Genomic DNA, 121,896 nt, shown 5'->3' with positions numbered 1-121,896 from the left:
TACAAATAAGATCACTGAAAAAGTCCATGAAAAGACTTGAACTATAAATTTAGAGATATATAAGAAAAGTTAAAAGAAAACTAACAAGAATATTTTAAAAAGTTATTCAATAAGACATTTTGGTCAATAATTTATTTAAATATTTGATTGCTGATAAATATAATAATGTTTTAATATCTGTGCAATCCATGCAATTGACTTTATTTATTAAGACAGGGTTTGTTGTTGTTGTTGAAAAATATAATATATATGGCAGGAGATCCAAATCTGTATAACATATAGCAACCAAAAAAAAAAAAAGAAAATACTTTCTTATTTGATAAATTTTGTGTTTTGAATTTATATTCTATAAAATAAAAACTTCTTTCTGTACTTGTGAAGTTAAAATGTGATGGAAAATAACGTGTGCATTAAAGTTAAGCAAATGAACCTGACACCTTTTGTTCGTTACAATAACTATTTTTAATTAGTGGGCTGGGCAATTCTAATTGCCCCTCTCTTTTCACTTTAGCTCATCCGCTATTATCAAATTGAGATCAGAGGATAAAATGATTTTCTTTATAATATTAATATTATTACAAGATGCCTCATTTTCTATGGAGAGGTGTCATCACTTGACAATTTAAAGCCAAAAATAAAAAATAAAAATCCACTTCAACACATTTTCATTCATTTCCTGTTGTATAAACAGAAGTAGACGTTACATAGACGACAAAGTCTTAGAACTTAAGATTAGTCAACAGCGGCCTTTTCATTTGATCCGACGGCAGAGAGTGATTCCATCACCGACAGGAAGCATGCAGATTTCAATCCTAGGGTCCACAGCGAGAGCCTTGTTGAGCTGCAGCACAAATTCTCTATAATACATGACGTATTTCCTTAGGGGCGCATCAGGTGGTGCCACGACAGAGCCGTTCCATAGGGTGTTGTCGTAGCCGATCAGACCCCCAACCTTCACAAGCTTGAGGAGCCTCTCGTGATAGTTGAGGTAATTGTCCTTGTCGGCATCCACGAATATGAAATCAAAGCTCCCATGATTCTTCTCCTGCATCCATTTTTTTTTTTCCAGTTTTAGTCTCTTTTTGTTTCATTTTTTTTTTGATTAAAAATTTCGAGATGAGGATGCGTAAAGCTTACGTCTTCAACGAGTTCGTCGAGAACAGGAAGTGCTGGGCCTTCTCTGAAGTCAATTTTGTGGGCCACACCAGCTTTCTCAATTGTTGGACGGCCCAATTCGTAGTTTTCTCTGTTAATGTCCATTGCTAGTATCTGCATCAAAAACAAATAACAGTTCTTTTTTAAAAAATATTAAATAAAAATCCAGAAACTGAAGACCCCTGCATTTTACATTTAAAGCGAACATCATGGCTCATTGAAACAGATTAATGATAGAAATAAAGTGGGGGTGGGGCATTTCATTAAAATCTCTGGTAAAGGCACTCATCTCAATGCAATTCTCAGGAACTGATGATAAAATCACACAAATCATTCATTTATACAAAATTTGAGTATAATCACTGAAAATTTATATAAACTGTTAATCAATTTTTAATAAAATAATTTTATAAAAAAATTATAATAAAATAAAAAATAAATGCATTTCATTTATTGTATTCATAAATGTTATTTTATATTTAGATATAATATAAAGCCCCGACCAACCATATTATAGTACTAAGACATTATTAATCTTTTTTTTTTTTGCCAACCATAAGATGTTACAACTAACTAATAATACAAATCAAGGTTGTTAAATTCATAAATTTAAGTAAATTCGTGACAAGTATGTAAATTCACATTGTAAACTCAAATCATAAACTCGTAAGAGTTTATCTCTATTAATAAATATCCATTGAAATATAATTGTAATTTAATTTAAATATACTAAAAATATAAATAATTAAAATTAAATTCATTTATATTGATAAATTATCCTATAGAAGACATAAAAATTTTAAAATAGAGGAACTTATTTTTGACATTTTTGTTTTTTTTTTATTAATATTAGTTTTTGCATTTCAAGTTTTTTTTTCTTTGAACCAGATCTTATAACTTTTATAAACTGAATTTTTTATAATATATACTTAACTCATTCAACTCAAAAAAAATTAATGAGTTTAACAAGTTTAATGAAGCTTGCACCCAGTTCAAGTTTATAAATTAATTGATATGATTTTATAAGTTAGAAATACAAAATGATAAACTCATAAATTTAATTAAATTTATATTTAATTTAAATTTATGTGTGAGTTAACATGATTTTATAAATTTAAAATATTAAAATGTTAAACTTGTAAAATCAACTTGAGAATTTGACAACTATGATACAAATACAATTAGCCAACGTCCTAAAATATTGTTATCCTTTTAAATATATATGCTTTTCTCAGGATATAATTGACCGTCCTAATAAAAAAAATGAATCAAATTAATAAAGATTAATGGCCCGTTTTTTCTTTTGATTTCCGGAAGTTGCTTTTTCATTATTAATTAATAATTGGAATAAAATGAGACTTAGTACATCACCTTGCCGTCGTCGGGCAGAGCGAGGGCGGTGGCGAGCAAGGAGTAACCGGTGTACACCCCAATCTCCATCGTATTCTTGGCGTTGATCAGCTTCAGCAACATGTTCAAGAATTGTCCTTCGTCCGCCGATGTTGTCATTATGTTCCTGTTTTTTTTATTTTTATTTTTTCATTTTAGTATTATGTTTTACCAACCCAGAACCAGACAAAGCAGAACAAACAAACAAACCAACCAACCAACCCAAATATTCATAAAGATCAATTATGAGATCTTTCATACAAGTCTCCCTTACCAGGGGTGCTTTGCTGTTATCTCTCTCAGCTCCTTCATGGATTCTGGTTCTCTTGGGTATACACTCGTTTCCAGAATATACTGCAACATCGTTTACGTAGTCACATATATATTTGATTCTCGTATCACAATATGAATATATGTTAATTATGAGAAGGAAAAAAAGGTTTCGATTTGGTGCAGTGTGAGTACCTGGTACAGGGCATCGCTCTGCAAGAGGCTCTTGTGCCCAACCTCTTGGTGCCTTCCTGCTTCACTTTGCTGCTTCTGTTCTCCGTTGGAAGCCATTTTGACACCTCTAAATGCTCAACCTTTTATCAACTTTTTCCCTTCTGAGTACTTAATTATGCTCTGCGTCGTCTAATGTTTAAAGCAGAGCTTGGAGATGAAGGTGAATGAACATGGCCGTATAAATAAGGCCGGGGAAGTCCGGCTTGAACCGGGGAGATTTTTGCTGTGTTTGTTTGAACCGGTCACTACCCGGTCGGGGGTTGGTGAAGTCGTTGGATGCGTGAACCTGGGCCCACGCTCCACACTCTATTATTGAGTCTATCATTGGGTCGCACTAGTCTAATTTTTATTAAAAATAATTTTATAATTTCATAAAATATTCTTAACTGGATTTTTAATAAAATAATTTATAAAAGCCAGATTTAGTTTTAAAAATACACTTTGGTAATAATCAGAGCGTGGGTTTAATTTGAATTATTTTTTAAAATGTAAGATACTCCATTTAATATGGAAAAAGAATTTATATGTAGAAGCTACTACTGTAAAGTTTTCAATTATTGTTCCCTCTGTTTGCAGTCCAAAAAAGTGTGCTATATTCTATCTTTTTGTTGAATGCAGCATGCATCTATAATTTTTTGGCCAGAAATAAAACACACTGTACAGGTAGGGGTAGGTCCAAGAGGGTGTGGTCGGAAGGAGTCGAAAGTTTATTGGGGTTGGTTTGGGGTTGGTGAGATTCAAAACAAAGTAAAGTTATTCAATGAATTATCTACAATTAATATTATTTATTGCCAACAATAATTAATATATATCCACGAGTTAGTACTATATAAGTTAAATGTTTGGACTTTTTGTGTCGGAAAAAAATATTTGAATTCATAAAAAACATATAATACCTTTCCTTAAAAAATAAAAAATATTTTTTAAAAGTCAGATATTTAAAAATATAAAATATTTTTAATTTTTTTAATATGTAATTAATAAATTTTTTAAAAAATATTCTTAATAAATAAATCACTCAATCATTTATCTTTAAATAATACATTCTATTAAATAAAGGTGAATATAAAAAAGTGATATCAACTTAAATACAATTAACTAATTTATTAAAATATAATTTAATTAAAAATATTTTATATTTTTAAATAAATGGTATGTACAAAATGTGTGGATCAATGTTTAGTTTTAAAAAATTAAAAATAAAATATTAGAAAAGAATGAAGGAAAGAAGGTTGGTGGGCACCATCGGAATACGTGGAGGAATATCTTGACAATGGAAGAGTTAGGTACTCGCTGAAAAAGTCAAGATCCTTCGTTGTTCATGCATTAATGTGATTGTGATGTTGCCTCCAATGGTTCAAGTGCAAGTGAAATGCGCGCATGACTTCAATGACGTTTTGCTATCATTTATTTTTTCACTCCAAGAGGAAGTTCCGGTGAGATTGAAAATAAATTTTAGAGAAAATAATAAAAAAATTCTTCAAAATATATAAATGGCAACGAAATTCTGCAAAATATGTTAATTCTTATCAAGTCTTTTGAAATTATTGCATCAATAAATTTTAAAGTAAAAATCACGTTTTTTCTTTTCACCATTCTCCATCTCATACTCTATCTCTTGTATGCAGCATTCTCACATCCATATTAAATCCCACCTTCGGATCTTCCCAAGACCTCACCCACCGCCACGGCCTTTGATTTCTGAGACAAAGATGAATTCAAATGTTCTTTTTTTTTTTTGTTAACTTTACCTCAACGTGAATTTATTTGCTACAATCTGCAACAATGGCACAAAAACAAGCGTCCGCAATTCCAATATGCCCACATCACATTTCCCTCAATAAAAAGACTGTGATGACAGTTTACTGGGTAATGTGGTGCGGTCATATCATATGTACCCCAAAAATCAGTGAATTCATCTTTAAATCTCACATAAGCTTTCTCGTTGATCTTACATAAGCTTTCACAACGAATTCGTATCCCAGTCTGCAACAATGCTACTCATGTTGACGTAAAGTAAAAAACAAGAAATCCTTCGAATTCATCTTCGTCCCAGAAATCAAATGCTGTGGCCGTGGCCGGTGGGTGAGATCTTGGGAAGATCTGAGGGTGTAAACTGAATAGCAGTGTGACAATGCTGTATACAAGAGACAAAGTAAGAGAGGGAGAATGGTGAAGGAAAAAAAATGCCATTTTATTTTAAAATTTATTCACACACAAGTCTTTAAGAACTCAAAAAAAAACATATTTTACCAAATTTTATTATTATTTGTATATTTTAGAGAGATTTTTTTGTCATTCTTCCCAAATTTTATTTCTATTTACTTATTGAAAAGGAAAATTAAAATATCTATTACATCTTTATTATTATTTATTAAAATTTTGTTGCTAACGTTTTGAATAGCAGGGTTGATTAAAAATTTTATACAAATAGATAGGTAGATTCTAGATTAAAAAAAAAAAAAAAAAGCAATAACTTTAAAAGCATGGACCGGAAATCATGTCCTCGTATCCTTTGCAGTTTGCACCAGTTGTCCTTCTAAGTTAGTCCTATGATTTATGTCACTACAAAAAGACATGTTTAAGCGGCGGTCTTTATTGGCCGTTCTCATGTTTTTAGAATTGAACCATATATCAATCCAATTAAAGGCTTCTTTGGATAAACAACTTCTTATTTATGGGAAGTGGTTTTCTACTTTTAACATGTAAGAAGTTACTTCTTCTATTTAAAAATATAAAGTATTTTTAATTTTTTAATATATAATTATTATTTTTTTTAAAAGTGCTCTTATTAATGAATAATTTTATAATTATTGTAGGGTTTGTAATAAAGGTAAATATAAATAGATAAGGTTAATTTAAAAGTAGATAACTATTTTATTGAAGAATAAGATTCAGTTAAAAATATTTTATATTTTTAAATGGAGAGAGTATATAGTTATTTTTTGAGGATGAAAATTTACTTTTGAGATGTCCTCTTAGAAAGGCAATGCATGTGGGACTCTTCAACTTAAATAAGAATAGCTTTTATACTTGGAAAAGTAAGTAAGAGCTTTAAAATATTTCAAATACATTTTCCTTTAACTTGTTACCCTCCACTCTCTAAAAACCATAAAAGCCTCTCCATTGTGAATATTTTGCTTCAGATGGATGAATAAAATGCCAGCTTATTAATCTAATATAGGAAGTATTTAGCGTGAGAAAATTAAAGTGAAAAGGGAAAATGATATTCTAGCCCAAAAAAGAAAGAAAAGGGAAACGGATATATTAACAACACATGCATACAAGTAGTATTGTAAGCGTGTAATATGTTAAACATATGTTTTTAAATCTAGAATATAAATATTTTTAATATAGATCTTGTCTTACATAAATCACATTCTTACAAATGTAGAATTTTTGTGTATTTTTTTAAGTAGAGTCAAATATTATTAAAATACAAAATATGCATGCTCATAAAGCCATCAATTAAGGCCGAGCTTGTCGGACCGACCCTTTTAAATTCAAGAAATGTAGGGTCGGGCCACTTCTTTGAGGTGTAAAATAGTAAATTGAGTTTAAAAGTTGTCTTCTTGAGCCCAAAAATAAAAGGGCCGATCCTTTTAAGTCTTATTATATTTTTTAAAAAAATTAATATAAAAAATAAATACTACAAAATTGAATGTTATGTGTAATAACTTATGAGGCTTCACAAGGAGAATGATTAAATTATATTGATGTCGATGACAATACAAATTATCCAAATTAGTCAACAGTGCTAGTAGAGTTTAATTATTATCGGTGTTGATTTTGTGATATTGCAACTTTTGATTAGACTTAAATTTGTTATTATGTGTATTGTCTTAAATTCATTATGCTAGACTTAAAATTATATGTAATAACTTGTTTAGGATTTTAAATATGTTTTTAGAATTTTAAATTGAAAAATAAAAAAGGGGCCAAGGTCCTAAAGGCTGACCCTTTAGCCTCAAGGCTTAGGGTCAGGTCGACCCAAATGAAATCTTAAAGTGAAATCAGGCTTAACAAATCCAGCTCGTTTAGGTCCTAACCCTTCAATAGCCGATCCTAATTGATAGCTCTACATGTTCATAAAAACCCCTAAGCAAAACACTTAAAGGCCTACACGTAACAGGCTAAAAGAAAATAACAAAGAGGATAAACAAACTCAAAGGAAAACATACATACCCTATACACTAAACCATCATATAAACCTAAAAGACAAACAAAATCCAAAGAAGCAAAAGCTCTAATTATGCTTATCTTGATCATGCAAATGTTGTGGAGTTGAACTCACAATGATGACATGAAGAACAAGCTTAAGAGCTAATTCACAATGAGCTTATTTAAGTGCAGTGAGTAAATTAATGAATCATGCAATTTTTTATTTAGTAAATCTTCTCCCGTAGCATTTTGAAAGCCAAAGCTTGATGTGAGGATGATTAGGATTTTTGGTTAAAACCTTGTGAGAGCCATCAAGATCATTAGCAACCTCAGTTCCTACATCAAGAAATACAGAAAAGAATCTCATCAAACCATGAGGCACACTCAGATTTGAAAACTTTAGTTGTGATTGAAGAAGAATAGATGTTGGTGTAGAAACTCAATGTTGGCCAAAAGTCTAAGGAATAGCACTAATCTTCATTGGGGAAAAGTTAAAATGACCTCCATCACAATTAGAGACATCCATGAAGTCATAGTAGGCACAACCAATAATTACAGCAACTAGAACATGGACATATGTTTGTGATGCACGAGGATTGACCTTCCTTACCTCTTGACCAAACAAAACCATCTCTTGAAGCACATGTATATTGACATCTGTCTATGATGTATAAAGATCGAGCTTCCTTGTCTTGATCTTTTTATCCTCTAGTTAGTCATTAGTATGAGGCACAAAGAGTAAAGAAAATTTTCTCTTACAACTCATATAGGATGTAGCATCCTAAGTTTTAATCTAAAATTTAATTACTAATTAAAAAGGTAATTAGTAAATTAGTATCTAGTTAAATTGTGATTTCATGTTGTTAATTGACCTTTTGGATTGTTGGATAGCTTCTATATTAAGATCTAGAAGACATTGGAGTAGATCAGGGTCAGAGTAGGAGAGTTGAAATGAGTTTTTACTTACTACATCACGCATCACGGCATAGCGCAATGTGTCATAACACATGGTACAAAAAGTTGGTTAAATAGGTCATGAGTCAGGTCAAATTTAAAGAGGAAAAAGGGAGAGAAATGAAGAGAACAAGGGAAAAGGAAGTTTTCTTCATTAGGGAAATAATTCAGTGGTGCTTAAGAGTTAATTCTAACCTATCATTTTTCATGTAAGCTTTATACCTCTTTCTTCTTCTTATCTATTTCATTTTCTTTTAGTTTGAGAAGTTGAGAAATTATGTTTTGAGTTTATGAAGGGTTATTCTCTTCTCTAGCCTAATAACCGTTATAGGGTTGTTGGAAGTTAAGATTAAAGTTTTGTAACAAGTTTGATGGTCATTAATTGAGTTTTGAGGCCTTAATTCAATTTTAGCCTTAAGTAGAAGGTTTTAAATTGTGAAAAACTCTATATTAAAGTTAACGGGGTTAGTAGAAGTTGTGGGAAGCTTGTGGAGGTTGGTTAGGATTTCAAATTGTCCAATAATAGAGGTTAGAAATTTAGATTAGTTTAATTGTTCTATTAGATACTTATGTTCAGTTGAGTATTGACATGTAATACTTAATCTTGTAAATTGACATGTCTCAAGTGCATATTAAGAAATTTAAAGTATGAAGAGTGGTAACTACCATGGGTAACCCTTTTAATAAAAAAATTATTAAGATAATAGGATAATTCATACAATTTATTAGCTTGTTTAACCATCTACAAGTTATCTATGAATTTAAGTATGTTATATTTTGTTATTGTATGATTTTAGAACTTGTAGAATGGGAAAAGAAAAAAATTTTAAAAAAAATAACATGCATTTATTAATCATATTATAATTAAAAGACAAGTGAAAAAGATATATGAATATAATAAGTACATTGATTGCTTTGTGTGAAAATCATGAGCATGATAGTGAGAGTAGGAGTTTACTCTAGGTGAAGTAAAATTTAAAATTCATATGATCAAGCTAGCATCATAGGACATTCGGTGTAGCAAACAAGTTATGGACTATTACTATGATACATCTAAGCAATCATATCATGACTATGAGTTCCTTAGTACCTTAGCATCCGAAAGGGTGCGATGTTGAAGTAAACGATAGCCTAATTATATGTGTAATAGAGAAAACTCGTTGTTTGAAAGTGGGACATGATACTTTTGGCTAGATATTTCTCCCACGAAAGGTGAGCTTGACTTAATTCAATCAGAGTTGGTATAGTATTGTAGCTTACAGATTCAGTTAGAGGTTAATGTAGAGGTTCAGATGGATAGTATATTCATGCATGTGATATTGATTATATGTATTATAATATATGGTTTAGAATCCTACTTTACATACTTGTTTATAGTTTTATATGTTAATAAATAATTGTAAATTATCTTGATTACTGAGACTTTATCTCAACACTACCTAAAATATAAAGATATTAAGTTTTAGAAAAATCTGGGCAAGTGAGAAAAAAGATTCTAGCAACCATAGGAATGATATTGATGAAGGAATGATCAAATTAAAGCACAAAATAGGGGGAAGTGAAACTAAAAACAAAGCAAATATAAATATTTTTAATTTAACTAGTTAACACAATTGGCTTTCTAGCAACGGCGTCCAAATTTTGACATTACAATGAAATATTACCAAAATTAATAAAAATTAAATTTTACAGTAAAGCACAATTTAAATCATCTTTTTAAGAGTTAGTTCATTAACTACTTAAATTAGGATTATAAAAAGCTAAATAGCTGGGAGATTTTTTTTTATGAGTAAATTAATTTTAAAAAAACTAAATAAATAAAGCAAATTTAACTAAAAAATTACCAAGAATATGCAACGTAATCAATCACAATTCAACTACCTAAACTTAATCTTTCTCATCTATAAAATAAATTGAATTTATTTAATTTTTCTATTCTTCTTTTATTATATATTTTTTAAATTATCATTTAAAAATTGAATAAGAAATTAAGTTATGAATTAATTAAAATTTTCTTTAACCCACAACTTAATAACTATTTTAAGTTAGCCATATTAAAAACAAAGCATGAATAATCACTTAAGACAAGTCAAATTGCCCTTTTAATGCTGTATCAATTGATCATAGTAAGTAAAATTTTAGATAAAATGTATAATCCAAAAACCATGCAATAAAATTACTATAATTAGTAATAACAATTAAAATATAAAATTTAGAGGTAGAGAAAAAAAATAAATTAAAATAAATATAACATAAATTTCTTTTTAAATATTAAAGACTCTAATTACAGTTTAGAGTTATAGTTTGTGATGAACCACGCTAAAAAAAATTAATTTTTCATAGTTATAAAAATCAACCAGCACAGAATTGAGAAGCGATCGCCTAAGGAAATTGAAGGGAAGGATAAAAAACGAAGGACGATCACCGCGTCCACCTCTCCTTCTCCTTATCTCAACTAGAAGTGATGCGCGTTGCCTCTTGTTCCTTGATTTATTATTCAATTCAATGTGATTTTGTGCGTCACGTGCTGTGTCTCTTCTTAAATAAAACTTAATAATGTAATAAAATAACAAAACTATCTTTAATAACCTTAATTAAAAAATACATTAAAAAAACCTAAAATAAATATAAATAAGTTTCTAAGATTTAATTTTTAATTTAATTTTCAAACATGTCCACATTCTTTTATTCAAAAATTTTAAATTAGATTCAAAGAATCTGTACAAATAAAATAAAACTAAATAACAAATGTGCAAAAATATGACATCATTTATATTTTAAAATCTAAAATTTAGGTATTTAAAATTTAAAAGTTAAAAATTCACTAATAAAATTAAATAATATTCAATTAAAATTAATTAGTCTTAAATAAATATTTAAAAGTCTAAATTAAAAGGATAAAAATATATAAAATTATTACTTATCACCACCCTTACTTGTTTTAGTCACTTTTCCTCATATCTTCAAATAACTAGTAACATTCAACTAACACGTGTAAAGAATCAAATTTTTATAAATATAATTAATCAATTGAGCTTCAACAAATAAACAGATAAATATAAGAACATGAGTCACCTAAATACAAGAGCCCTTGTGCATGTGCAAGCATTTTGGTTGGAGAGTATTATAAACTTAGATTATAATAAGCAACAATGGTGAGGCATAAACTTAAAAAATAAACTCATTAGATTGCTTGAATGAGAGCAATGTGGGTTTGCATTTTAAATTTCTCAAATCAATATAAATAATTATGAAAAAAAAATTGCAACTTGTTTGGCCGGACAAAGTATCACAGAGCAATGCAAAATTAAATAAAGTAAAAGTAGATAGAAAATATAAACAAATAAACCATAAAAATAACATAGTAAAAGGAATATATAAATATATATATATAATATTGGGATGGGACAAGACGTCTCAAAAGATATCTCGAGTCCCTGACCTCTTTTCTGTCTCTTTTGAAAATGATTCGTTTTGATTTTTTTTTTATGTTTTGGGATAAAGAAAAATCCATTTCAAAATGATCAAGATAGATACGGCCAACTGGGACAGGTAGAACTTAAACACCCTGGTTAAGAGTTGCCATTCTTTCAAAATAACAAGCCCTCCGTTTAAAATCCATGGACCATGTTGAAGCATAAGGTTCAAATCATCCGTATTGGCAAAATAAAGGGTGAGCTTATTATTAATAAACTGGACCACTGAAACTTCTCCTTGAAGCTGCCAGAACTTGTTTATGTAAGTTTGAATCTTGGAAGGTTGAAATTGACGTTTATCCCAGATGATTCCATGAACATAATGTCACTTACACCTAGAAGAACAAGAAAACTAAAATGGTCCAGAAGACATCTAGAAGCTGCCACGGGAGCACCAGAACCCAAAGAAATAGAAGGCAGAAGACCAAAAATCTGTAAAAGAAGGGAAAACGACCAGCAAAAACAGGAGATCGGCGAAGGAAAAGATAGATCCTGGAAAGAGTTGATGCATAACACAAAGAAAAGGAAGACAAACGAGATCCGACGGTGATAGAAGCAAGAAGCTGCGGCGGCATAAGGGTTTTCGATTTTATTTTATTTTATTTTATTTTTGTAGAATTTCAGTGTATGAAAATGGGATAGCCTGTGAGGTTAAGATTTTGAAAACTGAAAATGTGAAAAGAGTAAATGTCATATAACATTAGAACTAATCATTTCGATTGCAATTCTCTGAATTCTCTGATTTCCAGTCTACAAGGAGTAAGAGATGCACTACCCTGATTTTAATTAAAAGAGAAATTATCATATCTTTGTTTGTTTTTTATTTTAAGTAAAATTATAAATTTTAAAAAATATTGATTACAATTTTTTTAAATTGTTTCTCATAAATACTCCCTCCATTCATATATATATATATATAGGGTATTTTTTGAAAACTTATTTTATCTCTAAATATAAGTGATGTTATCATATTTTTAAGTAATTAAATAATTTTATACTTGTCTTAAAAAACAAAGGAGATATTATTTATAAGCTTTACCCAACACTACCATGACATTAATTGACGTTATTGGCAAGCGTGGAGACATGGGGACTAACAGGGGCCATGGCCTTCTAACCTTTTAATTTTTTCTTGATAAATTGTAGGGATTATATATTTTCAACTCCTAAATTGACACATTATAGAAGCCTCAAGACATTAAATGAAATTCTCATTTTAAATTTATAGTAATATTTTACGCATGTATAGTTCAACTGCTACAATAACTTAAAAATACAGTTGTTATATGATCTATTTATTTTCAACAAGATAACATTATATTTGCTCTTAAATAATTAATATCATTTAATTTTGCTTTTTATATTTGATAAAAGAAATTATATGAATTATGACTACCAAACTATAGAAAGTATTGCAACAAAAATTTTAAAATATATTGAATGAAAAATATATCAATTAAAATAATTAATAGTAAATTTAATGAGCAAGTAATAGAATTTTTATATTGAATGAAACTTTAGATCCCAATTATGAATTAAATTGTTCAATACTTATGAAAAAAATAAAATCTTTACCAATTTAATCATAAACATAATAATTAATTATTCTTATGTCATAAAAGTTAATGAAAAAAATTATATATATATATATATATATATGGTTAATATGCAATTTAAACTCTGAACTATAAGTTCAAGGATAATTTAAATCCTAAACTTTTAAAATATATATTTTAAATTGTAAATACTTAAAGTTAAAGCAATTTCACCCTATCATTAAATTTAACAAATATTCATTATTTTTTTAAAAATTAGGGCCTGATGTGCGATTTTCACCAAATTTCACTCTCAATGTTCTCCTAAAATAAGGAAAATTGCACATTAAGCTCAACTTTGATGAATATTTATTAAAATTTAATGATGGGGCTAAATTATTTTAATTTTAATTGTTTAAAGTTTAAAATATATCTTTTAAAAATTTAGAGTTCAAATTATTCCTGAAATCATAGTTTAGAGTTTAAATTGCATATCAACCTTATATATGTGTTTTGTGTAAATTGAATATAAATATATAGGTTAAAATATTTATGTTAAGTTAGTGACATATATAAATTTAATTTTCTTTCAATTATCATATATGCTTTGTTATTTTAGTCTCCCTAACAAAATTTTCTAGCTTTGCCCCTCATATTAGGGAAAAATTAGAAAATTACTATGATTTAATGGGACTTTAACTAAATAACAAACTTTTATTAATATACATAATTATATTAAAAATATCTCATGTATAAAGACGGGTGGATTAGATAGTATCATTAAATTAGAGGGGAAACGTAAACATTAATTATAAAAGCATTTTACTGCAAACATTGTAATTTTAAATATAATTATTATGAATGACTAAATTTCTTAAAGTGTATAAGTTAGTTAAAATTTTTCAACATTCAAAAATAGATGAAGTATGCCAATGGCTTTGTAACCTGGTAGCATGAAAACTCCCTTATAAGTGGGAGGTCGCAGGTTTAATCTCGCTTGTAACTTTAAACTGTTAGTGCCTACCTCTTTAATTAATTAAAAAAATGGATGAAGTATTGTTAAAATTGGTTAAACACTCTAAACAAAATGGTTTCCTCTCCTTACTATAGTATTATTAAACTTTGTTGAATTAGTAAATTATCATGCTTGTCTTTCTGTCAAAATAGTTCAAATTAGTTAATGAGACTTACCTTGAGATTATATATCTTCAATTCATTCATTAATTATATTAATCAATGTTAGAGTTTTCAGTACATTCAAATTACCTTATGAAACATCGAGATTGAGATACCCTTGCTCATGTTAGCTGATCTGTATTAAAAATTAGATGTAAAAAGTTCTACTTTGATAAAGACACTCATGTCACATTTGAGTATATCTTATTAGCCCCTGTAGAAGTTTTTCAGGCCGAAAAAAAAAAAAGGAGCCATTACAAGAGTTTTCCTTCATGTGCCATGATTTAATTTAAAATATGAACAAAAATTTCTAATTAAAATCAGTCAAAAGTTATCCTCGATTAAAACATATAATATTCAAATAGGATAACAAACTTAATTAAAATGTGGCCGTGTCATCATTAAAAAAAAAAAAAGAAACGATTTAGAAAGTCAAACTGGGGAGTGGGTGAAGAATAATGAAAGGAGGTGGTTGGAGTCAAAGACAAATGGATGCGGCATGCTTTGTACTTTCATCGAAAAGGCTAATTAAAAAGAAAAAAAAGTAATAAAAATTAGGAAATTAAAGCAAATAAAAAACCCCATAGGCATCCAATTATTGAAATGATTTTCCCCCCTTCACTCGTCCGTTTCTTAATGGGAGAATGATAGACAGATTTTGAGAGATTAATTACTTCAAATTAAATTTCAACTGATTTTTAAGTTTTAAATTTTATGAATTTACAAGTTTGTGCTCTCAATTTTATAATTTCATCATGATAAATTTATAATTTATTTTTAAAATTTTATTAAAATTTTAAAAATAAATTATAAATTTATAGCAATGAAGTTATAAAATTGAAAGGCGAACTTATAAATTCTTAAAATTTAATATTTTAAAATTGGTTGGAATTTAATTTAAATTAATTGGTCCCCTTAAAACTTATTTATAATTCTCCCTTTCTTAATCAGATCTTTTACTTTTTAATCTCCTCCTCATTTAAAATAAATAAACCCACTTCATCATTCTCTCTCTGTCTTAAAATAATTTCCATTAAATCATTAATTAAGTTATAATAAATGTTTAAGATCATTTTATTTATATTTATAACATAGCTAAAATATCTTCATAATCCTTCCGTTTAAGTTTGGTTTGCCTACTGGCTGGTTAAAAATGAAAAGGAAAAGAGTGGGTGATCAATCAATGCCATGGGGTCGAAATCTTTTCTCTGTGTTGTTTTATTGTACAGGCATCTTTTTAATAGAGGTAATTTTATTTAAGGCACATTTAAATATTAAACATAGATATTGCATAACTGTAAATTTAAATTTTAATTCATCCTATTATAAAAGACGAATCTCTCCCTATAGACTTGACTCTTGGTTGTAAAAATCTTTTCCCTTAACCGCTACATTTTCGACCAAGAAACAAAAAATTTAAGGACTCTAACATGATGAAAATCTTGTAGAATCAAAATAATGACGTTATCCTGATCTCTTTGGGACCTAAATCTTATGAAATGACAAGGATAATCATTCCAAAAACGAGTTTTTTTGGTAATAAGCGAGGAGATTAACTTACTAGGTCAACCAGACCATGCACAGTTAATTGTATATGTGTGTGTATATATATATTTTGGGGGAGGAGGATTCTCTCTAAGAGAACAAATTTTGACTGTTCAATAATCCTAATCTACTGATTAAAAATTAGGAAGAGGAGAGATTCCTCACCCTTCATTTTGTGGTAAGACTGGTGGTAAGCTATACGTCTTCTTACACGCAATTACGCATATAATTAATAATCTCAAGCATGCGAGACTATAATAATTAATTACATCACATGTCGCGCAATACCAGAGATATAGTCTGTAGCCTTGAAAATTAGATGTGTATTAATTAGACTAAAGTCCATAAAGATGCCTTCTTGGAAACATTTTTTAGGTATTTATTTAAACCCATTTACTAATGACTCACTATGAATTATGAATCGGTAGTTGAAGATTTGAAGTCACACTAAATAAAAAATTGAAAATTTCAATTCCTTCTATTTTTATTTAAAATGAAAAAAAATAAACCCACTCGGCAGATTTTATTTTTATTTTTATTTTCGGCTAACCCCACTCGGCAGCATTGATAGCTCAACGACTTGGAATTTTAAACTCTCTGCGCTCTTGGATTTATTTGGATACAAAATAAAATGTCATGTAATTTGTTCATGAATATACATTTGTTGCTTACCCACCCGTTAAGTTTTCTATTTCTGAAAAATGAACAACAGTTTAACTACACACATACTAGACTTAGAGTTTGTAATATGAATTGCCCGTTAACAAGCAGCAAGTTGGATAACATGCAACTCGATCAAATACAGCTCTGTTTTGGCTCAAACTATTTAACTTGAGTCAGATATAAGCTAACTTGCCAACCCACCAAGTGCAAGTTAGGATGGAAAAATTCAAGCCTACCAAGGAGCGGGCTTTTTTAGCCTGCACCCAGCAACCTAAAGCTCGCTATAGGCCGACCTGCAATTCATAAGTTGACTTATTTTTTTAATCATATTCTCAATCTTTTGTTTTTGTTTTGAATCTAAACTCGTCTTTTTTTTTTTTTTACTTTTAAATTTTTTTGCACTATTCAAATAAAATGTTTTAAATATATAAATTTTAAATGTGGAATTTTAAATTTAAAATTTAAAATCTAAACATTCAAATATTTTAAATTTGTGCTTTGAGAAAATAACTTGAAGATGACTATATGTAACATCACGTCTTTTAAAGCGAAGGAAGGTTTCTTTTGTTTTGTTTACTATAACCCCTTGAACTGGAGGGCCATGACTACTCCATGTACGAAGAGACATTCAAGCTAGCATTCACTGGCTCACTTTTGCTCTTCTGGAACCAAACATGCCAAACACCATCATATATTTGGGGTCGGTAGGTGTGAAATTTGGAAATTTAAACCGTCTAGATTTTTTTATTTTACATTTTCTAAACTAAAAAATTATATAAATTCTAAAAAATTAATAAACATGTTTACCAGCCTAAATAGTCTATATTCAATATTAATGGTCCACATTTAATTTATGAAAATTATACAAAAACTAATGTTAAACCTGTGCTGTATAGAATATATTTGGAAAATCAATGTATGAAAAATGTGATATTAAATATAGACCATTCATACTAAATTTGGATTGTCTAAATGGGTGAACCGATTTATTAAAATTTGTTACAATTTATAAAATTTTTATTTTAAAAATATAAGATAAAAAAAATTAAATCATGAGGTTCCATACCTCCTCACCGGTGGCGCCGAGGCAAGGGAAGCCAACTCCCATATAGTCCTTCACGAGTACCAGTAAAAGCCTTCTGTGGATGAAGAAATCGTTGAGGTATTTCCCTTTGGCTAATCACCTTGCTTGTCCCTTGAGCGTACCATATGAAACTTTGGTAGGTGCATCCTGAAATGCTCAGGGACATACACCATTCCAAAAGATTCTTCATAATTAATTGTAAGAATCTGACCAAACAACATTATTGCCTATGTAAAATCAATTACGGCTCTACATCACCTTCCATTCCCCAGTAACATCACCAACAACGAAGTTTCCCTACTCCTTACACAAGTTAGAAGAATATTCAAGAATCTGTACGATCCCATTCAGGATCATACAATGCTCCTGTATTGTAGTTAACAACACATAATTTAACAGACGCAATTTTGATCACAAATCATTTGCAAGAAACAGAACACAGCCATGATGCAGAACAACTGATACAACAATACAGCCAAGATAGGGAAGAGTGAACTGAACATATCGATAAGCAAACAGCAAGCTGTGGCAATTCTAACAAGTCTTTCAAGTGAACATGAGCATCATGATTTCATGCCAATTAAATTTTTGTGCTTGAATGTAAAAAATAAACTACAGCTCATTAGCTCAAGTCAATAGCCAGAAGCAAGGGTAACATACTGACTTCCCAGCAATAGATGGGATTCTGAAGTTTGGCAATGGAATGCTAAAAGTCTGTCCCTGTTAGAAATGCAGATAAATTAATGAATTCTTCAAATATCTTGTCCGCATCATTTTGCTCTGTCCGTGGTAATGACAGCTGATCATATGTTGTATCATTAACGTATCATGTAAAGGTAACATATAACAAAACTATAGGTTCAAAAACTGTAATCATATTGTCATAAGCACTGAAGAACAGCATTTGTCCTGTTACTTTCCCCAAGTACTATAAAAAAGGGAAGACACTGTTTATCAAAGGAATGCCATCATAAAACAATCCATGGGTTCACCGCTAGCTCTATGATTTTCTAATCCTGCTTCCCAAGAGCCATAAAAAGAACTAATTGGTTTCAGCAGGACTGATGAAAAGCAAAAAAATATCGAGAATAGATGTTCATCAAAGTTTCAATAGCACATTCTCACCCAGAAGCAGAGATTCTGTAGATGGAAAACTCTAAACAGGAGAACGATTTGTGATTAACAGGAAAACAAAAACCTTCATCGTCCTCAAAAGATAGGATTTACATTTCCAAGGGAACTCTGACGACAATGTGATCAGCAAAACTGAAATCAACCCACGAATGAAAACCTACTGCCAATCATTTCTTCCAATCAAAAGTACATAAAAACTAGGAGAAAAATAGCAGAAAGAATTTCTTGATTCTACTTTCTGTGATATCTTTGAAAATTTATTTTAAAAAAAAGGAAGTAAAATGAAAAATGAATTCAATTACTTGTCTACTGATGAAATCACCAAAGATCCATTATGTGCTTGAACTATCGCTTTTCTTGGCTCTTGCAGACAATGCGCTTCGTACAATCCAAGCATTCCTAGTATTTGAATTTTCCTCCAATCTAGAGTCTTTATTACTCGGATGCTGAAACTGGAAATCTTCAAGCCTACCAGAAAGTGCAGAAAAATCCTCTCTCATTAACAAACTATTGTGCAGTATAGAACAAGCACCAATATAAGCCACTGCCATCTTCAGTTCTTCCTTTATAGGACGGCTCAAAACGCCCCAATTCTTCAAACTATCAATAGTTCTAAGAGCTGAAATGCGCATAAGCTTATGAGCAGAATTGAAATTCTCTTCATATGAACCAGGTAGAGATTCAGCAAAAGGAATCATCAACCATGGAAGAAAAGGAAAACTTGAATCTCCTATCAAATACTGATTTATAGCCACTCCATCTACGTCAGTTGCTGGAGAGTTCAATAGCTTCCCTTCTTCAATGTCTTTGTACAGAGTGGACGACATGAGAATTCTCGAATTGCTCTTATGGCCACGATACCCAGCGATAATACCCAGAATCCGACACGAGGAATCGACCACTATCTGGGCCGCTATATTGTCTTCGCACGATGTTTCAGAATTAACTACGTTAAACCTCGCACAGTCGATCACGCCACAGCAATTCGGCAACCCAGAGACGTCTTCAAAACCTCGCGATACAGATTCAATCTCGTGCGAGTTCGGAAAAGCAATCCAGAATCGGAAATTGGTACACAAAACCCTGCACAACTGCTTCACGCAAAACCTCGCCACCGACACGGAAACCCCGAATCGGCTGGAGATTTCGGCGTAATCGGAACCGCTGGCAAGCCGAAACAAGCCGATGCCGAGGCGGACACCGGCAGAGAGATTCAGAGGAAACAACTCGACCGGGTCGCGACACTCGAGCAATGGCTCCAGCAAACCAGAGAGCCACTCAAAAGTAGACGCCGTCATTCTGAAACAGCTCTTGAAAGAGTCAGGGCTCCGAACCACAACCCCAATTCCAATACCACTCGGCGGGTGCTCATCAATCGGGTCAGGCTCCGGGTCAACTCGCTTGCGTTTCTTGTTCTTGGAGAAGGAGAGGGAAGCGGCGATCTCTTGGGAAAAAAGAAAGTGCTGGACGAGAGGGAATGCATTGAAGTGGGGATTGGAATCTGAGGAGGAAGAAGAAGAAAATGAAGGGAAGAGAAGGAGGATGAGAAGGAGGAGCTGAGAGATGAGGGAGGAAAGTAAAGCTGCCAATTTGCGAGATTCCATGGCGGCTTTTTGTCGGGGAGTGGATTTTTTTGCTGTGATTTTCGGAAATCGAGGTATGGGATAATGGTGGGTGAATCAGTAAAGAGCGAGATACAGGGACACATCTGGCGTTTTGATTAGTCCTATGTATTCATTCGCTTTGATGAAACTTCCATTTTTGGATGCACGTCAGTGAATTGCAGGTTTTGGAAGATTCTATTTGCACGTGCGCTTGACATCTTTCGCGATGAGACGAACAGTCGTACTATACTGCTATTCGCATTTCACCTCTTTCTCTTCTTTATGCATCATGAAAATTGACCCAGATATTTTCATATTTTCAAAACATATTATCAGCTAGTAAAGTACTCGTGTCATAAATAGATATGAAGAATAACTTGCATCAGATATCTTCTGCATACCATCCTGTATGTAATGAGGTTGTCTAATTATAATGGTCAAATTAACAATCAACTTTATTAAATTGTTTGAATCATCGAGTAAAACATCAGCTGTGTTTTTAATATCTACAAATTATTTGTTAGTTCCAACAACAATCTCATCATCAATTGAGATAATCTTGTTTGAAAATTCTTGAAGGACATTGATAGGTGTTTCATTATTTGTTGTTAAAGTCTCATGCATTGTTAGTGTAACAATTTAAAAATTATTTGAGAATAAAATGTTAATAGCAACAAAAACAATATCTTCTCTTAACCCACCTAAAATAATAGAGAGGCTAGATTTTTTTAAAGTCTCTGCCAATCATAACAACTTTTCTTTTAAAAAGTAGATAACTAGCTAATAGGTTGTTTAATTTTTAAAATATCCTTTAAACATATGTCAAAAGTTTCAAGACAAAATTTATGCTCTATTGAAGCCTCATCCCATACAATCAATGACGTAAACCAATAATTCAACCAAATGACTCTTCTATTTTATGTTACATATAGTGTCTTCGGTGATAGAAAGAGGAATACAAAACTGTGAGTGAGTTGTCAATCCTCTTGGGAGCAGGGGTGGAGAAAGGGGAGACCGACAGGGGCCACAACCATGCCTAACTTTTTAATTTTTTTAGTAAAATGTAGAAGTTATATATTTTCGGCTCCCATAAGTTAGTACATTATAAAAGTTATGAAATACTAAACGAAATTCTCATTTCAATTCTATATATAGTCTTTTATGTATATACAGAGCAATTAATTCAATAGTTTAAAGATATGGTTGTCATAAAATCTACTTATTTTTAACGAGATAATGCTATACACGTTTTTAGAGTATTGATGTCATTTTATTTTACTTTCATTTTATATTTAATGAAATAAATTATGAGAATTATTATTAACAAACTTTGTTAAGTATTATAATAAAAATTTTAAGATATATTAATGTTATGTGCTTAATATATATCATAAAATCATTTGTCCAAAAGTTAAGAGGTTTGATGAAGATGTTCTTATAAAAAAAATTATTTTTTTAAATAATTAAGCTATTAAAATTTATGATATGAATGGTTTTTACTCTGATATAATTTGATCTCATTGACATAAAAATTTTATGACAATTGAACATATATATAAATGATAAATATCCCAAACCTAATCCCGAACTTGAATACTCTAGTTCATGTACATATAAAAATAACAAATCATCATGAACCTAACTTTAAACCTAAATTCGAAGCATAGAATAATAAAAAAGGCATTTCAAAGTATAGAATTGAAGCATACCTATAAATAAATACTTCCTTTTTAAAAAATATAAAGGATTTTTAACTAAATCTTACTCTCAATAAAGTAGTTATCTACTCTCAAACTAACCCTATCTTTTTATATTTACCTCTATTAAATACTTTACAATAAATATAAAATCATTCATCAATAGGGGCACTTTTAAAAAACAGACAACGATTATATTTTGAAAGACTAAAAATATCTTTTATTTTTTAACATTTAACTCCTCAAAAAATACCTAATATTTTTTGAATGAAGGGAGTAGGTGGTATTCATACATAGTCTTTTATCTTACTTTTATGCATATAATAATTTATGGGTTGGTAATTTACCATAAATTTAAAAAATTTATTTATATTCAATATTTTCGTTAAAGAATTATTAGGGATGCTAAAAAATACGGTACTATATAATGATTGGATTTAAAGCTTATAAAGTTGGGATTGGTACATTTTTGTAAATTTTTTTTAAGAAAAAGGGAGAGGATTTTGTTTTTTTTATAAAAATAATAAAATAAGTGAAAGTATTAAAAGAAATAACCTAAATTCACTAATCTCAACTTCAAACGATTTGGTCCAAAAGGGAGAGGAAATGGATTTTATCTTGTATGGAAAGATAATTATACAAAAATAAAATATTGTTTGGAAAGAAAAATAAAAGGAAACAAATGATAATTTGATTAGAATAACAAATAATACACACCACGAGTCAGTTCTGGTCAGTGCGTGCTATGGTATAGACTTGTAAAGAAATAAAAAAAATATAATTATAAGTCCCATTTAAGTTTTGTTATAAATTTTTATATTTTTTTTTAGTATTTTAAGTTTTTGTATTTTTATTTTTAGTAGAATGTCAAAAAAATTATAAAGATTTAAAATACTGAAAAAAAGTGTAGGGATTAATATTTTTCCTGAAAAAATTTTAGAAGTTTTTTTTTTGACCAAAAGGGAAAAGAAAAGAAATTACAAATGTTCTGCTCATAGGATAGGCCCAAAAGCGTTCGAGAATTGGGCTTTATTGGACCGATATTTTGGTTGGATCATCGATCGTCCAACAGAAACTTTTAATCATAGAGTTATTCATGGCCCAAAATTCTTCTTCCCCCCTCCCTCTCTGTTTCTCTGCCATTTTGGGTAAACCTCCCCTCCGGGGTCCCTCCCTCCCTCCCTCCCTCTCTCTCTTAAATGCCGACTGAGTGTTTTTTGGATGCTATGTGCCGACTGAGTTTTTCTTATTCCTTAAAAACAAGTTGAGAATGAAGAAGTCTAGAGATAAAAAAAGGCACAAGACTTATGAATGTAACATTATATATTTAATATATTTTTACCCAATCAAATCAAATATAAGATATATGAATTTTAATGTGTTAATAATATTAATAATAAAAATTTATTATATAATAAATAATTTATAAAAGATACATATGCTGTAATTTAATTAAAAATAATCATTTTAAATGTATAATGTTAAGTATATAAATTTTTTTTAAAGGAAATCATGGACCAAAGGATGTGATTAACCTGATAGTAATTGACAATTCAAAGTGAAAAAAAAAAACAATTAAACTGTTAACTCTACTTTTCCAATTTGACTACATACCAACACATTTAGTATGCAAATTTCCAATTGCACAATATTTATAAAGTAGAAGAGATCTAAATCACACACACACACACACATCAAAGATTTTTTAAAATGCGTATGTCTATTTAAAAACGGAGATTAATTGAAAACCATAGAATTATGAATCCAGCAACGCATATCTCTAAACTATTCATTAAACCGTAACAAAATATTTAATTATACAGTTTTAGATGCATGATAATCGTCCGTGGCAGAGGTGTAAAAAACACTACCTGGGGCCAATTTTTTTTTTTTTAAATGATCACATATAATTTGTTTGATGACGTAAATTTTAATTTTTAATTTTTAATATTCATTGTTGTACGTTGTGCAACAAACCTAACTGATATGGGAATGGGCTATTTACAATTAGGAATTCAAGAATTAAATAAAATTATATTCAAGTGGATGGTTTTTTATTATTTATTTATTTATTTTTTTGGGTATAAGCGGTTGTCCATTTAGCATAGGTGGGTTGAAATTCAAAGTGATTACTTGGGGGAAGACTGCCCGAAACTTTGGTGGCCCAAATTACAGCCCATGCATTTTTTCAAAACTTAATTTGAGTTTGGTCCTGATAACTCAAGCATGTCTCTAAATCATTTATAAATAGAGGTGTTTACAGAATAAGACAGGATCAATACACTCTTGTCCAGTGCTCTATCTTAAAAAAAGATTGAAATTAAATTTTTATTTAGTGTTTTGTCTAGTTTTGAAAGTCGTCTTGTCTTATTAGGAAATGATACAAAATTGATACAAGATCTAGACATCCCATTATCCTGATAAATCGAATAATATCAAAGAAAAATATAAATGATAACGTTCATTAAAATTATAAACCATATAATTTATTAAGTTTAAAATCAAAACAACATAAATACATAAATCACAATAATTTAAAATCAATTATTAAATTATATTATTCACAATTATACATTATGATAGCAATTAAGAATAATTTCTAAGCCATAAGAGTAGCAACAATAGGCAAGTTAGCACAATAACAAATCATTGTTTTTTCACTTTAGTTAAAATGTGCTAAACTAATTACTCTTTCAAAAATAAAACAAAAATTATAATATAAATAAAAGTTATTAAATAGATAGATATAAGAATAAATTATATGAATATAATTAATAGATTATAAAGAAAGATATCACCCTATTTACTTTATATCATTAAAATTGTCAATATAAAAAAATTTTAGTTTTATATAAGAATTACATGTATTGAAATTATAATTGATATAATTAATATAAGTATAAATTATATTAATATAATTAATGTATTTAATGTATATTTTTAAATAAAAAATAATATATATAATATTCAGGATAGGATGGGAAGTCTCAATGATAATCCTGTGTCCTGTCCTGCCTTATGTAACACCCTCAAATTTACAAACTAATTTTTCGCAAATTATTAATTCAACAAATCATTTTTTTTTCATTGAACCCTTATCATACCCTTATCATAGTAGAAAAATTTCTACCATGATACATCCAAGACAATATATCATAGGTCTTAAAATATCTCAAAAAGCAATTAGAACTATGAGGGACAGACATGATCATCATAGCATGTTATTCAAATTAGGTCATGAATCAAAAGGGATAGACATAATCCTCTTGGACATATAAATGCATTTAATAAAAAGGATTAGAGTTTACATGCTCCATAGACAAGATATGTCCTAAGTTGGCACAAGATACATTGTATAATCCAAAATAAGAGGCAACGTAAAAGATGGTGTCTCATACACCATAATTACACCTCTGGTGCTTTCTCGGCCGGATTCGCTCCTGTAAAAATATTAACCACAGGGAATGAGACTTAAAAGTCTCAATAACCAAAAATTAATATGTAATGATGCATGCGGATGTAACTAATCATGCGATTGCTAAGTGGGCACACAAAACATTTAATCGAACAATATTTTCAAACAAACCGAACAAGTATTTAATTGCATGACTGCACCTTATATCCTCCTTTCACCATGCTCGGACGCCAAATCACCCGGCCAAAGGTGAGTTGGACCAAGCGACACGCCACTCATTGGGTCCAATGAGGGCTTACCACGTGGTAATAATTAACCGAACAGAAATTCCCATTAACACCATACATTAAAATACCCTGATAAGTCATGCATCATTCAAATATCCAAACAGGAATATATCCGAACAATAATATCTCATCATGATAAACAAAAATAAATTTTTAACCCACTTGGCAATAATTTCAAACAAATATATAACAGTATTTATTTTAATAATTCATAATTTTTCCAAACAACAAAACAACACATAACCATTCACAAACACACTCATCACAACACATTAATAATGGTTACCTTGTGTCTTGAATAACAAGTTCTCCTTCACAACTCCTTTTTCACCACTATCTTTGTCAATATAATCTACATAATTATTTCACAATACTATATATTAATTTTACATTAAAATAAATAACTCTAATTTAAATAGTTAGAAAGTCTTAGATCTATAATCCATATTAACACTAATTTAAGATTTATGCCTCATTTAACTTCCCAAATTCTTTTCTAAAATTCTCGTACCCTAATAAACTATTTTTTTTATCCTCAAATCACTTCTAGTATCACAATTTCATCCTTCTATATTCTAAAAATTCGTCCAAAAATAAATTAAAAATTTTAAAATTATCCTGAAGCCTCAAATCACCTTTCTATAACCTCAAAAATACCTATTCATACTTAAATAAGTATTTAATAATTATAGGTTTATCCCTATATCTCAGATTCCACATAAATTCAACCATATAGATCTAGATTTTAAGTCAAAAATTCTTAAACATGAGTTTCAACCTCAAGAAAATATTCTATAATATTTATTATATCCCTAAAAGTTTCAACCTATATTTTTACTCCATCATATCATCAGATTAACTATCCTATAGAAAAATTCTAATCAGAATATTTACTCTATCCTACAAAATAATCATATCACTAGAAAGCTAATATTATTTAGAAAATAACTATAAAATTAATTTTTTAATTAAATAAATTTTTAAATGCTAATCTAAACAGAAAAGCTAGAACATACTTGAAGAAAAAAAAAATAATCTCCCCTTGCGAGAAGACGCCGAGCAACGTGAGAGGAAGAGAGAAAAATAATATAAAAATGGGATTGTGAGTTCCAAAATTATATTAAAAAAAAATATAGGTTTGAATTTAATTATTCAAACCTTTGGGCCAAAAGTTGCAATTTTCTTTAAATTGCATCTTAGCCTCTCATGCTTCCTAATGCACACACACCCCTTCCTTTTTATACATGAAGGCACCTCTTCTCTTCCCTCATCTAACCAACATGGGACTTAGAAACAATAACCTTTCACCCCCCTTTTTTTTTGTTCTTTCTACCTTCTCTTTTTTTTTAACACACACATAAAAAAAATTATTTATGTATTATATCTTAACTAAATATTGCTTATGTGGTTTTAAATTTAAATTTTTAAATTTATAATTAAATACCAAATTATAATATTATTTCTAAATAACCTCAAATAATATAAATTCCTATTATTATCATTTTTTTCCTCAAAACCTAAATTCCACAATTTCTTTGTTATATAAAAATTAGGATGTTACACCTTGAATCCCTTTCCTATCCTGTTTCAATTATTTTCTGGTTGAGACGAGACATGTCTCGATATGATCGGGATAATACCGAGCCAATCGAAATAAGTATCAGTTGAACACCCTTATTTATGAATATACTGACACATCATTGATTATGAACTCACAACTTTATAAATTATGAGCTAAATTTTGGTTAATTAAATTAATCTTTATTGGCATAACAATGATTAGATAAGGGAGGAAAAAATTAGAGAGAATACCAATGAAATTTTTTTGAAATAATTTAATATCTAATAAAGACTCTGGATTGATCAATAGTTGTTAAAATAATAACTTTAGTTCTTAATTTATTAGTATTTACTTATTAAAAATCCTTATAAGATATAAAATTTTTTTAGGGACCCATTCATTGATATTCTCCCAAAAAAATTGTACTAAAAGACCACAATTCTTTTTTTAAAATTACAGGAGAGATTGAGGTTAAAAAAATAAATAAATAAATAAATGCTCTTACACAATCGACAACATACCTTAATCATAAAAATCTCATAAGCTTAGTTGTAAAATTGAAAGATTTTGTTGTAAAAATAAAAAAATTGGTTGCATGTTAGTTATGAATTGTGAAAATTTTCTAAATTAAAAAAACCAACGTTAGTTATTATTCATTGACAGGATGTGTTCCATTAAAAAAAAAATCAACATTAATTCATTTTTTTTTATATCTTGAACTCGAATATATATGTTAACAAATCTTCATTTTGTCTAATAAGATAACATTATTTCTTAAATTGAAATTTTGTACTTTCTCTATTTAAAAATATAAAGTATTTTTAATCGAATCTTATCTCTTAATAAAGTAGTTACTTATTTTTAAATTAATATCATCTTTTACATTTATCCCTATTTAATAGAGTGTGTTCCTCTAAAATAAATATAAATTAATTTTTTATTAGTGGCACTTTTTAAAAAAAATTAATGATTATACCTTAAAATATTAAAAATATTTTATATTTTTAAATATCCAATCCCTTAAAAAATGTCTTACATCTTTTAAACAGAGTAATTAAATGTTATGTGTACTTCTTCAATTTTCTTAATACCAACTGGTTCTACAAAGATAAGAAGAATTGGTTATTAAAAATTGAAAAGTTTAGTTGCAAATCAATGGTAAACTATATATTGTAGCGAATTTTCAATGCCTAGTGCAAGAAAGTTGGAAATTGCAATTGTAAATTGTAAAAAGTTTTATTGGAAATGATTTTTCACAGATGTAAAGTAATTAATATTATCCCATAAGAAATTAACTAACTGATTTTTTACTTTTTACAATTGAGTTCTTCCTTTTTTTTATTTTTACAATCAATTTTTTGTGTGTTTATAATGCTTTTATAACTCACAATTGACTTGCAACCAGGCTTTTAATTTTTACAAATGAATCTTCCTAATTTTATAATCAATTCTTTTTTAAATTTTCAATTTTACTAACTGTATAAAAATACTTTTTTTAACAAATTTAGTCGTTTTCTAGAATTTTACATAAATAAATCAATGAACTTACATTTAATGGAGGACTGAAGTAGTGCTAGTTATCAGCATGAGGCTTTCAAAGGCAGCAACAATATAAACAACGTTTGGACTTTTTACCATCACATGATTTCTCACGTGTTGATGTTGATGCCTATGTGAACCACTTAGGATCCCAAAAAATTTCATCTAAATCTGAATGAGGGGTTATTGAAGAAGGTATCTGTACTTTGTACCAAACAAAATATTTCCACCGCTATGCCAAATCAAACTATACCATGCCATATGAAGATCATTTTCATCAACCACCGAAATCACAGCTTGAAAATTCCAGTTCCTTCCAAGATCCGCTGCTTCGTGAATACACTTCCATTGAACACAGATTTTATGTTCATGCATAGCATGAATAATGTCTAAGGCAGCCCAGATCCAGATTTTAGAATGCTCGAACAAACACTTTTTGATTCAGGAACTTGCGTAACCTCTCCAGCCTTTGGGTTACATAATCATCCTTGTCAGCAACAACACGCTCTATTTCCACCAAAAACAAGCGAATCAACAAGTTCAGCATACTTTGGTGGTAAGGAATTGGAGGAAGATAAATGAAAGTGAAAATGAAACCCATAAACTTGTTTATTTGGTTCGCATGAGTTGAGTTTTTAGGGAAGAGAGTTCCATCAAATTTGATGAAATTGAGTTCCTTAGATAGGCCCATCGACTCAATGATTACATGGAGGATAATTTGATAATGCTTGATGGGCAATGGCTACTCCCAACCATCGTTGAAGAGCACCTTTCCAAGATCAGCAACGTTAACACTTAACAGTGGAAGTGAAAGGTAGCAAAGTAAGCCATGTTTGATTTGCTTCTTCGATGGTAGTGGCTGACAACAGAGCTTCATCAATGACATCTTCGATTTGCTTCTTTGACGATAGTGGTTGTGAGGCAGCAACCATGATGGAGTTTCTCAAATTTGGCTCTTTAATTTGCTCGTGATGATTTGCTGAGCACAAGTGACTAATTTTGGAGCATGACTATGCGTCAACGGGGAAGAAGCACCGGATGGGAATTGTTAGAGAGGACTTGATGATGAAAGAGCTTTGGCAAGATCTCCATGCTTGGGACAAAAAAAGGCGCAGCCCTATTTTGAGGTTTGGTGGAAATGGCAATCGTACTTGCAATGGATCAATATTTTAAAAACTGAATCGAATAATGAATCGAAAATATCAATGGATCATGAGTTTCATAATTCAACCGGTTAGACTGGTGGTTGAATCGGTGATATAATAATTAAATAAAAAATAATATATATATATATATATATATTAAAAAATGGGTCAAAACGGTTCGACCATTCCAGATTTCGAATTTTTGTTCTAGGTCTTTAAGAACCGCTCGGGTCAAAGCGGGCCAACTCGAGTTAACTGCCAGAACGGGCCAAATAATTGAACCAAAATATTTTCTTTTTCGGGTGACAGTTCAACCGGTCAGACCGTTCGGGTCAGTCCGGGTTTTAAAACATTATGATGGACGATGAACATGGGCGGCGCTATGTGTAATGCACTCCTTGAATTTTAAAAAAATTACAAAAAAAGGTTATATATTTTATCATTTTACATTCATTGGCCCAAATATTTTGCATCCACTAACCATAACCAAACTTTAAAAAGATATTTGGGTTCTAATTTTTTTTAAATATATACAGTTGAAATTAAAAAAAATGTTGCACCCCTTTGGTTCAAGGTTCTAACACCGCCAGATGATGAAGATGATGCGACTTTTTTTTTAATAATTTTAAGAATATTTTAATCTTTTCAGAATATAAATACATTTATTAAATTTAATTTTTTTTGGGTCTCATTTTCACTGCATTCTAAACATATTCTTAAGTGTCATTTTCATTTTTATTTCTACCCAAACCACTTCTTTTTACCAATAACGAATCGGTCAAGAAAACATTTTCTGGACTATTATATGAACTCCAACCATTTTCATCTTGAACCTATGATAAAATTCCGAATTTTTTTACATGATGTAATTTCTTTTGCCTTATCTTGAACCAGTCAAATAGCATGAACATCGTTATGACGGGTACTTTTGCGTCAATTTTTTTTTTTTACATATCTAATATTTTGCATTCCTATTATCAGTTATTAGACAAACGTTTAATCATTTTTTCCTCACTGTGCGGGAAGGCATGACCAGTGTTTTCAGAACCGGACCGGACATTGAACCGGAAAAGTCAGCGGTTCACAGTTCGCATGATTCAACCGGTTGGACCATTGGTCCAACCGGTAACGTAATAATTAAATTAAAAAAAATTATATATGTATATAATAATTTAAATATAAGAAATACATATAAAATTGCTATTTAACTTAAAAAACTTAAATATTTTAAGTTTATTATGACTTAACAAGCTATATGATACACTATAATATCAAATGATTAAAAAAATTAGTCATTTTTTAAAAAAATTTGATAAAAAATAAAAAAAAGTTTTTTTTTGAACAGTCCGGTTTTTGAAAACCGAATCCGGTTCCCGGTCCGACCGCCGGTTCGAAACGGCTCAACCCGGCTCAACTCTGAAAACGGTTTTTTCCTTTAAATCAGACCGGAAACCAGACCGATCGATGATCTGACCGGTCCGACCGGCCGGTCCGGTCCGATTTTCAAACCAGTGGGCATGACATAGCTTAGAGCGAATATTCTGAATCTAAAGAAACGCGAATTTCACAACCAGCGATGTAATTTCAACCCACATGGGACCCACATGGCCTCATGCGAGCTACGTGTACGAAGAATGGCGCCTATCAGGCCACCACTCAGGACCGAACCCAATGGCCTTCTCTCTCTCCCTCTGAAATGAATCAAAATCTTAAATTAGATGTTAGGATTACTGTGCTTGTACTCTTCCTCCTTTAATCTCTCACTTCCCCACTTCCGCCCTTAATCTCTCGTTTTTTACCTTCATGGTTCTCTTCTTTGTCGCCTTCTAATCAGCTTCTTCTGTGATGATAAAAATACCAAAATTTGAGAGAGGGGAGAATCGGAGAGAAAAAGCAGAAACGGAGGCGCTTCTGCTTGACCCATTTGGATTCTCGGGATCCTCTTCTGGTAATTTACCCCTTTTCACCCTTTCTATTGCATTTGCTTCCATCTGACTCAATTCTGATTCGCGTATGCTTGTGCTCATCACGATGATTCTCTGATAATATTCCCTTTCCCTAGAGAGAGAGAGAGGTGTGGATTGCATTTTTTACTGGGAAATTTATCCCCTTCCTTGGGTTGGGGTGGAGGGATCGCGTCGACCCGCTAGGTTTTAGCCATTCAATTTGCCCCCCCTTTTTTTCCGCTTCTTTTGAGATACACAATTGATCCGAAGCACACTGTATTTTCTGGGAGCCTTCAAAGTTCGATTCGTTTCTGCTGGTTGTAGTTTGAATCTGGCAACTTTTATTTTCGCTGCTGGATTTGACATTGGAACCCCAGAAACCTAGAATTGAGCATTGTGAAGCTTCACTTCTTAATTGTCTGGGTGATCTCGGCCTGACTGATTTTCCCCTCGTGATTATTGGCAAGCTTATGTGTTATCTTAGCCTGTTGTGCCTAAAGATACTGATGTTTCCTGTTGCATCGTTGGTGGAGGTGAGAATGTGGTGAGCAAAAGCATTCCCTCGGGACGCTGTGCACTTGTTAATACGTGGTTTTATATTTTTGTCGTTCACTACAGGACTCTTACTGTTAACTTTATTGAGCGTACAATTAACACCCAGAAATAGAAAGCCAAGTTGTTTTTACAGGTTTCTGAGCTTGTGAATAGCACTAGGAGAGATCTAGTATCTCGTATTCCACATGATTTTCGTATCCTAAGCATCCTCAAGAATTTATTCATCCTCATTTCATACAAGGTCAGACTTTGTTTTAAGGTTTCCGTTCCACCCTCCTAAATATCTTTATGGAAAATCAGGTGCGCACCAGCAAGTCCATTTCCTATAGATTTCATCAGTGACAAGCGGCCTTGTCGAAAGAATATACCATCACTTTTTGAGATTTTTGATCTCACGAGTAGCAGTTTTATGACAATGTTCTAGTTCGTTCTCCTGTTTCTAAGAATTGTTTGTGATTTAATTTTGCTGAAAAAAATCTAAATTTGTTCCTGCATGGTAAAACTCCTACAGTTCTGCTTCAAGGAAAAAGGTGTTCTGTGCAGGTTACTTCTGTGATCTTGGGTGCATCTCTGATTAGCTTGAAAGTTGAGAAGCTGGTTATCTGGTTATAAATCGGGTTGGATAAATTAATATCCGATGCAAGGTAACAGAAGGACTCTTGGCTCCTTTCCAGCGATTGTAAGTATGTTGCAGGAGCCTAGTTCTAGTGGCTCTGATATGGATCCGCAGACTTCCTTGAATCACATGCAAAATCCAGTTGATGCTCGGCTGTCAGATTTTCTGGGATCCTCTGGTGAGAATGCATGTTTATGCACTAGTGATCCTGATGTTCAGAACTTTGGTGGATGGAATGCTGGTGAACCTAGTTCTAGTGTGAATCTTCATAGTCAAGTCAATAATGATGGGCTAAAAGCTGAACATGGTTGGTCTTCTTCATGTGGTGTTTCTACTGAGGATGTTCTAAGAACAGAAGAACGGCAGTTTGATCCAAATAATGTAACTTTCCCTGGCAGCTCAAATACTGACTTACGTGGAAATCAATCCAGAGTTCAGCCTTTCTTCTTGCAAGGTTCCAGCTCCAATCATAGAACCCAGAATGCGGCTTTAAATATGGGTTCCATTGCCAGCCCTGCTAATCATGGGAAAGGAACAGAACCTTGTAGCAGTGATAGTATTCACAATACATATGGATTCACTAGTAAGCATACATCATTTGGTAGTGCTTCCTGTGATCATGTAGGAACTTCATCTGGAAGCTCTGGTTACATTGTTGGGGGAGATAATGATAATTCAAGCTCTTCTTTAGTTAATTGGGGTTCTTCCTGCAAGAGAAAGGCTCTTGAAAGTACTTCTGGGCAGCTGTGTACTGGAGGAAGTTCAAGCTCTTTTCTAGAAGCTGAAAGCAGTTGCTGGCCTACTGGGACTTTCAATTCTAATAATGCTTCCAGCAGTTTAAATGTGTCTAGACCTTCTGAGAATGTTCTTGTTACTAATCCTCCAGTAGAGCAGGATCCAAGAAATGAGATGAGGCAACTAGCTTCTGATGCATTCCCTTTGATAGGAGTTATGGGAAATGTGAACAGGCCCTTGAGAAACTTTGACAGGAGGATGAATTATCCACAACGACAGGAATCTAGGCATTCTAATCATTCTTCTTCCCGCCAAAGACCTACCTCTCACCCATTTAATGATTCTCTAGAGCTAAGGTTAACAGCTGGAGTTACAGCAGCCAGTTCTGGCGCTCCTCAGTGTCAGTCACATTTTACGCACATCCCTGGTTTGCCAGGGAACACACATCCTTTTCCTTGGAGTGGAGCTTCTAGTTCAAGAGGAGCCGGTTCATCTACTTCTTATAACTCTGCAGAAAGGGAAGTTCGTGAAGAATTGAACTTTAGAATTTTTCCAAGAGACAATACAGAGCACCCCATCCTTGCACCTTCATCTTCTGGACTTGATCCTACAAGTTGGCATGTATCATCTGGTAATGTGAACAATTCTGGAAGTGTACCTCCTGCATCTTGGATTGGACCCAGTTCAAGTGTCAATTCATTAACTAATCCGAGCTGGATTGTTCCCCATGAAGTTCCAACACAGAGCCAGCAAAGATTATCAGAGTTCAGTCCCTGGTCCTTTTTTCCATCAATGAACTCAGTATCTGGCGTTCATAATGTTCATTCTGCCTCATCTTCTACTTCTTCCGGCCCTCCTTCCTTTATTCCAGACATGGGCAACCATCAATCATATCCAAGATTAGCATCATTGATGGAGAGAAGAGGTGATGAAGTTCTTAATGCACCCCATTCATTGCGGGCTTTAGCTGTTGACATTGAGGGGAGACGACGATTGATATCTGAGGTATTATACTTGTTATGTTTATATTTTCCTTTTGTCAGAATGGCTTGAATTATTACTTAAAGGCTATGCCGTTTAATGGTGACTTAGAACTTATTCTTCTCACAATCTGAAGCATTTTGTAATATACAAGACAGATGGAGGCAGGAATTATGAATTAGTGAATCCATAGCGTAGATTAGCACTCATTTATACCATTGCTTGAGCAAGCAATTTTCCCTGAAGTTGTCATCTAATTTCTGTTTGCTTCCTAATGAATTTCTAATTTTCTAATCTTCTTTTCAAATTAGTTTCTTATAATTCACTGGCAGTAAACAGACATTTTGATCATTTGAAATCTGATAAATCATTTGGAGTTAGTTTGAATTTGGTGGCAAGCTGGTCCAACCTGAACTAACTGCATATGTTGCTTTTTTTTTTTTTTTGGCCAGATTCGCCAAGTCTTAAGTGCAATGCGCAGGGGTGAGAACTTACGAGCTGAGGTTTGTGTTTTTGCTCACAGTCTTATATATATACAGTTGATGACAATGACATCATATTATGTTGGAATTATTGTCATTGGTTCATTGCTGTTGACAATGTATTGATGTGCATGCTACTCATTTTTCTTTTATTGTTATCTTAGTAAATCTAAGAATGGAAATGTCTAGTTGGCATATGCAGCTTCCCATGTTAGGTTTTCATGTAGAGGATATAAGTTTGTGTGTAGTTACAGTTTTTGAGGTAGTTGTGCTTTTCCTTATGTTGAGCATTGCAATGGAAACAGTTTTATGCTGAATGTCAAGTTCATGCCAGTCTTATCTCAGGATGCTTGGTTTTGACTGCTACCTAGGATAAAGTTGGCTTGATTTTGTGCTTGGTTAGTAAAACATGAATGTATGTGAAAGTCAAAGTTTTAAGTTCTTCAGATTCAGTTATATGCTTTGTTAAGTTCAGATGCTGAGCTTAAGGGCTTTGATATATCCCCTATCTCATAATAATTTCGGTTCGCACCTAAAAGTGGGTGTGCAATTCTGACAACCTAATCCTTATGATGTGTGTTGTTTGTGAATTAAACTCTGTCCTGGCAGCTTGTGATGGCAATATTTAAGTTGGACTTAGTAACTCTATACTGATTATTGAGAATTGGGAATACTAACTTGAAAAATGTTTGCTTTCTTACTTGTGATTCAGGATTATATGCTCTTTGACCCGTTCATATATCATGGTATGGCTGAACTTCATGATAGGCACAGGGACATGCGCCTTGATGTTGATAACATGTCTTATGAGGTAAAAGAATGAAAGATTGTATTCCTTTACATCTTTCATTGAAAAGAAATTGTATTCCTAATTTCCATTCCACACAAAATTTGGCTGGGTAAAATACATTTATCTTCCTTGAGAGAATTTTATGATAGTTTGTCAATTATAAACAGACACAAATTTCTCTTAAATCAAAAGATGCTTCAAGTAAGTCCAATAAAAGAGTCCTCTTATTGTCCCAAATCCTCTTATTAATGGAGGGTATTTTAGTGAAAACTTATGGCATTGGCTCTTTGACCAGTAGAATTTTGAGCCAGGCAGATCCCTTGGTCAAATTGGGGGTTGTTGTAGTATAGTAGCTTTCAAGTTGAGAGGCTATGTAGTTAAACCTTTCCTCATGGGAGAGGGAAATATATCTTACCCTTGTGTTACTTCTCTCAAGTGTCACTTGGATTTCAGGAATTGCTGGCATTGGAGGAGCGCATTGGAGATGTGAGCACTGGATTGAGTGAGGATACCATTATGAAGTTGATGAAACATCGGATCTACGTGTCTGTAATGGCCGAGCCTTCAACAGATCTCGAACCTTGTTGTATCTGTCAGGTATTTACAGTGGTTGTCTGATAGTGATGTCTAATAGTGCTCCTAAGTCATACCTCAGAAGTTTTACATGCCTGTAAATGACTGCATTTATTTGTCCAACAATGGCAGGAGGAATACACTGATGGGGAGGATGTAGCCTCACTAGATTGTGAACATGAATTCCACACCAACTGCATCAAGAAGTGGCTAAAGCAGAAGAACCTGTGCCCCATTTGCAAAACAACGGCCTTAGCAACATGATGTAGAATCTCTATCATTTGGACCTAAAAGAACTGTCATATCATGCCTTTAGACCTTAGCTTTGTTTCATTTGATGAACTTGCTGCCGCTTATTGAAGGAGACTGGAATTGTCCATATGTGGATAGGAAAGGAAACTCAATTAAAAAAAAAAGGGGTAAAAAAAGACAAAGGGAGTAAAGAAATTGGTGTTTTGAGTAATACGGGAGTTCTATATATACTTTTTAATGGATAATTACAGTTAATTTATGATATAAGAACCCTTGAACTTTATCTCAATTTTAGGTTTCTTGTTGATGCCTGTTGATAAGGATGATGTAGAATACCTTGGCTGCCTACTGGAGATGCATGTGATAGACTAGTCTGCCATAATTCAAGTAGTGCCTGTCTCCAGTGGTACTTGTATTTTTTTTTAATATTTTGTTAAATTTTCTTATTAAATAGGATAATACTAGATACCTAATAACACGACTATTGGGGTATTCCTTCAAAAACTACGTTAGTGTAGGAATTTTCTATGGAGAACGAAAATGTGATATTTGCTTTGAAATCAGTCATTAAACCCTAATGGATAAGTCAATCAAATTGATATTAAACATATTTTTGTGATATTTGCTTTGATATATTAAAATGTATTTTTTTATTGATGAAACTTAATCATTATTTAATTAGATATAATTTTAAAGCTCTTCTAATAATCCGAGAAATCTTCAACTTTCGCAGTTCTCTTTTCTGGTTCTCTCTGCAGAATCTTTGGTATTAGCATGACATTTCAGAGGGAAGTGTCAATTTTGGCTAGTCCAATCTTTGTTTTTTGTTTTTTGTTTTAAATAAAGCGACTTTGCAAAACAAATGACTAGATGATTAAGATCTAAGTGGATGGTATCAGAGGTGGGCAAGCTGAATGCCTTAGGATCAACAAATTCCTTGTTAATTCAGATTATATCCGAAGTCTTCTCTGTAAGATTTTGAGGGTCATTGAGATCCACGACCTTCAAGGTACATTTCCAGAGACGTGAGAACTACAGGATATGTGCTGCGATAAAGTCTTGATCTATTTCCATTCATGCGCAAAAAAGGAGACGGCTGAAGTTTATTTTCCCCCTCCCTCCATCCAGATAAACCAGTAACTTTCAATTTTGAAGATCATAGGAGTAACAAAATGTTTGTTTGGAAATTTAATATTCCCTTTGAAGAGATTGGATACATAATTATCATCCCAAACACTAAGCCATTTGGTATCCTGTAAATATTTTTGATGAAAAGGGAGCTGGAGAGGGAAATGAGAGGGGAAGTGAGTTTTTTTTTTTTTTTGTTTTGGGAATAAATTGAAACATACATTACAAATCAAACCAAATTATAACCACCAAATTCAAATTGTGGGGGGATCCCTCATCATTCTCCAACCCTTGAACACTTATTAGAGGATGATCAAAGATGAAAAATTAGTATTTAAATTGAAAGACAACTTAGCTAACCTATCAGCAATAACATTCTTTTCTCTATAAAGATGAGTAAAAACTACATTTCAATCTCTATGAATCAACATTCTAGTGTCATCAATAATGTCTTTGGAATGATGTTGTTCCTTGCAGTCTCTGGTTATCAGGTTTATCGCGTCAACACTATGAAATTACTTGGATATTCCTATAACCATAATTGAAGCAAAGAGCAAGTCCCTGAAAAATAGCAAGAACTTCTACTATGGCCAATGGGATTGGAGTTAGTTTACAACGGAAGCCTTTTTTTCATCCACCGTTCTCGTCCAAGATAACTCCTTCACACCCAATATTACCATTAAAGCTCACAGTCCCATCAGCTTCCAACTTGATAAAACCCTCCCTTTAGGCCAAGTTAGTCCGGCTAACATTTTCTTCATAACTCAAAAAAGGGGCTTTCCTAATTAAATCAACATCAACTGCAGCACGAAAGAAAGACGACTGGTCACAAGATCTAGCCTCTTGAAACTCATCATCAAAAACTTTCCTACATCTGAAGACCTAAATGTCCCAACAAATGTATCGAAACAAAAACATCCCGTTGAACCTTACTAGTATAAACTACACCAATTTCATTAAGAAGATTCCATTTTAGCCATTCAGAGCCTTGCATATTGGTGAAATTGCTCCACTGTTCATTGCTAACAACAGTCTTCCAATGTTCCAAAGCATGTGGGCAGTCCTTGAGTAGGTGCATTTCAACTTGCGTGTTGCAACCAAAGGACAATCTTGCTCTACATCAAGTCCTCAGCTTCTTTGTAATGTCGATGTATGAACTCTGCCATGAGTGGATAACCACATGAATGATTTGATTTTTTTTTTGGCAATTGGCCACTGCCAAAGGATCTTCCATATGCTAACCACATTTCTTCTAGTACCTATATCTAAAAAATTAAAAGAAGATTTCACAAAAAAAAAAACCGCCAGTAGCCAGTTTCCAAAAATGTTTATCCTCTCCTCTCTCCTCACATGGTGGATGAGCATTAGTCAAATAAGTAACAATATTAGGATAGAATCACATTCCCAGCTGTTTATTTAGTAACAAAAGTTGATATATCCCTCCCATTATATGATTTCCAAAAAAAAAAAAAATGTTTTACCTATCCTGTTTATTTAGTAACAAAAATATTTTAACCAAATTTGGTCTAATTAAATGAATTTTCCAAATATTCAAATGTTTCGCCACAATTTAACCACAAATTTGTTCTACACTTATCCCATGAAGTAGAAACTTAAAACATTACCATCTGTTGATGCCAAGCATTGATCAGATTCACATAATTGTAATGGGTACGGGTGCTCATCACCAAATTTGAATCATGAATATTAAAATTCGATGGTCCAGAATTAATATTATTTTATTTTTGGACCTTTTAACCAATCACAATAACAAATACCTCATGCTCTTGAGAATATAGTCTAAGGTTAAAAGTTCCTTTTAATTCTTTTATTTCTATACCTAGAAAATATATATTAACGTATTTAAATTTAAACTCTCCAAATTATATTTGAACAGTATAGATCTCATTGCAATTAATGTTGAGGAGATGCCACCTTATAAGAAAATAAAAGTTTTTTTGATTGCACACATGCATGTCCTCTTATTAGAGGCAATTTCTATTTGAGATGTATATGGTTAGATACTAAATATGGGTTGGGCACCTCTTGATTCTTTTTGTTATGAAAAATTAACTCTTTTTACTAGATCTAACTCCGTTGGTCTAAGAAGATAGAAGTTTACTCAACTTGGGATAGGTTCAAAAATTTAGTCTCTGAAACTGTTACTCAAAGGGATATAACTGATGTTGATATGTGGTTTTTCATGTGATGAGGTTCTGTTTCCCAGGTGAGACATCAGTTACATTACAGGAGGTCACACAATTCATATTCATTTTATATGCCAGTTTGCTTCTCACGTGAACACTCATTCAACTTCGTTGCAACCTAATAAGCAAAGTTACGTTGAAACTGTATGGTGTATGGGTATTCCTCTGTTTACTTTTTACCCACTTTGAGACAGCTAAGCTAGCCACCAAGTTCATGACAGTCCCTAATATTACTGGCCAGTAAATTAAATTAGTAGAAACTTTTGAATATGAAAAACCATGTGAAAAGGGAAGTTACTTAGCATCTACTCATCATTTCCTACATTGAAATCTGCGACTGTTGCAACTATGGCCCACTGTATGAGCCACCAATCCTTGTGCTCCCCCCTATCATTTCATGCTTATAAATAGGTTCTTCATCATCACCAACCTTTCACACCTCTCTCTGAAGCCACCATGTCTGCAGATAATTCAGATGATTCTGATAAACAAATGGAGAACTTGCACATGAACCCAGCGACCAGAGGGAAGGAGAAGCTTGTTAGTAGTAGTGGTGATGAAGTTGATACTGCTGAGAGGGAGAGGCGCAGGAAGATAAATGCATTATTTCGTGGCCTTAAAGCTATGCTGCCTCATGTTCCCTCCAAGGTATATGCATGTTAATTTTGGGGATCTCTTTATAATTCAGACGATCGAAATTCTAAGTAAGATCTTTTTATATTCTGTTTTGCAGGCTGACAGAATCAAAGTGGTGGATGAAACATTGAACTACATAACAACTTTGGAGCAAACTCTGGAAAATTTGGAAAAGAAGAAGATGGAGCGATCACTTCGATCGTCTGTCTCTTCTAATGCTGGCCATCCCAGTGGTACTTCCAGAGATGCTTTCATGTCTGAACAAGTAGCTTCATCCTCATCACCCACTCCGAGTGCAAGTCCACATGGTTATAATAAACCAGTAGGATTTCAGACTTGGACTTCTCCGAATTTGGTTGTCAACATTTGTGGCAAAGAAGCTCAATTCAGCGTAACCTCTTCTAAGAATTGGTGCCCCTTCAGCACCATCTGCTGTGTTCTAGAGAAGTACAAGATCGAGGTTTTGTCTGCTCACATTTCATGTGACAATGGTCGTAGGTTCTATATGTTTCAAGCACAAGTAAGCATACATTATATGCCAAGTGTATTAATGAAGCTTTATCTTTTTGAATTTAGCAATCTCTGCATTTATTTATTTTTTTTTAACAAAAAAAAAATCTGAAGTTTCATTGAATTATGGTAGTTAAACGATTTCTAGTTTAGGGTTATTTGGATGAATCTTGCAGGTGAGCGGAGATTCGGATCAGGTTCCAGGGGCACTATCAGCAGAGGAAACATTCAAGCAAGCTGCTGAAGAAATTATTCTGCGTATCACTTGAAATCTACCCAGCAAGCTCTTGCCTTGTCATAATTTGATGGCTTTAATATGCATTATCAACAGGGGAATAATTGTTAATTTTCCTTTATTTCTTTTATGTTTGATGTTTTAATATGTGAACTTAAGATGTGATTCCATGGAAGAATTTAAGAGTGCTTGCTTATTACAAGATTCTCATACTACTGTATTTATTTTTCCATCAATTACAGTCCAACCTTTACCTCCCCGCTAAATGTTAAATACCAGAAAACTAAGGAACATAAATGCTTCGTACGTCTAACGATTGCACAAGATAATATTTAATTAGCGGCGATTGTTAATTTTCTGGTAGAAAATGATATATATATATATATATATATATAAAAGGAAAAATTAATTATTTGATCTTTACAGAAAAAATGCATGATTAAAGCAACAACTGCATAATTGATTTCGGAAAAAGAAATTGAACGTTAATAGCGAAGATCGATGCGGGCATACGTTAATATAAACACGGCCTTTTGAGCGGATAAAGCTCACATGCAAATATATAGAGAGAATGACCAGGAAAAGAAAGCGCAAGCTCTCTCTCTCTCTCTCTCTCTCTCTCTCTCTCTCTCTCTCACACACACACACACACACACACACACACACACACACTGCATATTTGGAGTGCTGTTATTCTGAATTATACAATTAATTGGTCTAATAAGTAGCCACCTAATATATATTCAGCTAGTATCACTCACACATGTAACATTTTTGTAACTGTAAATGATACATATTCTCCAGGACAAGAATCTTAGTTCCAGCTCATTTCATATGTATAAATCACATATTCTCTATGTGATTGCAGTTACCTTGAGATTATATTTTTTATTTTTATCCAACCCCACATATTTCTGTCACCACTACTCTTTTTTTAGTGGTCTTATCAATCATCTCTTTGATGTACTCCTTTTAATTCTTATTGTAAGGCACTTTTATTAATAATATCGTCGAAACCAAAAAAGGGTGATTAAATTATTAGTTTTGTTTGAAATAAAATGAACTTTTAATTTTACTCTTATTTAAATGAGAATTTTTAACATTTACATTACATTCTCTACTATAAGCAATGGGTTTAAATAAAAATAATATTGAAAAAAATATATGACCTCATACCACACATAAACAACCGTGTTTGATCAACAGAGGAAAAATCTATCTAATTCAAATAACACTCTGGAGAATCTGGAGAAATAATCCCTGAGAGAGAAGAGAGCTATTAACACAGTTGATGTAGAAGATCATCATCATGACTCTCATAAAGAAGGAAGAAGATGAGGCTCTTCAAAGAAACTATCACTTTTAGCTTTTTTTTTATATAAGTAAAATTACATTTTTTTAATAAGTATTTATTGAAAACTTTTTAAATTATCTCTCATAATTTTACCATTCATAATCATAAGAGATAATTAATGAAAGCTTAATAAATATAATTAATAAAGGGTATTATAGTCCAATTTTTTTATTTACAAACACACTTAATATAGTTAATTTATTTTTTTTGAACTGTGTGATATAATTTTTTTTTCTTGCAAATACAGAGGAGGGAATGATGTAAAACACACAAACTCACACTCACATTCATTGATTTGAACAGAATAGGATAAGGAGAAGAAACAAAAACAGAGAGTGGGAGGTGGAGGGGAAGTGAGAACAGAGAAGGTGAAAAGAGAGAGAAGTGATTGAAATATGAGAGAGGGAATAAAAGAGAGACGCAGAACTAAAGGGAGAGAGAGACTTTCAGAAAATCATAATGCTTCAAACATTCATTCATCAATATCTCCTCTTGGATACACAAATCATGCTATTTATAAGCATGAGATTTCCTTCCTAACAAGGAAACGTCCACTTGCTGCCTAGTTTCCTTCACAAGAAGGAAACTTACAAAAATTAAATGAAAAACAACAAAACAAATAAACTAATGAAAAGCAATAAAATTCACTTGCTACTTGGTTTCCTTCACAAGAAGGAAACTTACAAAAGTTAAATGAAAAGCAACAAAACTAATAAACTAATGAAAAGCAATAAGAAGTAATAAATCATTTCTTCCTAAAGTAATATTTGTCATATTTTCTATCAGGGAATATATGACAATCATTATTGTTGATGAAGCTATTAAAAGTACATTAAAACCCTGAAAAAGTACATTAAAGATAGGGCTTCAAACTTGGATTTACCAAATGTATGTGGTAGGTGAACATTTGCGGCAAAGAAGCTCAGTTTAGTCGCGTGTGCTTTCCCAAGAAGTAAGGCCTCTTCGGTGCCATCTGTGTTATGTTCTTCATAACCACAATGTTGAGGTTTTATCAGCCAACATCTCATCTGATAAAAATAATAATCTTGTATATGATTCAAGCACACGTAAGCGCGAACGCGCGCGCACCCCAATCTAGTGCTAGCACAACCGCTTTTTTTTTTTTTTTTAAAAAAAGATTACTTATAATATTTATCATTGTTTTGTTGAATTTAGAAGGCAAATAGGCGTTCAGATCAAATTTCAGAGGCATTTTGCAGGCAACTCATCTTTGGTGTCTCTTTGATGGCTCAAAAAGTGTTCAAAGGAACATCTTTTATAAGCTTTCTTTCAATATTGGCTGTCCACTTTTGTGCTTGCTTTTTAATTTAAGATTCAGTAGTTACGTTGTTTCATGACAGAATTACAAAATATGTGTGCCTTTGGATGGAACCATATTACTTGGGATGAGTTTGTTCTGATTAATGATTAAATGAAATTCTATTACTAAATGAATCTTAGGAAAGACGCTATTTATAAAATTCCAATACAAATTTTACTTTCATAATGAACACCCTTAAAGGCTAGCTATATCCAAAAATCCAATGAAGATTTTTTTTTTACAAGCATAAATGATACTTCCTATATTTTAAATTATAAGACACTTTTGGGAGAGATTAGTCGTCACAAAATATAAGGCACTTTGAGAAAATTAATATTTTATTAAATAGACTTATTTCAATATTATCTTTTCTCTCTCTCTCTCTATTTAATACTAATTAAGTATAGATTTAAGGTTATTAAATGAAGGGTATTTTTAAAAATTTATATTTTTATTTTAAAAAAATATTTTATAATTTAAGACAAAAAAAGTACCTAGTTCTGATATTCATTACTCGAGTGCCAAGTATGAGCCATTGATATATTAAACCTGGATGATCCACAATTAATATTGTTTTAATTTTACACTTTAATAGCTTTTTTATTTCTATAGATGGTATAATCTAATATATAGAATGTAAATGTTATTTTGTGAAAACATAATTTGATTATTTAAAAATATATATTAAAACCTTTAAATTTTAGATGGTTCAAATTATATTTCAATAGTATGGCAAATTTACATTGTTGTGGCGTAGTGAGCACCAACTTATGAATATCTTAAAAGGATTTAGCCTTTTTTAAAATAAAAATTTCATTAAAATCAATATGTACTCTGAATTAATTGAAGTTTTCATGTTCATTAAATATGAATACAATTGAAATCATCTTCTCTCCAATACTATATTAATAAGATTAAAAACTTAATTAAAACACTGAATTATAATTTTTGAACATGTTTTAAAAAAAAGTAAATAATGTATTGATTAGTTTGATTGTCATACATCCAACAATAATTTAAATACTACAATTTTTGTCAATCTATCTTTAGGGTGTAGAAACATCATTAGTTCTGACATCAGCTAATTATTCTCTTGCACAGTTTTTGACCTTTTCCGTAACTTTATATTAAAAGAAAAATGAGCACCAACTTCATTTTTCAAGCTATTGGAGTTTGGAGACTACGTAGGTGTGTAGTGCAAGATACCAAGGCCCACACAGGGGTAGAAGTATGAAACGGGATTTGGAGGGAAAGCGCAAGTGGATTTAAATAATAAATAATTAAATTTAACTTAATAAAATAAATTAATCTTTAAAAATTAAAAAGCAACTATGATTTTAGTAACAAGAAATTAAAATACTATCCTACATTGTATTTCATGTGATTCGTCATGCAACCCATAACCAAATGTAATGGGAGCGAACAACACATCACGGACAGTGTGACTAACACGCGTTTCTGAGCGAATCTCCGGCAAGGCTTAATCTAACAGCTATGCTTTTAAATTTTTATTCTGAAACTGTCGTTCAAAGAGATTTAACTGATGCTGATATATGGCTTTTCATGTGATGAGGTCCTGTTTCCCAGGTGAGACATCAGTTACATTGCAGAAGGAGGTCACACAATTCATATTCCACAGCTTGCTTCTCATCTGAACACTCAATCAACTTTGTTGCAACCTTTACAAATATCTTCTGTTTACATGGCTTTTGCCCACTTTTAGATAGCCACGAAGTTCATGACAGTCTCTTAGTTCATTGTATATTACTGATACATGTTATTAGTGGAAACTTTGGAAGATGAAAAACCATGTGAAGGGATAAGTTACCAATATATAGGACTGTACAACTATGGCCCAATGTAGATCCTTGGAAGAACAAGCCTTGTGCTCCAGCCTATCATTTCATACTTAAATGCTTTTATAAATTGTGTTCTTCAACACTAACCTTTCACATCTATCTGAGGCCATGTCTGCAGATAGAGAACCAGAGAGGGAAAACCAGTCCAATGATTCAGATAATTCTGACATGGAGAAGAACATGCCCATAAACCCACCTGAAAACAATTCCAATTCTAATGGCCCTTCACCGACAAGAGGGAAGGAGAAGTGTGTTATTAGTAGTAGTGACGAAACTGATGATGATACTGCTGAGAGAGAGAAGCGTAAGAAGATAAACGATTTATTTGGTAGCCTTCAAGCTATGCTTCCGCATGTTCCTTCGCAGGTACATTAAGTGTTTCAACTTTACAGAGCTCTTTATAATAATTCAGACAATCGAATACTATGATATCTGCAATTATATATCTTCTTTTTTGCAGGCGGATAAAATAACAGTAGTGGATGAAACATTGAACTACATAACAACATTAGAGAAAACTTTGGAAAACCTGCAAAAGACGAAGATGCAACGACTTCTTCGATCGTCAGTCTCTAATGTTGGGCATCCCAGGTGCTTCAAGAGAGGCCTTCATGGCTGAACAAGTAGCTTCGTCCTCACCCACTCCGGCGCTGCAAGACTACATGGTTATAAACCAGTAGGGTTTCAAACTTGGACTTCTCCGAATTTGGTCGTCAACATTTGCGGCCAAGATGCTCAATTCAGTGTGTGCTCTTCCAAGAAGTGGCGCCTTTTCACCACAATCTGTTATGTTCTGGAGAAGTACAAGATTGAAGTTCTGTTTGCCCACATTACATGTGACAATAATGGTCGAAGGTTCTATATGTTTGAAGCACAAGTAAGTATATGCATTATACTTAATTATGGCTTCATATATATTTATTCATGGAAAAGTGAGTTAAATGTCAAAGTGTGTATTAATGATGCCTTCATGTTAAAATAGTTTAGATATCTTCTGGTTTTATTTGTTAAGCAATCTCTGCATGGAATTTTTTGACCAAATATCTACATTTTCATTGAATGCACCATAAGTATACATAGGGGTATTTACTAACAACCGTTGACTCTAGTGGAAGGGGTATGATCGCTTCAGTACCAGCCTCAGACTCAAGTTTGTGTGGATGCATCAAGTATTTCATGAGAGCTACACCTAACAGAACCCGACAATACTGATCAGATAGCCATATAAATTAAAAATACATTGAGAGTATCTAAACGATTTCTGAATGAGGATTATTTTGGATGAATCTTGTAGGTGAACAGAGATTCGGATCAGCTTCCTGGGGCATTATCAGCAGAGGAAACATTCAAGCAAGCTGCTGAAGAAATTATTCTGTGTCTTGCCTTGTTAATTTGATGGCTTTAATTATATGTATTAGTTATGGGCAGGGGAATAATTGTTAATCTTCGTTTATTTCTTTTCTGTTTGATGTTTTTAATTGAATTTGTGAACTTAAGATGTGATTCCATGGCAGAATTTAAGAATGATTTCCTATAATATAAGCTTCTCATATTGCGTACTGTCTTTGTTTTTCCATCGAGTATAGTCCAATTTATCTTCTCGCTAGATAATATTAAATATCAGAAAAACTAAGGAACAAAAATACTTTCGACCAATGCTAAATGAATTTAAAAATGGAAGTCCCAACTCAAAATTATCGTGTTTTCTGTCCTTGAAATCATAAACTTAGAACCTAGCTAGAAAATTAAGTTTGAACTTGTCACACACACACATCCCGGCGGCAAGGAACTTTGGAGGTAATGATTTCCCTCAATTATGAGATTGATACTGATTAAGTAATCGTAGATGGAGAAAGAGCGATAAAAAATGAGAGAGAGAGAGAGAGAGAGAGAGAGAGAGAGAGAGAGATTAACATCTTTACATTAGTGGTTTTTCTCCTAAATACATTACATGATGTTAGCCCTTCATCGTGATTCTGTTGGTAATCATGATTATAATGTTTTGATGATAACGAAATTACAGAGTTTAGAAAATGCTATCCGTCTAACTATTGCTTATGATATTATTTAATTATGGGGACTGTTTTCGTGTAGAAAATGATGGAAAGTATTGGAAATTAATATGCTTGGTTAAATAAACGACTATATAATTAATTTTGGAAAATGAAATTGAACATTGCGCAGATCGAGTAAACGGCCATTTGAGAAACATATAGAAGATGACGACATGCAAATATAGACCAAGAAAAAAGAAAGCACAGGCTCTATTGTCAATCTTTTTTTGTTTTTTTTTTTTTCACGTCTCTATTGTCTATTCTAAGTGTTTCAGATCTGAATTTGGTAAGTGACTCAATGAGTTTTCCATAGTGATTGTTGATTCAATCAAATGGCTATCAACGATGTAGTCACAGTATAAAAGAAGAGCACCAAATCACAACTTTTACCATGTACCTTAATTGAATAGTTCATATGATTGTAGAGAAATAATTAAATTATATCTTCATAAAATCATTTTTTAACTCACCATTTTATGAAGCATGAATTTTTAAGTATTGATAAAATCTTACCTCTGTAGTGCAGATACTCTCATTGAGTGAGAGGCTTTAGGACACTTGTGAATTCCAAATCCGTGATTATTATGAATTTTTATGGCAAAGCTGCTTAGCTACTAAGAGCTACCATAACATAGACGCATAAGCTATATGATGCTCATAAATATGTAATGAATTCCACTTTTATTTAAGTTGAGCAAAGCATGATTTGGATTTAATTTTGCAAAAATAAGAAATTAAGAATATAAAAATGTACTAAAATAAAAATTCCAACAATCACAGTTGATCAAGACAACCTAGGGTGGCTAATCCCCTTTCCAATTCATAGAACGTAATTACCTAAACACTTAATATTAATTTGTTAATCTGGAGTATTAATAGGAATAATTATCTTTCTATTAATTACACTTTTCTCTTGAATTAATATGCTATTTTTAACACAAATACCCAACAGGCAAAATGCATAAACTCACTCTAATGTATTTATATAAGTTTAATAGGTATATATTCCTATTTATTGGCAAATTAAAAATAATTATAATTTCATATTACTCAATCTAATAGTCTAATTCAGATTCTTCTCTTTCAAGGCAAAACCTAAACTCCTAAATTCACACTTAATAGTGGCCAAACATTAAATAGATAAATAAGCACAAAATTAAGTAAACAAAACTCATATTTAGCTTAAAATAAATGATTCAAACATGCTCTAAAATAAGAATTAGTTCATAGCAACCTTAGATTAAGAGAAAATCAGCTACACATAGCCTAATGGTAGCAAAAATCAACAATATAAAAAGAAGAAAGAGAATAAAAGTTTAATCGGAGCAATTTTAACTTATTTTTTACTAAATCCAAGCTTTTTCAACCCTCTTTTGACTCTTTTTTCTCTCCCTGAATGTTTTGCAACTGCTAGAAGTGAGGTGATTGAGAATGAGGTTGCCAAACCCTAAAAGTTCCCTTGAGATCAAAACTGTGCGTTTTACTAAAATTGCATTTCACTGTAATGAAATGCATTTTTGTTGCAACAAACATAACTTGTGTAAATTTTTTTTTTATATTTATTTTCTTGGACTTAAGCTTCAAAATTTTCATCTTTGAGCTATAAATTGGGCCTTCCTACATATGTAAAGATTAGAATTAATGTAGAATTAGTTCACTAACTTTAATTACATCTTCATGTCCATTTTCATAAATAATCATCCACTTAATCAAATTTTTGTTAATAAATTTAAATAAATGATTTTCAATTACATTAAAAACACTAATAAATTTAGGAAAATATTGGAAGTCATCATTATAGTTTCAACGGAACCTATTCATAATTGTAGACACTTGCTGTCTTTAGAACTTGCTTGTTGGTCTTCATTAACCCTCTGGCCTTTCCGTTTTATCTTTTTTTGAAAAAAAAAATCTATCAATTCTAAAGTTGGGTGCCGAATTTTGTGAATTCCAGCTTCGACTGTGGGCTTGCGTACTAGAAGTTTTACATCAGTTTTAAACCTAGCAAGTTTTGGATTAATTGTTAAAGCCATATAGTTTTGAGGTTAGCTGAAAAATTTGGGTTGATGATGACAAGAAAAGCCATCCGATGCAACTCTCTGTTATTGTTATAAGGAGAAATTCTCTTAATTATTCTTAGAAGGCTACCCAACCTAGACAATTGATCTAAGTCCAACCAGAATACATCCATTGTGCCTCATTATTTTTGCGTCTGATAATTATTTCAGCCACCTGATCGTGAACATTAATAAAATTAATTGGTAAGATTTATAATTTAGCCAGCTAATATATATTCAGCCTGGTCATTTCACGTGTAGTGTTTTTGTAACTGTAAATGATAAACGTATACTCAGAAAAGAAATAATCATAGTTACAGCTCATTTCATACATGCATGTATGCGTGCCTCGTCATGTAAACTGCGTTTTAGCCAAACCTCACATTTTCCGTCACAGGTATCTTTGTTATCTATCCTGGAATCTCAACGTTATAAATGTCTCTCTCTGTTGTGACTTTCTCATCATCAATCTCTCTCTTGTTGGCATCTCCATAGACAAAAACTTCTTCCTCTTGCAGGAACAAACCATGTCTGATCATCAAGAGGAGCAAACTCTATCTAATTCAGATAACAGTGGCGAAATTAGTACAGCAGATAGATCATTGAGAGGGAAGAGAGCTATTAACACAGTTGATGGTGGAGAAGATCATCGTGATCATCAATCTCATGCCTCATCAGAGAGAGAACGAAGGAAGAGGATGAGGCTTTATCTCAGAGAACTTCAAACTCTGGTCCCTTCTGTTCATCATGTCAAGGTAAATTATTTTTCAAGAGTTTAATTTCGTCTTTTAGTTCAATCAACATATACGTGAATAGATGGGTATGAACAAATCATATAATTGAACATGTACTTGTTTAATCTGTGCAGGCAGACAAGGCAACCATTGTTGAAGAAACGATGAAGTACATCAAAACCCTAGAAGATACTCTTGAAAATTTGGAAAAGCTGAAGAGAGAGAGACTCCGATTATCTGCATCCAATTTGGCTTTTTATTATCCCACTGGTAATGTTGCTAGTGGCGCCTTCACAACAGCTCGCCTGCAGGGATCTTCTTCCTGCACAGCCAATCCAAATCCAATAGGGCTTCGAACTTGGATTTTCCCAAACGTGGTAGTGAACATTTGCGGTGAAGATGCTCAGTTTAGCATGTGCTTTCCCAATAAGGAAGGCCTTTACAGTGCCATTTATTATGCTCTTCAGAAGCACAATATTCAGGTTTTGTCTGCCAACATCTCATCTGATGATTATAACAGCTCCTATAAGATTCAAGCTCGTGTATGTATATACATCGATCTCCAAGCACAACCTTTAATTGTATTAGTTTCATTTTAGGTATGTTAATTATTTATTATATTTGTCATTGTTTTGGTCAGCTTTTGAAGGCAAATAATTCAGCTGGGGCATTATTTTCAGTGGAGGAAACATTCAAAGAAGCGGCAAGAGACATATATCTTCTCTCTCCAGTATGAAGTTTCCTCAAGAAAAAAGCTTTACGGAGTCATTTTGATATGGCTCGTAAAGTGTTCGAAGGAAAATTTTATTTTATAAGTTTTTTTTCCCAAAATCTTTGTTGTCTATTTTCGCGCTTTGTTTTTTTGTTCTTAATGTAAACTTCTGAAGTTGTTCCATGGCAGAATTGCAAAATGCTTTGTCATGCCCCTTTTAGTTTGCGTTGCATTTTAATTTGCAGTGAGATCAGCAGGATATGTGCTTCTGGATTCTTATTAATGAATATTAAATGAATTTTCATATTGGTAAATGAATCTTGGGAAGAATATTTAATTTATCAGTTGAATTTTTATTATCTAAAATTATATTTCAACTAATGAATAAAAAAACTTATATCTCTATAATTAAATGCTTATTGTCAACTTACACTAATAGATATTACACCTTTTCATTACATGATTGGAGTTCCAAATGCTTTGTCATTGTTTTAACCCTAAATCAGAACTTTATTATACAACACCTTGAATTGATGCCAAATACTCAGATTCATTTATGACTATTACTTATCCATGTGAATGTTAGTAAGTCAAAAGGATTGAATTGAAGTAATAATGATGTACTCTTTCTTGTCCTTAATATAAGGCACTTTCTAAAAATTTTGCCTGGTACTTAATATAAGACACCTTATAAAACTTAATGAAACATTAATGGGTTATTTTCAAAAATGTCCACATATCCTATTTGTTCATTTGGACGGCATGTTTGATTTTAAAATTTAAAAGTGAAGTTAATAATTTTAAGGGTAATTTGGGATTTCTATGAAAAATTTAAAAAAATCAAGACTCTTGATTAATTTTAACTACTTTTCTTAATTCGCATGATTTATAAATAAGATTTGAGGGAGCACAAAAAATGTGGATGGATTTAATGAGACTTGCCACATGCCAAATTTTTAGAAAAGTAAAATACTAATATGAAATAAGTAGCAATTTCATACACACTATAGAGGGGTTTAAATCCTATAAAGTTGATATATGTGAATATGTCATTGAAGTTTGCCCTTTTTAGCATTTTTCATCATTTTATTATTTTTTATAAGATATAAAATATTCTTTTTTTTAAAGGCAAACTTCACTAATACTCACGTATCCCAACTTCATAGGATTTAAATTCTATTATATATATAGTATCAAGAAAAAGAAGAAAAATATAATTTCATATAGTATACTAAAAGAATAAGAAAAAAGATAATTGAATTCAGAATTTTTCAAGCACAAAGAATTTCTTGAATTAATTTTTGTTCTCTACAGGAAAATATTTTGATATGTTTATTAAAAAGACATTTTGAAATCAAGACAACAAGAATCAACAAAACATTGAGTTTCATAGTTTCTCATGTTGAATATCATTCGTTGAAGTTTGTTGTAAGATAAACAAAGTTGAAAGTTAATTAATGGATGGAAACACAATATAGTAAAATATATTGTGTTTAGTTTTGTAATGGACTTATTGGAGTATCACAATTATAAAAAAATAAAAATTAGATAAATTTTTTTATGAGAGGAAGCAATTTTATCCTGATTGAGATAGCCTCCAAGTTCACATATGATCTGTTGATCATACAAAGCATATTGCAATTAATCCTAAGTTTTTTTTTCCAAAAACAACTTGTTCGCACATACTATAAGGGGAAAGCTGACAAATAATGACAGCCTCTATTAATATCATTATTTGATACATTTATAATGCCCCTTATAATATATATGGGTTGAATGAAAGAGCATGTGAATCCACAAGTCACTTATTATTAACTATTAATTCCACTCTGTCAATAGTGTTACCCACAATTTCACAAGCCAACTGTCAGGTCTCACATCGGAGAGACTTGGGGAGGGTCCTGGCTATATAAGTGGGTGCGCTGCACGCCCTAATAGGTTAGCCTTTTGGGGAGAGAGTAATAGTCTCGTGACAAAATGGTATCAGAGTCAGACCCGAGTTTGCTTAATCGGTGGGCCCCTTTAGTGGGCCACCCGTGATGGGGGCGTCATGGATTGGTCGGGAGAGTTGTCAGGTCCCACATCGAAGAGATTTGGGGAGAGTCCTGGTTATATAAACGGGTGCGCTGCACACCTTAATAAGTTAGTCTTTTGGGGAGAGAGTAATGGCCTCGTAACACAAGACTTCCTTCAACTTAAAAAAAAAAGAAAAAAAACTTCTGGTTTAACACTAGTCATGTATTAAACATGAGTTGGTGATAATTATTACAAACTTGGAAAAAGAAGCAAAGACCGAACATGTGAAGTGTAAGTTGCAAAGAGAGTAATGCGACAAAATTACAACTGTGCTATGAATCATTTCCAACACTTACATTGTTAGGGTATGTTAGAATTACTTATTGCCTGCAAAGACACACATGGTTTAATTTTCGAGGACCAAATAATGGCAAATTTTGTTAGAAGTAACAGTTACAGGAGACATCTGAGTGGATTTATGGCCATCGAATTTTAAAGAAAAGAAAAGAGAAATTGAGTCATAGGGCCTAAGGATTACCCTAATCCAAGTTTTTTCAATTTTTTTTTGTTATTTGACAAATGTGGGATCCACACTTGTATCGATATCTATGTCCATTTATATTATCAGAAGCTGAGTTCGAGAGCCCTGTTGCCCTTTTAGCTTTCCGTAGTCCCAACCCAAACAACAGGAGTTTTAGAGCCAAGCCTACTGCTCCGACTTTTTTACGAAGGCTAAATTAAGCCTCAAATGTTTTTAAAAGTATAAAGAGTATAAATTTCAACCAATAAAGTATGACAAAATACAACCAACACAGATTGTTGGTCCGACTAATAAATATTTTATTTATAACATATAAAATTATGAGTCCAAATTCTGTTACTAATATAAGAATCTTATTGATAAATGATCTATAGAGTATTTCTAACTTAGAATATATACATGGATAAAAAAGAAAAGAAAAGCACATCAACAAAGTATATCAAGTCCTAATTACATGTATTTCCATGTCATGTATTTAGATGTAATTTAATCTACATATATTTCCAAGTCAAAAATCTAATTTCTTTCTTTTTTGTACCCATTAATTTTTTTAGAGCTATTTTGTTTTACAAAAACTTAAAAGAGCAACTTGATAATTGAAGCAAATGTTAAAGATTAAAATGATAAAAGTTACAATTGAGATATCAAATTGATAAAACCTTAAATGTGAAGGACTAAAAGTTGTTTTATCCCTATCTCTTTTTTTTTAATTGAATGTAGTATATATCTACATTTTTTTACTGTGGAGGATTTAAATAAATATAAATTATATATAATCAAAAAATTAAAAAAAATAATTGGAATGCTCTAACATTCTACTGGATATGGTAAAAGAGAAAAAAAATATATCAAGAAAAAATGTGAATATATATGTAGAGATAAAACATAACAAACCCATTGTAAAAAATAAAAACATAATAAAAACATTTATAGGGAAAAAAATGTAATAAACCCAATCTGACCAGACCAGTGGCTTTGTGGTTCACTTCTTCACTGCGTCATTATATTTATGCTGGGTTACGGATCAAACTTGTTGATCAAATTAAGATTTTGGTATAAAATCTATCACATTCATTAGTTAGATTTTGGGGGATACGCTTGATCGAGTTAGCAATTAATGGAATGGAGTCATCATCTATCAACTTTTCCAAAAGCTTTCATTTCTAGATTTTTTTTTATATTGTAAGTTTGTAATTGTTATTGTACTAATTCTCTATAGCAGAATTTCTGACTCGAATATTGCATTACATTACAGTTGTGAAAAAACACTTCTATCTACAATAGAAGGAACGATTTTAATCATTTTTTATTTAGTTTGTTTGATTGATGTGACAACAAGCTACTCTCAGTAACAATATCTATTTAAGATTAAATAATATTAACAATAACAATTAGAAATTAATAAGTATAATCAATTTATTAATCATATTTTAAATTCAATGGCTGGATTTAGAAAACATGAATGCTAAATATTTTAGATTGTCAGTGGTAATTACTTGGATAAAAAACAACGTCCTATATACAAATATCCTGCTCTCTCTCTGTTGTTAATTGCGAGTTGCCGGCTTGCCGCGGGAAAGGTCACAACCACTATCACGACTTATACATAAGGTTGTGTGTGTGTGTGTGTGTGTGTGTGTTTGGGGGGGGGGGGGGGCACTATTGCTTTATGTCGTTACCGTACAATGCAAGCAGAATCGAGATTTATTGAGCCACTTACGAGGTACCATTCTTCACCACATTGTGTGTGTGTGTGTGGAGGCATTATAAAAGATTAAAGTGCTTTGCTTTATATCCTTACCGTACAATGGAAGAAGAATCAAGAGATTTATTGAGCCACCTACGAGGTACCATTCTTCACCACATCTTTTCTCTTTCCTCGAACTTCATGAAATATTAAAGTAATATTTGCTTGGATAGAAGGAAAGAAAAAATTTTAAAAAATCTCTCCCACCCTCCACTCTACCAAATAAGGAGAGGGGAGCTTGTTTAGTAAGGTAGAGGAGAGGAAAGACTTTTAAAAAATTTTCCTCCCCTCCCCTCCAAAACCTCCTCCCTTGCCTTTATTTGGGGGATGTCCCCCTACCCTCCCTCCTCACCTCCCTTTCCCTCCATTTCCTTCCCTCTCCTCCCTTTTTCTCTCCTTGAAATAGAGCTTACAAGTCAAGGATCAAGGTGTCATCAAGGTTCCAGACCCTAACCCCCATATACACCCCTTTCCTCTTCTCCTCCTTATATCAACCCCGTCATCCTTTTCTTGATTGCTCATGCATGCATCTCTTTGATTTCATGAATACTATTCTGCAACATTGTCCTCGTGCTTTGAAAATTGACTGACTCTCTTTCTCATCTTTCTGCATCGAAACTAATTACTGTGAGCTTCACAAGTAGTGGATCAATAAATTGTCTCAAACTTTTCATGTTGATGAGGTCTCTCTTGATTACAACGTTGCTTCTATCTTCAAAGCCTCTCCAAATTTCGGTCCTTGAAAGTTCTAAAACTAAACATGAGCAAACTCATTCTGATCAATTTTCATGGGAGATTTATTAAAATGAGTTAAGAGTAATTTTTACTTTTTAATTTTAATTATAAGTTAATTTTATCCTTCAACATTAAAAATTCTTTCCTCCATTATCTTGACATAAAAAACACTTAATATTCATTAGTCATTACTGACTCCCACTATTTTTTATTTTTTTTTACTAGATTAAGGATATTTTTGCCTCTAAGTTTTATTCCAAAGAAGAGTAAGCACCTTCAATTCAAATATTTGATAATAAAAAACATTAAAAAAAATGTAATGTGGGACTTTTGAATGGTGAGAAAATGATAGGGTGATAGGAGAGAATTTTTAAAGTTAAGAGACAGAATTGACCTATAATTAAATTTAAATTTTTTAATGACTTTTTAGGTAAAATTAAGAGGCAAAAATGACCTTTAACCCTATTAAAATTGATTATTCAGTTGGCAAGTGGGTTTCTCTAAGTTTCCCATCATTAAGAAGTTTATTCCTTGAGGGTATCAATAAGGCGAGTGACTTACCTAAAACAATTAGACCTTGTAATACGAAGCTCAAGTTTGGAGGATTAATTTAACCATCCAATATTGATGCGTGCAGCTTCAAAACCTGTGAGGATCAGCACTAAACGAATACAAGCCTTGAGTTACGTCATTTGCGATGTATATTTCCCTGCCTTCATAAAACTAATATGCATATGGTTAACGTGACTGAGACTGTAGCTGAGATGTATGCACCTAATCTACAAAGACTTATCTGGAAAGACGTCTACAAGGCTATAGGTTGAAGCTATACGTTGGGCGAGAATATTACACACCTATATGAACATAATCAAGGTTAGTAATTCATGATTTTTTTTTTTGTCTTTAATTAACTTGGAAGATGTGGCAGTGCGTAGTGGCTGTCTGAAGTAGCTAGTGGTAAAAATTAGAGATCGTCCATTCAATTAAACGGTTGGCTGGCACAGATTTTGGCACAAGATACACAGATAAAATATCAAATCACAGTTATACATTTTTCTATGTCCAATACCTTCATCCAACTATTTATATGGCTGCAGAGAAATACTTGAAATGCATTATCACAAAGCTGTCCTTTAACTCACTGTTTCATTTATTTCTGATTAATCATGACTTTTCAAGTGTTGATGAAATCCTACCGCAGTATGAAAAATCACAGGCTGAAAAGATTTGGGACACTTCGAATCCAGATCCAAATATATGTTGGTCATCGCATCATGAGTATCTTAACAGTGGAACATCTAAGAGGAGTTTTAGCACACAATTTATAAGGAAAATTGAACAAGCTGGCTTTTCCTTTGCTTTCTTTTTTGCTTTGCAGAATTTACGTGGAAGGCCACTTACTTCATTTGGAAACGTTTGCCACATTGAAATTCATGTTGAACGGCGCTTTAATTTGTATTAAGGTGTGGCCAGAAGTGGATAATGATAATGCGGGTCATGTTCTAATTAGTTTCTTGGAAGGAATATCAAAATTAGTAACTCTTACCCTTGTCAGTGATCCTAAGAAGGTACGCATACACATCTTTGTGTTCAATAATTTTCATTTATGTAGGTTTACACTTTCTTTTAGGCATATCAGGCAAGCGAGGAATGTAGCTTAATTTGATGACGCATTAAGAATGTGTAGGAGAATTGCATGGAAGAAAATAAAGGGGTTGAAGAAAGTAACGTTTAAAATAAGAAGCATTTACAACTTGATGGCTTTTCTGATTGGAATGTTGAACAAATGGTGCGTCGACTTGGAAGAGATGACTCTTAATTATCCATCTCATTATCACAAATCTCTGATCCTTGTATTAGAATTGTTTTGTTACTGGTTCTTCAAAACTTTCAATTACGAAGGTTTCTTTCTGATTAGGGAATATTGTAAGACGATACATCATCTATTTGTTTTATTTCTCGTGAGAAAATCCCACAAACAAAGAAACTGTACAATATTATACAATCTAACGTAAAAAAACCAATTAAAAGAAGCAATAAAAAAAACACACGGTCAAAAATAAAAAGAGAGAAAAGAAAAAGAAATGAAACTATCCTAGCTTGATGCCTTCTCTTCGAGGGATCCAAAACTAGAAGTATGATTTTATATGGATGAGTTAGACTTGGCACCGATGGCTCGGTTAACATTAATGGCGTTGCAACTTGTGGAGGCATTATTAGAGATAATAAAGAAAATTGAATTAAAAGATTTTTCAAACATATTAGTTATCAACCTAGCACAATAACAAAGCTTATGAAAATCTTCAAAGGCCTTAATCTTTGTTGGAACAAAAAACTATCTAGAATCAATATCCACTCTAACTCAATGGAGGCATTGTCTCTCATTAGCCACAACTATTGAGAAAGTTATCTCTTATTTGATATCATTAAAAAAAATCAGAAATCTCACTATCAGAGATTAAGTAGTCACCTTTAATTATATTTATAAAAAAAGCAAATAGATACATAGATCTCTTGGCCCATAGGACATCTCAGACAAATTTTAATATTACAATTTTCAATTACCCCTTGCATGAATATAGCAATCTCTAAATTTTAGATATGATTAAATTTTAATCGTTTTGCACGATTTTGATGTGGCCATGTGTGTGTGTGTGTGTAGAGAGAGAGAGAGAGACCCATAAAAATTTGGGCCAATTCCAAGAACCTGACTTTAGCCCATAACAAAGAAATTAGGAACAATGACAATTAAGTTCCAAATAATGAAATTAATGACAATCAAATCCCTGACAAACTTTTTTTTAAAAAAAATAGATTATAAATATAAATTTAAAAAGTTGTAAATAAAAATTTTTGTTTTAATTTAATATTTATATTTAATACTTAAATATATATTTCTAGTTCAAATTCTTGGATCTGTAATTATTTGGATAAATAATTTAAGCCTATTTTTAAAAAAATTATCGAGGACTTCACTATTATTAATTTAATGTTTTAAGACCTAGTTGTTATTCTTCTAATTGTACAAGGCCCAAATAAATAAGTGAAAATGTATGAGACTGTTTAAAATTATTTTTATTTTATTATTGTAAGAAAAAATAATAAAAATAATTGTTTTCATCTCTTTATTTTTCAAAAAATCAAAAAGTGTTTTAAAAATAAAAAATAAAAAAAATATTATTTTTAAAAATAAAAAACTGTTTTTAAAATAGGCTGCCAACAACCCCATTCCCAGACCTCGATTGTGTGCAGTCCATCAATTCTTACGTGTTTGTTTTTTGGAAAAACAAAAAATCTCAAAGAATGGACTGACGAGAGGTGGCAAGCTATGGAGAGAGGGATTAAATTACACCAAAGGATGAGATTTTCTGACTGCACTTGACTGCGGACAATCCACTATCCAGGCCCCTTTTTCCGGGCACTCTATTTTATTCAAAATCTTTTTTAAAAAAATTATACAATCAAATTCCACGCGCTGCGTGCACACCTGCACACCGACATCGCGGCTACTTCAATCTTTGCGAACCGGCTGCAGAGAACCTATTTGGATGAGGCCTAGTAATCAATTTCAGAGCCTATCATCGAACCAGTAGTGGCTTTCGACTTCCCGGCGTCGGACGCACTTCTTTGCCTTTTATGTTCACTGTTCCAAGTTAGGCGTCCGCCGTCTGGTTCTCTGTTCCGAGTCGTTGTAGCCGTCGCTCCTCTCGTCCACGGTACTTTTTTCTAATAGATCTTGGAGTTGCTTAATGCTTTCCCCTGTCTGCGTCGTTGATAATCTTCTATTGATGTGATTTATCTTCATCGATTTTTTTTTTTAGTGATTCTGTAATTTCATTTTCCAAGAATCAAAAGTAGTCTTCTGAGAGTCGCAAAGGGAGCCTGTCTTACGAAGCTAGGTTTCAGAATTTTGGGCTTCTGCCCATCAGGTCACTGTGGCTCGGCTGTTCTGTTTTTGATTTGTAATGTTACATAATATGACGGCATTTATGGAATTAGGGAGTAATGAAACTTCATAAATTTTCCCCAATCCCCATGAATCTAATTTTGCGGCAGTCAAACTCGGGGGGGGGGGGGGGACAAATCTTTTATCTTCTGGTGATTTGTGTGGATGGGTGATCAAGAATTTTGATTCTGAAAATTGAAAGTGTGTACATCAATAATGGCAATGCCATGGGGATGAAAAAGAAACAAAACTAACGAATGGATGGATGACTTTGAAAACAAAGATTCTTTGTTTCCTCGCACCCTGACCATCTCTGTCCTGGTTGGGAATTCTGGACAATGAGAGGAAAAGATGGGGTAGTAGAGATGGAAATGTTGAGATGATGTGGGGTCATACAAGAAAAAATGAGATTCAAAATGATTATGATGGAGACTTGGTAGTATGAGATAGCAAGTCCCACATTAAGTAGTATGAGATGCTATATAAGTGGGTTGGTTCTCCCACTTTAACAGCTAACTTTTGGGATAGAGTTTTCCATCTCACTTAAGAATTGGTATAAGCCTCGTTGTCTGCAGTTTGGAGAGGGCTACCCACAGAGGGTTCTAACAGGAAAGAGACCGAGTTAAGTGCTGTGGAGTGCAGCCGTTGGGTGTCATCTTTTCATGGGGGCCAATTGATGAAGACTTGATAGTATGGGATATCAAGTCTCACATTGAGTAGTATGGGATGCTCAATGGGATGTATAAGTGGGTTGGTTATCTTACATCAACAGCTAGCTTTTGAGGTAGGGTTTCCCATCCAACTTAGGTACCCATTAGATTATATACAAGAAAAAGATGGCATGTCGCCTATCCGAAAGAAAATGGTTGAAAATCAAGGTGGTTTAGACGTGTAGAGAAGGCTGTTTGAGTTGCCAGGTAAAGAGAGTTGATAAGGTGATCCTTAAAGGCTTTTTTTAAAAAAAAAAATAGAGGGAGACCATGAAGGACACACCAAGGAAGTCCTCAAACGTAATCTTTTGGTAAATAACATGCCCAGATAGTTCGTTTTAGAGAGAGCTCAATGGCATTGTTGTCCAAGTAGCAATTTTACTTAGTAGGATAAAACTTCTTGTTAAGAGTTACAAGGCAATTACTTCAGAAGAATTTATTTTTGACTGTTCTAAGAATTCTAAAATCCAAGGTGTTTGAATATCTTATCAATAGAGACATAGTTTATCGTATGAAAACGTATTTATATTTATTTTGATCTTTTATAATTAAGACTAATTTATTTGTATACTACTGATTATATTATTATTAATGATTGCTTGTTTCCTATTTGGATGTCATTTTATAACGTGTCAAAGTATGCAAAGAATTCAAATGACAAACAAACAAGAGATATGACTCCAATTATGGAATTATGCTATTATTTTGTCACAACAACCAGTTAATGTGATGCATGTTTCAACCTCTTCGTGCAAGATCATCTTTTGAATGAAGATTGAGTTTCCTCTCCTGTGTGCTGTTTACCCAAAAAGTTGGTAGTGTAATGTCACTAGTAATTCTAAGAAGAACCTTGAATGTTCTCTCCTTGCTCCTTGTTCCAATGTAAAAGTTTTCTATGGCATTGCAATTTTTTTTAGGCCTAAAAGGGCATCCCTTTCTGATGAATTCATGACTCTCATGAGCAAGCTATTCCAACAGAAATGGCTCAAATGGTTTGTGGTTCTTGTCATCGCCTTCTTTCATATCAACGAGGTGCCAGACATGTCAAGTGTTCTTGCTGTCAGACAGTAAATCTTGTGTTAGAAGGTTGATTCTCTTTCCTTTTTCTTCTGTCTATTGTAGCTGCTGCAAATCTCAACTTTGCATTTTGATTTCAGTTTTATGCATTTTGGTTACATCAATCATGCCAGAAGCAATTATACAATTGGTGCAAATCTTACGTTAAGTATTACATATGAATAAGTAAATTCTGCATCATGCATGTTTTCTTCCTTAAATTGAAGTTATATTTTGCAAAACTCTTCTATATTCTAGCATTTCTTTTTGTGGCAAGCTATTGATATTGGTAATGCAATCCTTTATACAGCTGATCAGGTTGGGCAAGTCAAGTGTGGGAGCTGTGCAGTACTGCTAATGTACCCATATGGCGCGTCCCAAGTTAGGTGTTGCTCCTGCCAGTTTGTGACGAAAATTGAGGTGTGTCATTTGTTTACAGTTTTAAATGTAATCTTGCTATTTAGATACATTTTGCTCTGTTTCTGTTCTTGTTTAGCCTGCAAATATTTTTCTGATGAGTGCAATCACACCTCCCACCCCCAGCCAGAAGTTTGTACGTTAAAGTTACCTTAGGATAAGTGCAGTCAGACCTCCCACCCCCAGCCAGAAGTTTGTACGTTAAAGTTACCTTAGGATAAGTGTTCAAAGTGCCAATTCATCATAACAATCTTCAAGAAAAGAGTATACAACATCTGGACTATTAACATTACATAATTTGCCTGTAATGGATAAAAGACTAAACCTTTCATGTTGATGGTTGAGTCGTTGTGATATTCAGTTAGTCTTGCTTCTTCGGGAAACTTTATGACTTTGTAATTGTAGCTTTTTGTCTCTTGATCCATTGTCTATAAACATATCGATTCATATTCAAGGAGGGTGGGATTCAATCCAAAGTCCCTTCCGGCACAAGAGATTGTGAAGCCAACTCAACATTAATTTTGATTATGATTAATGTGCAGGAACACAACAAACGGCCTCCCTGGTCTGTACTTCAACTGCAAGGGAAATCTACTCCTCCTAAATCAGTTTCTTAGTAATCTACTTAATTACAGGCATAATGGAACAAGCTAAGAAGATTCGTGAGAGGGTATTTACAGGTTGCTACATGTCCATGTATAGAATATAGACAAGCTCATGAAATTGTTTACTGGGCCCATCCCGCAGGCCCCTTGGCTTTTTTACCAATCTTAGAATCTAAGTTTTAGGTGAGTCCTCATCTTATCAAAAGGCCTGAACAGGCTAGTCCTCAAGTCAAGCCCTAATTGATGGCTATATCTAAAAGCTTTCTATGGTATCAAAACTTTTTATAGCATCTGTAAATATTTTTCATTACTATGATCCTCACTTTTACAAGGTATACATTTGACTTTTAAGTTAGAAGTTAAAAACTGCAATATTAGATACTTTTGGATTGTCAGGGTAATATTTTATAATTGAATTTTGTTGGTATCATGGATTCACTAAAGTTGAACTATTCTATTATATTAGGAACAAGTTTCCAATCATCCTTTTCAACAGATTGTGGATAAGACCAACTTATTCTTTGCAAAACATGGATTGTTAATCTATATTTTATGTTTAGAGAAGCTAACTGTCTTACCTGCTTAGCCCACTCTTGCCATTCCTTTGGTAATATGCTGTATATTTTTTTAATCAAAAACCACCATTCTTGAATGGAAATAGTTGATGATAGATTTATTTAGTTTGTACTTTGAATTTGTACTTCTTTTGAATTAGCTATATTTATCCTTTTTTATTCAAAAAAAACAAACAAAATCAAAGAACAAAAACTATTGGAATCATTTTTTGTAATCTTTGTAATTTGATTAAAAGGATCTTATAAATAAAACTGAGTGGAATATTATAATTTAAGTTTTTTTTTTTCCTTTGCATAAAAATGTTTATATTTTAATTAGTTTTTCTTTTTTCAAAGATGTCAAAAATTTTACTTTACTTGTTACTTCCTGCGGTGGCAGACACGCATACATTTGAGGGTCTTGTGATATCTCGTGTAAAATATGAACTGGGTTTTAATTTGCTGTTATTGATATGCTAGTTTTGAACGCACTAATTGAGAGAGAAACAAGGGAAGAGGAAGAAAGAGGGAGAGAGATGACAGTTACATTGATCTATGTAAGGGATTAGTGTGCAAAATTTGTCTAAATGAAGAGAGGGCAATAATTGGATCAAGAATTTTATATTTAAAATATTGGAACGAGTGAAGTTGATTGATGAGATTATGAAAATTTGGAATGGTCGGTTGTGAGAGGTGGTTGAGATGTTAAAATAATTTAACTATTATAAATGATTATTTGTTATTGAGAGTTTATATTTGAAACTGATTAATTTTTATTTTTTAGTAGAAACATTTATTTTATTTTTAAATTATTTTCTAGATTTTTATTAAAATCATTTATGTAGTTTAAAATAGTGTTGACCTTTATACAATTTGCTGTTTAATTTTTTTTAGCAAATCAAGTTGTTGAGGGGTTCATTATTGTTTAAACAAGTTATTAGAGTTTGAATATCAATTCTTGTGCACGAAATAAAATTTAGTTATATTGTTCTATACATTGGCAAATTAAATTTTGCTATTTGTAAAGTATATTCATTCCTTTTAAAAATATAAAATATTTTTAATCGAATTTTACTTTTAATTAATTCATTAAATATCTTTTAATTAACACCGTCTCTTTACATTTATCCTTATTTAGTAAGGTATTTAATTTAAAATAAATATAAAATAACTTATTTATTAGGGATATTTTGGAAAAGATATATCAAATACATCTTAAAATGTTAAAAATATTTTATATTTTTTTAATATTAAACTTTTAAAAAAATACTTTATATTTTTTAATAAATAAAGTATATCATTCGTGTCTTATCAAAAATAATTTTGCCCTCACTAGCTCCGAGTCATACCTCCACCACTGACTTCATATATTCCTCACCCATATAGTGAAACTTGTATTCTTTTGTTTCAAGAAGATAGCGATGGGATGAGAAATTGGAGGCTTTTGTAATGTGAGGAAAAAATGGAGTTTAGGATATTAGATGCATTTGAGATTATCATTTGAGGGTAAAATTAAATTTTAATCTTTTTTATAATTTAGGTTATGTTTGGTTTGAAGGAAAGGAAAGATTTTAATATTACCTTATTTGGTTTTAATGAAAAAGAAGGGAGTAATTTTTAATGATATCTCATTTGGTTTAGGAGGGGAAGGAATGAGAGGTATTAACTAATTTATTATTATATCTTTGTATTTGAGTTTTATGTTTTTTAATTATTCCTTATGTAAATTAATTTTATGCCTTAACCCAAATTACACAGCTTTTTTTATTTAGAACTAAATTATTTTATTTATAAATTCTCAAATTAATTGTAATATTTTAATTTTAACATTTCTTAAAATATGTATTCCTTGCATCTCTTTCCCCTCTGCATCTCTCAACTCACCGCTCGCTCTCTCGCCCTCGTTCTTTCGCCCTCTGCTCCTTACCCTCGTTCTCGCTCTTTGCTCCTCACCCTCTCCCCCTCATTTTCACTCTCTCCCTTCACTCACTCCATCAAATTGTTGCATCTTCTCAAATCATGACAGCACCCTCCATTAGACTGTCCATCAGATTTATCATGCTCTCTCTCTCTCCCCCACTCCAAGGTACTATATTTAGATCTCTAGTTTTGCTTCAAAAAACATGAATGATTGTTGGTTGAGTTATGGTTGTTATGGCGGACTGCAACTCGATTGGGAATGGTGGATTGTAACTCGAATGGTAGAAGGAAAGAGTGCTAGTGAGGAGATGAGCTATCAAAGGCAAAATGGTCAAAAATTTTAACTCCAAAAATCCTCAAATGAAAAGGGAGCAATATAGGGGGAGGGGAGGGAGAATTTCCCTCCAAATTTTCTGAACCAAATCAGGGGATGCTTTCCTCCCCTTCAAAATCCCCCAACCAAACATACTTTTAAGTTTTTTGGAAGTTCTATGTATTCTTTTAAAGTTTAACATGGACTGAAGGGTTTTTTGTATTCATTGGCTGACAAAAAAATAAAATGAAAAAGGACGTCGAAAGGTCAGCAGATACTCCGTTGAGGATCTCTGTCTTTATCACACTAGATTCTTTGCTTAATTAAGCTAAAAATGTGCGTATCTATTCATATATATATATATATACACATATTAAATTATTAATCTAAAATATTGGAGCACATTAGATTCTTCAATATTTTATATATTAGATTGTCTAAATTTATATTTTTTAATACTTCATTAATTTAAAATGGAACACTAAATTTGCATTTTTTTTTAAAATAACACATCATTTCGCCAAAAAAAAGGAAGCATTAATTTCATCAATAACTCACAAATTCAAACATTATTTACAGGTCATATTATATTCAACTCACTCAAGCATAATATCTAATCATTTGGTTGTTATAAATTGAACGTTTTTCCAATGATGACAATCCAATAACCAAAGAAACTAAATCTATGAATATCTATTTGACTCCTCAGCACTACTAAAAGCGGAAACGGAATAGCTATATCTCACCTTCCAATCATTTAAATGCATAAAATTTCAACCTAGCAATATTTGTTAATTGAAATCTTTAATACTCAATTATTAGAGAGGGGAATTTGTGTGTCAGTGTAAAATCACAAGGTTATTAAGTCAAAGATATACTTGGGTGTGAACAGCTTCTCTTTTGTCTCTCCATATGCCATCTTTAATTAGTATTTCCCAGAGACAAATAAATTCTTTTTTGGTAATAAAATGTTTTTTAAATACTTCTTGTGAGCCAAATACAAAAGATTATGATAAAAGTGTATGTTCTCGTGAACCTCTCTCCAATCAAATAGAAAAATATTCTTAGAATTAAGATTACTTTTTTTTTGGCCAAATTAGAATTAACATTACTTAAAATAAGACATGTTTTCAAGTTTTGAATGATTTTCTTTTTTGAAAAACTACTCATATTATTTATACTGGTTATAAATATTGTAGCCTCCTATAAATATATGTTGTATATTGATTTGAGATACACTCTCTGATCCTTGTTGCAAGGTATTTTTCAAAAGAGATGAATGATTTTTATTAGAAGTCACTCAATGGATTATTAATAATTAAGTTTTTTTTCAATATCACTTATATTTAAAATTGTTAATTATAACAGAGAATACAATGCAAGTTTAAAAATTTTCTATTTAAATAGGGTAACATTAGAAACGTATTTTATCTTCAAACAAAGTTAATTATTTTTAAAGATGCTTTATAATAGAGATAAGAGGGGTTATCTATTTAAAACTAATAAAATATAAATTATTAACTATGCATCATGTCCTTTGGGAAGGCAAAGGACTCACTCCCTCCTATTAAAAATACAAGATATTTTTAATTGAATCTCCCTCTAATAAAGTAATTATTTATTTTAAATCAATTCTATTTTTTTATATTTATTTATATTTAATTAGATGTTTTACTTTAAAAGAAACATAAAGTAATTTATTTAATAAGGATACTTTTTAAAAAAATGTAATAAATATAACTTGAAAAATTAAAAATATTTTATATTTTTTAACATTAAATTTTTTAAAGAATATTTGATATTTTTAAACAGAGAAAGTATTAGTTTAACTGCTCCCTCCACTGCTGTAGCTAAGATTTATTGCTTTGAATTATAATAACATGCTCAGGCATTAGGCTGAGCAAACTCTGATTATTTTTTTTAAAAAAAAAGAAAAAACAGAAGATGAGATTGAGTACCAAAGCGAGTTCTATCTTTCACTACTGAAATAGCAGGGTGATAAGGACTTTCATGTTCGGTTCTCATTGATTGAGAAGGAATCTAGTTTTCATTATGTTTCTGTGATGTTATTTTATTTATTTAACAGTTCTTTCACAATAGAACCACGATACCAACTAGCCCCGTTCTTTAATAAAAAGAAAAAAGAAAAAGAAAAAGAAAAAAAAAGAAACACAATACCAACCTCGTACTCTGAAAATTGTCTGTCGTTCCACGATTCGAACAAATGGCCCCTAATCATTTGTAGACCGCGTACCCAACGAATAAGATCATTTTTCAAATTCTTCTCTCAAACTCGGAAATAATTTAATCATTACATCATATTATACGTAACATTTAAATAAGGAAAATCTCATTCAAGAACTGTTGAAGATATTTAAGATGAATAAAGAATAAGAATCAAACAAATTTTAAAATATCGCTATAAGATCAAAAAATTAATTTAAAAATAATTTTAGATAAAGAAAAATTATAATACCCTTTTTTTCTTTTTTAATTGACAAATAGTTATTTGTGAATTAACAATTATCCATTCGTATCTAACAGAAAGCCGTTCACTAATTAATAAGTTCAAAATTTAGAAGAGCTTAATTGTGTAAAGGGACAAGTGTAAATTATATTTTAACAAGTAATCATTCATATTTAACAAGAAATCACTCACTAATTGATGAGTTCAATTATGAGACTGGACAAGTATGAATTATGTTTCAATAAATATTTATTTATTAATTAACAAGCACCCATTTACATTTAACAAGAATTCATTTAGCTAATTGACAAGTTCAAGAATATAAAAGAATTTAATTATGAGAAATGATAAGTGTAGATCATATTCCAACAAGTAATCACTCGTTAATTACTACCTCTGATCCTATCATGTTCCATCACATTGATATACAAGAGTTTTATAATTAATATACAAAAGTTTATCAATGAAAATTTATAAAAAATTTATCATTAATATACAACAATATATCATTGATAGATATAATGAATAGGTCATAATCTAAAATATAATAAATCTTGGGCTTTTGTTTTGGTTTGGTCTTATAATATGAGTTATATCTACAAAAACCTCTAATATATAAATACAAATATAATTAATGTAAATTTACTAATTTATTTTAAAATTTTATTTTTTATAAGTTAGAAATTAAACTAAGAAAAATTTCACTTTATATTATACTAATTGAATATCATCATTCCCCACTTTATACAAATATAACCAAATATATATAACATTATATATAATATATATTATAATATAATTTACATATAATTTATTAAAATATTAAAAATAAGTAAACAGCCCTCTGGCTTATAAGAGCCTATACAACCTGGCCTACTTAAATTTTAGATGGGTATGTTTACCCCAAAAAAAAATTAAGGTTATAACTATGTATATTTTCATAAATAGAATAGGCCTTGTTTACTTAAAGTCTGGTCTTACTATGTTTATTTTTTCAAAAAAAAAAAAAGAGAACCAATGAAGTTTAATTTTATAAAAAGAATAGGTTAAAATATATGTTTAATTCTCTAATTTTATATAAAATTTTAATTTAATTTTTTAATTCTATAAAGTATATTTTCAGTCTTTTAACTCAAACACAGATAGTTTTAAATGATTATTATTTGTGTTAATTATTTTTAATTTTTTAAAAATTAAACTTAATATGTCAATATTTGATAATATTTTTTAATATTTAAAAGTTTAATGTAAAATTTTTTTACTATGAAATTAATGATATTAGAATTAAAAGATTAAAAATATACTTTGTAAAATTAAACAATTAAAATAAAATTTTATATAAAATTAAAGAATGGGGATATTTTAGCTAAAAAATATATATAATTTTGATTTTAACTAAAAGGAAGAATTCTAAAAGGCTCTGGAGGGTGGGAAGAATAGATTGAAAGGGATTGGAATGGCCAGAGTTAGTGACTGAGGAGCGAAGCAAAAATTGCCACCACAATGAATGGGAAACATGATGATCACCAAGTCCAATGTCCCTCTTTTGTGATTCCCTTTCCAACTCTTTATTTCTATTACTTTGTCATTCCCTGCTTCTACTGTGAATCCTTCACCCCTTTCCCATTTCTTAGAGCCACCGGTAAAAAATCATTAATTAGAATCCTCGATCGAATAAGAATATATATCAGAATAAATTTAATATTTATTTTTCATCCATTAATTGATTAATTAAATTGGTCCCCCGATGATTGAGTGTGGATTAGTAGTCATCAAGTAGTTTTGAGTGTTGGCTAGTTTGAAATGGTCAACACGAGTGCTGTGACATCACTGAGCGTAAAAGGAAATGTGGCCATTAAGGCATGGTAACTATTCATACAGCTGCCATCAAATAAGGCAGTATTATTAGCAGTAGCACTCCTTCACATATGTTGCATTCTTTGTTAGAATCTTACTTTTAATACTGTCTTTTGATTATTACATTTTGCAATCAATTAAGGACCACATGACCTATTCCACTACCACTACAGTACACTTTAAAAAAAAAAATCGATGTCCCGTTTTGTTAATTACACGCACTGCAACTTAACAAAATAAAGATTGTCAGATTATTTGAAGTTCACAAATATTACATATATACTACTATTTAACTTTGGGAATATGGGATGCTTTTTTTTTCCCTCTCCTAAGGTTTTCTTCACCCTTGCGAGACCGGGCTGCTTGCGGTCTTGTAGAGGCATGCTCGCCGAGCCCCCCTTTCCCTCATCTTAGGCCTGTTTGATTGGAGAGAAGGAGAGGTTCCCCTTCTAAAACCTCCCCTGCAATTTGAGGGGATGTCCCCCTCCCCTCCCCTTGAATCAATCAAAATTTTAAAGGGTTTTTCTTGTGTTTGACAAGTTCATTCTTTTTGACACTACAACAAAAATAAATTATGGGAGTGCTTTTTTTTTTGTTAACAAAAGCACTTTAAAAGCGCTCACGTATCCAACGCTCCTGTATATATGAAAACACTTTTAAAACGCTCTTATAGATTACACATATAAGAGCGCTTTTATAGGTTTTTGTTTATGGAAGCGCTATTAATAAAAGAGCCCTCATAAGTTTCAAAAAAAAAAACAATATAATACATATCAAAGTGCTCCTTATAAAAGTTCTTCTGTATTTTACTACAAGAGCTCTCTTATTAAGAGCACTTTTATAAGTGCCATCCTACAAGAATGCACTTTCAAAGAGCGCTTATGTTTGTTAGGATACAAGAGTGCTATTATTAAGAGTGCTCCAATAGTTTTTTTGTAAAATTTTCATACAAATTTTTTATTATCTTTCCATATATCTTTTACTGTTTATTACAAATGACAACTATCTTTTGCTACTTATTACAAGTGACAATCATTCTATATCAATATTAAAAAAATCAATTCAAAAACAAAATAGTTAAACATTAAAAGTTATATCCACACTCCTAAAGGTTTATGCTAATTTTTTTTGATACAACTTATAGGAACACTTATCATATAAGCGCTCCTAAAGATATAATTTATTTTTTTATTCTAACTTACAGGAGCGCTTTTCTTATAAGCGCTTCTAAAGATTTATGCTAATTTTTTAAAAAATATAATCTTTAGGAGTGCTTATCAAATAAGTGCTACTAAAGCTATACTTTATTTTTTTTAAAATCTAATCTATATAAGTGCTTTTTATATAAGCGCTCTTAAAAATTTATACTAATTTTTTTAATATAATCTTTAGGAGTGCTTTATTTGAGAGCACTTCTAAGTAATTTTTTTTATTTTTACATTTTTTTACTAATGTACAAGAGTGCTCACTTTTTGAACGTTCTTATATAGTACACATATTTGAGTGCTTTTATTAAAAAGTGCTCCTGTATCTTTCATATATAATAATGAAAGTGCTTTTCTCCATAAGCGCTTTTAAATAAGTGCTCTTAAAAGTATGTTTTGTGCTGTTCATGGTGAGTGTGAGTGGATGGTTGATTTAGAGATGTGGATTGGCACAGGTACGGGATTTCAAAGGAAGATGGTAACGTTTTGGGAACGGATATCGAAATCAAGAGTTGTGAATCAGAGGTGAGGTGTGGACAACTATTTTAGATTGGCTTCTTTGATTGGTTTGTGTTTGGCGTAGAGAGACTACGGAGGTTCTTGAGTACAATGGAAGAGAAAATTATCTCCAATGGTGCCGCCATATGCAGTATTGGTCAAAGCAGTATCAAGGTTTTGGAATAATAGATTTTTGAGAGGCACGAGGGGTCAAAAGTTTGGATTTCAAGCACAGAGGTTCTGTTTCTGGCTTAATACGAGGTGCTGGGTGAAATTAGATTCCTCGCTGAGCAGAATGAAGATGATCGATGAGTGGCAGGGGACGAGACCAAGGTTGCCTGGAACGGTTTATTTGGCTATCAGTTTACTGAGATCAACGTATTTACTCATTCCAAGCCATGATTCGGTTTCCTTATTGTATACTTTCTCCATTTGGCTATCACACTATCTCAATACAGCACTATTCACAAGTCAAGCTGCTTAATTTAGTTCCCTATATTTTTTTTGGCTAATCTCTTCCTTCAGAACTTATAACTTCATCATGTTTCCATTAAAAAAGAGCTTATAATGTTATTAAATTGGTAGAAGATAGTGGATTTTTAGACAATCAAATTAAACTATTGAGGCAGTAGCCAGGAAAAAAGTAATAATAACACTACTCAATCAAATTAAACCTATCAAAAATTTCTCCCCACAACACCACAATTTATTTTGGTTTTAGTTTAGCCTACGTAAAAGGGGAAAAATAAATTACTTACTCATAATCATAATAAATTTACTAAACCCAAAAGCTAGCTACTTAAATATAATCGCACTTGCAATACATATAAACAAGTACTTCTTGTGAGATAAGACTTGTGTTGTTGTGTTGTAGCAGTAGTACAATAATCACAAACAAAATTGTTAAATTTACGAGTTTAAATAAACTCATAATAAGGATGTAAATTCGAATCGTAAATTTATAAAAATTTATTTCTATTAATAAATAGTCTTTAAAAATACATGATTAAATAATTAAAATATAAAATATGATCTAATTTAATTTAATTTAAATATATTTTCAATATAAATCATTAAAATTAAATCTATCTACATTCATAAATTATTATATTCAACATAGAAATTTTAAAATAAAGCAACTTATTTTTAGTATTTTTTTCTTTTTTATTAGTATTATTTTTTATTTTTTCAGTTTTATTTTTTATTAAAAAGAATCCTATCATTTCTATTAATCAAGTTTTACACGACATATACTTGTTTCACACAATAAATTTATGAGTAGATTGATACAATTTTATAAATTAAAAACGTAAACTCAAAGAGTCAATTAGTAAGTTTAACTGAGTTTTATTCAATTTGAGATTATGCGTGAGTTAACACAATTTTATAAATTAAAAATATTAAACAATAAATTCATACAATTAACTTAAAAATTTGACAACAATAATCACGATGAACATATAGAAATAAAGAATTTAACACTTCAAATTAGTTAGTCTCTACAAAATTAAAACCTCTTGGGATGATTTTCTATACTCCCAGCAAATTCTTACATAAAATGAATGAATGAACCCATAAAAGAAAAAAATTTCTTGCAGTATTATGTACTGATGAACCTAAAACTCAATCATATTCATGACTGATCTGATCTGCTTTTCCCTGAAACTGGAAATTTTGGAGGAAGTTTTCGAGAGGATGCGCCAAACGAAGCAAGCAGCATCGTCAAAAGGGAACTACAAGTTCGCTGCATGCAAAATCGTCAGAGTTTCCGACACAATCTCTTGGCCACGAATCCCGAAGCAGCTTCAGCAACATCTGCGCCTTCCTCTTTGCCCTCTCCGTGCAATCACTCTGCACCAGCAATAGCAGCGGCGTCAGCACACGCGCTGCCACCGCCTTCCTCCGGCACTCCTCCGACTTCGAGCACAGAGACAGTAGCGCTCCGGCTGCGTGCTCTGTCGCCCGGTCTGATATCTTCAGTATCGTTTTCACCAGCTGCGGCACCGTCAGAGCATGACCTGCAAATGCAGCCAACCCCTCCGGAATTCGACAAAGCAACTCAATCGTCACCACAGCTCTCTCGGCCTCGCATTTCTCGAAATCACCAAGCCGTTCGACGAGGATCTCCGGCGCTCCGGCGGCCACTGCTTTATGTCGTGCTTGTTTCAGCAGGCACAAAGCGAACAAGGCCTTGATCCCAATCTTGAGAGCGCGAGGGTGCGAAACCGGACTCTTCAACATGTCAACAACACCTTCGTAGATTTCATCGACATTGCTGATTTGAGCACGCAGCTCCGGCGAACGGGTCCCGCTCACGACGGTCTCGATCAGTGTGGCTGAGTTAACTCGAACTTCGATGGAGGAATGAAACAGCAAGCGGGACAAATACTTGATTCTCTCTGGTTCCGATGCGATGAAGACCCATTCAGATTCAGCGAGTGAAAAATAAACCAGAAGCGCGAGAGACTCGTGCTTCAACTCCAAACAATCCGAATTTGCATCAAAAAGGATATTTAGCAGAATCCGGCGGGCGTTGTGAGATCCAATTAGAGATCGATTGTCCTCGGAGCCACTAGCGAATCCTCTAAGCCGTCGCAGCGCAGAGATACGCGACTGAGAAGTACTCGTCCCCGACGATGCTTGATTCAACAACGTCCGAACCACAGCCGGGCGGGCGGCTTGGGTCGGACTCGGGATCCGTTGGACTCCTAAATCGCGATTGGAAACGCACCAGTCTTGGATAAGGCGGCGAAGAGTGTGGTTAGGGATGAGGGTAAAATCAGAAATAGTCGCTCTGGTGACGGGACAGGTGGTGTTACCGGCGGCAAACCACGACTGGATGCTGGTTCGGTCGTAGGTCTGACCCGTGGATATAGTAACGGGTTCAAGCATCAGCTCGAGGGAGATGGGGCATCTGAAGTGGTATGGAATCTGAACTCCTAAATCCAACGGCTCTAACTTCATCGACATATGGTGCCTCTCGTTTTAAAAGAGACGAATGTGTTTAAATTTGTATTTGCAGAAGGAGGAGGAGGAATGAGAAAAATATGCTGAGTCCGAAGGCTCTGAGAATTCTGGCAAGGTAAGCTTGGGATTTGGTTCCTTTTTCTATGCGGATGTGAAAGAAGGTGAAGAGGGGGCATGTACTATATATATGACTTAAAACGACACGTGCCGTGTCGTATAAAAGAAACCTAACCCGGGTTGAGAGTCAGGAACGGCACTGGTCAAATGAAAGTTTGCGGATGGGGGTCCCACATTTGCCGCCTAAAATAGTTAGGCTACATTTTTTTTTGGCCAGTAGTTAGGCGCTTAGGCTGCATCTTTACTCTCTTCTTGAGGCAACGTCGTGAACTAAATCTAATGCGTCCCATTAATTGGGGTCACCTATTATTTCTACAACATAAAAACAACGATATTTTAAGTATTTTAAAATTTGGATATTTTTGCTCTGTATCAGATTGAGTGGACAAATTAAATCGTACTTGTAAATAATATGATTCGTTACAAATTTTATTTTAATTAAGTAAACTCAAAAGTAATGAGTTTTGTGTATTTACATAAAGTTCAAGATAAATTCTTATTCTTCCATGTCTTACGTACATTGAAGTTAAATGAAAAATCAGGACTTGCCACTTGTCATAAATTTTATAGTAATTAAAGTGGTTCTTGCATTTATATTGAGTTCAAGATAAGTTGTGTTATCTATAATCTCATTTTGTGTACATTTTATATATTAATATATTAATAATGATTATTAAAGTCCTAAAGCTGTGAAAACAGCTTATTGTTCATGCTTCTAATGTTGTTACACGATCGCTCCCAAGTTTAAAGTATGACTTATCATGTGAGTCACAAACTATGCTTTGCAATTCACGAAAAAATGTATCTAATTACAGCTCAAAAGGGGATTGATGAACGTTATATGTAAAAGTAAAAACTTCTTTTTGACCAGATATGAAAACGTAAAATTTAGTCTAAACATCTTCAATTAATTAAGTCAAGCCATGTTGACATTGCATTCGATTTTATAATACGCACTGTTTGAATAACACCATACAAAATATATTAACAATTTTTTAATAAAAATATAGTAATAAAAGTTGAATCTGTTTATGAAATATTTAAAATTACATACTCCGTTCATTTAAAAATGTAAGTCATTTTTTAAGGAGTTAAACGTTCAAAAATATAAGGCATTTTTAATCTTTTAAAATATAATCACTTTTTTTAAAAGTATTCCTATTGATAGTAATTTTATATTTATTATAGGATGTTTAATAGAAGTAAATATAAAAAAATAGAGTTAATTTAAAAGTAAGTAATTACTTTATTGGAAGTGAGAATCAATTAAAAATATCTTATATTTTTTAACGAATGGAGTATTTATTTTATAAAAAAATCATATAAAATTAAGTAAATTTGTGAGTTTTATAGATTGACACCTGGACGTACGGCGAGCTTTGCGTGGAACAAAGGTGAATATGTGAAGGCTGGAAGCTTTTAATTAGCTAAAACGTCCTTCGTGGTAGCTAAGCCAGGAGATAGATTGGGAAAGAGTGGGTTAGAAAGTTGATATACTTGCTTGACCAAATGATTCAGCTGTCACTTCTGTTGGAGAAAATATTAATAAATAAAAGGGAATACTAGCAAAAAGTCTTTGTTATTAAAGTGTCAATCTATCAAAAAGCATATGGAATGTCATGTTCGTGAGAACAACTTGTGTGTGAGCTAGATCAGTGGTGATTCCAACTGTAACACATGAAAGACCAGTTCAACTCACACGCATTCCCCTGTTTAGAGCCTAGATTTTTTTTTTTTTAATAATCAAGAGTCAAGGAGATATCAGTATGCATATTTGCTTTCTGAATCTGATCACATATATAACAGCGAATTATTGTATTTATAGTTTAATTAACGGGATGTTAAAATGCTATTCATATTCATTACTGATTCCAAAAAAAAAAAAACGATGCAATGATAATCAAATTTTACGTAATAATTATAAATTGCTTGATTGGTGTTTCTGGTTTTTCCCAAATCATTTTCTTTATCCAATTTGATAATAATAATGAATACAAATATGCATATACCGTTGTGAAATAGAAGATCATGAACTTGTTACGAAGTATAAAAATAGTATCCTTGTATAAATCACAAAATAAATCCCAAAACAGATGCAAGGACCTGTTGTTAAATGATCTATAAGCGGTTTGAATATCTCTATAAGTGCTTTCTACCTGAAAACATGCCATAATGTTAATGAGCTCTCAAAATCCAACTTTAAACTCTTTAGATAAAAAATAAATTAATTTATTAACTCAATTGATATCCATCTTTTTTCTCTCCCATTTAATTTACAAAAAAATATATGATAAATATTTTTTTTGTCTCAAATTATAAAATACTTTTAAAAAAAATTACAATATCAATAAATCTTATTAATACATTATATAACTTTTATTTTTAAAATAAAAATATAAATTTTAAAAAATATCTTTCATTTAATATTTTATTTATGAAAAGATATTAGAGAGAATATAATGGGGAGGTTAATATTAAAAAATATTATTAAATCTTAATTTTGTTAAAGTTTTTGTAATTTAGGTGAATTAATGTGAAAAGGGGTGGTGGGAGAGAGTCAAAGGAAAGGCGGAAGAGGGGTCGGGTAGGGATAGAGTCCAGGTTGGATGGGAACCAGTTTTCTTGAGATGGCAGGGCAGAGGAACTTCAGGTGGAATTGTGGATAACGTTAATTATGGTGTCATTGATTAATTAAGTGGTGGATCCCTTTCCTCCACGTTCTTCAATTGCTCACCGCCACGTCATCGGCATTTTGGCAGATATTTCAAGTTTTCAACCATTTTCCCCCCAAATAATCATGACCAAATTTATAACAGCCCTCTCCATTACATGTGACTTTCCATCAACAAAGGTTAAAAAATATCGAAGATGGCAGTTGAGTCTAGAATTTTAAAATTAATGACAGTTAAGTATTTTTTTATTTTATTTATAAGTCACTCTCAATATATTTTATCAGTATGAAAGAAAATCTTAAAAATCATTAATTCTATCTTAAAATTTAATAAGTTTTTTAATTTTATCTTTATTAAATATACATACTTCAATAACAACTTTTTCTCTTCAATATTCAACGGAGGGTAGGTAAAAAAATTTGTAATGAAAATTTAATGATATGACTTATAAGTAAGATTAAAAAAATTATTCTGTCTCTATCCTATAAATAGGACTAAAGGGAGTATTGGATAATTTTTTTAAAAAATTAGTAGAAAATATTGATAATTACTTATTCAAGAGTTTCAAGCATAAATAAGTATTTAATTATCAAATGTAATTCGTACATTGTATTGAAAAATTTTGTTTGTAATTATTTAAATTGATATTGACGATTAATTTTAAAAAAATTTATTAGGAACTTGATTGTTATTAATTCAATATTTTGGGAGGTAACTGTCATTCTTCCTACAAAAATACTCCCTCTAGTTTTTATTACAAGGCATCATCTAGGAGAATTGTTTAGTCCTTAATATAACATACTTTATGGGTATTAGATAATTATGTTTTTTTAATATTATATTACTCTTGTTTTCACTCATTAATTATGAGAAAGAGTGTAATATAAATTTGAAAAAAATTATTTAATAAGTAAAATTAAAGGTTTATTTTATTTTTAAGAAAATTTGATAACTCTTTGATTGAGGCGTTGGAAGTCTTACAATAAGACAGGAGATAATACCTCGTTAATTTGTACATGCACATGAAATTCATAATAAGCGGGAATATTAGGATTAAAGGCCTATTGTAAAATATATTTGAGGAAGAGGACCTAGATTAATGCAAAATATACATCGACATAAATATACAGCAATGAAAGTAGTGGGGTGCCCCCCTATTTTACTGTTCTTTCCACACAAAAATTAATTCATTTGTAAAAAGTGAGAAAATTAGCCGTAGGCCCTCCTATTTTAGGTGATTTTCAATTTTGGCCTCCCTCGTTCGTCAGTTCCTAGATTCGTTAGTCTTTGCGCGCGCGCGCAACAATTGAAGAACAAGGTGATTTGCATATTTTTCTCCAGGTCCTTCTCCCCAGATATGTTTGTTAATAGCTAATCCTAATTTTCCCTAAATTATAAAGTTCACAAAAGGCATATTGTGAAATTCTAAAAAGTATTATTTCTAAAATTTTGTGATGGTATGTTTAGATTGATGAGAATTTGAATTTAAATTTAAATTTAGATCAAATTTTTTATTTGAATATATAAGAATTTATGGATTTAGATTTGATATAAATTCAAATTCATTTCTTATTACAATTTCAAATTTCATTTATACCATAAATATTTAAAATTTCAATTACATCAAATATTACATTCTCTTAATATTTTTATTATTAATATATCTATTTTTGTCGTTTATCAACTTAAAAATAAAAAAAAACTCATCACCTCTGTATTGTTTTTTTAAATCTGAAATCACATATCTTCTTCATTTAATTTTTTAATTATTTAAATAAAAGATTTTAAATATGAGTTGACATACGCATAGTAAATGTGAGTTGACGCAGCCATAAAAGGAAATTGGACAGAAGTTGTCTCTAGTAATGGCAGGCATATGCAACTGCCACTTGGACAGTGGAAAAAAAATAAAACAAAAGAAAATCTAAAAAGCGTTGATTTTTTTGGCCAAATAAAAAAAAAGCTTTTAATTTTTTTTGTTATTGAAAAAAGCTTTCAATTAAGAGAAGCAACAAGCGAAGTTTCCTCCGGTGAAACAGAGATACGTTTGGAGACGCTTCTGCGTCAGCGGGCAGCAGGTGGCGGTGGCGCGTGTGTTTACCCATTCAGTTCAGCCCCGCTTTTTAATTTCCAGCTGTATCCTCCCATTTTATGCCCTTCACTTGCTACCATCTCCTCTATCACAATCTATAGTTTGTGTGTGTGTGTGTGACGCTATTAACACAATCTATTTTGATTCAGTCATATACTAATACACGCACTACTTTATATATATCTCTGTGCTTCTTATCAACACTATGTACCCCTTTACACACATACATATATATATATATATATAAAAACAATAATATGTATGATAAATTTTTAAGTAGACTGATATACTATATCATTTATAATCTATCCAATAAAAAATAACATTCAAATATCATTAAATATAAATTAATTTGATATTAATGATAGTAAAGAGAAAATATGCAAGAAATAAAATATGTATTATGTTATAAGAATAAAATTAATTAAAAAATATCATATAGATTTTATTTAAGTTACTTGAAATATTTTAATTAAACAGACTATAAATGATGTGACACACTCAATCTACCTAAGTATTTCTTTGTGCGCGCGCAGCAGCATTTATAATGAACAATATATATATATATATATATATAATTGAAGGAGATGAAATTAATTAAATTAGATAGTGTTTGGGTTGATGGATTTGAATTTTAGATTTAAAATTTAAATATTTAAAATTATTTGTTTGAATAGTGTAAAAAATTTTAAAGATAAAAGAGAGATGAGTTGAGATTTGAAGTAAAAATAGAAGATTAAGAGTAATGATATTATTACATTTACAAAGTTAGAGTAACAGAAACTAGTGAAAGCATGATAAAAATGAGAGAGTCAAAGTTGCTGAAATTTTAAATAATCAAAGTTTTAAAGGGGACTTGAAATTATTAAATCCAAATGGGGCATTACAATCTATTGCGATATAACCAAATTAGTCCGATTCCATGTTTCGATTTTTGATCAAAATAGAAATTCAATTAATCTATCACTAATAAATCATTTCAAGCACTAGAATAAACTGTACTCTCTCCGTAACCTGGTGATCTACTTTGCGGCTGATATAATTACAAGTGGATCAATCAGCAATAATAGGCGTTGCTTTATAAAGCAGTGATCAATAATTGAACTTGATACACCCTTCTTTATACAAACTGTTTTTGATATTTAATTTGCTATCTGTGGGTTTGACGAAGTCATGATAATAAAAAAGAAAAAGATGCAAATACAGAGAGCGGCGAAAGGTACATGCAATACAAGCAAGTTACTATCTGGTTATGCCTCGCAGTGCCAGTATACAAAACGGAGGATTAGACAGCACATGTCACCCATGCATGCAACAAGTTAAATTTTGCACATACGGCTCACTTTTAATTAATATTAATTTAATAATGTTATCTAAATTATGTGATTCTTTATTTCATTATAATTATATTTTCATTTTCTTAAAACTATATACCCACTTTCAATACAATACTTGAGAAATGTGCTAGAATGTATCCTTTTTTAATGGAAACAGACGGATTTTTATTAATAACTTGATTTTTTTTAAAGAATTTAAACATGCAAAGTTTCCTAAAATATGTAAAAATTGAATGAATAAAAAATGCAGAATTGAATATATTACGCGGAGAATATATATATATATATATATATAGCCTACAAAAAGAGTGTATATCGTGTAATGTGTGTATATTGATCGAAATATTGATGATATGTACTGTTGACTGATAGCATGATACATGGAGACCGGATCAGCGTCTCCTGCCTGGTGCCACTATCGCCATGACTTCAGGTGCTCTACAATAATTATTATATTTATATATTACATGAAATGCTACTATATAAAAATTAAAGATGGTTAATTGGAAATAAAAAATTGCAATGTACGCGCGTTGATCAATGAAACGGTCTCATTTCATACATTCTCTCTCGTGCATGAACCTAGCTTCTTTCCATTCCCTTTCCACTTGCCATCTTAATTGTTAGATCCATTTTTTAATGGTTGAGATTTAATGTTTTATAAAATTATTATTATATTTATTTTTTATAAATATTATTTATAAAAAATAAATATAATAATAATTTTATAAAACATTAAATCTCAACCATTGAAAAATGAATTCGATAGTTGATATGGGAAATGAAGAGGAAATGAAAAGAAAAAGAAATGAAAGAAGTCAAGTCCCTCATGCATATGCTCACCCTTATCTTAATTACAAGTCACTTCTAATTACTTTATCAAAATCAAAAAATATTTTTAAGTAATTAACTTTGTCTAAAAATATAATAAAACTTTAATTTTATCTCTATTTAAATAATTTTTTAAATTTTCATTACGTTGCTTTCTCTCATAATTAATGAATTTAAATAAAAATATTTTTTTTAACAAAAAGTAACAAACGCCTTATATTAAGGATAAAAAAAAGTCTTCTTAGAAAGCTCTCTGTATATAGAGACTCGAGGGAGTGTGAGTTTAATTTAAAATGACTTGTAAAAAAATAAATTCATACATTATTTCACTAGATTCATATTCCTATTGCAAGTCACCTTGTACAACGTCACCAAATTCAAAAAATAACAGTTAACTCATCACATTTGTTTTAAAATTAAAAAAATATTTAACTTTGCCTCTATTAAAGAAAGAGGGAAGTACAATATTTGATTAGCAGCTCATATATAAAGACACTGAATTAGAATTAAATTCTAGTAATTTACTAAGGGTAAAATTGACTAATTTTAATTAATAACATTTCACGTGACTTACAATAAAGGCCAAGAAATTTTTATAAAAGACATCCTATAATAAATATTAGATCGAGTATGTTTTAATTGCCCTTTTATTTGTTTGTTTTTTCTTTTATTTTTTTATATGGCTATTTGACATTAGCCAAATTCAAGTATTATTGTTAAGTCTCATTGAAAATAACTTTCATTTTCTAAATTCGTATAGGTTTAAACTCAAAATTTCATATTTATACTGTGACAGTCCTTCTTATTAGAATCAAAGCGTGTTGATTAGTGAGGTATGGGATGAGGTTGAAATGAAGATGACAAAAGTTATAATAGAGAGAGAGAGAGAGAGAGAGAGAGAGAGAGAGAGAGAGAGGGAGGGTTATAGGGTGGGGTGGGAAGTGAGAGGTAGGATTGAGGTTGAAGAGGTCAAAATGCAAAGGACAGTACAGCCATAATGACTCTGATTTTTGCGTTTCTTCTTGTCATTCATTCATTGCTTGCTTTACCTTTGCTGTAATCATTTCCTTGTCACGTAACATTCATCCACACTTCCATTCAATTATTATTATTATTATTATTATTAACTTATATATTATTTCATGCTCAACACTTTATTAAATGATCCCTCTTTCACATGTTCCACGACGCCTCATCTTCAAACCAAATATCAAGCAACCATGTAACTTGCCCCTCTCTCACACACACACACACCACAACCATTAAATATTTGTTTGTAAGGGGAAGTAAGACATTCATTGCACTTAAAATTTCAAAAAAAAAAAAAAAATACAAAGAAAATTCCTTGTATATAAAACCAAGGTCCTATATTATGTTGGAACAACCATTTCGTGTATGAAAGTGGTCTGACTCACAATCTTGGAGTAAGTAATATTACGGATGTGGACCAGGATAATTGTGTCATTCCTCATAGTGTAACTTTATATTTAATCTGCACGGGAATGTGTTTAATTTTTTAATGGAGAAAAAAAATTCAAATTCACAAGTCCGATCTTAATATTCTTTTGTTTTTTTGTTTTTTGAGATTTTTAATGGAGAAAAACAATCGTAGTTCATACTAAATTGTTATTGTAATTTGAAACGAATCCCCTCAAGAGTAAGGAGCCCAACTTTAGTGTAATGAACCAAGAACCAATTAAATGGGCCCTGGTAGTCAAAACATAGCCCAATCCTTTTTTTGGTTTCCAATTAAATTGTTTTCAGGCTTTTTCTTCTGCAAACCCTTTTATCAGGCATCAGCTTTGACAATTGGTAATAATATTTATCCAAAAGAACTAATATATCACTAACTATTCTACATCCAATGAATCACAAGCTGGGCTGGTTAAAATAAATAAATAAATAAATAAAAGCTGCCAGGGGAGTATACTTTATATGATATCCAGTATTATTAGATATCATATTCGAATATTGTTGAGTTTAATTAAAAATAATTTTTTAAATATTTTATTTTGCATTTATATAAATTCAAATTCAAGGAAATCCTGCAACGGTAATTCCTTCTAATGGAACCAATGTATGCAGGCATCTAGTTTTTATATTTTGGATAGTTTTAAAATGGAAGTATTATAAAATTTGGAACTACTTCTAAGTGGAGGCCATTTAAATTAAAGTTCAACTACAGACGATTTAAATTGGGAGTGATTTTCATGTGGAAGAGGAATCAAAGAGCATAGAGAAGTGTGTTCATAATGGCATGAAAATGAATAAAAGAAGAGAGGGATAGAGGAAGCAGGGTTGAAGAGGCGTGAGATGCCGAGAGTCACGGCTCATGTTTGCCTGTGGCGCACCACCAGGAAGGGTTACATCAACTTCACCAATCTCGCCTTCTCCGAACCCCATGTTTGCCTGCAGAAAAATAATAATAATAATAATCCAAAAAAGTACTTCGCACCCTTGTAACATATATAAATAACACGTGAGATTTTTTCTCTAGGAAATTTTATATTTTTAAGTTCTTGTGTTGAGTTTATAAGAAGAAGAAATGAGATTGGAGAGTTAATGAAACTGATTAATTATGACCGCCGGCAACATCTACGCCTTCCGGAGCTCCTCCTCCATCACCCCTCTGAACATTAATTCAAGTACGTACGTGTAAGCGATTGCTTTCCTAAACTCAACCTACTTAAATTAATATGTCTAATTGATCATCTTATTAATCAATACGACAATATATTATACATACCTTGTAGAAAACGACGGCAATGAAATTAGGCCAGCGTTAGCCTGCTGCTTCATAGCAAGTGTTATGAAGAAGCAAAGGAGTTGAATTGTCCTTGCAAGATTGAGTCACCTCTGGAACATCTCTAAACAAGTTCATTAACACCGACGATCTTGATGTTGCGTTCATCCTTGACGATTCTCCTCGGTTTGGACACTAACCTCCCTTCATCCCTCCATTCCCATCTGCAATTGTAGACTTCGAGATTCATGAACTCAGTGTTTCAAGGTTTTTGGTTAAGATGTGATATCGAGTCTATTTAATTACCATATATTGTTACGCACATTGATTTTCTACCATCACTACAAAACAATTGACTTTCAGCAGCGACATTTGTCGCCGTTGAAAGTCAAAAAGTCACCGCATAAAGTTTTTAGCGGTGACAAAAAGTCGTCACAATGTCACCGCAAGAGCTTCTACCGCTGATTCAATCTGCGACAACAAAAAAAGTCGCCGCTGAAAGTTGAGAATCTGCGGTGACATTTATCGCCGCCGAAAGTCAAAAAGTCGCCACAATGTCGCCGCGAGAGCTGAATCAGCGACAATAATAAAAGTCGCCATTGAAAGTTGAGAATCAGCGATGACAATTGTTGCCGCAGAAATCACGCATCAGCGACGATTATTTCTGTCGCCGCTAAACTACTTAAGCTACCAAAAAGTTGTCATTGAAAAGTAATGTTGGTTCACTTACACACATGGCACCATGTCACCGTCCATGTGGCGCTCCACCTCATGCCACGTGTTGCCATGTCACGCTCCACGTAAGGCCCCACCTCGCGCCACGTGTCGCCCTCACCTCACGCCATGTGGCACCATGTCACTCTCCAGTCTCCATGTGTCACTCTCACCACACGCCATGTGGCGCCATGTCACCCTTCATATAGGGCCCCACCTCGCACCACGTGACACCATGTCATACTCCATGTGTCGCCCTTCACCTCACACCACGTGGCCCCATGTCACCCTTCATGTGTCGCTCTCACCACACGCCACGTGTCATTATATCATCAATTTATATTTGCATTTTGAAACTTGTTTTCTTCAATGTTTGAACCCGTGACTTCCTCTTTTTGTGTCCAATCGTTTTGTCACTGAGCTGGAATGAATCTGTAGTCTATTATTGCATAATTAAATATATATATATATATATATAGACACACATATTATTAAACTATACAAACACACACACATATTAAATATTAAATATTATAAAATATCATTATTATCCTTAAATATTTCAATTTAATTCTTTCAATTTATAAAATTATAAATTATATTACTTATTTTGTTTAAAGTAAACTATAAATATAATTGATATAATATAATTTATATTATTTATTTTAATTTTTTTACTTCTTGAGATTGTTATATTATTTAATTTAATATTCATATTTATAATTATAATATAAAAAATATCTAAGAATAAATAGTAAAAATACTGATGATTATACATTAGTAAAAAAATTATAAAAATGCAGACAATCAGCGGCGACACTAAAAAGTTGCCGCTTAAACTTACAACATAATTTTTTTAAAAGAAATTAAAAAATGCTGACAATCAGCGACGACACTAAAAAGTCGCTATTGAAGTCCACTTTTAGCGGCGACTTGTATGCTGCCGCTGAAACTTGCAACATAATTTTTTTAAAAGAAATAAAAAAATGCTGACAATCAGCGGCGACACTAAAAAGTCACCGCTGAAACTTGCAACATAATTTTTTAAAAGAAATTATAAAAATGGCCAAATCTTTCACATTTATAACAAACTATTTCTATTTTATATGTTTTGAAATTATCTTTTCTAAAGGTTTTATAATATTAATTATTTGTCCATATGTGAAAATAGTAAAATTTATTGTTCTTTATTATAACTAGTAAAATAAAAGCAGAAGAAAATATAGAAAATGAAATAGATAACATCCCTTTTGAAATAAATCAACAAAGATACATGAACATAATATCACATATAACTTATAAAAAATTAATATTGCCAAGTAAGTTTAGTAACAAACAGAGAATATTCAAGAAATATAATATTCAAAAATCCTGTGAAAGAATAGAAAAGTTAGGTGGTGGTGTTCCTATTAAGCTTAGGATGAACAATATCAATAGAAAATAAAATTTGTACAAATAGAAATATGAGATGGTTCGATAAAATATTAGGATCTAAGTCAAAAAAGAAGAATAAGATAAGTCTTAAGAGTTTTAATCTATAGCCAAATAGGAATAGTGAACTTGAAAGAAAAGTAGAAGAGGTAGAAATAAAGAAATACATTATAAAAAAATTAAAGAACAAATAGAAATTTAAAAAATAAAAAATAGAATAAATTAAATAAGAGAAAAATTTGAAAGAGGTATTTGTGCAGAATATCCAAATTCTTTTTGAAATAGAAAAAGACACAAGAAATCACGGGTGAAAAACAAATATGACAAAAGAAGAAAAAGAAAAAGCAAAAGAAAAACAAGACTTGAATCTTGTCAAAAAAATAATTTAAGTACAAAAAAAGGTAATTAAGTGAAGAAAATCAAAAGAGCTAATTTAATCATAATTTTTTAAAACTTCTATAAAATCAAAAGACTTTTGATTTTGCAGGCATTGAGTTAAATGGTCCCTTCTCCATCTCTTAATATAAACCTCTCTCCACTTGTAATATTATAAGATATGTATGTGTATCTATGCATACATACATACATACATACATACAACTTGGTTAAATAAATTGAAAGGGAAATAAATTGACATTTAAATAAAAAGAACATCATGAAATTGGTAAAACAAAAATATATTTTTTCTTATGAAAAATACTTTAATCTAATTTTAAAAACACAAAAAAATGCTGACAATCAGCGGCGACAATGAAAAGTCACAGCTGAAACTTGCAACATAATTTTTTTAAAAAGAAATTAAAAAATACTGACAATCAGTGGCGACTTGTATGTCGCCGCTAAAACTTGCAACATAATTTTTTAAAAAAAAATTAAAAAATGCTGACAATCAGCGGTGACTTTTTAGTGTCGCCGCTGAAAGTGGACTTTCAACGGCGACTTGTATGTCGCCGTTGAAACTTGCAACATAATTTTTTAAAAAAAATAAAAAATGTTGACAATCAGCGAAGACACTAAAAAGTCACCGCTGAAACTTGCAACATAATTTTTTAAAAGAAATTAAAAAATACTGACAGTCAGCGGCGACACTAAAAAATCGCAGCTTAAAGTGGACTTTCAGTGGCAACTTGCATGTCGCCGTTGAAACTTGCAACATAATTTTTTTAAAAGAAATAAAAAATGAGTTATTGCACATTACTAAAAACATGAGTTTTTGCATCATATTTATATGTATGGAAATACTATTTACAAACTGTGAATAATATGGGATATCTTAAATTTCATAACAAACTTGACTTTAATGTAGCTTATATTTATTATTTTTTTAGGAAACATCAAAATCAAGATTCGGTTGATAGATAAATGGTTATTTAATTTGGAACAGAGAGAATAAAATTAAAGTATTTGTGTATAAAATTGCTTACAAAGGCAGTGAAATTGTAGCACTTGCCACCAAAGGAGTGACATAGCCAAATTCCATTCTGGAAGTCATACACGTCCAGCATAAATCCTCTCACTGCATTCTGCAAATTCAAATCTAAACAAAAACCTCATATACACACCGAAGCTGGCAAAATTCTTCCTTTTGAATCACTTCTTCACGTACTAATTAATTTAATTTGTTGGGTCGTCATGCACAACGTAAGTTCTTTGCTACCCTCTTATGCAAGGATCATGATTTTGATCTTTATTATTGAGGCCTGATTCTGTTACATGGTGGTGTATCTATGGTTGCTCTTTCGGATAGGGGTAATGCTGATAATTCGATCATGATCCATGTCAGTTGTTTTAGGGCTAATCTTTTGTGTATTCTTGGTGTAAAAGTTAAAGATGACTTGAGGTAGGTCCTACCTAGATATAAGCTGCTTATTTTGGTTTTTGTTGAAAGTTTTGCAAGGGTTTAGGAAGGATATAGTTCTCCATGGGTGCAAGCTATGCTTAGTGCTACTTTTTGTTCAAAAGGGACTTGCTTGGCACTGGTGGCGGATTCTACGAATCAGGCAAAGCTCTTGGCTCTTAATTGCTATGAGTGGATTTTAAGACTTCATAAGGTAGCTGTAGTTTGGTGTGGTCAGGCTGCCCCCAGGGAGAGGTGCTCGAAAAATTGGGTGCTGCAACTCCCTCCTCCCCTAGTTAAAATTCTAGCTCAAAGGCTAGGAATTGCTGTTTCTTTCTTTTTCTTTTGTTTTTTTTATTCCCTCTATTTGCTTTTCCTTTTCGTCATTTCTTTTGATTGTTGCTGGTTTGCTATTGTTGATTGTTGTTGCTGCTGATACCCTGTTGCCGCTTCTGGTTTGAATGAAATGTCTCCTTTGTTGCCAAAAAAAAAAAATAGTACTATTTATTCTTCAAATGATTCCAATTTAAGTTACGCCCAAATAATCAAATATAATTAAATAGCCTAATTACACTATCTCAATATAACACTATTCACAAGTCAAGCTGCTTAATTTAGTTCCCTATATTTTTTTTGGCTAATCTCTTCCTTTATAACTTATAATTTCATCATAGTTCCATTAAAAAAGAGCTTATAATGTTATTAAACTGATAGAAGATAGTGGATTTTCAGACAATCAAATAAAACTATTAAGGCAGTAGCCAGGAAAAAAAGTAACAATAAAACTACTCAATCAAATTAAACCTATCAAAAAATTTCTCCCCACATCACCACAATTTATTTTGGTTTTAGTTTAGCCTACGTAAAAGGGGAAAAATAAATTACTTGCTGATCACAATCATAATAAATTTTCTAAACTCAAAGGCTAGCTACATAAACGTAATCGCACTTTGCAATACGCATGAACAAGTATTTCTTGTGAGATAAGACTTTTGTTATTGTTGTATTGAAGCAGTAGTACAATAATCTCAAATAAAATTGTTAAACTCACGAGTTTAAATAAACTCATAATAGGGATGTAAATTTAAAAGATAAATTTAGATTGTAAACTCATAAAATTTATCTTCATTAATAAATAGTCTTTAAAAGTACATGATTAAATAATTAAACTATAAAATATGACCTAATTTAATTTAAATATATTTTAAATATAAGTCATTGAAATTAAATCTATCTACATTCATAAATTATTATATTCAACATAGAAATTTTAAAATACAGCAATTTATTTTTGGCATTTTTTTGGTTTCCTTTTTTTACTAGTATTAGTTTTTTATTTTTTTTTGTTTTATTTTTTATTAAAACAAATCCTACCGTTTCTAGGAATTAAGTTTTACACAACATATATCTATCTCACTTAATGAGTCTATGAGCAAATTGATATGATTTTATAAATTAAAAACGTAAACTCAAAGAGTCAACTAGCAAGTTTAATCAAGTTTAATTTAATTTAAATTCATGAATAAATTAACATAAGTTTGTAAGTTAAAAATATCAAAACGATAAAATTATATAGTTAATTTGAGAATTTGACAACAATAATCATTGTGAACATATAGAAATAAAGAATTTAACACTTCAAGTTATTTAGTCTCTACAAAATTAAAACCTTTTGGAATGATTTTCTTTACTCCCAGCAAATTCTTACATAAAATAAATGAATGAATGAACCCAAAAATGAAAAAAATGGCATGCAGTATTATGTACTGATAAACCTAAAACACAATCATATTCATGACTGATCTGATCTGCTTTTCCCTGAAACTGGAAATTTTGGAGGAAGTTTTCGAGAGGATGCGCCAAACGTAGCGAGCAGCATCGTCAAAACGGAACTACAAGTTCGCTGCATGCAAAATCGTCAGAGTTTCCGACGCAATCTCTTGGCCACGAATCCCGAAGAAGCTTCAGCAACATCTGCGCCTTCCTCTTTGCCCTCTCCGTGCAATCACTCTGTACCAGCAATAGGAGTGGCGTCAGCACACGCGCTGCCACCGCCTTCCTCCGGCACTCCTCCGACTCCGAGCACAGAGACAGCAGCGCTCCGGCTGCGTGCTCTGTCGCCCGGTCTGATATCTTCAGTATCGTTTTCACCAGCTGCGGCACCGTCAGCGCATGACCTTCAAATGCAGCCAACCCCTCCGGAATTCGACAAAGCAACTCAATCGTCACCAGAGCCCTCTCGGCCTCGCATTTCTCGAAATCACCAAGCCGTTCGACGAGGATCTCCGGCGCTCCGGCGGCCACTGCTTTATGTCGTGCTTGTTTCAGCAGGCACAAAGCGAGCAAGGCCTTGATCCCAGTCATGAGAGCGCGAGGGTGCGAAACCGGACTCTTCAACATGTCAACAATACCTTCGTAGATTTCATGGACATTGCTGATTTGGGCACGCAGCTCCGGCGAACGAGTCCCGCTCACGACGGTCTCGATCAGTGTGGCCGAGTCAACTCGGACTTCGATGGAGGAATGAAACAGCAAGCGGGACAAATACTTGATTCTCTCCGGTTCCGACGCGATGAAGACGCATTCAGATTCAGCGAGTGAAAAATAAACCAGAAGCGCCAGCGACTCGTGCTTCAACTCCAAACAATCCGAATTTGCATCAAAAAGGATGTTTAGCAGACTCCGGCGGGCGTTGTGAGATCCAATTAGAGAACGATTGTCCTCCGAGCCACTAGCGAATCCTCTAAGCCGTCCCAGCGCAGAGATACGCGACTGAGAAGTACTCGTCCCCGACGATGCTTGATTCAACAACGTCCGAACCACAGCCGGGCGGGCGGCTTGGGTCGGACTCGGGATCCGTTGGACTCCTAAATCGCGATTGGAAACGCACCAGTCTTGGATAAGGCGGCGAAGAGTGTGGTTAGGGATGAGGGTAAAATCAGAAATAGTCGCTCTGGTGACGGGACAGGTGGTGTTACCGGCGGCAAACCACGACTGGATGCTGGTTCGGTCGTAGGTCTGACCCGTGGATATAGTAACGGGTTCAAGCATCAGCTCGAGGGAGATGGGGCATCTGAAGTGGTATGGAATCTGAACTCCTAAATCCAACGGCTCTAAGTTCATTGACATATGGTGCCTCTCGCTTTAAAAGAGACGAATGTGTTTAAATTTGTCTGTGTAGAAGAAGCAGGAGGAATGAGAAAAATATGCCGAATCCGAAGGCTCTGAGAATTCTGGCAAGGTATGCTTGGGATTTGGTTCCTTTTTCTATGCGGATGAGAAAGAAGGTGGAGAGGGGGCATGTATTATATATATGACTTAAAACGACCCGTGCCGTGTCGTATAAAACGAACCTAACCCGGGTTGAGAGTCAGGAACGGCACTGGTCAAATGAAAGTTTGCGGATGGGGGTCCCACCATTGCCGCCGAAAATAGTTAGGCTACATGTTTTTTTTTTTTTGTGGGGCCAGTAGTTAGGCGCTTAGGCTGCATCTTTACTGTCTTCTTGAGGCAACGTCGTGAACTAAATCTAATGCGTCCCATTAATTGGGGTAACCCATTTTTTCTACAACATCAAAACAACGTTATTTTGTATTTTAAAGCTTGGATATTTTTGCACTGTATCAGATTGAGTGGACAAATTAAATCGTACTTGTAAGTAATATGATTGGTTATAAATTTTATATTTTAATTAAGTACACTCAAAAGTAATAAGTTTTGTGTATTTACATAAAGTTCAAGATAAATTCTTATTCTTCCATGTCTTACGTACATTGAAGTTAAATGAAAAACCAGGACTCGCCACTTGTCTTAAATTGTATAGTAATTAAAGTGGTTCTTGTGCATTTATGTTGAGTTCAAGATAAGTGGTGTTATCAATAATCTCATTTTGTATACATTTTATATATTAATATATTAATAATGATTATTAAAGTTTTTAAAGCTGTGAAAACAGCTTATCGTTCATGCTTCTAGTGTTGTTACTCGATCGCTCCAAGTTTAAAGTATGACTTATCATGTGAGACACAAACTATGCTTGCAATTCACGAAAAAATGTATCTAATTACAGCTCAAATGGGGATTGATGAACGTTATATATTAAAGTAAAAACTTCTTTTTGACCAGATATGAAAACGTAAAATTTAGTCTAAATATCTTCAATCAATTAAGTCAAGCCATGTTTTTGTTCCAAAAAAAAAATTAAGTCAAGCCATGTTGACATTGCATTCGATTTTATAATACGCATTGTTTGAATAACACCATACAAAATATATTAACAAGTTTTTAATAAAAATATAGTAATAAAAGTTAAATCTGTTCATGAAAGATTTAAAATTACACATTTATTTTAGAAAAAAATCATATATAACTTAGTAAATTTTGTGAGTTTTATAGATTGACACCTGGACGTACGGCGAGTTCTGCATGGGAGAAAGGTGAATTTGTGAAGGGTGGAAGGGCTTTTAATTAGTTAAAACATCCTTCGCGGTAGCTAAGCCGGGAGATAGAATGAGAAAGAGTCGGTTAGAAAGTTGATTACTTGCTTGACTAAATGATTCAGCTGTCACTTCTTTTGGCGAAAATGTTAATAAATAAAAGGTAATACTAGCAAAAAGTCTTTGTTATTAAAGTGTCAATCTATCAAAAAGCATATGGAATGTCATATTCATGAGAACAACTTGTGTGCGAGCTAAATCAGTGGTGATTCCAACTGTAACACATGAAAGACCAGTTCAACTTACACGCATTCCCCTGTTTAGAACTTAGATTTTTTTTTTCTTTTTAATAATCAAGAGTTAAGGAAATATCAGTATGCATATTTGCTTTCTGAATCTGATCACATATATAACAGCTAATTATGTTATTTATAGTTTAATTAACGGGATGTTAAAATATTATTCATATTCATTACTGATTCCAAAAACACTATGCAAGGATGATAATCAAATTTTACTTAATTATTATAAATTGCTTGATTGGTGTTTCTGTTTTTTCCCAAATCATTTTCTTTATCCAATTTGATAATATTAATGAATTCAAATGTGCATATACTGTTGTGAACTAGAAGATCATGAACTTGTTACGAAGTATAAAAATAGTATCCTAGTATAAATCCCAAAATAGATGCAAGGACCTGTTGTTAGACGATCTATAAGTGATTTAGGTATCCCTGTAAGTGCTTTGTAGTTGAAAATATGCCATAATTGTTATGAGCTTTCGGAATCCAACTTCAAACATTTTAGATGAAAAATAAATTAATTTATTAACTCAATTGATATTCATCTTTCTTTTCCCTCCCATTTAATTTACAAGGAAATATATGATTAATACTTCTTCTATCTCAAATTATAAAATATTTTTAAAAAAATTATATATATTAATAAATCTCATTAATACAGCATATAACTTTTATCTTCAAAATATATAAAAATATAAATTTTAAAAAATTAGAGAGAATATAATGGAGAGGATAATATGAATAATATTAATAAAACTTTAATTTTATTAAAATTTTTTATATTTTGAGATGTTGAATTTTTTTTAAAATATTTTATAATTTAAAAAAGGTGTAGTATTATAAAAATGAAAGGATTGGTGAATTAATGTGAAAAGAGCAGACGGCGGTGGGGTAGAGATAGAGTCCAGTCCACGTTGGGTGGGAATTATGGTAAGGCAGACGAACTTCAGGTGGAATTGTGGATAACGTTAATTATGGTGTCATTGATTGATTAGAGGTTGATCCTTTTCCTCCACGTTCTTCAATTGCTCACCGCCACGTCATCGGCATTTTAATCATGACCAAATTTATAACAGCTCTCTCCATTACATGTGCCTTTCCATCAACAAAGGTTAAAAAATACCGAGAATGGCATGAAGTCTAGAAATTTAAATTAATGACAATTAGATATTGGATAAATTTTAAAAAAATTAATAGAAAATATTGATAATTACTAATTCAGGAGTTTTAAGTATAAATAACTATTTATTTATTAAATATAATTCTTATATTGTATTGAAAATTTTTATTTATAATTATTTAAATTGATATTTACAACTCATTTTGAAAAAAAAAATTATTTGGGATGTGATTGTTATTAATTCAGTATTTTGGGATGTAATTGTCATTCTTTCTACAAAAATACTCCCTCCAATCCTTATTATAAGGTATCATATAGAGAAATTATTTAGCCGTTGATATAACATACTTTATAGGTATTATATAATTATATTTTTTTAATATTATATTACTCTTATTTTTACTCATTAATTATGAAAAAGAATGTAATACAAATTTTTTTAAAAAAATATTTAATAAGTAAAATTGAAGGTTTATTTTATCTTTAGAAAAATTTGATAACTATTTGATTGAGGCGTTGGAAGTCTTATAATAGGACAGGAGATGGTACCTCGTTAATTTGCATATGCACATGAAATTCATAATAAGCGGGAATATTAGGATTAAAGGCCTATTGTAAAATATATTTGAGGAAGAGGACCTAGATTAATGCAAAATATACAACAACATATATACACAGTAACGAATATAGTGGGGTGCCCCCTATTTTACTGCTCTTTCCCAACAAAAAAAAATTAATAATAATAATTTATTTGTAAAAAATGAGAAACTTAGCTGTAGGCCCTCATATTTTAGGTGATTTTCAATTTTGGCCTCCCTCATTTATCTGTTCCTAGATTCGTTAGTCTGCGCGCGCGCAATAATTGAAGAAAAAGGTGTCGAACAAGGTAAATTGCATATTTTTCTTCAGGTCCTTCTCCCCCGATGTGTTTGTTAATAGGCAATCCTAATTTTTCCTAAATTATAAAGTTCACAAAAAGCATATTGTGAAATTCTAAAAAGTATTATTTCTAAAATTTTGTGATAATATATGTGGATTAATGAGAATTTGAATTTAAATTTGAACTTAAATCAATTTTTTTGTTTGAATATATAAAAATTTATGAATTTAAATTTGATGCAAATTCAAATTCATTTCTATTATAATTTTAAATTTTATTTATACCATAAATATTTAAAATTTCAGTTACTCCAAAATATTACATTCTCTTAATATTTTTACTATTATTCATTCAAAAAAAATATTTTTAATATTAATATATCTATTTTTATTGTTTGTTAATTAAAAAATAAAAATAAATTCATCACCTCTGTATTGTTTTTTCAAATCTCAAATCGCACATCTTCTTCATTTAATTTTTTTAATTATTTAAATAAAAGATTTTAAATATGAGTTGACACACATATAGTAAATGTGAGTTGACGAAGTCATAAAAGAAATTGGGCAGAAGTTGTCTCTAGTAATGGCATGCATTTGCAGCTGCCACTTGGACAGAGGAAAAAAAAAGTCTAAAAAGCGTTGATTTTTTTGGCCAAACAAAACAAAAGCTTTTAATTTTTTTTTTATTGAAAAAAGCTTTTAATTAAGAGAAGCAACAAGCGAAGTTTCCTCCAGTGAAACGGAGATACGTTGGGAGACGCTTCTGCGTCAGCGGGCAGTAGGTGGCGGTGGCGCGTGTATTTACCCATTCAGTTCAGCCCCGTTTTTTTAATTTCCAGCTGTATCCTTCCATTTTATGCCCTTCACTTGCTGCCATCTCCTCTATCACATTCTACAGTTTGTGTGTGTGTGTGACACCATTAACACAATCTATTTTGATTTAGTCATATACTATTACACGCATTACTCTATATATATCTGCCTTTTTTATCAGCACTATGTATCCCTTATATATATATATATATATATATTAAACAATAATATGTATGATATATTTTTAGGTAGATTGGGTGTACCATAAGATTTATAATTTGTTCAATAAAAAATGACATTCAAATATCATTAAATAAAAATTAATTTTGATATTAATGATAGTAAAGAGAGAATATGTAAGAAATAAAATATGCATTATGTTATAAGAATAAAATCAATTAAAAAAATATCATATAAGATTTTATTTAGATTACTTAAAATATTTTAATTGAATAGATTATAAATGATGTGACATATTCGATTTACCAAAGTATTTCTCTATGCTTGCGCACACCTACATTTATTATGAACAATATATATAAAATTGAAGGAGATGAAATTAAATTAGGTAGTGTTTGTGTTGATAGATCTGAATTTTAGATTTAAAATCCAAATATTTAAAAACATTTGTCTAGATAGTGTAGAAAATTTAAAAAAAAAAAACGAGAGATGAGTTGAGATTTGAAATAGAAACAAAAATTGAGAGTAGCGATATTATTATGTTTATAATGTTAGAATAATAAAGACATTGGTAGTGAAAACATGACAAAGATGAGAGAGTCAAACTGTTAAAATTTCAAATAATAAAAGTTTTAAAAGGAACTTGAAATTATTAAATCCAAATGAGGCATTACAATCTATTGCGATATAACCAAATTAGTCTGATTCCATGTTTCGATTTTTGATCAAAATAGAAATTCAATTAATCCATGACTAATAAATAATTTCAAGCACAAGAATAAACTGTATTCTCTCCGTAACCTGGTTGTCTACTTTGCGGCTGATATAATTACAAGTGGATCAATCAGCAATAGGCGTTGCTTTATAAAGCAGTGATCAATAATTGAATTTTTTTGTTTTTTGAGCAAAAGATCAATAATTGAACTTGATATACCCTTCTTTATGCAAACTGCTTTTGATATTTAATTTGCTACATGTGGGTTTGACGAAGTCAGGATAATAAAAAAGAAAAAGGTGCAAACAGAGAGAGCGGCGAAAGGTGCATGCAATACAAGCAAGTTACTATCTGGTTATGCCACGCAGTGCCCCTATACAAAACAGAGGATTAGACAGCACACGTCACCCATGCATGCAACAAGTTAAATTTTGCACATACGGCTCACTTTTAATTAATATTAATTTAATAATGTTATCTAAATTATGTGATTCTTTATTTCATTATAATTATATTTTCATTTTCTTAAAACTATTTACCCACTTTCAATATAATACTTGAGAAATGTGCTAGAACGTATCCTTTTTTAATGGAAACAACCAGATATTTCTTAATAACTTGATTTTTTTTAAGAATTTAACATGCAAAGTTCACTAAAACATGTAAACATTGAATAAATAAAAAATGCAGAATTGAATATATTACGCGGAGAAAACTTAAAATATATATATATAGCCTACAAAAAGAGTGTATATCGTGTAATGTGTGTATATTGATCGAAAAATTGATGATATATATTACTGACCGATAGCATGATACTTGGAGACCGGATCAGCATCTCCTGCCTGGTGCCACTGTCGCCGTGACTTCAGGTGCTCTAAAATAATTATTATATTTATATATTACATGAAATGCTACTATATAAAAATTAAAGATAGTTAATTGGAAAGAGAAAATTGCAATGGACTTGCGTTGATCGATGAAACTGTCTCATTTCATACATTCTCGCTCATGCATGGACGCAGCTTTTCTTCATTTCCTCTTCACTTTCCATCTTAACCATTAAATTCATTTTTCAATGGTTGAAATTTAATATCTTATAAAATTATTATTATATGATAATAGTTGATATGAAAGTGAAGAAAATGGAGATGAAGAAAAATGAAGAGAAGCCAAGTCCCTTGTGCATATAGTAACCCTTATCTTGATTACAAGTCACTTCTAATTGCTTTATCAAAATCAAAAAGATATGTTTAAGCAATTAACTTTGTCTAAAAATATAATAAAACTTTAATTTTATCTCTATTTAAATAATTTTTTAAATTTTCATTACGTTGCTTTTTTTCATAATTAATGAGTTTAAATAAGGATAATTTTTTTAACAAAAAGTAACAAATGCCTTATATTAAGGATAAAAAAATTCTTCTAAAAAGCTCTCTATATATAGGGGCTTGAGGGAGGGTGAGTTTAATTAAAAATGACTTGTAAATAAATGAATCCATACATTATTACACTAGATTCATATTCCTATTGCATGTCACCTTATACAATCTCACCAAATTCAAGAAATAACAGTTAACTCATCACATTTGTTTTAAAATTAAAAAAATATTTTAACTTTGCCTCTATTAAAGAAAGAGGAAAATACAATATTCGATTAGCAGGTCATATATAAAGATACTAAATTAGAATTAAATTATAGTAATTTATTAGGGATAAAACTGAATAGTTTTAATTAATAACATTTCACGTGACTTACAATAAACACCAACAAATTTTTGTAGAAGACGCCCAATAATAAATATTAGATAGAGTATGTTTTAGTTGACCCTTTATTTGTGGGTGTTTTTTCTTTTATCTTTTTGTATGGCTATTTGACACAAGTCAAATTCAAGTATGGTTAAGTTCCATGGAAAATAACTTTCATTTCCTAAATTCATATAGGTTTAAACTCAAAATTTCAGATTTGTACTGTGATGGTCCCTCTTACTAGAATCAAAGCGTGTTGATGTCCCCCCCCCCCTATTTTTTGATTAGTGAGGTATGGGATGAGGTTGAAATGAAGACGATAAAAGTTAAAGGAATAGAAAAAGATATATATATATATATATATATATATTGGGGTGGGAAGTGAGAGGTAGGATTGAGGTTGAAGAGGTCAAAATGCAAAGGACAGTACAACCAAAATGACTCTGATTTTTGCGTTTCTTCTTGTCATTCATTCATTGCTTGCTTTACCTTTGCTGTGATCATTTCCTTGTCACGTAACATTCATCCATACTTCCATTCAATTATTACTATTATTAACTTATATATTATTTCATGCTCAACACTTTATTAAATGATCCATCCTTCACACGTTCCACGACGACTCATCTTCAAACCAAATATCAAGCAACCATGTAACTTGCCCCTCTCTCACACACACACACCAACCATTAAATATTTGTTTGTAATGGGAAGTAAGACATTCATTCCACTTAAAATTTCCTTGTATATAAAACGAAGGTCCTATATTATGTTGGAACAATCATTTCGTATATGAAAGTGGTCTGACTCACAATCTTGGAGTAAGTAATATTACGGATGTGGACCAGGATAATTGTGTCATTCCTTATAGTGTAACTTTATATTTAATTTGTACGGGAATGTGTTTAATTTTTTAATGAAAAAAAAAATTCAAATTCACAAGTCCGATCTTAATATTCTAGTTTTTTTTTTTGTTTGAGAGTTTTAATGGAGAAAAAAAATCGCAGTTCATACTAAATTGTCCTTATAATTTGAAACGAATCCCCTCAAGAGTTAGGAGCCCAACTTTAAGGCTATGTTTGGTTTGAGGGGAGGAGAGGAGAGAGGTTTTTAATGATCCTTTGTTTAGTTTAAGAGGAGAGGTAATAATTAAATTACCATTATATCCTTGTACAATAATATATTTTTTTAACATTTTATCACACAAATCTATTTTACATATAAACTCAAATTGTATAATTTTTTTTAAATTACCCTAATCTTGTCAATTTTTTTTTTACTTCTTCAACCCAAATAAGTAAATTAAATAATACTATTAAATAATCTTATTAGTAAATTAATCTAAATGTTAAACAATACTTTGTGAAAAAAATTAATGAAACTAATGATTTTATACCCTCAATAATTGCACAAGACAATACTAGTCCTTAATAACAATTGAGCAACAATTGTAATCATTAATAACAAAATATATTGGGCAATAGCATCTAATATATTGATCATGCTTAAGAACCACATTTTGACATCTAGCTAACAAAATATACAAAAATTATCAATAAAAGTCATCATCTAATTAGAACTATAAAACATTCTCATTATCACATCCTTCCGTACTGGTGTTGGACATTAAGTTGCTGCTCTAAGCCTATCATTATCAGTGATAAGAAACCAATATATGTCAGGTAATCTTGCAGCATCAATCCCACACTCTTTAAGCATTTTTCAAATTTCTTCACCTGATAATTGTGGCACCTTCTTGAAACTTTGTCCTATCATCACATTTCCTTGTTGAATTGCCTCAGCCACAGCTAACACTGCTCTTGTTAACTCATTTAAACTAGCCTCCTTTTCCTTAGACACCCTCTTTGTCTTCTTACTACATGCACTATTAATAGTGGGTGAGTGCTCTTGGTCAGGTGAGTTTTCTTGTCCCGGTGAGTTATGTTATCTATCAAGCTCAACATTAATTGTGGCTCTATTTTGTGAATGTCATTGACAGTTTTAGTGACTTCTTCTTGAGAATGACGTCTCTTTCTCCACTCACGGGCTGTCTCACCCTCATCTCCATTAGCTCTATCTACTTCATATAATATCATCATTTTTTCATAGTTTGGAAAAGGAGTAGTTCTCCATAATGCTGCTTTAGGTTTAGCCTAAAACAAGTAAAATTACAAAAGTAATTCAATTGCAAATGCACACTTTTCCATTTTCAAAGAATAATATAATCAATGCATATGTAAGAAATTTACCTTAATTAACGCATCCCAAACTTCAGGCTCAGCATCCCATACTTGAGTTATTGGATTCCAAGCGAACCCACTCAAACTTTTGAAAATGTCATAAACATCTGAAAAGTTTCTCTTTAAAGTCTTCCATCGATTTTTCACCTTTTCCTTGTCAATTTCTTTACCGAATAAAGCATTCAAATATTTACATATGTTATCATAAGCTGTAGTTGTAAAAGTACCATTAACTTTGTGACCCTTATTATATTCATTCATGAAAGCATCAACGAGGGCATCATCCATTAATCTTGTCCAGTTTACAATTTCCTTATTATTGTTTGGTGCCATCCTATCACATAACAATATAATCACATAATACCAATCCCAATATGAAAAGCTAATCAAATTTCAATAGCAAACTAAACAAATAATACAAAGCAAATAAAAGTCAATAAAACAACAAATTTTAATATTTGATCAAACCTCAATTAAACTCAATATAAGCCAATGTAATAATACAATATATTTAAATGTCTATAATGATACAATAGAGTCTAACTTATTGACAAAATTAAAATTCAATCATCAAGTTCATCCTTAAGAGCAGCCAGATGTTCCTGATAATCTGCCCACATCTGATTGGCTATATTTTCTCTAATAAGTTCACCTCGAGCAGTCTCATTATTGTCCCCTCTTTAAGCACGGTTATTATTATTTGAATGGTTTTCTCTTGCAAGAACAGCATCAACTTCCTCTAAAAGATCTTCAACAGGGTCCATACTCACAAGGAAGTTATGAAGAATGCAACATACATATATTATCATTTTTTGTGCTTTGATTTCATATGTAGGTTCAGTTGCATTAGATAGAATGGAAAATCTTTTTTTCAAAACACCAAAAGCATGTTCAATGGCATTGTGTAACTTTGCATGTCAAAGGTTAAATAACTCTCTATAATTTAGGGGGGGATTCCACTTTGAATATTCATTCAAATGATAACGGACACCTCGGTAAGGTGTTATAAGTCCTCTTATTAACATGAATCCAGCATCGACAAGGTAATATTTAACTATCATAAAGGAAAATAGTTACTATAATAATTTTACATTTACAATTATAAACTTTATCAAAATTGGTAAAATATTTACCTTCAGGAATTATAAGCCTATCTTCTCGTGTTAATACATTTTTAATAATTCTTGAGTCAGATGCAGTACCTTCCCATCCAAGGAGCACATAAGTTAACTTTAGATCAAATGTACATGCTACTAACACGTTCTATATCGAAAATTCCTTTCTACCATGGTATCTAGGAGCATCTAAAGAAGGCACCTTGACTCGTATATATGTTCCATCAATAACACCGACACAATCCTTAAAATATAGAAAGAATTTCTTATTTTTTTCAATTTCAGGAAGGATGGTTGAGCCATTAGGTTGAACAAGAAATTTTTCTTCTAAGTCAATGATAGCTGTCAAAACTTGATGAAAATGGTAACTAATTGTCTCACCAAAATGCCTAAACCAAAAATTCACTTCACAATTTTTTGCATTGTGTGTCAATATATATAGAGTTTTTGCAACCATTTCTTTCACACTTGACTATCGCGTGAGTTGCAGGCCAGCCTTTCTTTCTAACATACCACATAATTCTAAAAAAGTTTTAGGAATCATTCTAATGATATTTCAACTAGAGGGACAATCACTAATTCGGCTCATTATTTCATCACGTACCATTTCTCTCTTGCCACTCAAAGTCACTTGCACATACTTTTACAAGGACACAAGTAAGAAGAGCTAGTATTCTTCGACGCAATTCAAATCAATGTTGCACTAGTAAAAGATATTCAGATTCCTTGCTCATCTAATAAAGTAATCAAGAAGAATAATGGAAATCAATAAACAAGCCACAATTATCATAAATAAGAGCAAAGATTCAATTTCATCAGCAAAAAACAATGATCATATATAGTACGAGCAGAAAACAAGATTTCTGTGACTCTACAGATCCCAAACTTAGCAATCTTAAGACAGAAGCAAAAGAACTAGCAGGTATCCATTATAAAATTAACTTAAGCAAAAATAAAACGGTTTAATTTCACCCTGAGTTGACAAAAGAATGATGCTAACCATTACTAATTTAGATTTGACCATTAACTTCTTGTGCTAGCAGGCCACATGGCACATTTTAGACATTAAAAATTTAAAAGAAGCAGAAATCATTTCAGCTTTTGTAAAAGCTTGGGAAGTTTAGGGAGATTGTTAAGGGACGATGATAGCCAAGACAGGGAAAACCTCCAGCAAGCTTAGTTGGAAAGTTGATGAAAACTTGAACTTCTCACAATCCACACGAGAGCTCATACCTTTAACCTCTAAATAAAACAAGTGACCACACCATTGGAAGTGCATTGCTGAATCCAACACATCCCCATAGAATATGCTGTCACAAGCCACCGCAGATAATGTAATATATTGACACGACTTCCTTCATGTGGGCTAAAATTTTCCAGTCTCTCAAGATTTGAATTTTTAGCCTCCTTCACCTTGTTTTCCACCCAATCTAATCTAAATTGCAATTATGCAGAACTTGGGAGTAATGTAGGGTATTTCTACCAAACTCTCCATGGAATAAAGCTTCCAACTTTCCATACTAGCCTAGATAATATCAAGGAAAGGCACAAGTCCAACATAGAATATGTAGGTTGTTGTTTTGAGGAAATCATGAACGCTGTTAACTCTCGCATCTAAAACAAATAACATAGATTTTCACAGTAAAAAGGTATCGCATCTACCTCTATAATATATATTTTGCAATCTAATAGGGATATATAGTGTGGTCATCAAAAGCAACTCCCATTAGGCTAACAGGCTAACCACACTCCTGCTGTTACATATGTGCACAGAGAAGCAAAAATGAAATCAAGCAGCATGAGATCAGTTGCAAGAAGATTTTATAAACATTTCAAAACTTCACAATCCATGTTCTGAAGTATTATCCAAGCAAATAAAACTATTTCAAAGAGGTCCACGTGATCATATTTATGCTGTAATCACTTGCAAGTGATTCATGGAGTGGATGTGAAAGGCATAAAGGAGGACTATGTTTCATTAACCAATAAAGGAAAAACGTATTCTTTTGAAAATCAATCATAAATTAGCCAAAAAATAGTAAGTAAAAAGAGCTTAGAAGATCATAAACTAGCTAAAAAATATTCTAAAAATTGAATTTCATGTGAGAAATCAAAACTAGCAATTTTTATTCTTTGATAAACAAAGCTCAGAAAAACTATGAGCAAGAGGCTAAGAATTCCTTTCGGTTAACGAAGAATGATGAAAAAGAACAAAACAACTAGAACAAAGAACAAAGCCACGCATCTGACGGGATGAAAAAAATAGAACAACCACAGATCTCAAAACAGGGTTCGAATGGAAAGAAAAGAATGAAGAACGAAGAAGAAAACCAGGACGAAGCTCAAATCAAACACAAATCAAGCAGATCGATTCAAAGAAAAGATAGACCGAGCAAATGCGAGGAAGAATCTGACCTAAGAATACACAGTAAGAGCTTCGAAGAGGAGGACCTGACGGGACGACACACAGCAAGGCTTTGAGCATGGCAGACCAGATGCACGGTGAGAGCTCCGACAGACCGAGAGCTTCGAGAAAGCGAGAAGAAGACACAAGGATGAGACAAATTGAGCTTCTACAAGAAAAAGAAAGCCAGACCAAGCACAGACCGTGTTATTGTGTTTCAGGGCAATATCGTAATTTTATAAAAATAATGAGGGTAAATTAGTCAACAAATTTAACTCTCCCTCCAAAAAACCCCAATTTAGAGGGAACCAAAATAAGGGGAGGGGAGGGGAGGGAGCCAAAATTTTGGCTCCCCTCCCCTCCAAAAATTTTGAACCAAATGAGAGAAATGGAACCCCTCCCCCCCTCCTCTCCATTTACCTCCAACCAAACATAGCATAATGCAATGAACCAAGAACCAATTTAATGGGCCCTGGCAGTCAAAACATAGCCCAATCCTTTCTTTGCTTTCCATTTAAATTGTTTTCAGGCTTTTTCTTTTGTAAACCCTTGTATCAGGTATCAGCTTTGGCAATTGGTTATAATATTTATCCAAAAGGACTAACATATCATATCACTACCTATTCTATATATATCCAATGAATCACCAGCTGGGCTGGTTTAAAAAACGAAAAAATCAAAAGCCGCCAGGGTAGTATACTTTATATGATATCCAGTATTATTATATATCATATTCGAATGTTGTTGAGTTTAATTAAAAATAATTTTTAAAAATATTTTATTTTGTATTTATATAAATTCAAATTCAAGGAAATCCTGCAACGGTAATTCCTTCTAGTAGAACCGATGTATGTAGGCATTTAGTTTTTATATTTGGGATAGTTTTAAAGTGGAAGTATTAGAAAACTTGAAAACACCTTTAAGTGGAGGCCATATAAATTAAAGTTCAACTGGAGGCGATTTAAATTGGGAGTAATTTTCATGTGGAAGAGGAATCAAAGAGTATAGAGAAGTGTGATCAGATTGATAACTGCTTTATTAAATAATTATTTTTCAGTGTGTTCATAATGGCATGAAAATGAATAAAAGAAGAGAGGAATAGAAGAAGCAGAGTTGAAGAGGCGTGAAATGCCGAGAGTCATGGTTCATGTTTGCCTGCGGCGCACCACCAGGAAGGGTTACAACAACAACAACAAAAGTAATTCGCACCTTTGTAACATATAAATAAAAATAAAAATAATAAAATATTTTTGAAATATATAAATAATAATTTCATCCTTCAACATACCATAATTTTCTTAATTTTTTTGAGACTTTTCTGTCATTAATGAATTTAACATTTATTGTTGCATTATTGTGAATATAAGGAAAAAAAGTTGTGAATATTTAAACAAAACTTTTGAATCATTTATTCTCAAAAAAAATAAATTGATAATTTATATAAATTTATTCATGATAAAAAAGTTTCAAAGGACTTCAGGAAATTATGACATTTCAAAAAATTATATTATCATTTATATATTAAAGGAATTTTATCATCGTTTTTTCTATAAATAACATATGAATTGTTTTCTCTCACAAATTTTATATTTTTAAGTTCTTGTGTTGAGTTTATAAAAAGGAGAAAAGAGATTGTAGAGTTAATGAAACTGATTAATTATTCCCTCTAGTTTTCTTTATAAAGCGGAAAGAAAATGATTTTGTTGATCTTATTTATAAATTAAGTCATTGATTTTTTATGATACTTTTTTTGTTCTACCTTTTATTGAATTCTGGTGAAAAAAAGTATGTTGTTAATATATATATATATATATATATATATTAGTGGTAAGTTTGAAATATTTTAAAATTTTTAGACAGAATTATTAATAAATTTAATTTTAAGGGTTTTTTTTAATTTGGAATATATAGGATTAGAGGAGTAATTAATTGAACAAGTGTTTGCTGACCTTGCAGGCACGCTAAATGACCACTGTCAACATCTACGCCTTCCGGAGCTCCTTCTCCATCACTCCTCTGAACACTAATTCAAGTACGAGATTTTTAAACTCAACCTACTTTCATATGTCTAATTAAATTAATACGACACTATATTATACATACATTGTAGAAAACGACGGCAATGAAATTAGGCTAGCGTTGGCCTGCTGCTTCATAGCAAGTGTTATGAAGCAAAGGAGCTGAATTGTCCTTGCAAGATTGAGTCACGTCTGGAACATCTCCAAACAAGTTCATTAACAGCAACGATCTTGATGTTGCGTTCATCCTTGACGATTCTCCTCGGTTTGGACACCAACCTCCCTTCATCCATCCATTCCCATCTGCAATTGTAAACTTCGAGATTCATGAAATCAGTGTTTAAAGGTTTTTGGTTAAGATGTGATATCGAGTCTATTTAATTACCATATATTGTTACGCACATTGATTTTCTACCACGTATTGCCACTGATAGGCTATTCCTTCAGAAGATTCCTTAGCACAATTTGAAGTGAAGACGAGTAAACGTTGGTTGTTTCGTATGATATCATCAAGAGAAGGCCAGTTTCCTCCATTTTTTGGGCATTCTTGAAGGTGGAAACCAGTATTTTCTGAGACCAGCTGCATCCAACACCTTTAATTTGTGAGGCCCTTTGGTGACGTCATGCAGTCCTCTATTATGATCGTCACTATTCTCACTCGGGTTTGCTTCCAGAAATGTTGCTTTCTCCTTGAGAACCTTTATGGCTGGTTGCTGCAGCATCACCACATTAGCGTCCATGATCTCCATTTCTTTATTCTTATCTTCCATATACTTGCATGCCTTTTAATTAACACCAAATACTACTTTTTTTGAATTAATTCACTTATTATACATAAAAATGAGTGATTGCCGATTACTGAAAACATGAGTTTTTGCATCATATTCATATGTATAGAAATACTATTTACAAACTGCGAACAATATGGGATATCTTAAATTTCATAACAAACTTGACTTTAATGTAGCTTATATTTATTATTTTTTTAGGAAACATGAAAATCAATATTCGATTGATAGATATATGGTTATTTAATTTGGAACAGAGAGAATAAAATTAAAGTATTTGTGTATAAAATTGCTTACAAAGGCAGTGAAATTGTAGCACTTGCCACCAAAGGAGTGACATAGCCAAATTCCATTCTGGAAGTCATACACGTCCAGCATAAATCCTCTCACTGCATTCTGCAAATTCAAATCTAAACAAAAACCTCATATACACACCGAAGCTGGCAAAATTCTTCCTTTTGAATCACTTCTTCACGTACTAATTAATTTAATTTGTTGGGTCGTCATGCACAACGTAAGTTCTTTGCTACCCTCTTATGCAAGGATCATGATTTTGATCTTTATTATTGAGGCCTGATTCTGTTACATGGTGGTGTATCTATGGTTGCTCTTTCGGATAGGGGTAATGCTGATAATTCGATCATGATCCATGTCAGTTGTTTTAGGGCTAATCTTTTGTGTATTCTTGGTGCAAAAATTAAAGATGACTTGAGGTAGGTTCTACCTAGATATAAGCTGCTTATTTTGGTTTTTGTTGAAAGTTTTGCAAGGGTTTAGGAAGGATATGGTTCTCCATGGGTGCAAGCTATGCTTAGTGCAACTTTTTGTTCAAAAGGGACTTGCTTGGCACTGGTGGATTCTACTAATCTGGAAAAGCTCTTGGCTCTTATTGCTATGAGTGGATTTTAATTCTTCATAAGGTAGATGTAGTTTGGTGTGGTCAGGCTGCCTCCAGGGAGAGGTGCTCGAAAAATTGGGTGTTGCAACTCCCTTCTCCCCTGGTTAAAGTTGGCTAAGAATTGCTGTTTCTTTCTTTTTCTTTTGTTTTTTTTTTGTTCCCTTTATCTGTTTTTCCTTTTCGTCATTTCTTTTGATTGTTGCTGGTTTGCTATTGTTGATTGTTGTTGTTGATACCCTGTTGCTGCTTTTGGTTTAAATGAAATGTCTCATTTGTTGCCAAAAAAAAATAATACTATTTATTCTTCAAATGATTCCAATTTAAGTTACGCTCAAATAATCAAATATAATTAAATACACACTATCTCAATTAACACTATTCACAAGTCAAGCTGCTTAATTTAGTTCCCTATATTTTTTTTTTTGGCTAATCTCTTCCTTTAGCTTATAACTTCATCATGTTTCCATTAAAAAAGAGCTTATAATGTTATTAAATTGGTAGAAGATAGTGAATTTTTAGACAATCAAATTAAACTATTAAGGCAGTAGCCAGGAAAAAAGTAATAAGAATACTCAATAAAATTAAACCTATCAAAAAATTTCTCCCCACAACACCACAATTTATTTTGGCATTAGTTTAGTCTACCTAAAAAGGGAAAAATAAATTACTTACTCATAATCATAATAAATTTACTAAACCCAAAGGCTAGCTACATAAACATAACCGCACTGTGCGATACACATAAACAAGTATTTCTTGTGAGATAAAACTTTTGTTATTGTTGTATTGTAGCACTAGTACAATGATCATAAATAAAGTTGTTAAACTCACAAGTTTAAGTAAACTCGTGATTAAGATGTAAATTCAAAAGGTAAATTCGGATTGTAAATTTGTAAAAGTTTATCTCTATTAATAAATAGTCTTTAAAAGTACATGATTAAATAATTAAAATATAAAATATGACTAATTTAATTTAAATATATTTTAAATATAAATTATTAAAATTAAATATATCTACATTCATAAATTATTATATTCAACATAGAAATTTTAAAATAGAGCAACTTATTTTTGGTATTTTTGTTTCCTTTTTTTTACCAGTATTAGTTTTTGTTTTTTTTAGTTTTATTTTTTATTAAAACAAATCCTACCGTTTTTATGAATTAAGTTTTACACAATATATACCTATCTCACTTACTGAGTTTATGAATAAATTAACATAATTTTATAAGGTAAAAATGTAAACTCAAAAAGTCAACTAATAAGTTTAATTGAGTTTTATTCAATTTGAATTCATGAATAAGTTAATGCAATTTTATAAGTTAAAAATGTCCTCAAAAATTTAACAACAATAATCACTATGAACATATAGAAATAAAGAATTTAACACTTCAAGTTATTTAGTCTCTACAAAATTAAAACCTTTTGGAATGATTTTTTTTACTCCCAGCAAATTCTCACATAAAATGAATGAATGAACCCAAAAAAGAAAAAAATTGCATGCAGTATTATGTACTGATAAACCTAAAACTCAATCATATTCAGGACTGATCTGATCTGCTTTTCCCTGAAACTGGAAATTTTGGAGGAAGTTTTCGAGAGGATGCGCCAAGCGAAGCAAGCAGCATCGTCAAAAGGGAACTACAAGTTCGCTGCATGCAAAATCGTCAGTGTTTCCGACGCAATCTCTTGGCCACGAATCCCGAAGAAGCTTCAGCAACATCTGCGCCTTCCTCTTTGCCCTCTCCGTGCAATCACTCTGCACCAGCAATAGCAGTGGCGTCAGCGCACGCGCTGCCACCGCCTTCCTCCGGCACTCCTCCGACTCCGAGCACAGAGACAGCAGCGCTCCGGCTGCGTGCTCTGTCGCCCGGTCTGATATCTTCAGTATCGTTTTCACCAGCTGCGGCACCGTCAGCGCATGACCTGCAAATGCAGCCAACCCCTCCGGAATTCGACAAAGCAACTCAATCGTCACCAGAGCCCTCTCGGCCTCGCATTTCTCGAAATCACCAAGCCGTTCGACGAGGATCTCCGGCGCTCCGGCGGCGACTGCTTTATGTCGTGCTTGTTTCAGCAGGCACAAAGCGAGCAAGGCCTTGATCCCAGTCATGAGAGCGCGAGGGTGCAAAACCGGACTCTTCAACATGTCAACAGCACCTTCGTAGATTTCATGGACATTGCTGATTTGGGCACGCAGCTCCGGCGAACGAGTCCCGCTCACGACGGTCTCGATCAGTGTGGCCGAGTCAACTCGGACTTCGATGGAGGAATGAAACAGCAAGCGGGACAAATACTTGATTCTCTCCGGTTCCGATGCGATGAAGACGCATTCAGATTCAGCGAGTGAAAAATAAACCAGAAGCGCCAGCGACTCGTGCTTCAACTCCAAACAATCCGAATTTGCATCAAAAAGGATGTTTAGGAGAATCGGGCGGGCGTTGTGAGATCCAATTAGGGAACGATTGTCCTCCGGGCCACTAGCGAATCCTCTAAGCCGTCGCAGCGCAGAGATACGCGACTGAGAAGTACTCGTCCCCGACGATGCTTGATTCAACAACGTCCGAACCACAGCCGGGCGGGCGGCTTGGGTCGGACTCGGGATCCGTTGGACTCCTAAATCGCGATTGGAAACGCACCAGTCTTGGATAAGGCGGCGAAGAGTGTGGTTAGGGATGAGAGTAAAATCAGAAATAGTCGCTCTGGTGACGGGACAGGTGGTGTTACCGGCGGCAAACCACGACTGGATGCTGGTTCGGTCGTAGGTCTGACCCGTGGATATAGTAACGGGTTCAAGCATCAGCCCGAGGGAGATGGGGCATCTGAAGTGGTATGGAATCTGAACTCCTAAATCCAACGGCTCTAACTTCATTGACATATGGTGCCTCTCGCTTTAAAAGAGACGAATGTGTTTAAATTTGTCTGTGTAGAAGAAGCAGGAGGAATGAGAAAAATATGCCGAATCCGAAGGCTCTGAGAATTCTGGCAAGGTATGCTTGGGATTTGGTTCCTTTTTCTATGGGGATGAGAAAGAAGGTGGAGAGGGGGCATGTATTATATATATGACTTAAAACGACCCGTGCCGTGTCGTATAAAACGAACCTAACCCGGGTTGACAGTCAGGAACGGCACTGGTCAAATGAAAGTTTGCGGATGGGGGTCCCACCATTGCCGCCGACAATAGTTAGGCTACATGTTTTTTTTTTTTTTTTTGTGGGGCCAGTAGTTAGGCGCTTAGGCTGCATCTTTACTCTCTTCCTGAGGCAACGTCGTGAACTAAATCTAATGCGTCCCATTAATTGGGGTCACCCATTATATATTTCTACAACATCAAAACAACGATATTTTAAGTATTTTAAAGCTTGGATATTTTTGCACTGTATCAGATTGAGTGGACAAATTAAATCGTACTTGTAAGTAATATGATTTGTTACAAATTTTATATTTTAATTAAGTACACTCAAAAGTAATAAGTTTTGCGTATTTACATAAAGTTCAAGATAAATTCTTATTCTTCCATGTCTTACGTACATTGAAGTTAAATGAAAAACCAGGACTTGCCACTTGTCTTAAATTTTATAGTAATTAAAGTGGTTCTTGTGCTTTTATGTTGAGTTCAAGATAAGTTGTGTTATCAATAATCTCATTTTGTATACATTTTACATATTAATATATTAAGAAAAAATTAATCATTTAGTCCCTGTAATTTTGACCTAATTATAACTTAATCCTTAAATTTTAACTTGTTATAGTTTAGTTTTTAAAGTTTTGACTCGATTGTAAATCAATTCCTAAACTTTGCTTCTTGTAATTTAGTCCTTAAAATTTTAACCTCTTAAATATTAGTTCATGTATTTAAAAAAATAAAATTATAAAAATTGAAAATATTTTAAAATTTATTACTAATATCTTAAATTACTAAACCATTTTTATATTTATAAATATTAAAAGTTTAAAATATTTTTATTTTTTTTAATTTTACTTTTTTAAAAATATAGGGACCAATATTTAAGAGATTAAAACTTCAGGAACTAAATTGTAAGAGGTAAAGTTTAAGAAATGATTTACAACTGATTCAAAATTTTAAGAATTGAGTTATAATGAGTAAAAGTTCGGGGATTGAGTTACAAATAGGTTAAAACTACAAGAATCAAATGATTAATTTTTTTATATATTAATATTGATTATTAAATTTTTTAAAGCTGTGAAAACAGCTTATCGTTCATGCTTCTAATGTTGTTACTCGATCGCTCCCAAGTTTAAAGTATGACTTATCATGTGAGTCACGAACTATGCTTGCAATTCAGGTAAAAATGTATCCAATTACAGCTCAAATGGGGATTAATGGACGTTAAATGTAAAAGTAAAAACTTCTTTTTGACCAGATATGAAAACGTAAAATTTAGTCTAAATATCTTTAATCAATCTTCAATCAATTAAGTCAAGCCATGTTGACATTGCATTCGATTTTATAATACGCAGTGTTTGAATAACACTATACAAAATATATTAACAAGTTTTTAATAAGAATATAGTAATAAAAGTTAAATCTGTTTATGAAATATTTAATATTACATATTTATTTTTAAAAAATCATACTCCCTTCGTTTAAAAATATAATGCATTTTTTGAGGAGTTAGATGTTAAAAAAATATACGGTATTTTTAATCTTTTGATGTGTAATTACTGTTATTTTTTCAATAGTGTCCTTATTGATGAATGACTTTATATTTATTGTAAGGTATTTGATAGGGGTAAATATGAAAAGATAAAACAAGTTTAAATGTAGGTAACTATTTTATTAGAAGGTGAGAGTCGGTTAAAAATATCTTATATTTTTTAATGAAGGGAGTATATAATTAAGTAAATTTGTGAGTTTTACAGATTGACACCTGGACGTACGGCGAGTTCTGTATGGAAGAAAGGTGAATTTGTGAAGGCTGGAAGGGCTTTTAATTAGTTAAAACATCCTTCGCGGTAGCTAAGCCGGGAGATAGAATGAGAAAGAGTCAGTTAGAAAGTTGATCACTTGCTTGACTAAATGATTCAGCTGTCACTTCTTTTGGCGAAAATGTTAATAAATAAAAGGGAATACTCGCAAAAAGTCTTTGTTATTAAAGTGTCAATCTATCAAAAAGCATATGGAATGTCATGTTCATGAGAACAACCTGTGTGCGAGCTAAATCAGTGGTGATTCCAACTGTAACACATGAAAGACCAGTTCAACTTACACGCATTCCCCTGTTTAGAACTTAGATTTTTTTCTTTTTAATAATCAAGAGTCAAGGAGATATCAGTATGCATATTTGCTTTCTCAATCTGATCACATATATAACAGCGAATTATTGTCTTTATAGTTCAATTAACGGGATGTTAAAATAGTATTCGTTTTCATTACAGATTCCAAAAAAAAAAAAAACTAGGCAATGATAATCAAATTTTACGTAATTATTATAAATTGCTTGATTGGTGTTTCTGGTTTTTTCCAAATCATTTTCTTTATCCAATTTGATAACATTACTGAATACAAATGTGCATATACGGTTGTGAACTAGAAGATCATGAACTTGTTACTGAGTATAAAAATAGTATCCTAATAAAAATCATAAAATAAATCCCAAAATAGATGCAAGGACCTGTTGTTAGATGATATGTAAGTGATTTAAGTATCTCTATAAGTGCTTTGTAGTTGAAAACATGCCATAATTTTTATGAGCTCTCAGAATCCAACTTCAAACATTTTAGATGAAAAATAAATTAATTTATTAATTCAATTGATATTCATCTTTTTTGTTCCCTCCCATTTAATTTACAAGAAAATATATGATTAATACTTCTTCTGTCTCAAATTATAAAATATTTTTTTAAAAAAATTACATATACTAATAAATCTTATTAATACACCACATAACTTCTATCTTCAAAATATATAAAAATATAAACTTTAAAAAATATTAGAGAGAATATAATGGAGATGATAATATTAAATATTATTAATAAAACTTTAATTTTGTTGAAGTTTTTTATATTTTGAGATGTTGAATTTTTTAAAAATATTTTATAATTTAAGAAAACTATAGTATTATAAAAATGAAAGGATTGGTGAATTAATGTGAAAAGGGTAGACGGCGGTGGGGTAGAGATAGAGTCCAGTCCAGGTTGGGTGGGAATTAGTTTTCTTGAGATGGCAAGGCAGACGAACTTCGGGCGGAATTGTGGATAACGTTAATTATGGTGTCATTGATTAATTAAGAGGTTGATCCTTTTCCTCCACGTTCTTCAATTGCTCACCGCCACGTCATCGGCATTTTAATCATGACCAGATTTATAACAGCTCTCTCCATTACATGGGCCTTTCCATCAACAAAGGTTAAAAAATACCGAGAATGGCAGTGAAGTCTAGAAATTTAAATTAATGACAATTAGATATTGGATAAATTTTAAAAAAAAATTGTAGAAAATATTGATAATTACTAATTCAGGAGTTTTAAGTATAAATAACTATTTAATTATTAAATGTAATTCTTACATTGTATTGAAAATTTTTATTTATAATTATTTGAATTGATTTTTACAACTCATTTTGAAAAAAATTTATTTGGAATGTGATTGTTATTAATTCAGTATTTTGGAATGTAATTGTCATTCTTCCTACAAAAATAATCCCTCGAATCCTTATTATAAGTTATCATATAGAGAAATTATTTAGCCGTTGATATAACATACTTTATGGGTATTATATAATTATATTTTTTTAATATTATATTACTCTTATTTTTACTCATTAATTATGAAAAAAAATGTAATACAAAATTTTTTAAAAAAATATTTAATAAGTAAAATTGAAGGTTTATTTTATCTTTAGAAAAATTTGATAACTATTTGATTGAGGTGTTGAAAGTCTTATAATAGGACAGGAGATAGTACCTCGTTAATTTGCATATGCACATGAAATTCGTAATAAGCGGGAATATTAGGATTAAAGCCCTATTGTAAAATATATTTGAGGAAGAGGACCTAGATTAATGCAAAATATACAACAACATATATATACAGTAACGAATATAGTGGGGTGCTCCCTATTTTACTGCTCTTTCCCAACAACAACAAAATTAATAATAATAATTTATTTGTAAAAAATGAGAAACTTAGCTGTAGGCCCTCATATTTTAGGTGATTTTCAATTTTGGCCTCCCTCATTTATCTGTTCCTAGATTCGTTAGCCTGCGCGCGCGCAACAATTGAAGAAAAAGGTGTAGAACAAGGTAATGTGCATATTTTTCTCCAGCTCCTTCTCCCCCGATATGATTGTTAATAGGCAATCCTAATTTTTCCTAAATTATAAAGTTCACAAAAAGCATATTGTGAAATTCTAAAAAAATATTATTTCTAAAATTTAGTGATGGTATGTTTGGATTGATGAGAATTTAAATTTAAATTTAAATTTGAACTTAAATCAATTTTTTTGTTTGAATATATAAAAATTTATGAATTTAGATTTGATGCAAATTCAAATTCATTTTTTATTATAATTTTAAATTTTATTTATACCATAAATATTTAAAATTTCAGTTACTCCAAAATATTACATTCTCTTAATATTTTTACTATTATTCATTCAAAAAAAATATTTTTAATATTAATATATCTATTTTTATTGTTTGTTAATTAAAAAATAAAAATAAATTCATCACCTCTGTATTGTTTTTTCAAATCTCAAATCGCACATCTTCTTCATTTAATTTTTTTAATTATTTAAATAAAATATTTTAAATATGAGTTGACATACATATAGTAAATGTTAGTTGACGAAGTCATAAAAGAAATTGGGCAGTAGTTGTCTCTAGTAATGGCATGCATTTGCAGCTGCCACTTGGACAGAGGAAAAACAAAACAAAAGAAAGTCTAAAAAGCGTTGATTTTTTTGGCCAAACAAAACAAAAGCTTTTAATTTTTTTTAATTGAAAAAAGCTTTTAATTAAGAGAAGCAACCAGCGAAGTTTCCTCCGGTGAAACAGAGATACGTTGGGAGACGCTTCTGCGTCAGCGGGCAGTAGGTGGCGGTGGCGCGTGTATTTACCCATTCAGTTCAGCCCCGTTTTTTTAATTTCCAGCTGTATCCTTCCATTTTATGCCCTTCACTTGCTACCATCTCCTCTATCACATTCTATAGTTTGTGTGTGCGCGACACCATTAACACGATCTATTTTGATTTAGTCATATACTATTACACGCATTACTCTATATATATATATATATATATATCTGTCTTTTTTATCAACACTATGTATCCCTTTATATATATATATATATATATTAAACAATAATATGTATGATATATTTTTAGATAGATTGGGTGTACCATAACATTTATAATCTGTTCAATAAAAAATAACATTTAAATATCATTAAATATAAATTAATTTTGATATTAATGATAGTAAAGAGAGAATATGCAAGAAATAAAATATGCATTATGTTATAAGTATAAAATCAATTAAAAAATATCATATAAAATTTTATTTAGATTATTTAAAATATTTTAATTGAAGAGATTACAAATGATATGGCACATCCGATCTATCAAAGTATTTCTTTATGCGTGCGCACACACCTACATTTATTATGAACAATATATATAATTGAAGGAGATGAAATTAAATTAGATAGTGTTTGTGTAACAGCCCTCCTGGGTCACCACTGCCTCTCCAGGGTCTTTTCCCAGGCGCTGGACAACACACATGTCACCACATGATTGCCGGCTTTTTCACTGGTGGTACAGTGGTTATTCCTCACCCCACCCTCACGGGGGTCTTTTGGAACCTCTCCAGACTCGAACCTCTAACCTCTACCACCTTAACGAAGTTGAGGCGAAGTCTGATACCATTGAGTCAAGACTGTACCACCAGTGGGAAAGCCGGCAATCATGTGGTGACATGTGTGTTGTCCAGCGCCTGGGAAAAGACCCTGGAGAGGCAGTGGTGACCCAGGAGGGCTGTTACAGTTTGAGTTGATAGATTTAAATTTTAAATTTAAAATCCAAATATTTAAAATTATTTGTCTAGATAGTGTAGAAAATTTTAAAGAAAAAAAGAGATGGGTTGAGATTTAAAGTAGAAATAAAAGATTGAGAGTAACGATATTATTACATTTATAATGTTAAAATAATAAAGACATTGATAGTGAAAACATGACAAAAATAAGAGAGTCAGCTTGCTGAAATTTCAAATAATTAAAGTTTTAAAGAGAACTTGAAATTATTAAATCCAAATGAGGCATTACAATCTATTGCGATATAACCAAATTAGTCTGATTCCATGTTCCCATTTTTGATCAAAATAGAAATTCAATTAATCTATGACTAATAAATCATTTCAAGCACAAGAATAAACTGTATTCTCTCCGTAACCTGGTTGTCCACTTTGCGGCTGATATAATTACAAGTGGATCAATCAGCAATAGGCGTTACTTTATAAAGCAGTGATCAATAATTGAACTTGATACACCCTTCTTTATGCAAACTGTTTTTGATATTTAATTTGCTATCTGTGGGTTTGACGAAGTCATGATAATAAAACAGAAAAAGGTGCAAATAGAGAGAGCGGCGAAAGGTGCATGCAATACAAGCAAGTTAGTATCTGGTTATGCCACGCCGTGCCACTATACAAAACAGAGGATTAGACAGCACACGTCACCCATGCATGCAACAAGTTAAATTTTGCACATACGGCTCACTTTTAATTAATATTAATTTAATAATGTTATCTAAATTATGTGATTCTTTATTTCATTATAATTATATTTTCATTTTCTTAAAACTATTTACCCACTTTCAATATAATACTTGAGAAATGTGCTAGAATGCATCCTTTTTTTAATGGAAACAACCAGATATTTATTAATAACTTGATTTTTTTTAAGAATTTAACATGTAAAGTTTATTAAAATATGTAAAAATTGAATAAATAAAAAATACAGAATTGAATATATTATGCGGAGAAAACTTATATATATATATATATATATATAGCCTACAAAAAGAGTGTATGTCGTGTATGTGTGTATATTGATCGAAATATTGATGATATATACTATTGACTGATAGCATGATACTTGGAGACCGGATCAGCATCTCCTGCCAGGTGCCATTATCGCCGTGACTTCATGTGCTCTACAATAATTATTATATTTATATATTACATGAAATGCAACTGTATAAAAATTAAAGATAGTTAATTGGAAAGAGAAAATTGCAATAGACGCGCGTTGATCAATGAAACGGTCTCATTTCATGCATTCTCTCTCATGCATGGACCTAGCCTCTCTTCGTTTTCTCCTTACTTCTCATCTTAGTCATTAAATCCGTTTTTCAATAGTTAAAATTTAATATCTTATATAAAAAAATAAATATAATAATATTCATATATAAAAAATAAATATAATAATATTTTTATTAGACATCAAATCTTAACCATTAAAAAATAAATTCGATAGTTAATATGAGAAGTGAAGAGGAAATGGAAAGGGAAAAAAATGAAGAGAAGCCAAGTCCTTTATGCATATAGTCACCCTTATCTTGATTACAAGTCACTTCTAATTACTTTATAAAAATTAAAAAGATATGTTTAAGTAATTAACTTTGTCTAAAAATACAATAAAATTTTAATTTTATCTCTATTTAAATAAGTTTTTAAATTTTCATTACGTTGCTTTTTTTCATAATTAATGAGTTTAAATAAGGATAATTTTTTTAACAAAAAGTAACAAATACCTTATATTAAGGACAAAAAAATTCTTCTAGAAAGCTCTCTATATATAGGGACTTGAGGGAGGGTGAGTTTAATTAAAAATGACTTGTAAAAAAATGAATCCATACATTATTACATGAGATTCATGTCACCTTGTACAACCTCACCAAATTCAAGAAATAACAGTTAACTCATCACATTTGTTTTCAAATTACAAAAATATTTTAACTTTGCCTATATTAAAGAAAGAGGGAAATACAATTTTCAATTAGCAAGTCATACATGACATTAAATTAGAATTAAATTATAGTAATTTACTGAGGATAAAATTGAATAATTTTAATTAATAACATTTCACGTGACTTACAATAAAGACCAATAAATTTTTGTAGAAGACACCCTATAATAAATATTAGATAGAGTATGTTTTAGTTGACCCTTTATTTGTGGGTGTTTTTTCTTTTATCTTTTTGTATGGCTATTTGACACAAGCCGAATTCAAGTATTATAGTTAAGTCCCATTGAAAATAACTTTCATTTTCTAAATTCATATGGGATTAAACTCAAAATTTCATATTTGTACTGTGATGGTCCCTCTTATTAGAATCAAAGCGCGTTGATGCCCCCCCACCCTTATTTTTTGATAAGTGAGGTATGGGATGAGGTTGAAAGTTAAAAGGAATAGAAAAAGATATATATATATATAGAGAGAGAGAGAGAGAGGGTGGGGTGGGAAGTGAGAGGTAGGATTGAGGTTGAAGGGGTCAAAATGCAAAGGACTGTACAACATAATGACTCTGATTTTTGCGTTTCTTCTTGTCATTCATTCATTGCTTGCTTTACCTTTGCTGTAATCATTTCCTTGTCACGTAACATTCATCGATACTTCCATTCAATTATTATTATTATTAACTTATTTATTATTTCATGCTCAACACTTTATTAAATGATCCATCTTTCACACGTTCCACGACGACTCATCTTCAAACCAAATATCAAGCAACCATGTAACTTGCCCCTCTCACACACACACACACACACACACACACCAAGCATTAAATATTTGTTTGCAATGGGAAGTAAGACATTCATTGCACTCAAAATTTCAAAAAAAAAAAATTCCTTGTAGATAAAACGAAGGTCCTATATTATGTTGGAACAATCATTTCGTCTATGAAAGTGGTCTGACTCACAATCTTGGAGTAAGTAATATTACGGATGTGGAGCAGGATAATTGTGTCATTCCTCATAGTGTAACTTTATATTTAATTTGTACGGGAATGTGTTTAATTTTTTCATGGAGAAAAAATTCAAATTCGCAAGTCCGATCTTAATATTCTTGTTTTTTTTTGAGATTTTTAATGGAGAAAAACAATCGTAGTTAATATTAAATTGTTCTTGTAATTTGAAACGAATCCCCTCAATAGTAAGGAGCCCAACTTTAGTGCAATGAACCAAGAAACAATTTAATGGGCGGCAGTCAAAACATAGCCCAATCCTTTTTTTGGTTCCAATTAAATTGTTTTCAGGCCTTTTCTTTTGTAAACCCTAGTATTAGGAATCAACTTTGGCAATTGGTAATAATATTTATCCAAAAGGACTAAAATATCATATCACTACCTATTCTATATATATCCAATGAATCACGAGCTGGGCTGGTTAAAAAAGAGAAAAAACGAAAATCAAAAGCCGCCAGGGTAGTATACTTTACATGATATCCAGTATTATTACATATCATATTTGAATATTGTTGAGTTTAATTAAAAATAATGTTTTAAAATATTTTATTTTGCATTTATATAAATTCAAATTCAAGGAAATCCTGCAACGGTGATTCCTTCTAGTAGAACCGATGTACGTAGGCATCTAGTTTTTATATGGATAGTTTTAAAATGGAAGTATCAGAAAACTTGGAAACACTTCTAAGTGGAGGCCATATAAATTAAAGTTCAATTGCAGACGATTTAAATTGGGAGTGATTTTCATGTGGAAGAGGAATCAAAGAGCATAGAGAAGTGTGTTCATAATGGCATAAAAATGAATAAAAGAAGAGAGGGATAGAAGAAGCCGACTTGAAGAGGCGTGAGATGCCGAGAGTCACGGCTCATGTTTGCCTGTGGCGCACCACCAGGAAGGGTTACATCAACTTCACCAACCTCGCCTTCTTCGAACCTCATGTTTGCCTGCAGAAATAATAATAATAATAATTTAAAAAAAAAGTACTTCGCACCCTTGTAACATATATAAACACACGTGAGATTTTTTCTCTCGAAAATTTTATATTTTTAAGTTCTTGTGTTGAGTTTATAAGAAGAAGAAATGAGATTGGAGAGTTAATGAAACTGATTATTATGACCGCCGGCAACATCTACGCCTTCCGGAGCTCCTCCTCCATCACTCCT

The 121,896-nt window shown here is 31.6% G+C and overlaps 10 protein-coding genes across 18 annotated transcripts; 5 read left to right on the top strand and 5 right to left on the bottom strand.

Moving 5' to 3' along the window:
• Positions 1-542: 542 nt before the first annotated feature.
• LOC129293536 (caffeoyl-CoA O-methyltransferase-like) lies at positions 543-3,202 on the bottom strand. Its single transcript, XM_054931550.1, has 5 exons — positions 3,010-3,202; positions 2,819-2,898; positions 2,527-2,671; positions 1,138-1,269; positions 543-1,045 (listed from the first exon to the last, which is right to left on the bottom strand). Exons 1-5 carry the CDS (start codon positions 3,103-3,105, stop codon positions 752-754), a joined length of 747 nt encoding a protein of 248 aa, XP_054787525.1. The 5' UTR covers positions 3,106-3,202; the 3' UTR covers positions 543-751.
• Positions 3,203-16,586: 13,384 nt separating this feature from the next.
• LOC129293585 (protein ANTAGONIST OF LIKE HETEROCHROMATIN PROTEIN 1-like) lies at positions 16,587-20,519 on the bottom strand. 5 transcript variants are annotated; one of them, XR_008589177.1, is made up of 3 exons: positions 19,079-20,519; positions 17,625-17,848; positions 16,587-16,851 (listed from the first exon to the last, which is right to left on the bottom strand). XR_008589177.1 is itself a non-coding variant. In XM_054931623.1 (2 exons), exon 1 carries the CDS (start codon positions 20,378-20,380, stop codon positions 19,109-19,111), a length of 1,272 nt encoding a protein of 423 aa, XP_054787598.1. In that variant the 5' UTR covers positions 20,381-20,519; the 3' UTR covers positions 17,861-18,422; positions 19,079-19,108. The 5 variants fall into 5 exon arrangements, 3 of the variants coding, with proteins under 3 accessions (XP_054787598.1, XP_054787599.1, XP_054787600.1); XM_054931623.1 differs by lacking the exons at positions 16,587-16,851; positions 17,625-17,848 and adding an exon at positions 17,861-18,422; XM_054931624.1 differs by lacking the exons at positions 16,587-16,851; positions 17,625-17,848 and adding an exon at positions 17,861-18,362.
• Positions 20,520-31,744: 11,225 nt separating this feature from the next.
• LOC129293272 (E3 ubiquitin-protein ligase MBR2-like) lies at positions 31,745-37,243 on the top strand. 4 transcript variants are annotated; one of them, XM_054931142.1, is made up of 6 exons: positions 31,745-31,972; positions 33,069-34,881; positions 35,310-35,360; positions 36,052-36,150; positions 36,583-36,726; positions 36,835-37,243. In XM_054931142.1, the coding sequence occupies exons 2-6, from the start codon at positions 33,163-33,165 to the stop codon at positions 36,964-36,966; spliced, it is 2,145 nt and encodes a 714-aa protein (XP_054787117.1). In that variant the 5' UTR covers positions 31,745-31,972; positions 33,069-33,162; the 3' UTR covers positions 36,967-37,243. The 4 variants fall into 4 exon arrangements, with proteins under 4 accessions (XP_054787117.1, XP_054787120.1, XP_054787119.1 ...); XM_054931145.1 differs by having other exon boundaries at positions 33,037-34,881; XM_054931144.1 differs by having other exon boundaries at positions 31,745-32,514.
• A 3,502-nt stretch (positions 37,244-40,745) lies between these two features.
• LOC129293085 (transcription factor bHLH95-like) lies at positions 40,746-41,704 on the top strand. Its single transcript, XM_054930888.1, has 3 exons — positions 40,746-40,937; positions 41,023-41,445; positions 41,612-41,704. The coding sequence occupies exons 1-3, from the start codon at positions 40,746-40,748 to the stop codon at positions 41,702-41,704; spliced, it is 708 nt and encodes a 235-aa protein (XP_054786863.1).
• A 4,608-nt stretch (positions 41,705-46,312) lies between these two features.
• Positions 46,313-47,600, top strand: LOC129293084 (transcription factor bHLH95-like). The gene is made up of 4 exons (XM_054930887.1): positions 46,313-46,570; positions 46,665-46,795; positions 46,949-47,081; positions 47,499-47,600. Exons 1-4 carry the CDS (start codon positions 46,313-46,315, stop codon positions 47,598-47,600), a joined length of 624 nt encoding a protein of 207 aa, XP_054786862.1.
• Positions 47,601-50,842: 3,242 nt separating this feature from the next.
• Positions 50,843-51,785, top strand: LOC129293081 (transcription factor bHLH95-like). The gene is made up of 3 exons (XM_054930885.1): positions 50,843-51,070; positions 51,184-51,591; positions 51,690-51,785. The coding sequence occupies exons 1-3, from the start codon at positions 50,843-50,845 to the stop codon at positions 51,783-51,785; spliced, it is 732 nt and encodes a 243-aa protein (XP_054786860.1).
• An 8,487-nt stretch (positions 51,786-60,272) lies between these two features.
• LOC129292659 (protein LOL2) lies at positions 60,273-63,929 on the top strand. 2 transcript variants are annotated; one of them, XM_054930257.1, is made up of 4 exons: positions 60,273-60,516; positions 62,435-62,542; positions 62,823-62,932; positions 63,472-63,929. In XM_054930257.1, exons 2-4 carry the CDS (start codon positions 62,437-62,439, stop codon positions 63,544-63,546), a joined length of 291 nt encoding a protein of 96 aa, XP_054786232.1. In that variant the 5' UTR covers positions 60,273-60,516; positions 62,435-62,436; the 3' UTR covers positions 63,547-63,929. The 2 variants fall into 2 exon arrangements, with proteins under 2 accessions (XP_054786232.1, XP_054786231.1); XM_054930256.1 differs by having other exon boundaries at positions 60,274-60,516; positions 62,374-62,542.
• A 9,863-nt stretch (positions 63,930-73,792) lies between these two features.
• Positions 73,793-75,475, bottom strand: LOC129293535 (U-box domain-containing protein 26-like). The gene has a single exon (XM_054931548.1). The coding sequence runs from the start codon at positions 75,316-75,318 to the stop codon at positions 74,071-74,073; it is 1,248 nt and encodes a 415-aa protein (XP_054787523.1). The 5' UTR covers positions 75,319-75,475; the 3' UTR covers positions 73,793-74,070.
• A 15,322-nt stretch (positions 75,476-90,797) lies between these two features.
• Positions 90,798-92,335, bottom strand: LOC129293910 (U-box domain-containing protein 26-like). The gene has a single exon (XM_054932038.1). It carries the CDS (start codon positions 92,216-92,218, stop codon positions 90,971-90,973), a length of 1,248 nt encoding a protein of 415 aa, XP_054788013.1. The 5' UTR covers positions 92,219-92,335; the 3' UTR covers positions 90,798-90,970.
• A 17,782-nt stretch (positions 92,336-110,117) lies between these two features.
• On the bottom strand, positions 110,118-111,779 carry LOC129293761 (U-box domain-containing protein 26-like). Its single transcript, XM_054931863.1, has one exon. It carries the CDS (start codon positions 111,622-111,624, stop codon positions 110,377-110,379), a length of 1,248 nt encoding a protein of 415 aa, XP_054787838.1. The 5' UTR covers positions 111,625-111,779; the 3' UTR covers positions 110,118-110,376.
• Between the last annotated feature and the right edge of the window lie 10,117 nt (positions 111,780-121,896).

Source organism: Prosopis cineraria, unplaced genomic scaffold (assembly GCF_029017545.1).
Source record: "Prosopis cineraria cultivar Desert tree isolate PC_DT_omini unplaced genomic scaffold, ASM2901754v1 PC14, whole genome shotgun sequence".
NCBI classification, from domain to species: domain Eukaryota; kingdom Viridiplantae; phylum Streptophyta; class Magnoliopsida; order Fabales; family Fabaceae; genus Prosopis; species Prosopis cineraria.
Note: the sequence above shows the minus strand (reverse complement) of the source record. Positions and strands in the feature narration are given on the sequence as shown.

Coding starts and splice junctions, on each gene's coding strand:
- LOC129292659 (XM_054930257.1), top strand. CDS start 62,437: ATGGCTCAAATGGTTTGTGGTTCTTGTCATCGCCTTCTTTCATATCAA. Junction 62,543..62,822: donor AGTAAATCTTGTGTTAGAAG/GTTGATTCTCTT, acceptor TCCTTTATACAG/CTGATCAGGTTGGGCAAGTC. Junction 62,933..63,471: donor AGTTTGTGACGAAAATTGAG/GTGTGTCATTTG, acceptor ATTAATGTGCAG/GAACACAACAAACGGCCTCC.
- LOC129293535 (XM_054931548.1), bottom strand. CDS start 75,318: ATGTCGATGAAGTTAGAGCCGTTGGATTTAGGAGTTCAGATTCCATAC.
- LOC129293585 (XM_054931623.1), bottom strand. CDS start 20,380: ATGGAATCTCGCAAATTGGCAGCTTTACTTTCCTCCCTCATCTCTCAG.
- LOC129293910 (XM_054932038.1), bottom strand. CDS start 92,218: ATGTCAATGAACTTAGAGCCGTTGGATTTAGGAGTTCAGATTCCATAC.
- LOC129293081 (XM_054930885.1), top strand. CDS start 50,843: ATGTCTGATCATCAAGAGGAGCAAACTCTATCTAATTCAGATAACAGT. Junction 51,071..51,183: donor CTTCTGTTCATCATGTCAAG/GTAAATTATTTT, acceptor TAATCTGTGCAG/GCAGACAAGGCAACCATTGT. Junction 51,592..51,689: donor CCTATAAGATTCAAGCTCGT/GTATGTATATAC, acceptor TGTTTTGGTCAG/CTTTTGAAGGCAAATAATTC.
- LOC129293272 (XM_054931142.1), top strand. CDS start 33,163: ATGCAAGGTAACAGAAGGACTCTTGGCTCCTTTCCAGCGATTGTAAGT. Junction 35,361..36,051: donor GTGAGAACTTACGAGCTGAG/GTTTGTGTTTTT, acceptor CTTGTGATTCAG/GATTATATGCTCTTTGACCC. Junction 36,151..36,582: donor TTGATAACATGTCTTATGAG/GTAAAAGAATGA, acceptor CTTGGATTTCAG/GAATTGCTGGCATTGGAGGA.
- LOC129293085 (XM_054930888.1), top strand. CDS start 40,746: ATGTCTGCAGATAATTCAGATGATTCTGATAAACAAATGGAGAACTTG. Junction 40,938..41,022: donor TGCCTCATGTTCCCTCCAAG/GTATATGCATGT, acceptor TCTGTTTTGCAG/GCTGACAGAATCAAAGTGGT. Junction 41,446..41,611: donor TCTATATGTTTCAAGCACAA/GTAAGCATACAT, acceptor TGAATCTTGCAG/GTGAGCGGAGATTCGGATCA.
- LOC129293536 (XM_054931550.1), bottom strand. CDS start 3,105: ATGGCTTCCAACGGAGAACAGAAGCAGCAAAGTGAAGCAGGAAGGCAC. Junction 2,899..3,009: donor AGAGCGATGCCCTGTACCAG/GTACTCACACTG, acceptor ACGATGTTGCAG/TATATTCTGGAAACGAGTGT. Junction 1,046..1,137: donor TCGACGAACTCGTTGAAGAC/GTAAGCTTTACG, acceptor AAATGGATGCAG/GAGAAGAATCATGGGAGCTT.
- LOC129293761 (XM_054931863.1), bottom strand. CDS start 111,624: ATGTCAATGAAGTTAGAGCCGTTGGATTTAGGAGTTCAGATTCCATAC.
- LOC129293084 (XM_054930887.1), top strand. CDS start 46,313: ATGTCTGCAGATAGAGAACCAGAGAGGGAAAACCAGTCCAATGATTCA. Junction 46,571..46,664: donor TTCCGCATGTTCCTTCGCAG/GTACATTAAGTG, acceptor TCTTTTTTGCAG/GCGGATAAAATAACAGTAGT. Junction 47,082..47,498: donor TCTATATGTTTGAAGCACAA/GTAAGTATATGC, acceptor TGAATCTTGTAG/GTGAACAGAGATTCGGATCA.